Genomic DNA, 104734 nt, shown 5'->3' on the forward strand with positions numbered 1-104734 from the left:
GGAGAGAGAGGGGGGAGAGAGGGGGGAGAGAGGCGAGGGGGGAGAGAGGGAGGGGGAGAGAGAGAGAGACGGAGAGAGAGACAGGGAGAGAGGTGCATAGACAGAGGGAGAGAGAGGAGGGGAAGAGAGAGAAAGAGAGTGCCTTTTTTTCAACCCAAACCTAAAACAACCATACTGCAGGCAGTGCTTTTTTACTGTATACATTTGTCAAACAAATTAAGGGTCATTTAGAGCTCTGTATTGAGGCACACCACTTACAGAGACTAATTGAGGCATACCACTTGCAGAGACTGATTGAGGCACACCACTTCCTGGTTTTATAGTCCCTCCCGCTCCCTCCAGCAGGGGCAGCAGAGAGAATGGGGAATTTTGTAAAAACATTAATATCTCTGTCAATTTTCATCGACGGGAAAAATCCTTGGCACACATGGCGCGGAGGGGGGCTCTGAGCGAGGCAGCCAAAAATGACAAACGTAGGTGGCGTCGTTCTCTCGGAAATCGCAGCACAGATGGCCAAAACCGGTCAAGAACAGACTTTTAGTAATATAGATATAGTGTTTTTTTGTCACCTTAGCACATTCCACAAACATTAATCATGGCCAGAGGTACAGATAATAAAGGTTACTACAGGATGCGTCTGAGTCTGAGTTGTCTCGTCACATCAAAGGCATCTTGTCATATGGTACAAGGACTTTACATAAGGCATCTGACATTTGGTACAAGATACTTGCATATCAAAGTCATCATCACTGCATACCTCAAAGGCATCCAACATTTGGTACAAGGTATTTTACATATTAAAGGCATCGGACATTATCTCAATACACAGCAACATAAGGCAAACCTAGACTTGCCTTTCGGTATTAATCTACTGGAGAAAAGCCTGATTTGAGACTAAATATAAGTTGTAAGCTGGTCCAGGAATCCATTTAATATTTTCTTATATTTTTAACATATTTCAGCCTTATCACCAGATATATTAAACAAATGCATGAATAAATAGGCAGATACAAGTAAGTTAATATCCTACATTTACAATACTCTTTTAACTGCACATATCCCACCTTCTGAAATGATTAGGCGAGCATGAGAAGATGAATTGGGCTTATCAATCTCAAAAAATAGTTGGGAGGAAAGTCTTTTATACATACATTATTGCTCTCTTAATGTTAGGCACTCCCTGATACAATTTAAAATACTGCACAGACTTTATTACTCAAAGTCTAAATTGAATAAGATCTTCCCAAATGTCTCTCCTATTTGTGATAAATGTCTCCTCCAAGAAGCGACTACAACCCATTCTTTTGCTTCCTGCGCAAAGTTACAAAATTTCTGGAGGGGAATATTTGATACCTTTTCCAAAATACTTAAAACTAAATTGGACCCAGATATAAATCTGATCATATTAGGTATGTCAAAGGCCTGGTCTAAGCGAACGATATTTCAAAGATGTTTCCTCAATTACGGCCTAATAATATCGAAAAAATTAACACTTACATTTTGGAAACAGACAACAGTCCCCACAGTGAAGATGTGGATTACTGATATGTCCGAGATACTACACTTGGAAATCATTAGGCTTGTCTTGGCGCGAAAAACCTGATCATTTCTTACGACATGGACACCCTTTACTGAATTTTTACAACAATAGTATGGCGAAACACATATTTAAATTTAAATCCGATGCTACATTGGGTGAAGGGGGGGCGGGGAGAGGCAAGGTATATCTCCATCTTTTCTTATTCTTCTTTCTCTCTGCTGCACTGCTTTGGTAGCTTAGGGGTCTTTTTTCTCGTTCTTTTCTATTTTATCCCTTCATTTTTTCATCTCATCTTTTCTTGCTAGAACATGCTACTGGGGGTTGTGATGGAGGCATTTAAGATTATGGCATTTAATAGGCCTTTAAACGAGTACATCAATGTGCAAGGAATGGAGGGTTGTGGATCATATGCAGGAAGATGAAATTAGTTTAATTTGGCATCATGTTGGGCACAGACATTGTGGGCCGAATGGCCTGTTCCTGGGCTGTATTTTTCCATGTTCTCTGATGCCAAATAGCCTATTTGCACATGCACTAACTATCGAAGGAAGCAGTTCCGGTCTCTGGGCTAGTCTCATCTAATCTCATTGTTCTGAATTTATTGTGCTTGAACAAGTTCAAGCCAAACCCTTTCCATCTGATTTGATTCAAGAGACTGTAGACCTTCAGACCTAAGTTATCTGATAACTCCATTATGCCATGAAGCTTGAAATATTATTTCCATTGTGCCGCCTTTGCCAGTGTAAACAAAACAGCAGCTGAATCTAAATTTGATTTGAACCATGCCTATTGTTAGGTGCTGTTGCTATATTAACTGCGACAGATTGAAAGGCAAGCATAACCTCGTTTGTACCAAAATTAGACACAAAGTTTAACACAGCAGATCTGGAGAAAAAGTATGCATGATGTTTCGGATTGGGACCCTTCTTCAGACCCTTTTTTCTCCAAAGATGCTGCCTGATCAGTTGAGTTACTCCAGCACTTTGTGTCTATCTTAGGCATAAACCAGCATCTGCAGTTCTTTGTTTCCACATAACCTGGTTTAGATGTATTTCAGTTTCACCTTCACAGCTATTATATTAGCCTTTTAATAGTTAAACCTCACCATCCCTGGGGTAGGATTATGTTATTGATAAATACTCAAATGCAATTGTTTCAGGTGACTGCTGGGTGGTACCACTCACACTACCAAGTGAGACAATCATAGACACAACTTCTACTACAGAGACTTGTGTGCAAATTCCAAGCAGGTTCTTTACTGTTGCACTAAGGCAATGTTGGTTGTCTAGGATATCTTCATTCTGGTGAGATGTTAAACTGTAGTTCCTTGTTAGAAATATAGAATTATACAACACAGAATGATTAACCATTCAACCTATCTTGTCCATTCCAATTGAGAATTAAGCTTTAGACATTTAGTGATACACCGCAGAAATAGATCTTTGGCCCATCAGGTCCATGCCAAAAAGTGGTCACGTCATACACTAGCAATATCTTAACCCACTAGAAATAATTTACAACTTTTACCAAAGCCAATTAACCTTCAAACCTGAGGTACACAAAAAAGCTGGAGAAGCTCAGCGGGTGCAGCAGCATCTATGGAGCGAAGGAAATAGGCAACGTTTCGTGCCGAAACGTTGCCTATTTCCTTCGCTCCATAGATGCTGCTGCACCCGCTGAGTTTCTCCAGCTTTTTTGTGTACCTTCGATTTTCCAGCATCTGCAGTTCCTTCTTAAACCTTCAAACCTGTGTGTCTTTGGAGTGTGGGAGGAAACCGGAGCACCCGGAGAAAACCCACACAGTCAAAGAATGTACAAGGTAGACACAAAATGCTGCAGTAACTCCGCGGGACAGGCAGCATCTCTGGAGAGAAGGAATGGGTGACGTTTCAGGTCGAGTCCCTCCTCTCCTACACAGACTGTACAAACTCCATATAAACAGCATCCAATTACTTGGGCATTTTAATTCTGTAACCTGTTGCACTACATAAGTCTATAGGTTCTAGAAGCAGAATTAGGCTATTCGGCCCATCAAGTCTATTCCATCATTCAATCATGGATGATATATCTTTCCCTCTCAACATCATTCCCCTGCCTTCTCCCCATAACCTCTGACACCCATCCTAATCAAGAATTTATCTATCTCTGCCTTAAAAATATCCATTGACTTGACCTCCACAGCTCTCTGTGGAAAAGAATTCCACAAATTCACCACCTTCTGACAAAAGAAATACCATCTAATTTCCTTTCTAAAACAACATCCTTTTATTCTGAGGTTGTGCCCTATAGTCCTAAACTGTCCCAATAGTGGAAACATCCTCTCCACATCCACTCTTTCCAGGCCTTTCACCTTTCGGTAAGTTTCAATGAGGTGCCCCTTCATCCTTCTAAACTCCAGCAAACACTCATCATGTGTTAATCCAACCATTCCTGAGATCTTTCTCGTAAACCTCCTCTCACTCTCCCCAATGCCAGCACATCCTTCCTCAGATATGGGGCTCAAAACTGCTCACGATATTCTAAAAGCGGTCTGACCAGCGCCTTATAAAGCCTCAGTATTGCATCCTTGTTTTATATATCCTGTCATCATTTATGCATCATTCCTCTGTGTCCAGATGTTGATGTGTCTGTGCAAATGCAATAGAAACACTGGGCTTGTACCGTATGGTATCTTGTTCATAATATTTTGTCACTTTGCAGGCTTAATATTCTCAATGTAGTTCAGTGTGGTTTAATTTAGTATATTGGAGAGCTTTATTGTTGTGTGCTATCCTGTCAACGGAAAGACTATACATGTTTACAATCAATTGTCCCAATGTGGAGGGCAGACACTAAAATAGGTATTCAAATATATTCTATCATGTTAAACATGGGTATTTCAAAAACTCCAAGAATGCTATCAAATGATAAGAATGTATCTCAGAAATTCCAGCATTATGTCCAGCTGGAGAATTGAACAGTGTGTACAGGACACCATGCTTGAATTGCTGATGCATAATCCTGTTGCATGAAGTTCTGCATAGAATTACTAATTCATAAAATTTCACTTCTGAACAATTGCATACACAATTTTCTGTCCTGGACCTCTCCTCCACTGTCAGAGTGAGGCCACATTCAAATTGAAAGAACAGCACCTCATATTTCACTTTGGTATCTTACAAACCAGCGTTATGAATATTGGTGTCACCAATCTCAAGTAACCCTTGTATTCCCTCACGCTCCATCCCTCCCCCACCCCAGGCATCCTGCTAGTTTCACTGTTGGAATCCCTTCATTATCACCTCTTCCACAGCCAACAACGGACCATTGGGGGCTCCAACTTTCTTGAGTAATCGAGGGTGGGTCTAATTTGTTCTGTACCTTTTTATGCCTCTAGTTTCTCTCTCCCCTGACTCTCAGCCTGAAGGAGGGTATCAACCTGAATTGTCATCTCTTCCTTTTCTCCAGGGATGTTACCTGATCCACTGAGTTACTCCAGCATTTTGTGTCTATCTTCAATTATATACCATCTGTAAAGTGGTAAAATACTTCAATGTTCTTTACAGATAAATAATTAGATAATCATTGAAAATTGACGCCTTGAACAAAGCGTCAGGTTTTAAGAGGGAAAGGTAAAGGGTGGAAAAAATTACTGCAATGATACTACACAACTTATCTGAGCTGTAGGAAGGAACTGCAGATGGTTTATACTGGAGGAAGGCACAAAATGCTGGAGTAACTCAGCTGATCAGGCTGTATCTCTGGAGAAAAGGAATAGGTGATGTTTCGGGTCGGAACCCTTCTTGAGACTGAAGTATCTCTGAGCTATAGTTGGGTCTGATCCTCACTCCACTTACTGAAGAACAACCTTCACTGTGTACAGAACTTGCCCATCAACCATTTTCAATATTAAGACAGTAAAGAGGTAGCACCTAGACTTTAATTTATTCTCTCTCGTTTTTTTATATGACATATAATGAAAGAATGAGGAATTTAGAAGGATGAGAGGATATCTTGTAGAAACATATACAATTCTTAAAGGATTCGACAGGCTAGATGCAGGAAAATGTTCCCGATGTTGAGGGAGTCCAGAACCAGGGATCACAGTTTAAAAATAAGGAGTAGGCCATTTAGGACTGAGATGAGGATATTTTTTTCTTCACCCAGAGAGTTGTGAATCTGTGAAATTCTCTGCCACAGAAGGCAGTGGAGGCTAATTCACTGGATGTTTTCAAGAGAGAGTTAGATTTAGCTCTTAAGGGCCTGTCCCACGAGCATGCGACTCCATGCGGCAAGCGCGACCTAAAGGGCCGGTCCCACCAGCATGAGCCTGCATGCGGCAAATGCGACCAAACCAGAAGCGGGGGCCGCACGGAGGTCGAGTGAGTGACATGAAGTTCGAGTGAAGTCCGCGGGAAGTTCGCGTGTGACATACGGCGACGAGGCGGCTGCGGGCCGGCAGGCCGTTGCCGCGTGGAATTTTTGGACAGTGTTCAGTTTTTCGGAGCCCCACGCGACGTCAGGACCAGCTCCGCACAACTCCATACGGCTCCGGCGATCGAAGTGGGACCGGCCCTGCGAGGCCATACGACTCAAGTGGCCACGTTACGTCGCGCTTACCGCATGCAGACGCATGCTGGCGGGACCGGCCCTTTAGGTTGTGCTTGCTGCATGGAGGCGCATGCTCGTGGGACAGGCCCTTTAGGGCTAAAGGAATCAAGGGATATGAGGAATCAAGCAGGAACGATGTTCTGATTTTAGATGATCAGCCATGATTACATTGAATGGAGGTGCTGGCTCAATGGGCCGAATAGCCTCCTGCACCTATTTATCTATGTTTCTATATTGTTTACAGTGTACTATGCTTACATATTCTGTTGTGTTGCTGCAAGTTAAGAATTTCAGTGTTCTCACTGGGACAGATGACAATTAAACACTTGACTTTCTTGCCTCTCTTGACTTGAATTAACCAACCAAGTGTCAGATTTGATGCGTTAAAAGAAACACTTCATAAACTTGACTTCAGTTTGTACTTGGCTAACCAACATTGTGAAGTCTAAATGGCTTTTTTTTTGCTTTTAGTAAAACTAAAAAAGAAGATGTACTTCACAGAGTACATTTTCTCTGAAGGATTTTGATGTTGATCAGTTGAAGTTTTTAAGAGCAAGTGGAATTGATTTTTGCGACATAAGGCAGACAGAAAAAAATGCAACAATAACTGGTGCATGGAATTAACTTACAGATCATACATAGTTTTAACAAAGTGCCAGAATAGACTTGCTGGGCTGAGGAAACTATTTTTTTTATTTAAAAAAAATTCTTGTATAGATTTCAAAATAGACTTTATTCGAGAAATAAATAAATACAATGCATGATCCTTACAAAACTCCATTTGAGATTCTTGGAGGCTATACATACATTCAATACTGTTTACACAAATTACACCAATTTCCCCACCACACTTGCCATTCATGTGCACCATTGGCGTGGAATCCCTTCCCTTATTTTGAATGGTGTCTCTGTGGTCCTCCCCCACAGAGCCTTGGCGTTGGCTGCACCGAGCTTCAGTGTGTCCCTCAGCACGTACTCCTGCAGTCTGCAGCGGGCCAGTCGGCAACATTCCTCGACGGACATCTCGCTCCGCTGGGTGGTCATCAAAGCTCGGGCAGACCAAAGAGCATCTTTCACTGAGTTGAGAACCAGAGAAGGTGCAGCAATGTCCAGCTGACTGGCATCTGCACCAGGCCCATCCTTCGCAACAACGGGGACAGGTAGAACCTCAGCAACTGACCTAGCCTAGTCACCAACCTGGGTCCCTGGCACTGCAAGCGCCGTAAGGCAGCAACTATCGCTGCACCACCATTCGAAGCTATACAATACTGTGACAAGCCATGCCATGCCTATATTATTTAACATTTCAGCAGATTTTACATACACATGATCCCTGGCTATTTATAGATGTAATTAATGAGAAACCAGGGATGTTATGCCCGTGATTTATAAAACTGCTTATGCTGGAGTCTAGCATCTATATCTGATCGCCGTCATTCAGCAAAGGCCACATAGAACTTGCAAGCAATTAGCAAGAATGACATCAAGGAAAAAAAACACATTAGATACATGGATAAGCCAGGGTAACTTGACTGATTCTCCTTCGAGCCAAGGAGCTGAATAAGAGATTCAGAGCGGCACGGTGGCGCAGCGGTAGAGTTGCTGCCTTACAGTGATAGAAACCTGAGATTGAAGCTGAATGGGAGATTCAGGGCGTCATGATGACGTAACAGTAGAGCTACTGCCTTTCAATGCCAGAGACCCAGGTTCGATAATGGCTATGGGTGCTTGAATGTACGAAGTGTGTACATTCTCCCCAAGGTCTTTGGTTTTGTCTCACACTCCAAAGACGTACCGGTTTGTAGGTTAATTGACTTGTTTATAAATGTAAAGAATTGCCCCCAGTGTGTGTAGGGTAGTGTTAATGTGCAGGGATCGCTGGTCGGTGCAGACTTGGTGGGCCGAAGGGCTTGATTCCACGCTGTATCTCTAAACAAAACTAAATATACAAAATGAGTAACAATCAAAGGTGACAGTTTTCTTTTTAGAGATACAGCGTGGAAACAGGTCCTTCGACCCACCGAGTCAGTGCCGATCAGCGATCACCTATCGACACACTCGGGACATTTTATAAAAGCCAAGCAAACTAGAAAACTGCATGTCTTAGAAATGTGAGAGGAAACCAGAGCCCCGAGAAAAAAACATACGGTCACAGGGGGAATGTACAAACTCTGTACAGGCTGCTCCTGTGGTCAGGACGGAACCGGGTTCTCTGGCTCTGTAAGGCAGCAACTCTACCGCTGCTAAGATAGTTGACAAAAGGAACCTGTGCTGAAAAGATGAAAAATGTTGTGAAGAGTTATAATAATCTGGATCGTACTTACAGAAAGAGAGACCATACAAATTTGTTAATGACTTACAAAAAGGACTTTCAAATTACAATAAAAATCCAATGATGCATAGCACAATTAGAACTTGGAAACAAATAAAACAGAATCTAAAATTAAGAAATCTATCTCTTTTAATGCCAATAGTCAATAATCCGTCGTTTAAACCTTCAATTATAGATAAATCATTTACACAATGGGAAAGAATGGGAATCAAAACACTCGGAGACATATGAATTAGGAAAATTATTATCATTTCAACAATTACAACTGAAATATAATTTGAAAAATAATCAATATTTTAAATATCTTCAAATCTGTGACTATCTGAAAAAAAGACTATCATAACATGCCCCCAGACTTATTGGATGAAGCCATGAAGACAAAGGCTGAATCAGCAAATCTAATATCATACTTATACAACATTATTTTAAATATAGAAATACCTACAACCGATGGTATTAGAAGAGACTGGGAACAAGAACTAGCTATAAAAATTTCAAAAGAGAGCTGGGATAAACACTTACTTTATATGCGTAAATGCTCGATCAACGTACAACATACTCTAATTCAATTCAAAACATTACATAGACTATATTATTCAAAAACAAAAATAAATAAACTTTTCCCCAATGTCTCACCCACTTGTGATAAATGTCAGTCACAAGAAGCTTTTGTTTTTTGTATAAAAATCCAAAAATTCTGGAACAAAATATTTGAAATCTTCACAAAATTAATTAAAATAAAACTTGCACCAAAAGCAGAATGGATCATTTTTGGAATATCGGAAGGTAACCCCGAACTAAACGTGTTTCAAAAGAACTTACTTAATTACGGGCTAATAATGGGAAAAAAGCTTATACTCAAATTCTGGAAACACGCTCCAATACCAACAATAAAAATGTGGATTTCAAACATGTTCGAAACATTACACCTGAAAGAGATGAGGCTCCTCCTAGCAGGCAAAGCAGACCACTTCCAAAAGACGTGGTCTGCATTTATGGAACTATTACAGGCATAAGGTGCAATAGTAATTTAAAATATAAATGGTACCAGGTAAAGGGGGGTAAAAAAAAAAAAACACAGTTGGTATATCCTTTTTTGCGGAGTTTTGTGTTATAATAGAGCGATTGTTTCTCCTTTTTTTCTTTTCTTTCTAGGGTCTATTTCCTTTCTTTACTTCCTTTTCTAACTTCTTCCCTAAGGGGCGTTCTTTTCCCAACACTTTCCTGCACCTTCACGACTCTTGCTCACTTTCCTTACTTCTTTTATTTCTACCTTTTTTAAAGCTCGAAAAACGAAGTGGTACAACAAATGTTATAAGATATATGTGATGTGTATTACTGTAATTTACTGTACTTCTAATAAAAATAAATAAAAAAAAATAAAAAAATGAGATTCATGGAGTGGAAAAATTTGTCATGCCATGGCAAAGAGGAATTGACCTAATTCGAAAGGATTGTACCAGCATACTGTTCTCCATTTATGCTGCATGATTCAATAATGAAACTGTCTACAAGACTGTTCGTATTGATATAAGATAAATGATACATTCTCTCCAATGCTGATGTTTTGAATGAAAAATAATCGTATCATAGCTAGATTCAGTGTGGACATTTTAGCTGTGTGTTAACAAGGAATGGGCCCACTTTAAAACAAATGTAGAGTAAATGTAGATTAAAACCCCCATTATAATGGACCATGGTGTCCATTATTGCCAATTGTCCACTATAACCAAATAAGGGATAGCTCATTGTTGACCCTCGGACTATCCTTGATCAGACTTTGCTGACTTAAATTTGCACTAAACGATATTCCCTTATCATGTATCTGTACACTGTATGGCATGATTGGAATCATGTATTGTCTTTCTGCTGACTGGATAGCAGGCAACAAAAGCTTTCCACGTGACAATAAACTAAACGAAACTGAACTGGGATTATAATTATATAAGCAGTTGAAACAAAGAACTGCAGATGCTAGTTAATACACAGGAGGACACAGAGCACTGGAGTAATTCTGCTGGTCAGGCACCATCTCTGGAGAACATGGATCGTTGACGTTTCGGGTCGAGACCCTTCTTCAGACTCTGGTTCTGGAACTGGACCTGGAATTCAGGTGAGTTGAGACGTGGATTGGCGGAGTTATTGGTCGTGGTCTGTGGGTGGCTGGAGTGTAGGTAAGGGTCGGTTGCGGGGGCGGTGACAGGTGCGGCCTGAAAGCGGCCGAGGAAGCAGTGTGGGCCGGCGGTGGCCACAGCAGACCGGCCTGAACGCATAAGGACGCTATATCTTTGTATCTTCATTTCGGGTCATATGTGTTTCATAGAATCAATAGTGGGCTTCAGCGTGGAGCCAGTGCCACCAGCTTGACTCATCCATGCACCTACCTGAGCTAATCCCATTTGCTGATTTTAGCTGAAACCCCTCTAAGTCTTCAAATGTTGTTTTAAATAGGATAATTAACCTGCCTCTACCATCTCTTCTGACAGCTTGTTCCACATCCTCACCGCATTCTGTGTGAAAATCTTGTCCTACACATCTCCTTTAAATGTTTCCCTTCTCACCTTACACCGTTGTCCTCTAGTTTTAGACTCTACTATCCTTGGAAAAAGACTGTGACTGTCCACCCTATCTCTGCCTCTCATAATTGTCTGAACCAAAAGTCACCCCTCACCAACTTGAAACCTATACAATTTCTCTTTGTAACTAATGCCCTCTGTTCAAAGTAACATCCCAGCATATTTCTTGTGCATTCTTTCCAGCATTAAGCCAAGTCAAGTCAAGTTTTATTCGTCACTTGCACATAAAGTGCAGTGAAATGAATTTGCGAGCAGCGGTACAATAAAAAAAGAACACACAATACACAATAAAAATTTAACACAAACATCCACCACAGCATTCATCACTGTGGTGGAAGGCACAAAGTTTGGTCAGTCCTCCTCCATTTTCCTGTGTTTGGGACCCACAATCCTCCACAGTCGCCGCATTACTACAGCCTTTCTATAGTGAGGTGATCAGATCTGCACACAATATATCCATGGATGGTTTAACCAATGTCTTCAACTGCAGCATGATGTCCCCACACTTAGGTTTAATAACGGTGGCACAGTGTCACAGCAGTAGAGATGCTGCCTTACAGCACCAGATCCAGGGTTCAATCCTGACTACGGGTGCTGTCTGTACGGAGTTTGTATGTTCTCCCCATGACTGCGTGGGGTTTCCCTGGGTGCTCTGGTTTCCTTCCACACTCCAAAGACGTACAGGTTTATAGATTAATTGGCTTTGGTAAAGATTGTAAATTGTCCCTAATGTGTAGGATAATGGTAGTGTGCGAGAATCGCTGGTTGGCACGGACTTGGTGGGTCGAAGGGTCTGTTTCCACGATGTATCTGTAAATTAAGCTATACTAAACTAAGCATACTTTTCCCCTCACATTCATTATTAGATGCAAGTGGATGAAGATGTACTGCAAAAGGATTAGTGTAAATATTCTGCCTTCTCTAGCTGTGCTTTTATTATTAAAGATTAGAAGATTTCACACTTATTATACACAGTGTTAATACTTGCTGAAACCTTACTACACATATACATGTGCTACATATGTAGTAAACACTCAGTCTGCCGAGGCCAACTAGAGCTTCTGGTTGCTAACCATTCTTTAACTCTTTCCATTCCCATACTGACCTTTCTGTCCTGATCCTCCTCCAATGCGAGAGTGAGGGCATACTCAAACTGGAGGAACAACACTTTATATTCAGCATGGGTTATGATATTGAAAAAGCTACTTATCTTAACTACTAAACCAGGTTCACTTCTTAATAAACAGACACCACACAAACTGTTTGGTAGACCAGTTCAAAACTTTACTTAACATCGGCCGATGGAAGGGAGGGAGAACTCCAGTCAAGTGACCAACACAGACACTTGACTGTCCTCAGCCACCTTCTCTTAACAACAGAATTACATTGCCTTAAATAGGGTTTTTTTTTCCCCTTATCACATTCCACAGACATTAGTCATGGTCAGAAGTACTGGAGAAGGTTTCCACAGAATGCATCACATCAAACCTTTTTTTTTACATGATACAAGATATACTAAAAACATTGGCCATTTGCCTTATCTCCAAATAGACCCCCTAGCCTGCTCGCTGCTTCCCATTTGGTCCCTCATAAACATAGGTCATTTGTTTACAAAGATGTGACTGTCTATTTCTCTCTTCCTTTATTGCCTCCTCCCCCATAAACATTGGTCATTTGGTTTATGGCATCTTACTTTCAAAGATATCTCTCTAGCTCCTTCACTTGGGAGACAATGTTATCTCACACACCCCGCAACCTGAGCCCACTAAATATAAGCTGTAAGGGCTCAGAAGCACCTTAATATCTTCTTATATTTTTAACTAAAACTTTCATCAATATGAAGAACAATGGCCAATTTTTCCAACCCCCCCCCCCCCCCCCCCCCCCCCCCAACCTCTCCGCCACTTCCCCTTTCCCTTTTCTTCTTCCCCTCTCTCTCCCCAGTGCCCCACCAGGGCTCACACCTTTTGTCCTTTTATCTCTGGCCTTTTTCCAACCATCTGCCTACCAAATGTGCCACCTCCTCACCTGTATCCACCTGTCACTTGCAAGGCTTTGTCCTGGCTCTCCTCTCTTCCAGCTTGCTCCCTCCATCTCTCCCTCTCCATGATCACTGCAGAAGGGCCCACACCCAAAACGTTACCTATCCATGCCTTCCAGGGATGCTGCCTGACCCCTTTGGGTTACTCCAGCACTTTGTGTCTTTTTGTTGTAACCCAGCACCTGCAGATCTTTATTTCAACACCACCAGTACTGGGTGAGGTGAAGGTTCAAACCATCATGGATACTGACCTTCTCACCATCAAAGGGATATAAGCAGGTCACTGCCTAAAGAAGGCAGCCAGCCTGGTCAGAGACCCACGTCACCCTGGCCACACACCCATTTCACTCCTGCCATCTGGAGGAAGGTATAGGGTGATTTCACGAAAGGTCACTGGTGGGGCACTGGGGAGAGAGAGGGGAAGAAGAAAAGGGAAAGGGGAAGTGGCGAAGAGGTTGGGGGGGGGGGGGGGGGGGGGTTGGTAGTTCCCTAAAATTGGCGATTTCATTGTTCTTCATATCATAAAGGTTACTTTTGATGAAATTCAGCGAGCAAACGCGATAATTCCCGATATTTTGGACCTTTAAATCTCCACGGCAAATGTCCGCTGTTCACTTCCGCTGGATTGGCACCTTCAGCTCCCTCTTTAATTTACCTTAGTTTCTATCTTTTTTTTAAACTGTAAATCTAGGTAGCTGTGCCTCACGGTCACCCCGACTGGCACAATAAATTGCAGATCAAAACCTGGCCGTTTTCTATGTTTTTAACGGGTGGGAAAGTGCGTGTTTTCCCATCCACTAACATGTACCGGATGTCTAGCATGTCCTCCACTTGAGATTTTCGGTCACGTGGGTGCGGATCTACGCTCCAGTGACCTTTCATGAAATCACCCTATAGGCGCCTGTAAACTGCAACGCCCAGGTTCAGGAGCAGTTTCTTCCCAACAACCATTAGGCTATTAAACGCTCCAACCTCCAAATAAGCTCCAAACCCCATAGACCTGGGGACATGGTTTTGTGAATGCACTTATTGTTTATTTTTTTATATATATACTGAACTTTTGTGTTGTTTATTATAGTGTTTACTGATTACGATGTTTACATATCCGCTGCTCTGCTGCAAGTAAGAATGTCATCGTTCCCTTTCGGGATATGTGACCATAAAACACTTTTGACTCTCTTGAAGGTTATCCATCCTCTATGCTCACTGCAGAAAAGCTCCCTCTACTGCAGCAACGCGCGAAACTCCTCTCTGCCCAGTCATTCATTGAGCGTAAGATGACGTTCTGGCACTAGCGAGTAGTTTTTGTGTGTGTGTGTGGGCGTCCCATCCTGCTCATTAACATCTGATCCAGATCCAGGTTGCAATGAGCACTACAGCGAATCCCACCGCATCGGCTGCTCCGATATCTAGCTCTTCAAGATAGCAACAAAATGCTGGAGTAACTCAGCGGGTCAGACAGCACCTCTTGAGAAAAGGAATAGGTGACGTTTTGTTTAGTTTAGTTTAGAGATATAGCGCGGAAACAGGCCCTTCGGCCCACCGAGTCCGCGCCGACCAGCGAACCCCGCACACCAACATTGTCCTACACACACTAGGGACAACTTTACACATACGCCAAGCCAATTAACCTACAAACCTGTACGTCTTTGGAGTGTGGGAGAAAGCCGAAGATCCCAGAGAAAACCCACGCAGGATCACGGGGAGAACACACAAAATCCGTACAGACAGCACCCGTAGTCGGGATCGAACCCAGGTCCCCGGCGCTGCAAGGCAACAACTCTGCTGCTGCGCCACTGTAAAGAAGGGTCTCGACCTGAAATATCACCTATTCATTTTCTCCAGAGATACGGTCTGACCCGCTGTAATACTCCAGCATTTTGTGTCTTTCTTCGGTCTAAACCAACATCTGCTGTTCCTTCCTACAGATCGAGCTTTGCAATTTCCTTTTAAACTGGGTCTAACTTTAACGGGCTGATTGTTGAGACAATAAACGTTGTCATGATAAATGTATTAAACTCCCCACGCTGACAAGCGAAAATAATGAATCCGTCGTTGGATTCCGTAGGATGGTGTTCGAATGTAGATTTATTCAGAATTGCTCACTTTTCAAAGAGTGCCGCGCTATAAAACGAGTTTTAACTTCAAATATAGAATAAAATCTGTGGACAAATATAATCTCTCTCGCACGCTCACTTATGAAATATGTGTTAAAACACCCAGCCCCCCCCCCCCCCCCCCCCCCAGTGCTCCAGAACAGGGTGTGTGTTTTTCTTCTGATTTAGGAAAATCAATTCTTGCGGCAGTAACAGCCTTGTTCTGGGTTTTAGATTATTCTGTCCGAGTAACGAACAAATGAATTACCCGGGGATTCAGTAAAGGAATGGGTCAATTTCTGACGGGAGAGTGCTTATTCTTGGCCGGGTGGCGAGGAACTGCCTCTTTAAAAGTGACCTCGCAAACCAAAGGCTTGTATGTACGGTACTTGCAAACCTGAAACTGGCGAACGCACTTCCAGTAAACTCTAATGAGGAACACGAGCAGGGAGCACAAGCGGCAGCGTACACACACATTCACACATTCACACACGCACACACACATTCACACACGCTCACATTCGCACGCACACATTCACACACACACACACCTCAACGCCGCTGAACAGACTGATAAGGTGCAAGCTACTATATATTTAAAACCTGCTGTTACGCTTTACAGACGATATTTATGTATGGGAGGGGGGAGGGTGGTAGAAATACGTCGGCCAAAATAAATATACTTTGCTGAGAGGTTTTAAAGGGGGCTGCTTAAGGGATGAGTGATCTTGTCAGTGTTAGCTGGGAGCTGGGCAGTGAAGAGACCGTGTGTGAGGTGTCAGTTTCAATGTCCCAGTCCCACTCGGTGTCAGGAGGGCGGGAGAGTCGTGCAGCCTCGTTGACCGCAGGCAGCAGCGGCGCTGACTCGTAAACCCGGCTTCCCTGAGGCGAAACTGTGCCTGGGGAGAGGAGAGGGGAGGGGAGCGAAGCGGAGAGACGACAAAGTGAGAATCACCGCCCCCTCCCAGCACTGACACTTAGCTAAAGATAATTCCCGTGCTCGGCGCGTCTTCAACCCAACGCCGGGAGCGGGGCGGATGCAAGGATGACGGTGGCTGTGGAAGGTGAGGCCGGGGCGATCTCCCCCTCGCTGGCGATCTACATCGGGATAGAGGTGCTGATCGCGGTCACCGCCGTGCTGGGCAACGTGCTGGTGTGTTGGGCCGTCAAGATCAACCGGGCTCTCAGGGAGACCACCTTCTGCTTCATCGTGTCGCTGGCGCTGGCTGACATCGCCGTGGGCACGTTGGTCATCCCTCTGGCCATCACCATCAGCATCGGCCTCAAGACCCACTTCTACAGCTGCCTCCTCTTCTCCTGCACCGTCCTGGTCCTGACCCAAAGCTCCATCCTTGCGCTGCTGGCTATCGCTATCGATCGCTACCTTCGAGTCAAGGTCCCCACCAGGTGAGGCGCCGCTTCCTGAGATATAGACATCACTTTTCTTAGACAAGCGAGGGGAATAAGCCGGAGTAGCCACTCGCCCCGTTCACCGTCCCGGGTTGACATATCAAGGGCATTCTCACCCGAGAGGCAGCGAACGGCGGCGTTGTCCTGTAGCGTTGACACTCACGGTCGGTTCCTCTCAAGGGAAACTCTCAAAGTCTCAGTGCGCCTGATATATTTGCTCACTCACAGTAAAGAGTACAATTTTAAATTGTGACCTCGCTCTATACCTGCGCCGTCTGCAGTTTCCGCACCCCCTCCCATCCACATGTATCATATTGTATTATATAGTATTATTATAAAATATTATATTGTATTATGATAGTATTATTATAATGATTATATTGTGTTATTATAGTGTAATTATAAAATATGATATAGTTTTACTATAGTACTATTATAAAAAATATTATATTATATTCTAATAGCATTATCATAACATATTATATTGTATTCTAATAGTATTATTATAAAACATTATATTGTAATATTATAACATTTTAATTAAAATATATACTATAATGTTATTAATAATACGCTATAATATGCCATAATTTACTATCATATGCTAATAATAATAATAATAATAGTGCACTTTAATATATATGGCCAATTTGTGCTTTAATTAAAAATCCTTCAAAACCACCTCTGAGCCGTGGAGATGGTGTTTAAGTGTTGGAAGGTCACTGATAAGCAAGGAATGTCTATGGATCGTTGGGATCCACATGTCCCCGCGGCAGGGAATCAGCGCTGCCCGATGCGGGTTAGCGAAGCTATTCACTTCCATCCGGTTACCTTTCAAACTGCTAACGTGGTGGCGAAGCGGTGGCGGTGGGGGTTTGTTTTGTGGTGTTGTCTCTGTGGGCAATCAGCTGTGCATGGGTATTATAGTATAATCCCCACGTTGTCTGTGTCTTTCAACGCTATCTTTGTTGAGATATTTTATGAGCTGGTTGGTGTGATGAGACGGGATGACCGAGTGTGTTCGTGGACAATATTCAGAGTATATTTGCGATGTCTCTCCGAACAGCTCGTCGGAATCGCTAACAGTTCCGTGGGATATCCGGGCTTTGTCAGAGTCGTCTCTTCCCTCCCTTTAGCGACACCACACTTCGCACCGTTTGCAAGAGATTGGCGAGTTTAATGCGAGGCAGCGGTAGCGCGAAGCAGGTAGAATTATAGGTAGACAAAATTGCTGGAGAAACTCAGCGGGTGCGGCAGCATCTATGGAGCGAAGGAAATGTTCTTTAAAGGTGCAAATCACGTATCTTTTGAAAGACATAAAGTGCTGGAGTAACTCAGCGGTTCAGGCAGCACCTCTGGAGAGTGGATAGGTGACGTTTCGGGTCGGGACTATCTTCAGATTGATCAGGGAAGAAGGTGTAAAAGGAGCAAGCCAAAAGGATTGAAGAGTTGCAAATTGTGAAGCTGGAAGATGAAATACAGTTGGAAGGGAGGGGGTGAGAGAGGAAAATGGATGCGAGTCCAGGTGAGGCACGGCAGGGGAGGGGGGAGAATGGAGAGGGGAGGGTTATGTAATTACCTAAAATGTAAGAATTCAATGTTCACTCCTTTGCTGTTGTTCCTCCAGTTTGTGTGTGGCCTCACTCTGGCAATGGAGGAGACCCACAACAGAAAGGTCAGTGTGCGAATGGGAAGAGGAGTTAAAATGCTTAACTACCAACAGGCCTTGGCAGACTGAGCACAAGTATTTGTTGAAACGGTTGCCGAGTCTACGCTTGGTCTTGCCGATGTACAGAAGGCCACATCGGGAACATGTTGTTGGATGAGGTTGGAGGATGTGCACATAAATCTCTGTCTCACCTGGAAAGACCACTGGGGTCCCTGGAAGGAGGCGAGGATGGATAGGGACAAGTGTTACAGCTCTTGCAGTTATGGGGAAATACCTGGGGAGGGGCTAGTTTGGGTGAGAAGAGATGAGTGAACCAAGAAGATGTGGAGAGAGCAGTCTCTGCGGAAGGCAGAATCGGTTGGAGACGGGAAAATGTGAGCGGTGGTGGGATCACGTTAGTGGTGATGGAAATGTCAGCGGATGATGTGTTAGATGCGGAGGCTGGTGGGGTGAACGGTGAGGACCAGGGTTACTCTATCCTGGCTCCTACTGGGGGGAACCAGAGCAGAAGCATGTATCCATATGCATCTTTTAGAGAGACACCTGGATATGCAGGGAGTGGAGGGTGTGGATCACGCACAAACAGATGAGATTAGTTTATCTTGGCATCAAATTTGGAATAGATATTAGAGGCCATAACTTATAGGCTATACTGTTTGATAGTCTATGCAATATCTCGGCACAGCATTATTTTGTTGGCCTGAGTTTTGGTTTACTTCACTAAGTGTCACGCAGCGGGAACAATTGAACCAGACTCTATGACATTCTGGAAACAGAAACTGCAGATGCTGGTTTACAAAACAGAAAACATTGGAGGGGAGACTTGATAGAAATATATAAAATTATGAGAGGCATAGATGCAGCTCTCTAGGACATTGATCAGGCTGGAGTAACTCAATGGATTATGCAGCATTTTCGAAGGACATGGACAGGCGATGTTTTGGGACAGGACCTTTCTTCAAACTGGGAAACTGCTAACAAAGTAATTGAACAATTCTTCGAAAGTGGATAACTGCCAATGTATTAAGATGTATTTGGAAGGCTTTAGATTATTGGTTGAGAATCAAAGTTTAGAAATTTATTTCCTTTCATCAAATTCTTGGAAATATCAATTCCAGTAACATTTGCATATATACGTATCTTTCCAAACAAAAAGCGGATGTCCCTATCAAAACGTTTTGGTTTGTCATCACTTTAGGTACAACCAATGAAAGATTTGGTTCTCTCAAACCTGGGGGAGCATTTAATTCCTCAATCAAAACCAGACTTTCACTGATCACATTGTTCCTGTATTATTATAGAGTATAGGCAATAATATAATATGTCAGGAATCTAGTGGTTAGGGTTCATGGTTTATCCCCAGGCTGCCCGGATTCTACTCCCAGAATGGGAATTTAAACTGAGCGGACAGTGACGCATAAGGTAGAATCGTTGCCTCAGAGCGCTAGACACCCAGGTTTGATCCCGACCTCGGGTGCTGTTTCCATGGAGTCTGCACATCCTCCCTGGGTTTGGCTTTACTCTGGGTGCTTCGGTTTCCTCCAATATCCCAAAGACATGTGCGCCTGTAGACTAATTGGCCTCTGTAAAACTGCCCCTAGTGTGTAAGGTGATAGATGCTCAGTCTGGAAGAAGAACTTCTTGGACATTCTGATCATCAGTTAATAAAGGTAATAGACAGCCTTCCATTGGCCACCCAAGTTGTGTAAATATTAATTTTCATTCAGAACACATCACCAACATTGAAGATGGACAGAAAATGCTGGGGTAACTCAGCGGGTCAGGCTGGATGGAAGGAATGGGTGCCGTTTTGGGTCGAAACCCTCCAACTATCCAGAGATGCTGTCTGTCCCACTGAGTTACTCCAGCATTTTCTGTCTATCTTTGGTGTAAAACAGCTTCTGCAGTTCCTTCCTACACGTCACCTACATCTCTCTGTGTAAGAAAAAATTGCTGATTATTTTCCAATGTGGGCTCCAATGAAATATTAATAGATTATTGTAGCTAATTATATTTCTTAAATGCATCAGATATTACGATCTTTTGTAAGAACATAGAACTCAGAACTGTACAGTACAGCAATTGGCCCTGTGATATGCTAAACATGATGTAATCTGCCTGTACATTCCCGCTATATTGTGCACTTCCATGTCTCTATCTAAAAGCCTCTGAAAGATCATTATCGGCTCTGTCACCATCACCACCTCTGGAAATGTGTTCCAAGCCCCCAAACTGTGTAAAACCCGTACATCTCCGTTAAACCTTCCCTCTCTCACCTTACAGCTATGCCCTCTAGTGTTGGACATTTCCACCTGGGAATAAGGTTCTAAATGTCTAGCCTATCTATGCCTCTTATAATTTTATATTTTTCTATCGTCTCCCCTCCAATGTGCCAGAGAAGACAAAACAAGTCTGTCCAATCTCTCCCTGTAGCTGAAACCCTTTCATCCAGGCACCATTCTAGTTAATCTCCTCTGCACCCTTTCCAAAGCCCCTAAGTCTTTCCTGTGATGTGGTGACCAGAACTGCACACAATACTCCAAATATGGCCTGAGTCCTACAGAGCTGCATCATGACTTCCTGATTCTTATACGGAATCCCCTAGCAATGAAGGCAAGCACACCATATGCCTTCTATACCACTCCATCTACTTGTGTGTCACCTTTGGTGAGCTATGAACTTGGACTCCAAGATCTCTCTGCACATCAATGTTGTTGAGGGTCTTGTCATTATGTGTATACTCTCCCCTTACATTCAACCTCCCAAAGTGCATACTTTCTCGGGTTTAACTCATATGTTATTTCCCCATCCATTTCTGCAGCTGAACAATATCATAGAAACATAGAAACATAGAAATTAGGTGCAGGAGTGGGCCATTCGGCCCTTCGAGCCTGCACCGCCATTCAATATGATCATGGTGATCATCCAACTCAGTTCTGTACCTGCCTTCTCTCCATACCCCCTGATCCCCTTAGCACAAGGGCCACATCTAACTCCTTCTTAAATATAGCCAATGAACTGGCCTCAACTACCCTCTGTGGCAGAGAGTTCCAGAGATTCACCACTCTCTGTGTGAAAAAAAGTTCTTCTCATCTCAGTTTTAAAGGATTTCCCCCTTATCCTTAAGCTGTGACCCCTTGTCCTGGACTTCCCTAACATCGGGAACAATCTTCCTGCATCTAGCCTGTCCAACCCCTTAAGAATTTTGTAAGTTTCTATAAGATCCCCTCTCAATCTTCTAAATTCTAGAGAGTATAAACCAAGTCTATCCAGTCTTTCTTCATAAGACAGTCCTGACATCCCAGGAATCAGTTCCTCATATCCCATTGTATCTTCTGACAGCTGCCTCACTGTCTGCAACTTCTCCCATGTTGGGTTTGTCAGCAAACCTACTTGCCAACCCATCTACATTTGCGTCAAAGTCATTTATACATGTCATAAACAGCTGAGGTCCTAGCACAGATTCCTGTGGAACTCAACTGGTCACAGACCTCCAGCCAGAATCCTACCATTACAACCCTCTGTCTTCTATGAATGTCAGTTCTGAATCCATACAACCAAGTCATCATGAATCCCATACATTACAATCTTATAGATCAACCTACCATGAGGAACTTTATCTAACGGCTTACTAAAACCCATGTATACAACATCCACTGTCCTACCTTCATCAATCTCCTTCGTCACCTCCTCAAAAAGCTCAGTCGTTAGTTTTGTTCGCCTGCTGTGTACAATTCAATGCTGACCATCCCTTAAACTAGCCCATTCTGTTCCAAATAGGAGTAAATCATATCTCAAACAATTTTCTCCAGTACTTTCCCTACCACTGCTGTGAGGCTCACTGGTTGATAGTTCTCTGGATTCTCTCTATTTCCCTTCTTAAACAAAGGAACAACATTAGCTACTCTTTAGTCCTCCAAGACCTTGCCAGTGGTGAGAGAAGAAATAAAGATCCTTGCCAAGGTCCCTGCAATCTCATCTCTTGCCTCTCTGGGATAGATCACATCAGAACCTGGGGACTTATCCATCTTAATGGTCTTCAAGAGCCAAAGCTCTTCTTCCACTTCTTCCTCAATTCTCATGCCCTGGCATGTTAGTATTCACCACAGTGATCTCGCTGTCCTTTAAGTCCTTCGCCTCAATGAATGCAGATAAGGGAAAATCTGCTCTAAATTTTAAGCATCACACATATTTTGCAAACCCAAACCTAACCATGAATACATAATATTTTTGTCGGTGTTGCAGGGCGAACGTGCACACACAAAATGTTGCCAATCGTATAATATATAATCAGATACAGCCAGTTGTGGACTGAAATAAAGAGATGAGTAAAACAACATTAAGCTACTGTAATTAATACTAGTGGTGGATTAAATGGCATGCATGTATTTCGAGTTGCGAAAACTAAATATAGATGATGCCTAAGCACTTTGCAATCCAGAATTCATAATATATACGTAATTTCCTACACATTTTGCAGGAAGCCAAATCGAAGTGATGTCTTCAGGGTGTAGTGTTGTAAAAGGTCATGGCATAATTAGATGAGGCTATCATTTACAGTTAAATAGCAATGTATATTGAAACCTGCAAAGCTATGATAGGAGTATCATTGAAATATTTCTGCAGTGCATGTTGAGGAGCTAGAACACATCTACGCTGCTATATGGCGATCCATTTGTAAATTATAATGCCCATATAATGTCCATTGAACGTATGAAAATTGAAAGTAAAATGGTTGACAAGAAAATGAATGGTTAATGAAGCAACTACTTGTCCCATGTGGTATTGGATCTATACCATGTGGTTTACAGGCAAAGTATGAGTTGGTGCTATTGAATTAATTGGCAGGGTATATGATCCAAATTCCAAACCTATTATTTATAATTATATATATTCTGAAGTTAGATACAAAAAGCTGGAGTAACTCAGTGGGACAGACAGCATCTCTGGAGAGAAGGAATGGGTGACGTTTCGAGTCAAGATCCTTCTCCATGTCTGCAGAAGGGTCTATTTGTGTCTATTTTCGGTTTAAACCAGCATCTGCAGTTCCTTCTTACACATTATATATATTCTCTTTATTTCAAATTCCATGTTCCCCTTTTAGAGTGGAAACTAATTGGATAAACGTTCTGCTTTATATATGTTCCTTAGACTATTGTAATCTCCAGTGAGAGGGACTGGGACGCAGGTACATGTGAGTTTGTAGTGGAGGCAATTAAATGGTCCAATCAGCGCTTCAAAGTTATGTCGACAGCCCTGTCTCGAAATGAAAACATTGAAATTGAAAATAAAAAATAACTGACTGCAAGTGCATCTAGATTTAAGATTTGTTTTCAATATGTCATGCGTCATTGGATAAATAACTTCAAGAAGTAGTGGAGACCAAAAGGTAATAGGAAAAGGATTTTATGGTCCTGATCTTGCCGAGAGAATGTCAGTAATTCAATTTGAATTACCAGAGCGTACCTATTTGAATGGAAGGACATTTGGGACTTAATGCTTGCATCAAACACAGAAGACCTATAATGTATGGATTATTATGGTTCCGAGTTCACCCCTCCACCTTTGAACTACATTTTGCTAAAATTCTAGTATTTATTCTGAGGTGTCACCAGATCAGGTCCATCACAAGGATCCAAGATCCCATTGATTTCCACGGGGATTGTAGGTCTGCGTGTGTCAAGGAAAAAGGAAAACACATTCCAATCGTTTACTTACTTAAATTCCAGCATGCCTACATTGTTCAATAGAGGAGCAAAATAATTGGAATGTGACAAAGGACCAGTTAACTCAACACCCACAATAAGGAAAGTGCTAAGTGCTAATTATCGATGTTCAAGAAAGCATAATAGAATTCGGCATTCAACATGATTTAATAATTTATAGTGTGGACATTTTTTTTTAAGTGTGGTATATTTGGATGTTAAAATACCATTCAGTTATGATGCCAACTGTAATCATAGATTCACAGAGTTACACAGCTTGGAAACAAGCCTAACGGCCCAACCAAGATGTCCACCTGTTTGGCCCATATCCCTAAAAACCTTTTCTATCCATCTACCTGTCTAAACATCTGTAAACACTGTAATTTTATCTACCATAGACCAGGTCTCCCATTTACCCACCATTTTCTGTGTGAAAAGTTGCTCCACAAGCAAATCTTTCTCCTCTCACCTTAAATCTATGCCCGCTAGTTTTAAAACCCCTACCCTGGGCAAACGACTGTGACTACCCATCTTATTTATGCCCATCAGAATTTTATATCGCTCAACAAGGTCACCCCTCTGCCTTCCATGTGCCAGTGCAAAAATTCCCAGCTTATCCATTCTCTCCTTACAGCTCAAGTCTCCAGTCCCGGTAAGAATCCTTCCTGTATCCTTTCCAGGTTGATTCCATTCTCTCTATGGCTTGGTGGCCAGAACTGTGCACAATATCATAAGGGAGGTTTCACTTGCCCCTCTTCTGGGCTGTGTCCATGCCCGAGTTCCTAGGAGAAGGAGCAAGTGATGTCCAAGGGCACCTTGGCCATGTTCCAGGACTGCTGGCCTCAAAGAGGCTTGGCTGCATGTGATAAGGGTTATAACGTTTTTCTTTGATACTTGCTTGCATCTATATTCTTTTCCTTGGAATAGTGTATTAGTTGTCTTTTGAACTTGTAATAACTTACCTTTGAGGAAATATGTGAGGTCTCACCAATGACTTGTACAGTTGCAATAAGATGGCCCAACTCCTGTACTCAATCCCCTGACTGATGAAGTCAAGAATAATAATGCCTTCTTCACCACACTGTCCACCCATGTCACCACTCTCATGGAACTATACACTTGTAGCTCCAAGTCTCTCTGGTCTACTTCATTCTTCTGGGCACTACCATTTATTCTGTACATTCTGCCTTGGTTTAACTTACCAAATGGCAAAGCTTTCCCTTGTCCAAGTTAAATTCTATCTGCCATTCCTTGCCCACTTCCTCAGTTGAATTAGATCCCACAATTTGTTTAGAAAACCAGCTAAGCTGCCTTTTACACTTCCAGGTTTGATGTCAATCATGATTTTATCAACCATGTTAACAACATTGTCATCCAGATTAATAATATAATAGATAATCAGCAGGGGACTTGGAATCGAAGCTTGTGGCACAGAGCCGACACAATAATAACAACCTTCAACCCTCCACTTCCACTAAGTGACTCTTTCCATCAAGCCAATTTTATGTGATGCTTGTCTCAACCTTGATCCCATGTGATTTAACCTTCCAGACCAGCCTAGCATCCCTGGCCTCATCCTTATCAATAATATTCATCACCTCTTTAAAAAAAACAAGAAGTTTTCACTTCAAACAAAGTACATTGAATTTGAGACATAGAATGGCTTGAGGATTATTATCTGGAAAAGAAACAGAGACTGGGAGAAAACTGCAATTTTCCCTTGTAGATCGCAACTGAGTAGGTATATAAAGCAAGGATCAACACTTGATTTGAGAACATACATGGCAAGATTACCAAGTTTTCAGATGACACAACAGTGGGTGGTTTTGCAGATAATGAAGATGGTTGTGTAAAATTGCAGCAGGATCTTGATCGATTGGCCAGGTGGGCTGAGGAATGGTTGGTGGAATTTAATACAGAGAAATGTGAGGTGTTGCATTTTGGGAAGTCTAACATGGGCAGGACCTACACAGTGAATGGTAGGGCTCTGGGGCGTGTTGTAGAGCAGAGAGATCTAGGAGTGCAGGTGCAGTTCCTTGAAGGTGGAATCGCAGGTAGGTAAGGTGGTTAAAAAGGCTTTTGGCACATTGGCCTTCATCAGTATTGAGTATATAAGTTGGGAGGTCAGGTTGCAGTTATATAAGACGTCGGTGAGGCCACACTTAGAGTATTGTGTTTAATTCGGGGCACCATATTATAGGAAATATATTGTCAAGCTGGAAAGGGTATAGAGAGGATTTACGAGGATATTGCCAGGACTAGAGGGTCTGAGTTATAAGGAGAGGTTGAGCAGGCTGGGAATCTATTCTTGGGAACGTAGGAGGATCAGGGGTGATCATATAGAGATGTATAAAATCATGAGAGGTATAGAGCGGGTGGATGCACAGAGTCTCTTGGCCAGAGTACCAGGACCAGAAGACATAGGTTTAAGGTGAAGGGGAAAATATTTAATAGCAAGCTAAGGGATAATTTTTCACACAAAGGGCGGTGGTTGTATGGAACGAGCGAGCTGCCAGAGGAATTGGTTGAGACAGGGACTACCCCTACATTTAAGAAACAGTTAGACAGGTACATGGAGTGGACGGGTTTGGAGGGATATGGGGCAAGCGTGAGCAGGTGGGACTGGTGTAGCTGGGACATCTTGGTCGGTGTGGGCAAGTTGGGCTGAAGGGCCTGTTTCCACGCTGTATGACTCAATGATTTGAGCTTCAGCTATTTACAATTCACATCGATAACTCGAATGAGAGATTTCAGTGAACATATCCAAGTCTGTTAGAAATATTGAGTGCAAGGGCAAGAATGTGCAGGTGAAAGATCAGAGAAATGTGAAAATTATTCCTTTCAGATCAAATGTGAAAAATCAGAATGTTTTTAAAACCAGTGGACTGGGGAATCTTTATAATTTTACACCTCCAGGTGTCTGTCTTATTTATATGTCCTCACATACTATTCCCAACAATTAACAAAATAACTAGAATGCTTATCTTCATGTCAAGGGCATTGAGGTTTTGTTAGTAAAGAAGCTGTACTGTAATTGTGGGGTAATACTGAATTCATATTGGAATTGCCTCATCCAGAGAGATTGAATAGATGTAACTACTATTGTCTAGGGTTTAGAATAATGAGAGATGATATAGTTGAAAGGTATAACAATTTACAGGGTAAATGCAGGGAGTGGTGCTTAGGCCATAATCTTAGAATAAAGGATTGTACAAATGCACCTGTGGGAAACCATTTAGTTTAGTTTAGAGATACTGTGCCCTTCAGCAATCCCTGTACACAACTAGCACTATCCTACACACTAGGGACAATTTTACAGAAGCCAATTAACCTACAAACATGTACATCTTTGGAGTGTGGGAGGAAACGCCACTCAGCCCGGCACGGTGGCGCAGTGGCAGAGATCCGGGTTCGATCCCGTAGAGATCCGGGTTCGATCTGCTGTCTGTACGGAGTTTGTATGTTCTCCCCGTGACCTGTGTGGGATTTCTCCAAGATCCTCGGTTTCCTCTCACACTCCAAAGACATACAGGCTTGTAGGTTACTTGGCTCGGTATAAATGTACATTGTCCCTAGTGTGTATAGGATAGTGTTAGTGTGCAGGGATCGCTGGTCGGTGCGGACTCGGTGGGCCGAAGGGCCTGTTTCCGTGCTGTATCTTAAAAAAACTTAAAACATAGTCACAGGGAGAATGTACAAACTCCATAGAGACAGCAGACACAGTCAAGATCAATCCTGGGTCTCTGGTACTGCTGTGCCACTGTGCCACATTTCTACACGCTGAACTCAGTGTATTCTCAATGAAGGGCCAAATGATCTACACAAAAAAAGATGCTGGAAGAACTCAGCAGGGCAAGAAACATCTGTGGAAATAAAATGTGCTATTTGACATTTTGGGTCGAAACCATGCATGAATAAGAAAGTCTTACGCAGAGCAGGAGAATCAAGAAATAGAGGATAGACACAAAATGCTGGAGAAATTCAGTGGGACAGGCAGCATCTCTGGAGAGAAGAAATGGGTGACGTTTCGGGTCGAGACCCTTCTTCAGACTCAAGAAATAGAGGACGTAGGTTTAAGGTGAGAGGGGAAATAGGAGCCTGACAGGCAATTTTTTCACACGGACGGTGATCGGTATATGGAACGAGCTGTCAGAGAAGGTAGCTGAGGCAGGTTCCATAACAACATTTAATAGATATTCGGACAGGTACATGGTAAGGAAAGATTTAGAGGGATGTGGGGCAAACACAGGCAGGAAGCACGAGCGTGGATGGGGCATCTTGGTCAGCATGGACAGGTTGAGCCGAAGGCCATGTTTCCATGCTGTATGATAGTGTGACTTTATGACTCTAATGAGATATTTGTGTTCCTATTCATTATACTTCACTTTTTGTTATTTCTATTGCATTCAAGTGGACTAAACTGTGTTGTACACAAGCTATGCTTTTTCCATTCGTTAGTTTGACCTTGAATTTAACTGACAATGAGTTATTATGCTTTTTAAAAGATATGAGAACAATTTTACCATTAGGGCAGAAAATAATTGTTTTAATATCTGGTTATTATCCAAGAATGGTGTATTGAATGTTTTGTTTTTCTTGCCAGGTGATGAAGTCATAATTGAAATGAGTTCTGACAGTTCTGATTTAGCTTACAGTGGCTGTGTGTTTACAAAAGATGTCCTTGTTGTACTAATTTGCACTAAATTATTTGTGCTCAGAGAGGCCACACAAATAGACTGGATTCAAGGTAGAATTGCACCACTGTGCAGTTATGAATGGTCACTCGGGGTTAGAAATGTGGAACATCAATTAGGTATTTACTGTATTAACATCTTTAGTCAAAGTTTAATCCAAATTACCCCTGATTATGATAATAAATTAATGCTGTAAAAACCCATATGCTAAAGAAGAAAGGGAAAAATGATTTGTTCATCAGCTTGTTTTTTGCATGCTGTCAGTCATGGCCCTGTTGAATTTCAGCGGGAGGTGATTGCTGGTTGGCACGGACTCAGTGGGCCGAAGGGCCTGTTTCCACACTGTATCCTGAAAGTCTTAAAGTCTAAAGTCTAAAATCAATTATGATTAATCTCATCATTTAAAAAAAAAGAAAGCTAATCGTGGTTGCCTTGCACAAGGAAGCAATTGTTGCACCTACTTTTTAAAATATTGATTTAAGATCAGATATCAACAAAATGTACAGTAGTCATTGTATTACTTTACGATTTGCCTCAAGAAATTTTCTTTGAATCATTTCAAGTCTTGTCTGCATTGCGATCTCTTTATTTGTAAATTGCACTTTCATAAAACGCTTTTTTAAATAAGCAACTTTTAACCTTGTAAAACTTTAAAGTCTACAAGTGCACTATGCCCTACTTGTTTACCGTCATGGGGAAAACCCTGCCCATTTTTTTATTTACAATGTCACATGAAAGTGAGAACAAGCATTCACATTGGAGATTGTAGTCAGTTTTACACATTATTTAAGTGTCAGATGTGCCGTGCTTGTGAATACCTGCATCATGCTTCCAGAGGGCATGTTCCACCTTGGTAACAGGCATTGCTCAGCCCAAAGTAGTTCAAATGGATGCATTTTCATGACATGAACCAAATGCCTCAAAAAGTAGGTTCTTTTTTGACCCATAGTCTTCTGCACTGTTTCTCTCTGTAATTCTGATCCACACCATGCATACAAATTAGCCAGAAAAAGCAGCCTACCAGAGGACTGGGAGAAATTCAGAGTCCAGCAGAGGAGGACAAAGGGCTTAATTAGGATAGGGAAAATAGATTATGAAAGAAAACTGGCAGGGAACATAAAAACTGACTGCAAAAGTTTTTATAGATATGTGAAGAGAAAAAGATTAGTTAAAACAAATGTAGGTCCTTTGCAGTCAGAAACAGGTGAATTGATCATGGGGAACAAGGACATGGCAGACCAATTGAATAACTACTTTGGTTCTGTCTTCACTAAGGAAGACATAAATAATCTGCCGGAAATAGCAGGGGACCGTGGGTCAAATGAGAAGGAGGAACTCAGTGAAATCCAGGTTAGCCGGGAAGTGGTGTTAGGTAAATTGAATGGATTAAAGGTCGATAAATCCCCAGGGCCAGTAGGCTGCACCCCAGAGTACTTAAGGAAGTAGCCCCAGAAATAGTGGATGTATTAGTGATAATTTTTCAAAACTCTTTAGATTCTGGAGTCGTTCCTGAGGATTGGAGGGTAGCTAATGTAACCCCACTTTTTAAAAAGGGAGGGAGAGAGAAAACGGGGAATTACAGACCAGTTAGTCTAACATCGATAGTGGGGAAACTGCAAGAGTCAGTTATTAAAGATGGGATAGCAGCACATTTGGAAAGTGGAAAAATCATTGGACAAAGTCAGCATGGATTTATGAAAGGTAAATCATGTCTGACGAATCTTATAGAATTTTTCGAGGATGTAACTAGTAGAGTGGATAAGGGAGAACCAGTGGATGTGTTATATCTGGACTTTCAGAAGGCTTTCGACAAGGTCCCACATAAGAGATTAGTATACAAACTTAAAGCACACGGTATTGGGGGTTCAGTATTGATGTGGATAGAGAACTGGCTGGCAGACAGGAAGCAAAGAGTTGGAGTAAACGGGTCCTTTTCAGAATGGCAGGCAGTGACTAATGGGGTACAGCAAGGCTCAGTGCTGGGACCCCAGCTATTTACAATATATATTAATGATTTGGACAAGGGAATTGAATGCAACATCTCCAAATTTGCGGATGACACGGAGCTGGGGGGCAGTGTTAGCTGTGAGGAGGATGCTAGGAGGCTGCAAGGTGACTTGGATAGGCTGGGTGAGTGGGCAAATGCATGGCAGATGCAGTATAATGTGGATAAATGTGAGGTGATCCACTTTGGTGGCAAAAACAGGAAAGTAGACTATTATCTGAATGGTGGCCGATTAGGAAAAGGGGAGATGCAACAAGACCTGGGTGTCATGGTACACCAGTCATTGAAGGTAGGCATGCAGGTGCAGCAGGCAGTGAAGAAAGCGAATGGTATGTTAGCATTCATAGAAAAAGGTTTTGAGTATAGGAGCAGGGAGGTTCTACTGCAGTTGTACAGGGTCTTGGTGCAACCACACCTGGAGTATTGCATACAGTTTTGGTCTCCTAATCTGAGGAAAGACATTCTTGCCATAGAGGGAGTACGGAGAAGGTTCACCAGACTGATTCCTGGGATGTCAGGACTTTCATATGAAGAAAGACTGGATAGACTCGGCTTGTACTCGCTAGAATTTAGAAGATTGAGGGGGGATTTTATAGAAATTTACAAAATTCTTAAGGGGTTGGACAGGCAAGATGCAGGAAGATTGTTCCCGATGTTGGGGAAGTCCAGAACAAGGAGTCACAGTTTAAGGATAAGGGGGAAATCCTTTGGGACCGAGATGAGAAAAACATTTTTCACACAGAGAGTGATGAATCTCTGGAATTCTCTGCCACAGAAGGTAGTTGAGGCCAGTTCATTGGCTATATTTAAGACAGAGTTAGATGTGGCCCTTGGGGCCAAAGGGATCAGGGGTATGGAGAAAAGGCAGATGCAGGATACTGAGTTGGATGATCAGCCATGATCATGTTGTATGGCGGTTCAGGCTCGAAGGGCCGAATGGCCTATTCCTGCACCTATTTTCTATGTTTCTATGTACCTCTCTAGAAACATAGAAACATAGAAATAGGAGCAGGAGTAGGCCATTTGGCCCTTTGAACCAGCACCACCATTCAATATGATCATGGTTGATCAACCAAAATCAGCACCCCGTACCTGCTTTCTCCCCATATCCCTTAATTCCATTAGTCCTAAGAGCTATCTCTCACCCTCTCTTGAATACATCCAGTGAATTGGCTTCCACTGTCTTCTGCGGCAGATCCCAGATTCACAACTCTCCACGTGAAAAAGTTTTTCCTCATCTCAGTCCTAAATGGCCGACTCCTTTATCTTAGACTGCTGTGATCACTGGTTCTGGACTCCCCTAACATCGGGAACATTTTTCCAGCATCTAGCCTGTCCAATCCCTTTAGAATTTTATATGTTTCTGTAAGATTCCCTTTCATCCTTCTAAATTCCAGGGAATATGCCCAGTCGATCCATTCTTTCATTATATGTCAGTCTTGCCATCCCGGAATATCAGGTATTACTTGAAGGTGTGAGTATAGGCAATGGTAGAGAAACTGCACAGTGGCCAGTCAATAAAAATCAAGCCTCATGTTAGCAAATTCATCGAAAAATCAAAACCAGCTCTAAGGTTTATTTCTAGAGTGATAGAGGGGTGGGGAACTTATGTTAAATCTGTTTGGACCTTAGTTAGACCATACTTGTGAAAACAGTTCAAGTTGCCACATTATAAAAATGATACCGGCAGAAAAGAGGATGCAGAAAAGACAGAAAAGTTATACCAGAAATCTGACGGGGGTACATACCAGGAACAGAATGGGTTGTTATTATTTCGTGAATTGCAAGTGGGGGAAGAGGGGAAGTGGAGGATTGGGAGAGGGAACTTAAATGAGATCTTTGAATTAAAAAAGGATTTTATTTTTTTATTTTTTTTTAAATATTTTATTTTATTAGAAGTACAGTCATATGGCACCAAAGTGCCTAATATATATTTTCATAATACATTTTATGTACAACTTCTTTTTTTTTGTTACATTGCAAAAAAGATGAGAATAAGAAAAAGAAGTTAGATAGTAAAGGATAGAAAGATGTGAAATATATAGTGTGTGAAGAAAGAAAACGAGTAAATGAAGAAAGTTGAGAGAGAAAATAGAGAAAAGAAAATAAAATAAAAAAGAAAAGGAGATCATTATTTTTAATCTTGACCAACCCTCGTCCAGTCCTGAAACAGTTATTTTTTTACAATTGTGTTGAAAAAAGGATTTTCATAGAGCTCAAGTCAGGATCAATATTTCCATTTGTGGGGAGCAGCCATCATTTGGGGTGTCAAGGTCACTCATTGGTAGAGCTGCTGCCTTACAGCACCATAGACCCAGGTTCGACCCTGACTATGGGTGCTGTCTGTATGGAGTTTGCACATTCTCCCCGTGACTGTGTGGGTTTTCACTGAGTGCTCCGGTTTCCTCCTGTATGCCAAAGACGTGCAGGTTTGTAGATTAGTTGGCTTGGGTAAAAATTGTAAATTGTTCCTGGTGTGTAGGATAGTGTTAGTGTATGGGGTGATCACTGGTCAGCACGAACTCGGTGGGCCGAAGGGCCTGTTCCCATGCTGTACTCTGTATCTGAATTTGTAATACAAGATAGTCATCAATTAGTCCAATTGGTAATTGAGAAGACATTTCTTAATATACCAATGGTGAGAAAATGGTACTCATTACCACGGAGATGGATGAATGAAAATGCTATGGGGAGACATTTAAAGGGGACTCGAGCATCCATATGCTAAAGAAAGAAGATGAAAATTATTTGTTTGTCAGCTTGTGTTTGGGATGTCCATCTGCCAAGGCCATCTGGTGATCCAGGTTGCAAGCCATTTTAACTCCCCCCCCCATTCCCACTCCAAACTATCTATTCACAGCCTCCTCCACTCCCAGGCTGAGGTCAAACTTAAAATGGAGCAACAACATTTCACATTCTGCCATTGGTAGTCTACAACTCAATGGCATGGCCATTGAATGATCCAATATCATGTAACGTATCTGATAGTGGCTCATCAGCCAGTTCTGATTTGTTCCCTACCCTTTCATACCTCTAGTTTCCCTCCCCCCTGACTCACAATCTGAAGAGGGATCTTGACCTGAAACGTCACCTATTCCTTTTCTCCAGTGATGCTGCCTGACCCACTAAGTTACCAGTCAGCAGCACTTCGTGTCTTTCAACCTGTACCTCTCTGTTTCTTGCAGAAGATAGACACAAAAAGCTGTAGTAACTCAGCGGGACATGCAACATCTCTGGAGAAAAGGAGTGGGTGACGTTTTGGATCAAGGTCCTTCTGCAGACTGGTTTGGGCTTAGGGAAACAAGAGATATAGATGATGACCTAGAGAGGTAAAGAACAATGAATGGAAGATATGCAAAAAACTGACAATGATAAAGGAAACAGGCCATAGTTGGCTGTTTGTTGGGTGAAAACGAGAAGCTAGTGTGACTTGGGTGGGGGAGGGATAGAGAGAGAGGGAATGCCAGGGAATACCTGGTGAGAGAAATCAATATTCATACCACTACCCAAGCGAAATATGAGATGCTGTTCCTCCAATTTGCTTTTAGCCTCACTCTGACAATGGAGGAGATCTAGGACCAAGGACTCACCGTTTCTTTGTCTCTTCTTTCAATTACATCCAACTTCTTTCCAACATCTCCCCTTCCTTCCTGCTCCCAGCTCCCCCGTACTAATTGTATCTCCTGCGCCATATATCCCCCAGCCATTCAACCTACTTGGTCCCCTATTCCATCCCCTAAATTGTTCCCTTCTGCCCACCATCCCTCCCTTACATGGTTCCACTCATCACATTCCTTTCCTCTCAGAGTCCATAGTCTGCAACCCTTAGTTGTATCCACTTATCACCTCCAGCCTCTGTCCCAATCTACACCCTCCCTCCAGAACATGACTCCATCTGCCCATTAATTCCACCTGTATCCACCCATCACTTGCCAGCTTCTCCCACTCACCCCTTTTACGCTGTTTCTCTCCACTTTTGCTCTCAGTCCTGACACAGGGTCTTGACCCAAAATATTGACTGTCTCTTTGCCTCCACAGATGCTGCCAGACCACTGACATCCTTCAGCAGTTTGGGTTTTTTTTTACTCCAAATCCCAGTAATTGTTTGCAGTCTCCCATAAACAATTTATACTGATCTGTGTAGACGAGAAAATAAGAGTAAAGGTTCAACTGCAGCATAAAGAAAAATATAGCATTGGATGGGCTGAATGGCCTGTTTCTATGTTGTATGTAATTCCATGCACTTCATACTCTTAGACTTTGCATTGAGTTATGTAGCTATCTTTAGAAATCTCATGCTGGTACCTTCTTCACAATTTGTTGAATTGGCAGAGAAAATATTATTGAGCCATCCAGCATATGTTGTGTCATCATAACACAAGGAATATGGCAGAATGCAGGCATAACCACTGAGTCAAAGACATAAATGCAACACCCAAAAGTCCAGTCACAAAACTGCAGGGCTTAAATATTTCTCAGCTTTCATTATTTTTCAAAATCACTATCCGTCAACAGTAAAATATTGCGTTTTTAGCCTTTAGCTTTTCCTTCAGCCCACTGAGTCTGCACCGACCAGCGATCCCCATACACTAGCACTATCCTATACACTTGGGGCATTTTACAATTTTACCAAAGCCAATTAACCTGGAAATCTGATTGACTTTGTGGAAGGAAGCTGGAGTACCCAGAGAAAACCCATACGGTCACAGGGAGAATGTGCAAACTCCGTACAGACAGCACCCGTAGTCAGGATCGAACCCTGGTCTCTGGTTCTGTAAGGTGGCAACTCTGAGCCAGTGTGCCCCACCACTTTGATGGACAAGTATGAGCAGGATAGTGATCTTATTTTGAAGCAGGCTTTGAACCATACCCAATGTGCAATGTCAGCTGTTTGAAATAACTGGTATTTGAGGTTATTAGTTCTATCCACGCACTGGTTGTGTTTAAGTGTGTACTGTTAGCTCTGCTGTATTGAAGCGATTCACAAATCTTCCATATCTTTCCAAATTGTTTCAAAACAACAATTGCAGAGAATTGCCGTATCGATCACTGCACACTGTGAGCAATGCATGTAATCTGCATAAAATTCATACTAGCGGCTCTTGTGATCATTGTGTTTGTTCTGTTGGCTCAAGTCTTCTAACATTCCATTCTTTCGTAAATCAAAGAAATGATCTGCCAGTTTCAGTTTAATCCTTCTCTTCTGCACGTGTTACTGTTAATGTCATGACTGCAGTTTTTGTGCAGTTTTCATCTTTTGGATGAGTAGTGACTCCAGGGGCTGTGAAACCTCAAGGATGTTCAGTAATCACCTGTCAAAGCAGTAGCTGGTGTATTGCAGAACGTTCAAGCCTGGTGTCTTCATCTTTTACTATAGAACTAAAGTTGTACAAAAATAAAATCTTTACTCATGATCCAATCATTTCTTGGGAGCACAGACTTTGTAAGGGTTTCAAAGTTGAAAAGTAAGCAATTTCTTAAGGCCTTCTGCCTCTTACGGCTTTTGATTGGTCTGTGGTTCACTGCAATTGAATCAATTAAAATATTCAGGACACAAAGTGTAGAGTAACTCAGTAGGTCAGGCAGCATCTCTGGAGAACGTGGATACAGTACATGAGACCCTTCTTCAGACCGCTACATAAAGTTACAGTGGTGTTTAATTCAGGGGTCCTGAAATTCTTTCATAGATTCAATGTGGCCAGGATTCATTAGATGTTGCTTGTGCAGGACTAGTGCATGAGTGGTAATTGTGCCTGCCAACTCTCTCCTGTGTTGTACAGGATTTTATGTAAATGAACATCAGGTTCACAAAAGCTGGAGTAATTCAGCAGGACAGGCAGCATCTCTGGAGAGAAGGAATGGGTGCAATTTCCGGTCAATAAATGTTGAACATCATCTACCTGTGGTGTCCAAAAATGGAAATTGTGTTAACACAGCAAAACTGAACTGGTCAACCATCACAACGGTAGACATCTTAGCCTATTATGCTCATACAGATACATCCTTAAGCACTATTCATCTACCTAAAGATACAATTATGTTTAGTACTTGACCTGATGGTATACCTGGTCGTGTTCTAAAAACCTGTGCGGAGTTTGGCTGGATGGAGTTTTTACGGACATTTTCAACCTCTCCCTTCTGAGGTCTGAGGTCCCCACCTGCTTTAAAAGGGCATCAATTATACCAGTGCCCAAGAAGAATAAGGTGACGTGCCTCAATGACTATCGACCAGTGGCACTAACGCCGGTGGTGATGAAGTGCTTTGAGAGGTTGATCATTTGAGCAAATCAACTCCTACCCCGACAAAAACCTGGACCCACTGCAGTTCGCTTACCGTCACAACAGATCAACGGTGGATGCGATCTCGCAGGCCCTCCACTCCGCACTGGACCACTTGGACAGCAAAAACTCATATGTCAGGTTGTTATTCATCTATTACAGCTCGGCATTTAACACAATCATCCCCTCCAAGCTGGTTACCAAACTTGCAGAACTGGGTATCTGCGCATCCCTCTGCAACTGGATCCTCGACTTCCTCATCCACAGACAACAGTCTGTTTGTATTGGTGGAAATGTGTCAGCCTCGATAACAATCTGCACGGGAGCACCTCAAGGCTGCGTGCTCAGCCCCATGCTGTACTCACTCTATAGTCATGACTGCGTAGCCGGTCACAGTGCGAACTCCATCATCAAGTTCGCTAACGACACCACTGTTGTGGGACGTATCACTGATGGGGATGAGTACGAGTATAGAAGAGAGATTGAGCAACTGTCCATATGGTGCCAGCACAATAACCTGGCCCTCAACACCAGCAAAACCAAGAAACTGATTGTGGACTTTGGAAGGAGTAGGATGGAGGCCCACAGCCCCGTTTATATCAACGGGTCAATGGTTGAACGGGTCAAGAGCTTCAAATTCCTGGGCGTGCATATCTCTGAAGATCTTTTCTGATCCGATAACACTAATGCAATTATCAAGAAAGCTCATCAGCGCCTCTACTTCCTGAGAAGATTACGGAGAGTCGGTTTGTCAAGGAGGATTCTCTCTAACTTCTACAGGTGCACAGTAGAGAGCCTGCTGACCGGTTGCATCATTGCTTAGTTCAGCAACTTGAGTGCCCTGGAGAGGAAAAGACTACAAAAAGTAGTAAACACTGCCCAGTCCATCATCGGCTCTGACCTTCCTTCCATCGAGGGGATTTATCGCAGTCACTGCCTCAAAAAGGCTGGCAGTATCATCATAGACCCACACCATCCTGGCCACACACTCATCTCCCTGCTACCTTCAGGTAGAATGTACAGGAGCCTGAGGACTGCAACAACCAGGTTCAGGAATAGCTACTTCCCCACAGCCATCAGACTATTAAACCTGGCTTGGACAAAACTCTGATTATCAATAACCCATTATCTGTTATTTGCACTTCATCAGTTTATTTACTCATGTGTGTACATATTTATATTATGGTATATGGACACACTGATCTGTTTTGTAGTAAATGCCTACTATGTTCTGTGTGCTGAAGCAAAGCAAGAATTTCATTGTCCTATCAGGGACACATGACAATAAACTCACTTGACTTGACTTGACTAATGTTAATTGTAAGGATGTGAAGCATAGGAGAGCTATTTACTCCATGTATAATGATATAGTAAGTGCTTTATATATAGGCAGTAAGCCCTACCGCAAGCATATAAATAAAACACATAACATCAGGCCTGGCTGGAATCAGTATGTAGCTGAGTAGCATGCTGAAGCCTGTGAAGCCACTAAATCATGGGACATGGCAGATCGACCCAGACAAGGGCCTGTGCTTGAGTACAAGAAGCTCACTAATGCATGATATAAGCAAGCCATGAGGACTGATTCCATGGCTAAGAAGCTGCTAAGTAACAATGCTACTGATTTTTGGAAAAAAGTAAGAGTTCTTAACGAGTGTAAAACATCTCTACCATACATTGTAGATGGAATCTCTGGAACAGCTAATATCGCGGAGTTATGGCGACAGCATTATAGTACTCTATTCAACTGTGTCCAAAGTGATTTGTATAGGGTGGACAATATTGAGAGTAATGATTCAATGGTGATTATGTCACATGAGGTGTATCAAGCTATGAACAAGCTGTCCGGCATCAAAGCAAGTGGCTTAGTTCATATTTCTGCTGAACATCTTAGTATGCCATTATGAGGATGGCTCCTCTTCTTGCTAATTATTTTACTGGCTTTATGCTTCCCGGCTTGTTACCTGACTCACTGTTGTCTGTTCTGTTAGTGCCAGTCATTAATGACAAAGCTGGTAAAGTAGGCAGCTTAAATAATTACAGGCCCATAGCTTTAGCCAGCATACTGTCAAAAGTCCAAGAAGGAATTCTGCTGGATAGAGTAAATGAGTTTATTAACTCCACAGATAACCAGTTTGGTTTTAAAGCTAAACAAGGCACTGACTTGTGTATATATGTCTTAACGGAAATTGCAAACAAATATAGAGGTAAAAACTCATCAATTCTTATGTGCTTTATTGATGCTTCCAAAGCCTTTGATCGTGTTAATCATTGAAAGTTGTTTGTTAGATTGAGTCAGAGGGGTGCCTAAGTACATTGTGAGAATTCTGGCTTACCAGACTATGCAAGTAAAATGGGGCAATAGGGTCTCAGCCCCATTTGGGGTTAGCAATGGTGTTAGACAAGGGGGCATTTTGTCCCTTGTTCTTTTTAATTTCTATATTGATGATCTGTCCAAGCAATTGAAAGCCTGTAATACTGGGTGCATGCTTGGTAATACTTTAGTGAACCATATTATGTATGCAGGTGATCTTGTGGTCTTTAGTCCATCTAGCGCTGGTCTCCAGCAGCTCCTTACTATATGTTCTGTGTATGGTGTGAGACATGATATCAAATATAATGCTGGTAAGAGTGCTGTCATACACATACAAGATGTGCAGTGAAATGAAAGTGGCAATGCCTGCAGAGTGTGCAAAAAACTACAGAACAGAATAGAACAGAATCAGTATTTACATTATGAGAAAAAACCCCAGCAATTTTTAAGAAGACACAACATAACAGTAAATTGGTACAGTAAATTAGTCCCGGGTGCGATAAGAGTTTACAGTCCTAATGGCCTGTGGGAAGAAACTCAGTCTCATCCTCTCTGTTTTCCCAGCATGATAGCGGAGGTGTTTGCCTGACTGTAGCAGCTGGAACAATCCGTTGCTGGGGTGGTAGGGGTCTCCCATAATGTTGCTGGCTCTGGGTCTGCACCTTCTGATGTATAGGTCCTGCAGGGGGGCGGGTGTAGTTCCCATAGTACGTTCTGCTGAACGCACTACTCGCAAAGCCTTCTTGGCCTGGCAGAGCAGTTCCCAAACCAAATTGTGATGTTGCCGGACAAGATGCTATCTACAGCCGCTGAGTAGAAGTACTGAAGGATCCACAGAGAGACTCTGAATTTCCTCAGCTGCCGGAGGTGGTAAAGGCGCTGCCTTGCCTTACTCACCAGTGCAACAGCGTGGGATGTCCATGTCAGATCCTCTGTGATGAGCACACACAGTTATTTAAAGCAGCTCACCCTGTCAACAGTAGCCGCATTTATCTTCAGTAGCGTATACGCCCTCGGATGTTATGCCTTCCTAAAGTCCATGACCAGCTCCTTAGTTTTTTGACATTCAAGAGGAGGCTGTTGTCCTGACACCAGAGTGTTATGTTCTGTAGAACCAAAGAGGATAAATGTCTAAAGTTTCCTGATTTTAAATTGTCGGATAACAATCTTAGTGTCTGTACTAAGGTTAAATATCTTGGATATTTTATTACAGAACAAATGACAGGTTTTGAGGATATTTATAGGCAAAGTCATATGATGTATGCACAAGCAAACATTCTCTTATGCATTTAATGCATGTACAGATGGAGTGAAGTTTTCTCTGTTCAGAGCATATTGTACACCACTCTATACTGCACAGCTGTGGCCAAACTAGAGAAAAACAAGCTTACAGAGACTTTAAGTAGCTTATAATGATGCCATGAGAATATTATTTAAGAGACCAAGATGGTGTAGAGCAAGTGAAATGTTTGTGGCTGCAGGAGTCAATACTTTACAAATTGTCTTAAGAAATCTTATGTATAAATTTATTTGTCGGATTAATGACTCTGAAAATGAAATCATCTTGGCTTTATCAAACATAAGGTTTAGCACTGCACACTACCAATCCCAGCTGTGGAGACATTGGTATAGTTGTCTCATTGTAGGACACTGATTTTTTTTTTTTAGTTCTTGATCTTAATGCATGTATTGTGCTTTTGTATGTAACTTATTGTGCTGTTGTAAGTAATTTATTGTGCTTTTGCATGCAGTTTATCCTATGTAATGTCTTGTCTTTTATCTGGACCTTGAGTCTGTAATAAAAATTAAGTAAGTAAGTAAGTAAGTAAGTAAGTAAATAGTTGGCATGGTGAGCCGACGGGCCTGTTACCACACTGTATCTCCAAAACTAAAACTAATCCAATGCTGGCGTATCTGTATGCAGCAATTCTAAATGGGAAACACTGGTTCAAGTAATATGGACTGTTTGCGACTGAATTGCCTTGAGGCGGTGAGTTAGTGATTGGAACATGCACCGAGTGTCTTTAACAGCTCATTGTGCCATTGAACTTTAGACTTTAGAGATACAGCATGGAAGCAGGCCCTTTGGCCCACTGAGTCAGTGCCAACCAACGAATACCCCGTACACGAGCATCATCCTACACCCTAGGGACAATTTGCTATTTACAGAAACCAATTAACCTGCAATCCTGTACATCATTGGAGTGTGGGAGGAAACTAGAGCACCCAAAGAAAACCCACGCTGTCACAGGGAGAACGTACAAACTCCATACCAACAGCACCCGTAATCAGGATTGAACAAACAGGTCTTTGGCGCTGTAAAGGCAGCAATTCTTCCGCTGCACCACTGTGCCGCCAGCGCTCGGGACAAGGACCATGGTAGTGATACGGATCAATTATTAGTGGTATCTGTCACTGAAGAACTAAGGACTTGTTTTTATGGAAGCACAATCTTTTACTCCATCCTTTCAGCATTGGAGAAGTTGAAGAGCCTTGCCTTGTGTTCATAGCTTTAGTCAACAAGATGCATGCAGTCATCCCTTAAGGTCACAAAGAGAATGTCAATTGCCATCTCTCACTGATTGAACCCACTTCTGAGTGTTCTGTTTAAGTGTACATTCTGCAAAGAAGGTCACAATGAACCTTCCTGAAATGACCTTGTGCACACAGAGTTTCTGATTGCTGTTAGCAACTGGTTTTCATGTGAAATGTATCAGCTAGCCCATAAAAATAACTGTTGCTGTGCAGTAGAATGTACAGCCCAGCATATTCAAAATACTATCAGACAATATTAAATAATATTGCTTGCAACTGCTTAATCCAACTGCTTAATCTGATCTATAATGAATGGAGTTTGTATGTAAATCAATTGGATGATCAGCCATGATCATATTAAATGGCGGTGCAGGCTCGAAGGGCCGAATGGCCTACTCCTGCACCTAATTTCTATGTTTCTATGTTTCTATCACGTTGAATGGAGTTTAGTCCAGGCATGCAGTTAATTCCAAGCAAATATGAGATGTTACACTTTGGGAGGTCAGGTGTAAGGGGAAAGAATATAGATAATGGCAGAACACTCAATAAAGCATGAATGTCCAGAGGGATCTTGGGGTCAGGTCCAAAGCACCTTCAAAGTAGCTGCACAAGTAATCTTCTTCTTGCATATGGCGTGCACAGCCTAAAGTTGTAGGGCAACTTGTTCTATTTGATCTTATTTGATTGTGCACACCAGGTTGATTGCATTCGTTGAAACAGGGCGGGCCACGTGAAGGTTGCAATCACCCACCCCCGCACAAGTAATAAAGTGGCAAGGAAGGCATGTGATATACTTTCCTTCAGCAGTAGGGGCATTTAGGACAAGGTCAGAGCAGGAAAGGTTAAAGGAGATGTGCACGGCAAGTTTTTTATACAGAGAGTGGCAGGTGCCTGGAACTAACTGACTGTCGTGATGGTAAATATGACAATGGTGATTCATGGGCTTAAGGGCCTGTTCCTGTGCTGTACCATTCTATGCCCCATGTAAACATTTTAAGAACAGACCAGGGATATATTACGATATAGGATATAGATTGACTGAGACAGTGGGCAAGGGAATATCTGGTGGAATGTAACTCAGTCAAGCGCGAGGTGATGCGTTTTGGTAAGTTAACTCAAGTTAGGATATTCCAGGGAATGGCAGGGCCTTAGAGAATATTATTAAACAGAGAGTCTTTGGGGTCCAAGTACATAGTGCCCTGAACATGGCAACAACGTGCAGTAAAAAAAGCTAATGAAATGCCTGCTTTCAACGGACAACATATTGAGGGCAAGAGTTGGGAGGTCATGTCACAGTTGAACATAACCTTTAGTAAGGTTGCATGAGTGTGCATTTCTCACAGCCACATACAGGAAGGATGTCAGTAAACCACAGAGATTGCAGAAAACACGAGGTTACGAGGATATTGGTCATGAGGAGATCCACGAGGATATTGCCTGAATTGGACACATCATGTCCCTATGAGACTTTGGAAAGAGAGCGTCTGTCTTCCCTGGAACGAAGGTGGCTGAGAGGTGACATGATAGAAGTATATAAGATTTTGAAGGGCATTGATAGGATAGATTTTGAAGGCCATAGACATCATGGTGTGCATTCCATGGCAGGGATGTCTAAAATTAGAGGGCATTGGGTGAAGGATGACATTTAAAGGGGATCTAAGGAGTAAACCTTTTATACAAATAATAGTTGGTGTCTGGAATGAGCTGCCAGAAACAATGGTAGAGGCAGTAGTAGAAATATTACTTAAAAGATACCTGGAAGGTACTTGGATATGCAAGGCCTAGAGGGATATAGGATTAATGAAAGTAACTGGGCTTAGTATAGATTTGGCACAGACACGGTGGACTATAAAGTAATGGAGTTATGGAAACAGGCCCATTGGCCCAACTCATCTATGCTTTCCTGAGTTGGTTCCATTTTCTTGTATTTGGCTCATATCTCTCTAAACCTTTCCTCTCCATGTTCCTGTCCAAATGTCTTTTAAAAGTTGTAGTTATACTTGCCTCAGTTACTTTCTCTGGCACCTAGTTCCACATACCCAGTGTGAAATGATTGCCCCTTCAGCCTGCTTTAAATCTTTCCCTTCTCACCCTGAACCAATGCTCCCTAGTTTTAGATTTCCAACCCAAGGAAAAGACTGTGACCATCGAGCTTAGCTCTTAATCTTATCAATTTATGGAGGGTCACCTTTTCAATCCCTTTTACTCTAAGGAAAACAGTTATAGCCTATCCATTCTCTCCTTATAACTCAAGCCCTCTGCCCAGGGCAACATCCTTGTGAATCCTTGTGCACCCTCTCCATTCATAATCACATCCTTCTTATAACATGGTGACCAGACCCACACACAATATTCCAACGTCCTATACATTAACTTATTTGGAAATCTTAACAAACTTCTTTCAAAAGGTTTGTTCATAAGAATAACAGTGTGAAAAATATAAAATTATTAACCATCCTGAAGAAATGTACCCAATGCTAATATGAGACAATAATTGTCTTTGCAAAATGACTTAGATTTAAAGCATTATCAATTTTTTCTCAGTAATCGATTGATCGCTGGAGTAACTCAGTGGGTCAGGCAACATCTCTGGAGAAAAAGGAATAGGTGACCCTGGTCAGGACCCTTCTTCAGACTGAAAGTAAAGGGTTGGTTGGGTGGTGAGAAGAGCTGGGGGTGAGAAGCGACCAGGACAAATCAGGGTTGGTAGCAGATGACCTCAGGCAGGGTGGTGCCCTGGTTGGCCAACTGTTGGCTGGGGAAGGTGTGATCTCAAGAGGGATATATTGTGGCGAACTGCGCAACTGGTTAAATGACAAGGGTGTAGGAAGTTTGGAATATGGAAGTAGGGTGACGGAAGGTGGGTGAACGACCCAACCTAGTCACAACTCGCCACAATGTATCCCTTTTGAGCACACCTTCCCTGAATATTTATTAATATTATATTGATTAACCAGTGCAAAAGCATATTATATCAGCCTGGCTTTTGAGCATAGCTGAAGATTGAAGAGCTACCACGGTCATCCTTTTTTGGGAAATAGCATTAATAGTTTATTCAAAAATGTATTATTAGTTCAGTGTGAAGCAGGAATCCGACCTGAAATGTCAACTTCCTCCATAGAGGCCTGCCTGACTCATTAAGTTCCTCCAGGAAATGTGTTTTGCACAAGATTGTAGCATCTTCAGTTCCCTATGCCTCCATCAATAGTTTACTGATTGATCACATCTAGTCATTCCCCACAATTGTTAGTTCCAAATGCCGAATAAGACGATGTTTCAAAATGCTAGGACATTTTTTAAAAAGTGTAAAAAATCAAAAATCTCCTCCTGATACCATGAAATGAATTCCATCTCATCTTTCATACTTCCTTTTCTGAAATTTCAAAATCTATTTTTTTATATTTTGGTTTTGTGCACATATTATTTATTATCCAGTAAAAAAAAACTGATGGAATAATGGCATGGCTTCAGTATAACTCATGGTAAGCTTACATCCCACAAGTTGTTACAAGGTCTTTAAGAGGTTATTGTTTTTTTTAATGTTACAGAAAAATGAAACTGGGGAATATTATCTACTCATACTAAAGGGCCTGTCCCACTTTCACAACCTAATTCACGACCTCTGCCGAGTTTGCCTTTGACTCATACTCTCAGCATGGTCGTCACGAGGTCGTAGGTAGGTCGTAGCAGGCCATGATGCTAGTCGTAGGTACTCGTGGCTTCAAGTAGGTCAAGGCGTTTTTTTCTAGCATGATGAAAAATGTCCACGAGTAAAAAAGGTTGTGAATTTGGCCGTGAAAGTGGAATAGGCCCTTAGCAAGAACCCATTTGCTAAAGTGGAATGCAGATTTGAACAACTGCTTAATAGTTATGGGGGTTTTTTCAGTTTATTTCTTTTTTTTTTGGTTTGTTGTTTTTTTTATTTGAAGTATTGGTCAGGTTTCCTGAATGTTATAGCTGCGTAGATGGAAACATTTTACAATGCAAAATATTGCATTGCAAATTTGTGTCAATCTTTTGGCATGCACTTCAAATTTCTGTGCTGGTTCATTTCCAGATGAGAAGGTCAGCCGAATTAAAAAACATTTAGGTCCTTTCATAGAATCCAGGATAGAGTGAATGTGGAAAGGATGTTTCCACGAATGGAAGATTCTAGGAACAGAGGCATAGCCTCAGAATAAATGGACATTAATTTAGAAAGGATATGGCGAGGAATTTCTTTAGTCAGAAGGTGGTGAATCTGTGGAATTCATTGCCACATATGGCTGTGGAAGCCAGGTCAATGGATATTTTTAGGGCAGAGATTGATGGATTCTAGATTCGTATGGGTGATAGGTAGGGTTGCCAACTATCTCACTCCCAAATAAGGGCCAAAAGGTCAAAATAAGGGACAAATTCCCGACGACAATTCGTTGACCGACTCGGCCGTGGCTAGGTGAATGATGAGTTGGCCCAGGGCGACATCGCGTGCAATGTCCGGCATGACATCCAACTCATGAACCGATGGTCAGCCATGAGAAGGAGGGATGCTGGTGTCGGCGGTATGCGAAGGTCCAAAGGTCGGACAGCTGGCTGGGCTGCCGAACTACGTGGCCACGGGCAAGGAGCTGCTGCTGCACTCCATGGGCTGCACTACGTCGGGACAGGTGAGGCTAGGCCGGTCGCGGCGCTCTGACCCAGCAGTCCCCTCGACCCGAGGAGTAGCAGTCAAATGCGGGACAAGGGCGGTCCCACATGGGACAAACCAATTTAGCTCAATATACGGGATGTCCCGGCTAATACGGAACAGATGGCAACCCTAGTGACAGGGGTTTTGGGGAGAAGGCAGGAGAATGGGGTTGAGAGGAGAACCATGAGATAATGGTGGAGTAAACTTGATGGGCTGAATGGCCTAATGCTACTCCTATAACCTATGAACTTATGAACTGATACATAGGTCCCAATCACCCAGACTAGCCACTAACCAATGCCTTCATCTCCCTTCACCTTCCAGAAGGATCTCATTGAAGGGCATCTGCATTTTCAGTTGAGGTCCCTGACCTGCAGTCATATCTCACACAGTTTGTTAATTGTTAACCAGAGCAGAAACGGAAACTCCCATGGATTGTCAAATGTGTTCAGAAAGCCTTGATTCCCATTAACAGCCATTAAAGATTAACTTGTTGTTTGTCACTTGCTCTCAAGTCTATACCTGTTCAATCAGTACCGTGTTGGCTGAAATGATCAATGAAAATGAACTAGAAGTGTAGAGAAGGTATCCCCGTTTGTGATAGTGTGTCACCGACTAAAATAAATTAGCACAAAATGTGATTTTTTTAAAGGCTTCAGTTGCATCAGAGGTCATTTTAAAGTCAGTCGCTCACAAATCTACTAATTGTACCTGTTGGCCAGACAGATTGACCACTGCAAATTGCCACTGATGTGTGTAGAAGGTGGATGTTAATGTGAGATAACATGGAACCAGTACATACAGGTGGAGTCAGTGAGTTGAAAGATAATTTCCACGTTGTATCATTATGGGGTGTCACAGTGGCTCAGCGGAAGAGCTGCTGCCTTACAGCACCAGAGACTTGGGTTTGATCCTGACTACAGATGCTGTCTGTACAGAGTTTGTACATTCACTCTGTGACAGCGTGAGCTTTCTCTGTGTGCTTCGGTTTCCTCCCCCATTCAAAAGATGTGTAGGAGGGAACTGCAGATGCTGGTTTAAACCGAAGATGGACACAAAATGCTGCAGTAGCTCAATGGGACATGCAGCATCTCTGGAGAGAAGGAATGGGTGATATTTTGGCTCACGTCTGAAGAAGGGTCTCGACCCGAAACATAGAAACATTGAAACATAGAAACATAGAAATTAGGTGCAGGAGTAGGCCATTCGGCCCTTCGAGCCTGCACCGCCATTTAATATGATCATGGCTGATCATCCAACTCAGTATCCCGTACCTGCCTTCTCTCCATACCCTCTGATCCCCTTGGCCACAAGGGCCACATCTAACTCCCTCTTAAATATAGCCAATGAACTGGCCTCAACTACCCTCTGTGGCAGAGAGTTCCAGAGATTGACCACTCTCTGTGTGAAAAAAGTTCTCCTCATCTCGGTTTTAAAGGATTTCCCCCTTATCCTTAAGCTGTGACCCCTTGTCCTGGACTTCCCCAACATCGGGAACAATCTTCCTGCATCTAGCCTGTCCAACCCCTTAAGAATTTTGTAAGTTTCTATAAGATCCCCTCTCAATCTCCTAAATTCTAGAGAGTATAAACCAAGTCTATCCAGTCTTTCTTCATAAGACAGTCCTGACATCCCAGGAATCAGTCTGGTGAACCGTCACCCATTACTTCTCTCCAGAGATGCTCTCTGTCCTGCTGAGTTACTCCAGCATGTTGTGTCTATCTCAGGTTTGTAGGTTAATTGTCTTCTGTAAATTGTCCCCAGTGTGCAGGATAGAATTAGTGTACAGGTGATTTTGGTCGGCGCAGACTCGGTGGGCCAAAGGGCCTTTTTCCACGCTGTACAGGTGCACAACCTTTTATCCGACAGCCTTGGGACCAGACACTTTTCGTAATTCAGAATTTGTCGGTCTTCGGAATGGAATTTTTTTAGCGTAGATTTTAATGGCTGGCTCAGTGGTAGAGTGCTCGGCTCATATCCGCAAGGTCGCGAGTTTGCGCCTTGATCCCGGCAGTTACTCGGTCGCGAGTTTGAGTCTTCAATGTCGTTGTTTCATGCAGAATAAATGTTTGTATGAAATGCAGTGTAGGAGAGGTGTACTGACTGTGTCGGCAGAACTTTGGAAGTGATTGCCCACCAGTCTAAAAAGCCGCTGTGTCTCCCTGTCCCTGGGATAGCCGGGGGCGATCAAACAGCACAATACCCCCCTCCCCCTCCAACTCCAGAGGAATCCGCTCCCCGATGGGCCGCTACGGCGACAAGTGGCAGTTTGCCCACAGCCCGAGCTGCGCCACCCCAAGAACGAGATGCACCTTGCACACCATCAGCTTCTGCCCCTACGTGTTCCTCTGGAGTTGGAGCGGGGCTGGGCTGGAGTTGCTGCTGGCTGTGGGTCTCTGGGATCTCCGCGCTTGCAGTGGGCATGGGGGTCGCTGTCCCGTTGGTCCTGACGTCACCGGCCACCCCCCTGGACTGGAGCTGAGACTGGGAACTGTACCGCCCTTGCCCCCTCCGTCTGCAACTGCAAACAACCCCACTCTCCTGCAAGGGCGGTACAGTTCCCGGAGGATAGCAGGTGGCTGGAGACGTCAGGACCAACAGGAACCCGCTCCCCGATGGGCCCCTACGACGCCCCGAGCTGCGCCCCGTCATCCGCAACCCAGGTTCCCCTGTAGTTGGAGCGGGGCTGGGCTGGGCTGCTGCAGGCTGTGGGTCTCTGGGATCTCCGTGCTTGCGGTGGGCCTGGTGGTCGACGTCCAATTGGTCCTGACGTCTCCGGTGACTGCACTTGCCTGCTGGCTGCCATCGCCGACGTGAAGACAGTTCAAAGCCCCCGCGCCGGTGCGATGAACGGGGAGCTGGAGAGGGGAGGGAAGGGGGTCACACACATGGCCGGGAAGCAGAGGGGTGTAGGTGGGGTGAAACTGAAGGGAGCGACAATCTGCTGCTGCCTGCACGCTGAGTTAGAAAGTTCCCACGTAAGACTCACGATACACTGTGTATCGTGTCTACCGTGGGAACCTTTTAACAGCGGGCAGGTAGCAGCATATTGTCAATTATTAACCATCCCGCGCAATATACCCTCACCTTCTCTTTTATGAATGGGGATTTAGTTCCCCTTTCTTCGAGGACCGACCGGAGGTTCCGCTGTCACCTCTGCGGGCCGCCCTCGGTGAACGTCCTGTCTCCCTGTCCCTGGAATAGTAGGGGGCGATCAAACGGCACAATAGCCCCCTCCCCCTCCAACTCCAGAGGAATCCGCTCCGCGATGGGCCGCTACGGCGACGTGGCAGTTCGCCCACAGCCCGAGCTGCACCACCCCAAGAACAAGACGTACCCCTTGCACACCATCAGCTTCTGCCCATACGGGGAGCGTGTTCCTCTGGAGTTGGAACGGGGCTGGGCTGGAGTTGCTGATCTGGATCTCCGTGCTTGCAGTGGGCCTGGGGGTCGGTGTTCCGTTGGTCCTGACGTCTCCGGTGACTGGCACTGTGCTGCTAGCATCGCGACGTGAAGACAGTGCAAAGCCCCCGCGCCGGTGCAATGAGCGGGGAGCTGGAGAGGGGAGGGAAGGGGTCACACACATGGCCGGGAAGCAGAGGGGTGTAGGTGGGGTGAAACTGAAGGGAGCGGCAATCTACTGCTGCCTGCACCCTGATTTAAAAGGTTCCCACGCAAGACTCACGATACACTGTGTATCGTATCTACCGTAGGAACTTTTTAACGCAGCGGGCAGGTAGCAGCATATTGTCAATTATTAACCCTCCCGCGCAATATACCCTCACCTTCTCTTTTATGAATGGGGATTTAGTTCCCCTTGCTTCGAGGACCGACCGGAGGTTCCGCTGTCACCTCTGCGGGCCGCCCTCGGTGAACGTTTTCAAGGACCTTTCTTCAAGGACCGAAAAAATGTCGGTATTCGGAGGTTTTCGTTATTGGGATCTTCGGATAAAAGGTTGTGCACCTGTATCTCTAAACTAAATGAAATGAGTTTGAATCCCATTAAAACAGTTGGGGAATTTAAATTCAAGTAATTCAACAAAAAACCTGACATGAAGAACAAATTATTGGATTGTCGTGAACCTCTCCAATTCATTAATATCAAACAGGGAAGAAAACCAGCTGGGTTTATGCCTTCTAGTCCAAATGTGGTTTCACGCTCATTATTTCCGGGACCATTAGCATCGACAATAAACACAGGTTATCTTGCACCATCTACATTCTAGGAATGAATTAACTGATTAAAATATCATAAACCTGTTTGTACAGTCTTATGTGCAAGAAGGAACTGTAGATGCTGGTTTTAACTGAAAATGGACACAAAAAGCTGGAGTAATGCAAAAGTAGCAGAGTGGTGCAGTTGTAGAGCTGCTGCCTTACAGCACAGAGACTCGGGTTCAAGACTGGTGTTGTCTGTACAGAGTTTGTACATACTCTCTGTGACATTCTCTTGTGTGGGTTTTCCCCAGGTGCTCTAGTTTCCACCCACACTCCAAAGACGTACAGGTTTGAAGGTTAATAGGCTTTGGTTAAAAACTGCAAATTGTCCCTAGTGTGTAAGATTGTGCACGTGTACGGGGATTGCTGGTTGGAGCGGACTCAGTGGGCCGAAGGGCCTGTTTCTACATGGTATCTCTAAACTAAACTGAACTGATTTTCAGGATAGAGCAAATGTGACAGAAATTCTCCCAGGAATTTGCTTGAAAATTAGGCCGACATTCCTCATTAGTAGCTTTATCCTGCAATGATCAATCAATAACTGACCCAATTATATGAAGCTGCTACAAAGAGCATACATCAGGAGAGCAAATTCCTACTTAGTTTTACAACTTTTAACAAAAAGGCAAGTAATAGAAGAAGAGGAGAATGTCTAACGAGTTTGACAAAAATGTAGACAAAATCTCTAAAGGTTTTAGGTTGCAAGATTATAGCAAAGTTATAGCAAGTTCATAGCAAAAGGATTTGAGTAGAGGAGTAGTGAGGTTCTACTGCTGTTGTACAGGGCCTTGGTGAGACCACACCTGGAGTATTGCGTACAGTTTTGGTCTCCTAATCTGAGGAAAGACATTCTTGCCATAGAGGGAGTACAGACAAGGTTCACCAGACTGATTCCTGGGATGTCAGGACTTTCATATGAATATCTCTAGATTCCCTCTCCGCTGACTCTCAGTCTGAAGAAAAGTCTTGGATTAGCCTTTCATATCCTCTGATTAATTGGTTAATTCCAACTTGATGTGGAAGGATTATAGAGCTCTGATCGGTTTTGTTGTTTGGGGCAGCACAGTGGTGCCGGGTGGAGTTGCTGCCTTACAGGGCCAGAGACCCAGGTTTGATCCAGACTATGGATGCTGTTTGTATGAAGTTTGTACGTTCTCCCTATGACCGCATGAATTTTCTCCAGGTTCTCCAGTTTTCTCTCACACTCCGGTTTGTAGGTTAATTTGCTTCGGTAAAATTGTAAATTATCCCTAGTGTGTAGGATAGTGTTAGTGTACGGGATAATCGCTGGTCGGTGTGGACCAATGAGCCTGTTTCCACACTGTATCTCTGAAGTAAAGTAAAGTAAAGTAAAGGAATTACTTAGGTCTGTTTGCAATTAACTCTTCACTGTTTCAGACACATAATCCTGTGTCGTAGCTTTATCAGTTTGACTTCTCATTTATGGTGCAGTGCACATGCTCTCCTCCTACAGTAGCTGTTAAATAGGTGTAGTGTATTGACTTGCTGGTACCATTATAGATGATATATGTCACAGGTAATTTGGTCCACCTGTCTTCAATGCCCTGGCATGGTACTTGGTCGTATACAGAACTGTCTGTTTGGAGATCAAATGCTCAAGATGTTTTCAAGAGACAGTTAGATTTAGCTCTTAGGGCTAAAGGAATTAAGGGATATGGGGAAAAAGCAGGAGAGGGGTACAGATTTAGTATGATCAGCCATGATCATATTGAATGGGGGTGCTTGCTCGAATGGTCGAATGGCCTACTCCTGCACCCATTTTTCGATGTTTCTATGTTTTATGTTTCATGTTCTACTGGGCAGCAATGAACGCTGCATGGCCATATGGTTCTGAACAATGGATTTCTTACAGTAGATACATCAGAGCATGTTGGAGGGGAACCACCATTGCAACAATTTGTAATCCACCAGCACAAGAAATCTTCCAACTTCAGGATCCTCTCCCAGTCTAACCTTCCCAGCATTATGGCCAAATCTACACTCAGCTGGGTCCAATGGGCAGGCCATGTCATGTGTATGCCTACTTCACTCCTGAAACAGACAAAAAATGAAGTACTGGAGGAACAGCAGGTGAGAGTGTCTGTGAAAGGAATGGACAGAAGTCATTTTGGGTCAGGGTCCTTTTTCAGTTCCATAGTCTGCCACGGCAGGAAATTAATAGTTGAATAGAGGAGATGATTTAAGAATATTCTCTCAGTCTTTTTGTAAAGTGTAGCCTTTCCTTTGAATCATCTGAATACCTAGCTCACGACCGCTGGAAGTAGAGAAGGAATTTCAGAATAGCATTGAACACCTTGTCCATTTGTCGGATGTGCACAGATACCCAGTGAAACATAGAAAATAGGTGCAGCCTGCACCGCCATTCAATATGATCATGGCTGATCATCCAACTCAGTATCCTGTACCTGCCTTCTCTCCATACCCCCTGATCCCTTTAGCCACAAGGGCCACATCTAACTCCCTCTTAAATATAGCCAATGAACTGGCCTCAACTACCTTCTGTGGCAGAGAATTCCAGAGATTCAGCACTCTCTGTGTGAAAAATGTTTTTCTCATCTCGGTCCTAAAGGATTTCCCCTTTATTCTTAAACTGTGACCCCTTGTCCTGGACTTCCCCAACATCGGGAACAATCTTCCTGCATCTAACCTGTCCAACCCCTTATGAATTTTGTAAGTTTCTATAAGATCCCCCCTCAATCTTCTAAATTCTAGCGAGTACAAGCCGAGTCTATCCAGTCTTTCTTCATATCAAAGTCCTGGCATCCCAGGAATCAGTCTGGTGAACCTTCTCTGTACTCTATGGCAAGAATGCCTTTCCTCAGATTTGGAGACCAAACCTGTACGCAATACTCCAGAATCTCTCAAATGATCCAATCACCCACCTGTGACACAGTTTGCGGGTCCCACGTTAGCCTCAGAAGATGCTTCAGAACCCACAGAACTACAATAGAAGAAAATCAACCTGCAGTTTAAGAAGTGGGGATACAAATGAAGAATTTTCTGGGCTACTTGTGAAGGAGGTTAGGGTAAAACCAACCTGCTGTGAGTTTTTAAAATCATCTGCAGACCAAATCAAAGAAGGATTGGGATTTTTCCTCCTTAAAATATGTCAGTGATAAATGGTGTTTCATCTGATGGGTTGGGTTAATAACAATCTGAAAGCAATAATTTCCACAAAGTACAACCACTGTACAATCACCAGATGACTGCATGTTTACTTTTGTTTATTTTTGGAATAACAGAGACAACTGTAATTACAGGGAGACAGTGTTGATTTTCTTTTAATTTTACCTCTGAGGAAAACACCATTTACGTCAGGCACCATTTATCCTGCCCTCTGAGAGAGGATTCACTGCCCTGTGTATTCATGCGAGTTGCACCAACTTCTAAAATCAATGTGGAAACGGGTTCTCAAACGCATTTACTTTTATCCTTCAACAAGTCATTGCCAGAAACCGTTACAATTAGGATGGTGAATTCTATCCTCATTATTTAGTTAAGTGGTTGTCATTTTGCTAGTACAGTTACAGTGAATTTATTTGGGGAGGTTTGCTGGTGAGTTTAGGTTAATCTGTAAGTTTCAGTTTCAGTTTTAGTTCACCGAGGTACAGTGAAAAGCTTTTGATGCGTATTAACCAGTCACCATACATGATTACAGTCGGGCCATTTACAGTGTACGGATACATGATAAGGGAATAGCGTTTAGTGCAAGGTAAAGCCAGTAGAGTCCGGTCAAATGTAGTCCAAGAGTCTCCAATGAGGTACACAGTAGCTCAGCACTGCTCTCTAGTTGTGGTAGGATGGGTCAGTTGCCAGATAACAGCTGGGAAGAAACTGGCCCTGAATCTGGAGGTGTGTGGACCCAAAGCTGGCGGGTAGGAGATGGGAACATTGAGACAAATATAAATGTTAAAGTGTGCAAGTTCAGTAGATAGGCTAGACAGGGAATGAGCAAGGTCTGATGGACTAAACTGCAATTATTTTAATGCCAGACGCCTGGTCAATAAGGCAGAGGAACTCAGAACATGGATTGTGCAGAGAAACATAGTGGAGGGTGGGGCAGCACGAGCTGCTCAATGTTCCAGAGTACATATGCTACAGGTGAAGGTATAAGAGGAGGGGGAGTTGTGTTTATGATTAGGGCAACATCACTGCAGTTCTTGGAGAGAATCCGGTGTGTGGAACTTAAAAATAAGAAGGGGATGAACACTCTGATGGAATTGCATTATATTCCCCCCCCCCCCCCCCCCCCCCCCCCCCCCCCCCCCCCCCCTCTCTAATAATCCACGGAAATTAGAGGAGCAAATATGTAGGGAGATCGCAAATAGCTGTAAGAATAATAAGGTTTTAATCATCGGTGGTTGCAGCTTTCCTCTCATTGACAGGGGCTGCCATGTGTTAAGGGTTTGGATGAAATTGAATTTATTAAATGTGCCCACGGAAGTATTCTCAAACAATACTGTATTTACATGTCCCCAGCAGAGAAGGTGCAACACTGGGCCTTCCATTAAGAAATGAGGCAGGACAAGTGACTGAACAGTTACGGGAGGGAACACATAACTGTTATGGGGTGAGAAGTTGTCGAGGCTTTAGCATGAGTAAATGCACCTTTATTAGACTTGCGTGAGGTATTTGAAGACTGGAGTGTGGCTAATGCTGTTCCTTTATTTTAAAAATGTGCAAGGGACCTGATGGGTTTCCTTTTCCCACAAATGGTGATGGGTATAGACAATAAGCTACCAGAGGAGGGTTTGGAGGCAAGTGCATCTACACGTTTAAAAGGCACTTTGATTTAGAGGGCACGCAGGCATATGGAATTAGCCCATGTGGACAAAATGTTTCGGAAGGAACTGCAGATACAGATTTACACAGAAGATAGCATTACAATGCTGGAGTAACTCAGTGGGTCAGAGAGCATCTCTGGAGAAAAGAAATAGGTGATATTTTGGGTTGAGACCCTTCTTCAGACTGAGAGTCAAGGGAGAGGGAAACTAGAGATATTAAAAGGTACAAAGAACAAAAGAAGGAAAGGCATGCAAAGAACAAATCAAAGCCATCATGATGATCAAAGAGAGGTGGAGCCCACAATGGTGCATTGTTTGGCTGTGGAGAAGGTGATAACGAGGAGTGGATACAGACAGTGAAACTAAGCAGGACGACAATGAAACTAGTAGGATGACTAGGGTGGGGGAGGGAGGGAGTGAGAGGGAATGCAAGGGTTATTTGAAGTTAGAGAAATCAATATACATACTGCTGGGTTGTAAGCTGCCAAAGCAAAATATGAGGTGCTGTCACAGTCTGCCCTCTCCTCATTCTCATCCACTTCACCTCCCAGTACTTTTCCACCGGTCCCTCCTTCTCCTCACTTGCCTGCCTGCCACTCCCCTCTCATCAGCCTAACTCTCCTCACCTGTTGCACTCAGTTGCCTCTGATCACCTGTTAACCCGGTATATAGACTGTCCTCACTGTTCACACAGTGCCAGATTGTTCTCAGCATTCATGCAAGACTCTCCAGCGATTTCCCGGCTGCCTACACGGATTTGAACCTGCCTGCCCCTGACCATTCCGTCCTGCCTCTCTGCTGGGCTGTTTGGTGTATCCCTGCAACGGCTCCTCGACTTCCTGCCTGGCTTCGACTCTCCTTCGTCTGTCCCTCGCTGGTTTGTTTGCATCGTGTGTTGGATCTCCTGGTTACCGGACCTTCTGCTACCCCGACTACGTCTCCTGCCTGCCCCTCTTCGGAACACTCGCTTAATCCTGAGCCTCTGTGTGAGTACGGTGTACCCATCCCTGTGTTACTACTCTGTGTTACAGTATCGTAATAAGGTTCATTACCACCTGTGCTGCTATTGGGTCCAAGCTATACCCATTACAGGTGCGGTTCCCCCAATTTGCGTTTAGCTTCACTTTGACAGTGGCAGAGGCTCAGGACAGAAAGGTCAGTGTGGGAAGGGGAGGGGGAGTTAAATTGTTTGACAACCGGGAGACCACGTAAGCTAAGGTGGACTGAGCGAAGGTGTTCAACGATACAATCGCCCAGTCTGTGCTTGGCCTCGCCAATATATAGGATTCTACACCTGGAACAGCACATACAGTGGGTGAGGATGGAGGAGGTGCAAGTGAACCTCTGCCTCACCTGAAAGGATTGTCAGGGTCCCTGGACAGAGTCGAGAGTCAAGGGAGGAGGAATAGAGACAGGCGTTGCATCTCTGTGGTTGCAGGGAAACATACCTGGGGAGGGGGTGGTTTGGGTGGGAAGGAATGAGTTAACCAGGGAGTTGCAGAGGGACATTCTCTGCGAAATGTGGAAAAGGGTGGAGATGGGAAGATGTGACTACTGGTGGGATCCCGTTGTAGGTGGTGAAAATATTGTTTGAATACTTGGTTAGCATGAAAGAAGGGGGGTCGGCCAAGGGGATTGTTTGTGAGCTGTATGAATCCATGACACGGGCCTCATTTGATGAAACACATCATCAATCTCTATGGGCTAACTCAGTCACAATTATTTGCTGAATTTTGCTTGTGCAGTTCAGACAGATTTTAGTTCCAGTTTGAAGGTTCTGTTCATATTTCTTTGTACCACAGAGACAGTGTAACAAACGGGAGATACTGAAAACATTGGAATTAAATCACCTTAATCAGTGTCCATGAAAAGGCCAATTGTTTTACTTCAGGAACATGCCCTTCATCAGCAGGGGATGAGGGAATGGTAAGCCAGCATTATAATAAGACTGAAGATAATAGAGTGAAAAGTAGTGTGAGGAGATTTAAACAATTAATTTAATCCTACAGATATTAATGAGCTTAATGGTTTGCACATTTTTGATACATTTTGCAAAATTAATTTAAAAATCTCGTTGGATGATGTGTAGACAAATGATGACAGAATGCACAGATAGTAATGGGTGTATCTAATAACAGGCCCTTGGTACCTTAGATGGGTGGAGATAGGAACAAATACCAGAAGTGCAATAAGGTCCCCCATAGGAGATTAGTGGGCAAAATTAGGGCACATGGTATTAGGGATAGAGTGCTGACGTGGATAGAAAATTGGTTGGCAGACAGGAAGCAAAGAGTACGGATTAACGGGTTCCTTTCAGAATGGCAGGCAGTGACTAGTGGGGTACCGCAAGGCTTGGTGCTGGGACCGCAGCTATTTACAATATATATTAATGATTTAGATGAAGGGATTACAAGTAACATTAGCATATTTGCAGATGACACAAAGGTGGGTGGCAGTGTGAACTGTGAGGAGGATGTTATGAGAATGCAGGGTGACTTGGACAGGTTGGGTGAGTGGGCAGATGCATGGCAGATGCAGTTTAAAACCCCTGTGTCACGGTGGGAGCCCACCCATGAGTGAGCCCGAGTTAAAAATAAATCAAACTCGTGGTAATCACGTAGAATTAATGTAGCGGGAACGTCGGAACTCGTGGAAGTAACTTAACGACTCGTAACGCTACCGGCAGGTACTTGGAAAACTTGTTAACTCGTGAAAATTTTTCATCATGTTGAAAGATTTCCACGAGTCAGATTTACTCTTGAAGGAAAAATTTGAATATTTTAAACTCGTTGTAATACGGTAGTAGCCCGTGAGTTTACCGTAGTGACTCGTGAGTAACACGTGGGTTTGGCCTGAGAGCCAGAAATGAAATGTTGAAGATTAGTCAGATCTTAATGGAAACATTTCAGTGAAGGAGCAAAAAGCACTCACTGGGGATCTGAGAAACAGTGGCAAAATGAATGAACCATGCAGTGTGGGGAAAGCCGCATTGCGAGAGTTTAGTTCCCTTCAAAACTTTAACTTTTCACATTGAAACGGTGCCATGAATCCTTGTTAGATTAATGCACTTTTTATGGAGAAGAAGATATATGGGACTGGTGTCCCATCTCAGGATTTATATGCGACAAATTTTATGCGTTTGTACAGGGGATTTTCTCAGGCATCACTTTCCACCCAGTCGGGCCGCGTTAAGGAGGCTTTCAGTTGTAAGCCCAGACTGCAGTCACTTGTGAAATACACTTGATGCCCTGATGGTGAATCATTTTCTTTCAAGCGACAAGGAGCCTCCTAGCTATTCAAGGTGTGTAGGATATCCATTGGTGCTAACCCTTATGTTTGACAAGGCCACAATAATTACATTTTTAGAGTCATTTATCCTGCAAATGAATTTATACATGTGATTTCTTAGGATAGCTTCTAAAGTACTGCAGCCACAAACATATTACTGGCACTACACCATCTAGGTTTCCTTAGCAGTGTTCTCATGGCATCGTTATATGCCACCTTTAGTCTCTGCAAACTTGTCTTTCCATAGTTCGACCACAGGTGCGCAGTGTAGAGTGGTGTGCAGTATGCTCTAAATAGCGACATCTTCACCACATCTGCACACACACCAAATTTACGCAAGAGAATATTCGCCTGTACATACAGCATGCGTCGTAGCCTATAAATATCCTCATCATCTGTCATATTCTAACATCCAGGCAAATTGTGAAGATTGCGTAATGAAACAAATAATTGAACTACCACTGGTACAAGACCCATTGATCAAACAGTGCTTCGGCAGTGAAATACAAGAAGGGTTGGAAAACAATAATTTTCAAAGTGATTTCTTCCAAAATAAGCCATCAAGTAATAATGCGAGGGAAAGAAGGGGTGGGAGGATGGGGTGGGGAGAAGGGGAAGGGTACATGGTTGAGCTGCACACTTTCCCCTCTGTGGCTGATAGCAGCTTCAGTGCCTTACTGAAGGTGGCTGGATCTGGTGGCACCAGTAACCATGTGGAAAATTGCCTCATTGTTTTTCTGGCTTCAGCAGTGTGGATGTGGTATGGATCCTGCAGTTGATTTGCCTGGGAACGGTGGCGCATGGTTCTCTCACAGCTCCAGTGATCAAAAGGTTTGATCCTGAGCTCCGGTGATGTCCGTGTCAGGGTTACCCCTTTTCCCTGTGACCAAGCGGGATTCCCCCGGCCGCTCTGGTTTCCTCCCACATCCCCAAAGAACGTAGGTTAATCTGCCGCTGTAAATTAACCCGAGTGCGTCGGTGAGTAATGGAATCTGGGACAGTTGACGAGCATGTGAGTGAGAATAAATTACAGCAAAATGAATGGGGAATGTGATTGATGGGATTGCTGTCAGAGGTGGCATCGCCTTGATGGGCCAAATGGCCTCCTTCAATGTTGAAAGAATGAAAAGCCAGAAAGTCTGCTCTCTGCCATTGATTTACGGGATATTCATGAAATATCATGCGCCGGCCGATAGTTTTTGGAGAGTTCAGGATGTAATGCAATGATGTAACCAGTTGTAATGATGGTACCAATTATGGTATCTACACTGAATGATAGTCGACCATACAATATAGGAAAACATCCTCATATTTACAATTAAGGGCCAATTGTATTCAGGTTTTTAATAAAAACTCAGTTTACCCAAGTTTAAATTAAAACTTGGGCCAGGCGCTGGGAAGCTCTGGGACACCACTGCTGAATAGAACATCTGAGCTTTGTCTTTCATTCCGAGGTTCGCGGGCGGGCTGGGGTGACTGTAGGGCTCTGAAAACTTTGTTTCCCAGGGATGGGGTGAGTGTGAAAGGGGTGGTTTCTGGGCAGATCTGCCCAATCAGCAATGTTTTGAGCCGCTGCTTTTAATACAGTTTAAGTCACGACGGTGGGATGGCTGCACTGATGGACATACTGGGTGAGTAGAGAGACTCACACTGCTATCCCTCTGGTCTATGGACCTTGCTGTCGGTGTAAAAAATAACGTTAATGTACAATTTACCTAATATTTTTGTTAGAAGTTTACCAACGTTTTGATGAGAGATAAATTAAGGTGAATAAAACAATCTTACTAGACACAAAAAGCTGGAGTAACTCAGCCAAGCCGGCAGCATCTCTGGAGAGAAGGGTCGAAACGTTTTTTCAGTCTGAAGAAGGGACTTGACCAAATACATCACGCATTCCTTCTCTCCAGAAATGCTGCATGTCCCGCTGAATTACTCCAGCATTTTGTGTCTATCTTCGGTGTAAACCAGCATCTGCAGTTCCTCCCGACACAAAACAGCCTATGATTGATGCCAGACCTTGAACAAATGCAGTTCAAATGGACTTTTGAATGCAATTTTGGAAGGATTATTTCTTGAAACAAACTGTGAAGGAAGGAATTGCAGATACTAGTTTAAACCAAAGATAGACACAAAATGATGGACTAACTCAGCTGGTCAGGCAGCATCTCTGGAGAAAAGAAATAGAAGTTGAGATCATTCTTCAGGCTGGGTCTTTTTATAGTGAAAAAAAAACTGCATGACATAATTTTTACCATGTGATGATTTTTCCACAAGTCGGCAGTCGTTGTTGGCTCAAGAGTAACTCGGGAAAGGAACTTGGTAACTCGGGAGAGGAAGTTGGTACATCGCAGAAATGAGAAGTAAACGGCAAACTTAGACATACACGTGGGAACTTGTTTAAACTCGTCAACATAAACTTGGAATCTCGTAGACAACCACGAGTGTGATTTTTTTTTTTTTCACTCGGGATCACTCGTGGGTGGACTCGCATAAGACGGTGAGACAGGGCCATAATGTGGATAAATGTGAGGCTATCCACTTTGGTAGCAAAAACAGGAAGGAAGATTATTATCTAAATGGTGTCAGATTAGGAAAAGGGGAGGTGCAACGAGACCTGGGGGTCCTTGTTCATCAGTCAATGAAAGTAAGCATGCAAGTACAGCTGGCAATGTAGAAAGCGAATGGCATGTTGGCCTTCATAACAAGAGGAATTGCGTATAGGAGCAAATAGGTCCTTCTGCAGTTGTACAGGGCCCCAGTGAGACCACACCTGGAGTATTGTGTGCAGTCTTGGTCTCCAAGTTCAAGATTTCAAGAGAGTTTTATTGTCATGTGTCCCTGATAGGACAATTAAATTCTTGCTCACCAGAACATAGTAGGCACGAATACAGAACAGATCAGTGTGTCCATATACCATTGTATAAATATATACACACATGAATAAATAAAATGGTAACGTGCAAATAAACAGATTATTGGTTATTAATGTTCAGAGTTTTGTCCGAGCCGAGTTTAATAGCCTGATGGCTGTGGGGAAACAGCTGTTCCTGAACCTGGTCATTGCAGTCTTCAGGCTCCTGTACCTTCTACCTGAAAGTAGTGGGGAGATGAGTGTATGGCCTGGATGGTGTGGGTCCTTGATGATGCTTCCAGCCTTTTTGAGGCAATGACTGATATATCCCCTCGATGGAAGGGAGGTCAGAGCCAATGATGGACTGGGCAGTGTTTACTACTTTTTGTAGTCTTTTCCGCTCCAGGGCGCTTAAGTTGCCAAATCAAGCCATGAAGCAACCGGTCAGCATGCTCTCTACTGTGCATCTGTAGAAGTTGGGGAGAGTCCTCCTTGACATACCGACTCTCCGTAACCTTCTCAGGAAGTAGAGGCGCTGAGTTTGTGGAAGAACATTCTTGCTATTGAGGGAGTGCAGCGTAGGTTCATAAGGTTAATTCCCGGGATGGCAGGACTATCATATGCTGAGAGAATAGAGCGGCTGGGCTTGTATACTCTGGAATTTAGAATGTGAGGGGATCTTATTGAAACATATAAGATTATTAAGGGTTTAGACACTAGAGGCAGGAACATGTTCCCGATGTTGGGGGAGTCCTGAACCAGGGGCCACAGTTTAAGAATAAGGGGTAAACCATTTAGAATGGAGATGAGTAAACACTTTTTCACACAGAAAGTTGTGAATCTGTGGAATTCTCGGCCTCAGAGGGCAGTGGAGGTCGGTTCTCCGGATACTAGAGAGAGCTAGATAGGGCTCTTGAAGACTTTAATGTCTATCCTGTTAGTATGGAGGATATCTTGTGCCACAAAAGGTGTCATAAGATCAAATCAATATTCAAAGCGTTCAAATGACAGGTGCCTGCACATAATATTGCATGTGAACAGTCTTTGATTTGTGAGGCAGAATGCAATCTTGGGCATTAACTCCATCACCCTCCCTGGTTACTGTCAATCCATGTCAGCCTGCTCAGCATTTAATCCCAAGATAAGTTTCTGACCACATATTTCAGCCATCATCACTCTGGCTCAACTCATCCACGATAATGAACATGCTAGATTTAGTTTTCACTTATCTTTAGTGCAACACTAAATGTTGGTCATAGACAGAACACTCAGGCAGAAATGGACAAAACTCCATAGAAATGACAGGTAACTGAAAGGTCACTTTTGAAGATTATCTTAAATAAAGAAATGATGAGAAAGTCATTGAAAGACATTCTGTGGGAATTCCAGCATTTAGGATGTCCGCCGGTGAAGTTGGAGCAGTTAAAATCAGCAATGGCCAAGTCTACGACTAGATAGGATGCAAATGCTAGATATCTGTGGTGCTGAAGGCGCCTGCAGTGGTAGAGTGAGGGGAAACTCCAGAGAGGTTTTAATGAATGGTTGAGAATTATAATACTGAGTTGTTGCTCAGTTGGAAACTGGTTTAGAAACAAAGAACTGCAGATGCTGGTTAATACACAAAAGGACACAAACTGCTGGACTAACTCAGCTGGTCAGGCAGCATCTCTGGAAACTAAGGATATGCGATGTTCTCGGTCGAGACCCGTCTTCAGACTGGAACCCAGTCTGAAGAAGGGTCTCGATCCAAGACATGACCTATCCATATTCTCCAAGGAAGCTGCCTGACCAGCTGAGTTACTCCAGCACCTTGTGCCCTTTGTGTGTTAACCAGCATTGGCAGTTCTTGGTGTCCTTTTGTGGGTACTAGTTTAGGTTAACACACATGGCACGATGGTAAAGCAGGCTCAGTGGCATATTTTGAGAAGCACAAAAGTTCCTTTGTTCAACAGAAGCCGAGAGAATCCATGGAATTAGTGGACCTCACGTCAGTGGGAGGGGAGATATTGGGGAGGATTCCTTAGAATAAGATTTAGTCCCATTTGGAAGGGAAAAGGCAAATGAAGGACTGAGAGCATGGCTTTGTACATGGCATGTCATCCTAACAATCAAGATTGATGATGGTAGGGCATGGATGTTTTTTGCATGGATTTTAGTAAAGTCTTTGGTGAAGTCCCCCATGATAGGCTGGTCAAGAAAAATAAGATGCATGGATTCATAATCATTTGCTTGTATAGCTTCAGAAATGGTATATTAATAGAAGACAGAGGGTTGTGGTTGAAGGGCATTATTCATTCTAAATGTCTGTGACCAGTGGAGTTCTGTAAGGATCTGTGCTGGGACCTCTGCTCTTTGAAATATATATAGATATATATATGACTTGGATATAATTGTAGAAGGGTTGGTTAGTAAGTTTGCAGATGACACCAAGATTTCTGGGCTCTGAATTGTGAAGAAAGCTGACAAATTATACATGGGATATAGATCAGCTGCAAAAAAAGGAAAATGGGAGATGGAGTTTAATCAAGTGTGAGCTGCTTTGACCCACTGAATCCTTGCCGACCAGCAATCACCCTGTACTCTACACACTAGGGACAGGTTACAATTTACAGAAACCAATTAATCTACAATCATTATATTGATGGGAGTGTGGGAGGAAATCGGAGCACTCGGAGAGAACCCGCACGCTCACAGGGTGAATCTACAAACTCCATCAGGATCGAACCCGGGTCTCTGGCACTGTAAAGCAGCAACTCTACCACTGCGCCACTGTGTCACCTCTTGCGTAGGGAGGTCAAATGTAAGGGGAGAGCATACAGTTAATGGAAAGACCCTTAACAGCATTAATGTACAGAGGGGTCGTTGGTCTAAGTCCATTGCTCCACAAAAGTGGCAGCACAAGTAGTTAGAGTGGTAAAGAAGGTGCACTTGCCTGCACTGATCAGAGCATCAGAGTCAGGAAGTCATGGTGCAGCAGAACTATGGTTAGGCTGCATTTGGAGTATTGCATGCAGTTCTGGATGCCCCTATTACAGGAAGGATGTGGAAGCATTGGAGTGGGTGCAGAAGAGGTTTGCCAGAATACTGCCTGGATTAGTTGGATGAACTTGGGTTGTTTTCCATGGAGCATGGAGGGTAAGGGGAGACCTGATAGAAGTATACAACATTATAAAAGGCATAGATAAGATAGATAGGCAGAACCTTTATCCTTTCATAGGCTTGAGAGCACAATTTTTGATGTGAAAGGGGCAAAGTCTAAAAGAACAGGTTTTTTACACAGATGGCGATGGGTGCATGGAACACGCTACTGAGAGTGGTGGTGGAGACAGATACAATGCTGGTGTTTCTGGATGGACTCATGTATGTGCAGGAAATGGAAGGGTTTGGATCGTGTGTAGGTAGCTGAGATTAATTTACTTGTCATTATGTTTGGCACAGACATAGAAACATAGACAATAGGTGCAGGAGTAGGCCATTCGGCCCTTCGAGCCAGCACTGCCATTCAATATGATCATGGTTGATCATCCAAAATAAGTACCTCGTTCTGGCTTTTTCCCTAAATCCCTTGATTTCCTTAGCCCTAAGAGATGTTGTGGGCCGAAGGGCCTGTCTTGTGCTGTAAATTTCTATGTTCTGTTAAAGTATAAATGACCTAATGTTTGCAAATGATAGAATAAGGAAGGTTAGTCAAGAGTGCATTAGAATAGTCTTGCATATGGAAAGGACTTCCGAAGTGGGTAACTAAGGGCAGGGCAGAATCTGATTGTTACAGAGGTGGGAGGGTCAGGGGGTGGGAGCGAACAGGGAAGGGGAGGAGTGAGGGGATAGGTGCCAACATTACAAACTATCTAGTACAGTTTATTTATTTTGTGAGAGAGATGGAGAGATTCATGGAGGAAACTCCAGAACACAGATTTGAGATAGGAGAGGTCACAAAAACATAAAAAGTAATTCATATTGTTCTGAACAATATATGATTTGAAGTTTTGTACTTTTGTCAAAAAATGCATGTATACTATACCTGCAGTATTGGGATATTTGGTGTTCCCCCAAATCATGACATAAGAGCTACATTAGCTCTTTTCAAGTATAGATTCTGCACATTTATAGTTAAAGATTAATAGTATAAAATTGCTGTTGGAAAGAACACATAACAATGTTGCAGCAAGTATAAATATTTCAGTTTGGAAAGTAGTATAAACATTACATTTGAATGTAATTATGTTAAATGGAGAGATTGTCCAGATTTTTAACTAGCAACTAGACTAAGTGGGACCCGTTCTGTCGCAGCTCAACACAGGAGGGATGGTCCCCCAATGCAATATTCCACCTCTCCACCAATTTCAATATTGCTGGCCAGTGAGGTGGGTGGGTGGGGGGGCTTTCTGGAGCACTGGAATGGTATTGTGGGCCGAAGGGACTGATTTCTAGAGGGCTAGTATGGACATTGTGGGCCGAATTCTTGGGCTGGCGGCTCAGTCACTGAGACCACTCACACACTCACACACTCACACGTACTCACACACACACTCACATACACTCACATGCATACACACACGCACGCGCACACACACATCCACAGACACTCACACACACACACACACACACACACACACACACACACACACACACACACACACTGACTCACACACCATATATATGGCAGTAAACATTCTTGAATACTCACATGGCTGAGCGCGGCCTCTCCACTTTGGGGCTTCCGCAGTCAGCAGCACTTCCCCAATCAGCGTGACCTCTGCACTTAAGGAAATTACGCAATCAGCGTGACCTCTGCACTCACCGGACATTACGCAATCAACGGGACCAGTCCACTAAGCGGAAGTCACGAAATGAGCGGGACTTTGGAACCAAACACAGTCGGACCTAATAAAGCATTTATTCCTTACAAACACAGTCAGACCTAATAAAGCACTGCAGTTTCAAGCACAGGCTGGGCAGCAGGCCAAACAACTCATGGCATTGTCATTAAGGGCTAACAAATCATTTATTGCAAGTACTTTGCAGACTCACAGATCAGTTGATTCACAGCTTAGATGAGAGTCGTGGCCTCTCCTTCGCGATCTTGCAGAGTGACAGAGTCACTTCCAGGCATCCGGGGTTTTATAGTCCTGCCCCTCACCCCCCCTCCCGGAAGGGGCATTACCATCATTGCGGTGATTGACAGGCAAGTGGATCTCAAGGTTTTTTACACACTCATAACTTTTTTTTTTCATCGATGGGAAAAATCCTCGGGTCCTGCTCAGTGGAGGAGGACTGTGAGTAAGATGGCCAAAAATCATAGCGATATATGGTAGCTTTTTTTCTAAATTCAATATACGGCGCAGACAGGAAGTGGTCAAGATGAGACTTTTAATTATATAGATGATGATGCATGAAAGAGATTGGTATCTATTATTTATATTCTGCAAAGTAATAGTCATCTGGTGGAAAGATCATGGATTTTTAAAATTAATTGAGTTTTTAATACTGATCTACTAATGCCAGAGAACTACTTCACTGCCAATATGCTGCAAAACCTGGAGTAACTCAGCGGGACAGGCAGCATCTCTGGAGAGAAACAATGGGTGATGTTTCGGGTCGAGACCCTTCTTAGGTGAAGTTATCTAAAGAAGGGTCTCGACCCGAAACGTCACCCATTCCTTCTCTCCAGAGTGTTGCCTGTCCCGCTGAGTTACTCCAGTTTTTCTGTCTATCTTCGGTTTAAACCAGCATCTGCAGTTCTTTCCCTACACGCATTGCAAAACCTGTCGTTCTGTCGGAACATATTTAGAGTCATGGCCATAGTCATATTACATGGAAACAGGCCCTTCAGTCCGACTTGTCCATGCTGACTGAGATGCACTTGTCCATGTTTAACCCATATCTTACCAAACATTCCCTGTCCAAATATCTGTCTAAATGTCTTTTAAATGTTGCTATTGAACCCGCCTCAGCCACTTCCTCCTGCAGCACGTTCGATGCATGTGCATCCTTCTGTCTCTCGTGATTTAATGAACCTCGAGATGATCACCCCTCAGTTGCCTACGTTCCAAAGAATAGTCTTAGTCTGCCCAATCCCTCCCTCTAACTTAGTCCCCTAAATCGTGCCTTCATCTTCATAAATCTTTCTTGCACTCTTTCAAGCTTAATAACATTTTTTCTGAAGATGGGTGATCAAAACTGAATGTAATATTCCAAGTGTGGCTTTGCCAACACCTTGAACAACAGTAACATAATGTTCTATCTGCTATACCCACTGCTCTTACTGATAGCATGCTAAATGCATTTTTCACCACCCTGTCCATAGACTCCACTTTCGGGGAATTATATACTTGCACTCCGAGTTCTCTGTGTTCTGCAACTTTCACCAGGGCCTTATTATTCACTGTGAAATCCGGCTTTTACTTCCCAAAATGCAACACGTTGCACTTATCTGATTTAAACTCCATTTGCCATTCCTTAGCCTAGTTACCCAACTAATCAAGATCCATCTGCAATTCCTGTTAACCACTGTTTATGATACACCTATTTCAGTGTATCTGCAAAGTTACTAATCATGCCTTGTACACTCTTATCCAAATTGTTAATATGGATGAAAAATACAATGGGCCCAGCACCAACTGAAGGCACATTACTAGTCGCAGGCCACCAGTCAGAAAAAAACATTCCACCATCACCTTCTGCTTCCATCTATCAAGACAATCACTTAGTTCACTCTCCCTGGAACCCATGCAGTCTAACTTTCCTGAGTAATCTACCTTGTGGAACCTTATCATAGGCCTTGCTGAAGTCTGTATAGACTACGTCTACCGCCTTGCCCTTATCAACCTTCTTGGTCTCCCATGTACAAAGCCTATCCCTAATCAACGCCTGTCTTTTCAAATGCATGGATATCTTATCCCTCAGGATCCCCTCCAGTAATTTACCTATTGCAGATGTTAAATATACTGTTCTATAGTTCCCAGTCTTTTCTTTGCAGCCTTTCTTAAATAAAGGCACAACATAAGCCATCCTCCAGTCTTCCAGGAACTTACCCATGTCTAGTGATGATATCCATAGTGATGATATCAGTCTGGTGGTGATACCCATGTCTCAGTGAGGGCTCCCATCTTTTCTTCTCTAGTTTCCCACAGTGTTCTTGAATATACCCAATTAGGCCTGGGAGATTTATCTGCTTTAATATGCTTTAAGATGTTCAGCACCTCCTCTGCTGTAACGTTGATAAACCCAAAACATCCCCATTAACCTTCCCAAGTTCCCTAGTCTTCATGTCTTTCCCCATGGTGAAAACAGAGAAAAAATATTTATTGAGGACCTTGCCTATCTCCTGTGATTCTGCACATAATGTCCACTTTGGTCTTCAGTATCCTTGTAAAGTCGCTTTGGATTTTTCGTAATCTTCTCTGACAAAGTTATCTCATGCTCCCTATTTGCTGCACCGCCTAAACGTCTCCAAGGATGTACCAGATCCCGGCTTCGTTCTTGTCTCTGACAACAGCCACAATACCTTTTGCAATTCAAGGTGAAATTCTAAAATGGAATAATCACCTAAATGGAATAAAGGTTATGTAGGAAGATATTCATAATTGATTGCTACATGAAACCTATCTATGAATATCACATCACATCAGTCTGAAGAAGGGTCTCGACCCGAAACGTTGTCTATTTCCTTCGCTCCATAGATGATGCATCACCCGGTGAGTTTCTCCAGCATTTTTGTCCACCAATGAATATCAGTCAGTATATTTTCCTCTCACCAATTGAACATTGTATATGATACAGCTAGTTCAGGTTGGATTTCAGTGGTGGTATTATTAGGCAAACGTATTTGTGCAATTTGTTTTATGCCAGAGGGTAGAATGTACTAATTCAGGTAAATTGTTGAAATGAACAGATTATTTTGTGAGTCTGAGCGCTTTAAAGCTGGGAGGATGCAAGAGTCATGATATTATTTGTATACCAGAAAACACATTTTCTATAGATAGTTAAAATTGTAGTTAAGGTTGAAGTAACTGATTGTGTAGAAAGGAACTGCAGATGCTGGTTTACACCGAAGATAGACACACAATGCTGGAGTAACTCAGCGGGTAAGGCAATATCTCTGGAGAAAAGGATAGGTGACGTTTTGACCCAAAATGACACCTACTCCTTTTCTCCAGGGATGCTGTGTGAACTGCTGTGTTACTCCAGCATTTTGTGTCTATCTTTTGAAATAACTCATTGTTGGGTTTGATATCTTTCTAACATCTTTCTTTTTACCTCATGCTTTTTTTGTTTTTTGGTCTCATCCCTCCATATCAATCAATGTGACTTACAGGTTTGTATTCCTACAACTCCAGTTGTTAGTGCACCCACTATCCTTCTTCAATACCAATTGAGGACTTGCCTTCTGTCTTCAGGGAACTGACTCCTTTAACCTCCCTCCATCTCGCCCTGTCAAGAGTTTGATACTGTTCCTGTCTCCAAATTGCCCTCACCCTTGTTTGGCTTGGTTTCAATTTATGTCTGTCTGCGTCTCTCTGAAACTCCTTGTGACATTTCCCTATACAAATGCTTCCCGATTTACGATGCTTCAACTTACGATATTCCGACTTTACGATGGTGCAAACGCGGGACAACAGCAGCGAGCCACAGCTCACGTGATCACATTGTATTAATTGTGTTTTTCACTTATGATATTTTCGATTTACGATGGGTTTATGAACGTAACCCCATTGTTGGTCGAGGTGCAGCTGTATTAAAGGTGTGAGGTTGATGCTGCTGAAAGACGGTGGTTACTTACTTCCTCAGTCAGGCTCCCTCTAGTAGAGGCAGCGACAATGTTTGAGAAATAAACTCAGGCAAAACACTGCTGCACAGTAATATGCTCAATCTGCTATGAACCAGAAGGCAGTAAATTAATATCTGACAATAATGCTCAGCCCATTAACTGTACAGAATATTTAAGCCTCCCAAACACCAATAAGTCTGTTTCACTGTGGCATTTATGCCTTAAATCATTTACTGTTACATGATGATGATGATGTGTGTGTGTGTGTGTGTGCTTTTCAAATTGCAAGCAACCATAGTTTTTCAGTCTGTTCATACAGATACTGAAAAGATGAACTGATAGATGTTTATCCTGATAGAGACGGCAATGTAGAATCTGCACTGTGCTGCAGTACTGGGACCAACAGTTCATTGGTGTGACCATCTGAATTATTTATTAACTCAGATTCAGAAATCTTTTGTAATAAAATGTTTTTTAATTGCTCTGGTAGTCCCAGTTTGGTGCATTTCAAACCAGAAACCTCTACACAACATTGCAGCTGATAGAACTGCTACCTCCCAACACCAGAGACCCATGTTTGATCCTGACCTCGGGTGCTGTCATTGCAGAGTTTGTATGTTCTCCCTGTGACCGTGTGAGTATCTTCTGGTTGCTCCGGTTTCCTTCCACATCCCAAAGACATGCGAGTTTGCAGGAAAATTGACCTCTGTAAATGAGTGTAGGGAGTTGATGAGAAAGTGGGATAACATAGAACTAGTGTAAACCGATGATCAGCGTAGACTCAATGGGCCGATGGGCCTGTTTTCTTGCTGGATCTCCAAACAAAACTACTGGAAATAAAGACTGAAGGAAAGAACTGTAGATGCTGGCTTAAATCGAAGGTAGACACAAAATGCTGGAGTAACTCAGCGGGACAGGTAGCATCTCTGGAGAGAAGGATCGGTGATGTTTGGGGTTGAGACCCTTCTTCAGTCTGAAGAGAAGGTATTGGTGACATTTGGGGTCGAGACCTTTCTTCCGACAGAAGAATGGTCTGGAGCCGAAACCTCACACATCCCGCTGAATTACTCCAGCATATTGTGTCTAACTTGGAAATAAAGAATCACGTATATAGCTGATCTCCAATGCAGTGGAAAACAGGCTGATTCTTCAATGCATACAATTTGCATGTTTCAAGTTGTATTCATTCACAAATGAAAATGATATTTATTTTCAGAAACTAGTATTTTTGGTTACAGAATAACAGCAATTTCAGACCCAATACAATATAACTGAAGTATGTTTGGTTGAAGTAGATGGCTGGTCATATTAGCATGGAAAATATGAAAGCACACCCTATTTTTCCAATACTATGTCTCAAGCGGAAATTAAATTCACCCATTCGTGGGTTAACTACTTTGGAAATCAGCAGGACAGTTCTGGTTGAAGAAGACACAAGCTGTTTGTGTGATTTATATGTCAGTTATACATGAGATGACGTAATTCCTCATCCACTGGTCCTCAAAACCATTGTCCAAGAAAGTAGGTCACCATGTTTTCACTGCACTGCTACTCATGTGGACCTTGATTGCTCCCAACTTTAATTGCTGTTGGTCCAAGACTAACTCGGTCATTGGCACTACTTGCAATTAACTTTACTGTGCTGCTAAAAGAACAAATGAATTTGCAAATGGCTACGACTCGACAGTCACCAGCAGTCGCCTGAAAAATTGCCGAAGTGGGACAGGCCCATTAGACTGTGTTCCTTCATCCAGCTGGGAGGAGATGTTGTATCATAAGCAAGCAATCTATGGTCAAAGCTAGAGTAGTTGCCCTCAAATGGGAATGGCCTGTGGATCACCAATAAAATTCAATGAGTCTTTATCAGTGGGGCAGGTTGCACAAGTCTTTTAGGTTTCCAATATATAACAGGGGAGGATAATACTGTGCTGAATTCAGATAAAGAAATACTGGAGCTGAGGCAAAGGTTCAAATGGGTTCTGAATTAAAAGAAAGTTATCCTTAGATAGCTGTTAACAAGGTAAAATTCAGAATATTTGACAATAGTAGAGAAATTCACTTGCATTAATTGTAAATACAGCAAAAGAGGCCATTTCACTCATCAAAGGTCATTTCACCCATCATAGACATTTTATTTTCTAATTGTTCTGCACCAATATCCTGTTTTGTTGCATTCGTTATTTTATGCTGTCCTGCACAATTCTCAACGTAATTTATGTTTAATTTATGTTTTGTATTTTTGTACGAGTCTATGCTTTTGTTCTGCTGCTGCAAGTAAGATTTTCATTATACTTATATAGTAGGTCACTGTACTTATGCATATGGCAATAAAAACAAGTGATGACTTGACTCATAACAAAGCTGTTCAGTATCTGAATTGTTTGGCCCACACTATAACTGTCAGGCTATATTTTAGTGGATAAATATAGCACAACACACTTATTAGCAAAAAAGCTTTATCGAAGCATCACAGAGAGGAGAGAATCTTATAAAATGGTTAATCAGCTGATTGAGTTGGGGAATAGGATGAGGTTGAAAGTGACCATTGTCTAACAGTAGAGTTGCTGCCTTACAGTGCCAGCGATCTGGATTTGATCCTCATTATGAATGCTGTCTTTAAGAAGTTTATATGATCTACCTGGGACTGTGTGGGTTTTATCCGGGTGCTTGGGTTTCCTCCCAAATTCCAAAGACATACGATACAATACGAAGGCACTTTATTGTCAGACCGAGGTCTGAAATTTGTTTTTGCATATAGCAAAATAAAGAACACAACACACAATAGAGTCCAACATAAAACATCCCCACACAGCAGTCGAAAGGTTTCCCACTGCGAGAGGGCACCAAAGTCAGTCATCTTCCACTGATGTTCACCCATGGTCAGGGCCTCCGGAGCCCTCCACAGTCGCCGCTACTGGTGGCCTGCCGCTCAGGCCTGCTCGCCGGGATGTTGGAACCTCCAAATTGGCCGCTTCCTACCGGAGTCCACGGCTCCCGACGTTCCCAGGCTGCGCTCGGCAGAGATTCACGTTGGCGGCCCTTGGCAAAGGACCCCAGGGACTCTGCGATGTTGGAGTCAGCACCGCCCGTGTTGTGAGCTCCGCTAACCAGAGCTCCGCGATGTTGGAGCAGCGGGCCCAACACTCCAGAGCTCCAAACGGCGATCCAGGTAGGCGAATCCAGTGCCGCGCCGCTGCTGAAGCTCTGGTCCGGTCCCCAGACTCCGGTAGGAAAGGCCGCTCCGATCCAGTGGTAGGCCGCGAGGAGGGGGGGCGAGGACGTGACTCGGAGAAATAGTCACATCCGCACCAGGAAGCGACTGGGAAACGGTTCCCTCCTTATCCTACCCCCCTCCCCCACATAGAAAAACTAAAGAATCCCCAAAACAAACTGTTTAGACAAACTAAAAGTTTAAAAAAGATAGGAAAAAACAGACAGGCTGCTGGCAGAGGATGCTAGCAGTGCAGCGCCCCCTTCTGCTGTGGGTTTGCAGGTTAATTGGCTTCAGTAAATTGTCCCTAGTGTGTAGGATAGAACTCGTATATCGGTGATGGACTTGGTGGGCCAAATGGCCTCTTTCCGTGCTATATCTCTAAATTAAACTAATATTGTATATCACAGTGGATCAGGCTTATATCGTCTAATTGAGTTTTCAAGGCATGTCCCTGATATAGAGAGAAAGTATCAAAATCTGCTGATAATACCAAATATGAATTGCCTATAAACAGAACAATTATATCCAGATAAATTAGGTCATTAGATGAAATACTGAGATTATTCAACGAAGGCAAGTGAGAAATTATGAATCTAGAGAAGGGAAGTGGCAAGATAATTAAAAACAAATCAATAGAAGAGATTGCAACAAATCCTGCTAATTATCTTGATTTAATTGACCTTGTGCACTAATCACACTGGTGATTGCCTGAGAACATGGGCAGTGGCCCATTTGAGTGGTTGTCATCAGTTCAGGCCAGCCTGCAATGTGCAAAGCTAGCCTGCAATGATTAACAATAAGGTGCATAGTGGCTGTAGTAGACAATGGGAGCGATTTGGGACAAGACTGCAATTCTATAGAAGACCTGGCACAAAATAAGTGAAAGCAGAAGGTATAATTTTAAGAAACTACATGAGAGGCTACATACAACAAAACACAAGGAAAACTCCCAGGCATATAATGATAGGCAGTGGAAGGCAACAATTTGGATGTGAAAACCAGAAGTCTGGGCCTAAGGATTCAATAATAAAACAACAACCTTACATGGAAGATTACCAATAGTGGATGACTCTTCAATGACTATATTACCCAAACAATACGTGACAAGCTGACACATGGGGAATTTTTACCAACGTATGATACAACTGCCTGGTAAACAATGACTACCAATATATTAAAATCATAATATTAGTGCAGCATTTGAGTATTGGAATCTGGTCTCCAAAGATGTTTAGTTTAGTTTAGAGATACAGCGTGGAAAGAGACCCTTCTGCCCATCGAGTCTGCACTGACCAGTGATCCCCTGCACATTAACACTACCCTACACACACTAGGGACAATGTTACATTTATACCAAGCCAATTAACCAGCAAATCTGTATGTCTTTGGGGTGTGGGACGATACCAAAGATCTTGGCGAAAACCCACGTAGGTCACGGAGAGAACAAATTCCATACAGACAGCACCCGTAGTCAGGATCGAACCCAGGTCTCTGGCGCTGTAAGGTGTAAATTGCTCGATCTAAGCTTCCCCCAGTCTAGTTTCAGTCAAAAACCACTGAATCAAGCACTTGATGAACTAATCTTTATTTTGACAAAACACAATTACGGTTCCCACTACTGTACCTAACCACCGCGGGTTTGATCCTCGTATCTGCCTGTTCAAGCCCTCTAGGCCTCGCTCAAACAGAGACACTCCAGAAGGTCACGCAGTCCTAAGTGCTCTCCCACGCGGGACCTCGTGGCAGTGGACTTTTATAGGTCCCCGGACCTTGAGGGGCCGAACCACATGGTGGTGGTCTCTTTACAATCCAATTACAGATACCGACTAACCCCATACTAACAGACATTCCCCTAACCCAATAATACAGCAGCTTCATTGTATTCAAACAGGGCTTCGCAGGGAAGCAAACATAGCAACATTTACCCTGATCTGCAAAAAAACCAGACAAGGCTCAATACCTCATCCAATCAACATTCGGCAAAGTGAAACTCTGCAACATTATTTACAAGGTGTATATCTGGTTTGCAGTCATCCAGTCCATTCTCTGCATTTTGCACCTAATTGACAGTGTCTGCAGAAGTTCCCATTCCCTTCCTGCATCTTGGATCTAAGCTCTGGACAAACTGGCACGACTCGGCAGCTTGTCCCAATTCCATAGAGAGCACTTTCAAATTGACCAAATCTCCCAGCAACCAAATTTTAGTCCTAGCCCCTCCAATCTGGCCAGGGTAACAGAGGTAGATCTACTGCCACACCACTGTGATTGGGATCTATCTCAGGCTGGTAGACTAAATCTGCCTCTATTGTGCAGTAGGAAGGGTTACATAGTGAAATAAGTTTGGATGGTTTCCAAAATGTAGTGAGATAAATAGGTCAAAAGAACACAACTGATTTTAGCTTGGCAGTAATGAATGGTATATTGGTACTTTGCTCAGGTAAGCTATAGGGTGGGTCGTGATCAAAATGGATTCTTAGTTCTCGGGCAATAAGCAATGCTTTGTACACCTGACAGAGTGACTCAGGGTGAGTCTAAAGAAGGGTCTCGACCCGAAATGGCACCCATTCTTTCTATCCGGAGATGCTGCCTGGCCCGCTGAGTTACTCCAGCATTTTGTGCTACCTTTGACAGGGTGACTAATGAGTACCAAAAAAAAAAATTCATTGCTGTATTAACATATATCAGCTTTATGAATGTGAAGTTTAAAAGATGCTGCAAATGCATATTTTTAATTGAATGAGAACAACCTTATCACATTAACTGTTACAACTCAATTATTCACTGCCTGAGTTGCTTTCCTCTCAAGTGAAAATTTTATAGTTTAATTTACAGTATCGGAATCTCATCTTTATATGGGTTCCTTGTGCTTTAGTTTAATTTCGAGATACAGCAAGGGAACAGGCTCTTTGGTTCACCAAGTCCACGCAGGCAATCGATCATCTGTTCACACACGTTCAACGTCATCCCACACATCTTCCACTGCTTCTGATGGGATTCAGCTCAAAAGTGAGAAGACCACGAAGGAAATATGAAACATGCTTTTTATTCCTTCACAGGATGTGGGCACATTGGTGGCTTTTATCACCTGCCTAATTGTCTTTGAACTGAATGGCTTTGGCAGAGGGCAGTTAAGTTTCAATCACATTACTGTGACTCTGGCATCACATAAAGGTCAGGTAATGCAAGGAGAACAACTTTCCTCCTCTAAACAATTTAAATGGCATCTTTTTAAAACTACATCTTTTTCCAGATTTATTGAGAGACATAGCGTGATACAGTGTAGAAACAAAAAAACATACACTGAAAACACCATTAGTCTACATACTCCTGATCCACTGTGATATACAATTTTAGTTTAATTTATAGATATAGCATGGAAGCAGGCCATTCAGACCACCAAGTCCACGATCACCCCTATACGAGCTCTAACCTACACACTAGGGGCAATTTACAGAAGCCAATTAACCTTCAAATCTGCACGTCTTTGGAATATGGGTGGAAACCCAAGCACCCGGAGAAAAAACACACAGTTCCAGGTAGACAGTATAAACTTCTGACATGTCCCAGTGACACTAGTCCCACCTATCCGCATTTGGTCTAGATCCCTGCAAACCTATCTGTGTACCCGTCTATCTGTTTCTTAAATGTTGGGATAGTCCCTGCCTCCACTACCTCATCTGGCAGCTTGTTCCATACACCTACCACCCTTTGTGTGGAAAAAGTTACCCCTCAGATTCCTATCAAATCTTTTCCCCTTCATCTTAAACCTATGCCCTCAATTCATCTACTCTGAGCAGGGTACTCCGTGCATCTACCTGATCTATTCCTTTCAAGATTTTATACACCTCTATAAGATCACCCCTCATCCTCCTGCACTCCCAGGATTAAAGTCCCAGCTTACTCAACCTCTCCCTATAGCTCAGACCCTCTAATCCTGGCAACATCCTCGTCATTTCAATTCCAGATTTATTTAAATTGTAGATTTTAACTTAAACGTCTAGATTATTTGTATTAGATTTCTGGATATCTAGTCTGGAAGTCAGCCTGGTATGCTAATTATCAATGTTTTTAGGAGAAAATGTAGGTCCAGGGTTAACTTATTTCCTTTCAATTACTTTTGGAAACCATTCAATCCTTTCATTTAATTCTTATCAGCAATGTATATTTAAAATGGTTTAAAAGATGAACTTTGAGCTCCAGCAGTAATAAATAAACTAGAAACTGCATTGATATATTCAGAGCATGATATTTTATTTCAGACAATCAAAAGACAGCAATTTCTGGTCCTTGGAATGATTTACAGAAGATTGGAGTACTTAAGGGGATTACATTAAAAGGAGTAAACGTAGAAAATTCCAGGATTTGTAATATTTTCGTGTTCTGACAAAACATTTGCACAAGATCGCTTCATCTTTATATTCACCACTTTCTTTTCTTCACTTCAAGATTCAAATTAATTTTTCTTTCTCATTCAAGTTGAACAGTTCAGCGTATGTGCACCATATTCCTTGACAGATCAAAAAGGCGTTCTCATAAATATTACATAGAACATTACAGCACAGGAACAGGCCATTCGGCCTACAATGTTTGTGCTGAACATGACGGATTTTTCCATCCTGGGAAAAAGACTCTGACTGCCCACCCTATCTTTGCCCCTCTTGATTTCATGTATTCTCCTCGCGATCTCCAGCACTCCAGAGAAGTTAATCCCTGTCTGTCGAACCCTGTAGCAAATTCCCTCCTAATCCAGGCATCATTCTCGTAAACCTCTGCACCCTTTCCAAAGCCTCCACATCATTCCTATAATAGGGCGACCAGAACTACTCCCAATAATCTGAATGTGACCTGTAGCATCGGTGATGATGTCAGGTTCGGCAGTGATCACACCGCCACTGGCAGTAGGGTGACCAGGGTGAATAGGCGGCCACGGTGGCACAGCGGTAGAGTTGCTGCCTTACGGTTCTGGAGACCCTGGTTTGATCACAACTGTGGGCGTTCTCTGTACAGAGTTTGTTCATTCTCCCTGTGACTGCGTGGATTTTCTCAGAGATCTTCGGTTTCCTCTCGCACTCCAAAGATGTGCAGGTTTGTAGGTTAATTGGCTTGGTATATGTGTACATTTTCCCAACTTTGTGTAGGGTAGCATTAGTGTGCAGGGATCGCTGGTCGGCACGGACTTGGTGTGCCAAAGGGCCTCTTTCCACCCTGTATCTCTAAACTAAACAAAACTCAAGTGATACATTTTATTTACAGAGGGAAAGAAGCCCAGGACCATATGGCGGCACCATACCTCGCCATCAGGATGCACGTGTGGTGACGCTAATCTGAGGCTTGTCTCGCAGCTCTGTCCTGGTCTTCAAAGGGGGAGGCCTGCCAATCTCAGGCTTCTCCTTGCAATTCATCCTTGACTTGAGATGCACTGGCAGTCTCAGGTCGATCCTGGAGGCTCAGCTTTGGGGGTTGAAGAGGCGATGCTGGTGGTCTCTGGATTATCCTGGCAGCTCAGTAGCCTCAGTGTGTGAATGTGGGCACAGTCCCTCATTGACTGTGGACCAAAAGAGGCACTGGTGTCTCAGGCTTGCCCCGGCCACTTAGTCGTAGCCTCAGTTTGGGCACTGTTGGTCTGCAGCTTCTTCCCATCTGCTCAATCTTTACCACACAGTGGCGCTGGTGGTCTCAGGCTTGGCCTAGACTTCCTTGAATCTGCAGGCAGAGAACACAGCTAGCTGAGTGGCTAGAATGTGTGGGTTATATGGGCAGAAGGCTGACAAGGTTCAAGTGGACAAACAAATATCAACTAATTGGACCTAGCTGTTACCAATGATGCTAGGGATTGGCACCTCCTAACAAATTCCTATAGAGCTGCATCATGACTTCCTGACTCCCATAAATGCCCCGACCTATGAAAGCAAACCATATGTGTCTTCTTTACCCCTCTATCTACCTGTGTTGCCACTTTCATGGAGTTATGGACTTGGACCCCAAGATCCCTGTGTACATTAATGCTGTTAAGGGTCATGCCATCAATTATCTATTTCCCCTTACATTTTGCAAAGTGCAAAACCTCACATTTGCTGGGATTCAACTGAATTTGCCATTTCACCGCCCATCTCTGTAGCTGATCCATATCCCTCCGTATATTTTGACGGCCTTCCTCACAGTTCGCGACCCCAGCAATCTTGGTGTCATCTGCAGACTTACTGACCAACTCGTGCATATTTCCATCCATTTCAACAGTCCCAGCACAGATTCATGCAGAACCTCTGGACACAGGCATCCAGCATCCATATTGTAGCAATGTTACAAAATTTTGAGATTTTAAAAATCAAGTCTGCAATTTATCCCAACGGATAAAGAATAAAAAGAAGTTTAATTTGACACCTAATTCACTTTCATATCTTCAGTATTTAAAAAGTTATGGCCATTGTCATACTCTGAAATTAGCATCTTGTTCCCTATTGCTTTTCCATTGACTTAACTCAAAAGCTGTGATCAAGGACAGTCAAAAGCCCATAACTTTCTTAAAAATTAAGAGAACTGAATGACATTTTCAGTTATTATAGATTGAAGCATTCTGAAACAAATATGAAACGATCTTACTTGGTTGACCTGAAATTAAAGAATATAATTAGTTACCTAATTGTAGCTAATTACAAAATTCAATTACTAGATCTAAACATCTATCCATTTCTTAAGAAAGAGTTAACATTTTTAAATAGCCTAAGTGTTCAAATAACATTCACACAATAATTCACAATATAACATGATTTTTAAATCTCATTGTCATTAATTTATAGGCCAAATGGAAGGAATTTTGTGTTTAATTCCCGTAAATTAACGGCCATTTAAATCATCTTGTGAGTTGGATTTTGTGGAACGCGCTGGTTTGGAACGTTGCATTTGTGGTGAATTTAAATCCCATATCGGCAGGAAAAATACTGCCGGTTCGTATATTTACATAATGACATTTTCGCAACATGAAATTTTGATTAAAGGCATCCTTAGAAGCAAGTTTATATATAAAATAAACGGCTTTCCTTTACCTGTCCTGTACATGAAATCCGTCCCCGTTGACGGCTTTAGAAGATTATTTTTAATTTACTCCTGTTCGTAAAATATCCAGTGTAGTTTAAAAGAAACATAATAAAATGGCAGTCGAAGCGATTTTTCTTTAGCAGCTAAACAGCCTGACAGACATCGATTTGAATAGGCTGGAGAAACAAGGCATTTTAAACCCGCCCCCCTCTCAAAGGCGCCAAAGTCACGCACACGGGCAGCGACAGATCTGCAGCGCCGCTGAAGGTAAGTTTTGTAACATACCTACATATTGTCCTTCTCTCATTCCCATTCCAAGAATTAATTGGTTACATCACTCCCTAGCATTATATACCTGCAACATGCTGGCAATGTTGCTTTAAGTAAGAAGACAAAAGAGACTGCAGATACTGTAATCCGTGAGAGAGCACAAGTGAACACTGTATATATTCACTGGGTCAGGCAGCATCTGGAGTCATCGTCAAATTATATTCCACACCATGAAACACTCATCCTTGGAATACTGAACAAAGAACAGTTAAAGTAAATATAATATTTATTTTATTTTAAATAAATATGATATTATAAAATAAATATAATATTAAATAAATATGATATTATAAAATAAATAGTTGCAAACAGGAATGAATAAATTATTAATATTCTAATGTTATAATAACAAAATATTTAAGGATTCGATCTTTAAAATTTCTGAAGCAAAAGTATGAGAATAAAAATATTCTTTTTACCCTTCAAAGTAATTTAAGATGAATTCTTCAGATATCATTAGCAGATGTCATAAACACACTGTGGGTTGACTGGAAATGTTCCTCTAGTACGGTCACATTCTGGAAGATGTCCAACTTTCTGATAGCAAAGTATCCATTTCACTTATTAATCAAATGCCCTGATTGCACATGCACCAGGATGTACCAGTGTCCTGGTTTTATTGTTGATTTATGTGCAGGCTATTACCAGGCTCGCTCAGAATCCCTCTCCTTCAGGTCACCGAGTAAACTGCTGAACTATGCAGGAGAACATTAATAACCTCTGCAGTATTATTATACATTTCTACAACCTAAATATGTTCATCATTTTCCCACTACTAACCCCACCCTCAACCTTCCTTTAAACATATACACACACACATACGCACATACACACTTCTCACGATATAAACTGCCCACATAAATATATATCTTGAGTGATGGGTGATACATATATATATAATATATATGTATATATACACACACACACACCACACAACACACACACATAAAGGTATGTATATACGTGTGTGTGTAAATCACCCATCATTTGTGGGATCAGTATATTAATTGTTAAAATTGTTACGCTGCCTGAAGAGATTTAGGAATACTAATTCCTAAACGGAGCTTACACTCAACTCTGTATTTTCTTCGAAGATTAGTCCTGCAAATGACACATTTATATATTACAAGCATTTTTCTTTTTAGCCCAAATTTAAGATGTTTCAATCGTACTCCTAACCTTCAGTACTTAATTATATGAATTATGAAATGATACATTGGTTCCAGGGGTCAGGGTTTAACTTGTTAATATGCCTAGCAACCAACAGCACCAACAAATATTTCCAGACCATACTAAGCACATTTGAAGCTAAGATAGTAGAAGTTGGTCATTCTGTCCTTTGACTCGACTATTCAATCTTTCCCAGCCGACAATACTGTTATGTTAAAGTGTGGAGCCAAAGAACTCCAGATGCTGGTTTATACCAAAGATAGACACAAAATGCTGGAGTAACTTAATGTGTCAGTCAGCATCTCCCAAGGAAAAGGATAGTTGCCATGTCAGGTCAAAACCCTTCTCAGGATGATGGAATTCATTAAATTCACCACTCACTTCCGCCCTGCCTTCAAATTCACCAAGATTGTTTCGAACACCTCTCTCCTCTTTCTCGATCTCTCTGACACCATCACAGGAGCAGATTATCGACAGCTGTCTATTGCAAACCAAGAGACTCCGACAGTTATCTGGCCAACACCTCTCCCATCTCTGCCTATTGCAAAGATGCTATTCCCTACTCTCAATACCTCCGTAGCATCTGCTCCTAAGATGAGGTGTTCCATGCTAGGACATCCGAAATATCCTCATTCTTATGGGAACGTGGGTTCTGTCATAGATTGGGCCCTCACTTGTGTGTCTAAAGAAGGGTCCTGACCCAAAACATCACCTATCCTTTTCCTACAGAGATACTGCTTGACCCGTTGAGTTACTCCAGCACTTTGTGTCCGAACTGCTATGTCACTTAATTACATTCCCTACAGATGCTATTTGATCAGAGGGCATTTCCAATGCTTTATTTTCCCCATCATTGCTTTCTAGGTTCAGCTTTGAACTTACATAGCATCCTTCGCAAGGAAAGTATTGAAAAGCATTGCTGGGGATGTTTGTTTTATAATCATTGAAAGGTTGCAAGTATTACAGAGTCTCATGTGGATTAATTGAGGTCCCATTCCAATAATTTAATTGAGACCATTGCAGAGTAATGTTGGCTTCTTAGCATAACTTTAATCTTGATGTTTGGGAAGCTGTTGATGAAATAATGCTTACTTAACTTTATCTGGTGGCTTTACAGGGGGAAAAAATTGCGATTTGATATGATTAAAGTTTTGGTTCAGAACTTAGAATTAGAAAAATACAGCTCAGGCTTAGACCCTTCGGCCCACAATGTCTGTGCTGAACATGTTGTCATGCTAAACCTTCTTCTTCTTGCGCATGGCGTGCACAGCCTAAAATTGTAAGACAACTTGTTCTATTTGATCTATGCTAAACTGATGTTCCATATCTCTCCATTCCCTACATATCCATGTACCTATTTAAAAGTTTCTTACACTTTGCATTTCTTTAATACCAGGGTTAAATGTGTTCACGCAGAATGCGTTTTGCCTGACATTTTGATAAAATGTTTCCAGAATCACGTGTATAGACTTGTGAATCCTCAGTTGTTTTCACAGTCACATTACAAAACAGTTAGCTAAGTGGCAGGACGCCAGAATACCATGGCTCCTGGCATCTGTTATTTTGAAGACAATACGTCTTTTCTCGGCAACAATAATAATTGTTACGCCCTAATTACTTGGCACTGACAGAGATGAGAATCTTAAGCTTTTATTAGACAAGTTATAGAGGAAGCCAAGGAACGAAGTTTGACTCTTTCATGGATCCCCTATTGATTACGATACATCCCTGAGATTACACGTGACAACTCTAAAGTGAATCATGGTACACTATAAATGTGAAAGTCCAGATCTTCAATTATGAAAGTCCACAACTTTATGAAAATGTGTGCTCACTCTGCAGGGAAATAAATGCAGTCACCTCTCTTTGATTGGAGAGCAACTCTGATCTTTCTGGGGCATTAGTTTCTATCACTCCACCACGCTTTATCATGGGTCAAGCACCATGTGTATACCTTGCATTTGCAGAGCAGATCCTAACCAACATTATGGTGGAGTTGGACCTGGGATCAATGAGAATGTACTTACTGATCACACATTCTATATGCTTTGTTCTTCAATGTTGTCATTCCCTATAAACTCCCTTAGTTCTTCAATTAGTTGTTATTCATTGTGGATACGGTTAGTGGATACGGTTTCTCGCAAGATACCATTCCGCCTCTCCTCCTCCCTCTTGAAGCAGACTGCTTTTCTCTGTACCTTGCACTCTTTTCCCTCATGCTGCTTTCTAAAGTAAGATGCAAGGAAGCAGATAATATCCTGTCCCACTATTAAAATAAGTGAATAGGTTACATCTATTCTGTCATCAATTAATATACAGTAAAATGCACTCACTTTAATTCAAAACCCCAAACCACTGTAGAAATCACAAATGCAGTTTGAATACTTTCTAAATTCATATAAGATATGAAAATGTGTGGGAAGGAAATGCAGTTGCTGGTTTATACCAAAGATAGACACAAATTGCGGACATAAGTCACCGGGTCAGGCAGCATCTCTGGGGAAAAGGAATAGATAATGATTTGGGTCGAGACCCTTCTTCAGATCATCAATATGATCTCAAATCTCTGAAAATGACGCACAATGCATTATGTCAATCAGGAGGCATGGAGCCAAATGAAAGAAACTATAAAAGCAATGAAATTCATTTGAAGAACAAACGATTATACCCAGCAATGTAAAAAACAATCCTTCAATTAAAAAAAATAGACAATATTCAGTAGAAAAGTATCAACTACTTTGGAACTGCATTGGTGCATTTGACGACACTGGAGACTGTACTCGCTGGTGTTTAGAAGGATGAGGGAGGATCTCATTGAAACTTATGGAATAGTGAAAAGTTTGGATAGAGTGGATGTGGAGAGGATGTTTGTGCTAGTAGGAGACTCCAAGACGAGAGGTGATAGCCTCAGAGTTAAGGGATGTTCCTTTAGGACAGAGATGAGGAGGGATTTCTTTAGTCAGAGGGTGGAGAATCTGTGGATTTCTTTGCCGCAGAAGGCTGTGGAGGCAAAGTCAATGGAGATTTTTAAGGCAGAGATAGAGAGATTCTTGATTTGTACACTTGTCAAGGGTTATGGGGAGAAGCCAGGAGAATGGGGTCAGGAGGGAGAGATAGATCAACCATGATTGAATGGCAGAGTAGACTTGATGGGCCAAATGGCCTAATTCTGTTCCTATCACTTATGACCTTATGACCTTATGACCTTATGACCTTATGAACCACAATTTGGGTTTTTATTGATACAACCCAAGAGATTTTTCTAATCAGGTTATAGAATACAATAACATTTACATTGGAGATGACCTCCTTGTATTTGTAGTGTACACAGACAACAATATTCAGAGTTTAAGATTAACTGGAGATTATGTTCTGAGTGCATCTGATCCCATGTGTTTCCTCTGCAGATTTCTGTGTTTATAATAATTTTGAATTGCTTCTGCAATTAGAAAGTAATTACAATGGAATTAACTGAACTGCAGGTCGCACAAATTGTTCTCTTGATAAGACATTTATTTTACATTTGAAACAATTAGAAGCAGTTGATATTCTTCATCAATATGCTTTTAGTCACTGGCTTCTCATATAATGTTAAATTAATAATGAACATAGCTGTTATGTTTGTAGGGCTCTGTTAGTAGAATTTTACATGAAAAGTATCGTTATTGTCATGCAGATGTGTAAGGGACTCAGAGAGTTGTACAGCGAAGATGAAATGGAAATCCAAGATGGCCCCCAAGTCGGGCGACTCTTTGTGTAAGTGAAATTTATTTTTTTCCAGATTTTTTTAAGTTCATGAAAGTAGGCCATTTATTCCATCAAGTCCATGGCAGCTTTTGGAGACATTCCTGTTTGCCACTAATTTCCCCGTGACATTATCTGTCACTTGTTCATCATCTCCGCACCGATTCCCCTACCACCCATCTGTAGTCATAATAAATTACAGTGACCCACCATTCAGCACATCTTCGGGATGTGGGTGGAAACTGGAGCACCCAAGGGAAAAGCCACATAATCTCAGCAAAAAGATGCAAACACGACGCAGATAGCGCTAGAGATGAACACAGTTATGCAATCTGTTAAGCAACCGATTACTAAGAACTAGAATCACTGCTCCACAAAAGTGGCAATGGAGCCACCAAGAATCATCGAATTTTGAAACAAAATTACAGCACAAAAGGAGGCCATTTGGTCCATCATATCTCTGTTAGCCCAAAATGTACTAGATTATTCCCACTTATTCCCGCCAGCAGCGGCCTCTGCAGCCTGTCCGCGTTTTTATTATTTTTGTCTGTGTTTTTATGTAGTGTTTGTTATTTTATGTTGGGGTGTGTGTGTGGGGGGGTGGGGGGCGGGGTGGGGAGGGGGGGGGGAAACTTTTTGAATCTCTCCCTGCACTGGAGACCCGACCTTTTCTCGTCGGGTCTCAGGCGTCGTTGAGCCCGCAACGAGGAGGGGCCTCCAACAGGAAGAGACCGGGGGACTCAGGTGTCGACTCACACGTTGCCGTCGCGGAGCTGGCCGAGTCCGGAGCGGTGGAGGAGCGCTGCTGCTGCTGATGCTGTTGCTGTTGCTGCTGCTGCTGCTGCTGCTGCTGCTGCGGAGAGTCGGAGGCTCTCTACAGGTCTGTGGACGACGGCGCCGGGAGCCCACGGCTCCCTGGAGGGAGACCGCTTTTCGGGGCTTCTGCGGCGGCGACTTCTCCCGCCCGAGTTGCGGGGTCGAAGAGCTCCTGGAGCGGGGCCTACATCACTGCCCCGCGCGGCTGGAATGGCCGCGGACTCTGCGAGCGCACACCGGGGGCTCCAACATCAAGACCCGGTGTGCGACCTCGCACCACCCGGCGTGGCTTTAATGGCCGCGGGACAATCGCCATCGCCAGCCGGGGGCTAGGACTTTGACTCTGACATCGGGGGGGGGGGGGGGAGAGTGCAGTGGAGAGAGAAGTTTATTTGGCCTTCCATCACAGCTATGTGATGGATGTTTATGTTAAATGTAATTATGTTGTGTCTGGGGTCTATTTGTGTGTAATGTATGGCTGCAGAAACGGCATTTCGTTTGGACCTCCAGGGGTCCAAATGACAATTAAATTGACTCTCTGACTCTTGACTTCCCAGCTCCTGGTTCATTGCTTTGTAAACTCAACAAATATCTGCGACTGGAGTAGGCATTAAGAAAATGAATCAAAAGTCTTCATGAAACATAGGAAAGAAAAATAAGTCATTATGATGTTTCAAGTCTTCATTCCTCTCCTCTCCATGAAAGAGATGTACTTTCTCAGGACAACATTCACGTTTTAATCTCTGACTGTGCCTGTCCGCAAGGCAGCTCAGATTGTCTGTGGTGAAGTGGCATCATACAGTGCTGATTATTTTTACTCCACATCTCTTTGAGGTCATCTCCTGGACTCTCCTCCATTGAAAGGCAGCAGCTCGCCATCAACCACTTGCACACACTGGCTGGGTTACAAGTACTGTCATTTTACCAGCTGATGAAAAATAATTTATCAACCTGCGCAAGAAGTGGCTTTAGAAGTTAAAAACAAACTGCTGGAGGAACTCAGCGGGTCAGGTAGCCTCTGTGGAAGGAATGGACAGACAATGCGGCAGGTTGAGAACCTTTTTCAGAGCTAAGTGGTTTAGAGGTTTTGACTCTGGACCTTAGAGGTTGCCTATTTCTTCATCTTCCTCCATTTATTCCTTCTTATCTTTCTCATAATGCTCCAGTATCAGCTTTTCATTTGGCCTTGAATTAGATGGTAAGCATTGAGTAGACTGTAAGCTGTGCCTTGTTAATGAGCAGAGGATGGTTGATAGAGTGCACACTGTCAATCAGCACTGAAATGTTTGCAATACTCCCTGAGTATCTCACAGTGGTGCAGCAGTCCAGTAGCTGCCTTACAGCACCAGAGACCCGGGTTCAATCCTGATTAAGGGTGCTGTCTGTACGAAGTTTGTACATTCTCCCTGTGACCGCGACTGTGAATGTGGATTTTCTCCAGGTGCCCCGGTTTCCTCCCACACTCCAAAGCTGTACAGGTTTGCAGGTTAATTGGCTTTGGTAATTTGTAATATTGTCCTTCAAATTGTGACCTAGCTGGTCGGCGCAGACTTGGTGGGCCGAATGGCCTACGCTCTCTAAAGTCTATAAACACAAAACTTTGACAATGAGGACTGAACAAACGAATTGCCATAAAAATATCCATATGCTCCATGTCTTAGAAGGCTTAATCTAGGCTTAATAATCAGGTAGAGAAACTCCTGAGGAAAGTGCACTGTGTTTTTAATTTGCCTTACCCTGCTGTGAGATTCTAACCAATTGTGGATGTTAATTCCCGGACGTCTGGTCTACAAGGTCTAGCTTTTTGCTTACTACTTGAGCTAATACTTTGGCAGTCAAAACCCTTTTCCCAGGGTGGAAATGGTCAACACTAGAGAAGGCATGGCTATATAGTGAGAGGGGGGAAAGTTTAATGAAGATGCGCAGGGCAAGATTTTACACAGAGTAGGGGCAAGGATCACATTACCAGGGGTGGTGGTGGAGGCAGATATACAAAAGTGGGGTTTGAGACTTCTAGATAGGCACATGGAAGTGGAGGGAATAGAGGGATATGGATCATGTACAGGCAGATGGGATCAGTTAAACTTGGCATTGAGTGTGGCATGTACATGGTGGGCTGATAGGCCTGTTCTACGTTCTATTTTCCATTGCTAATGATATTTTAACCAATTGGAAGGCAACTTGGGAACTGAGATGCCACTACAATTATTTTAACCTTGTGGCATGGAGAACATTGAACGTTTGAATGAAGCATCTGTGGTTACCTATAACTGTGAACCATGCACCTGGGAGAGTGTTTGTGTTTACAGTGGACATAGAGAGGGGAGAAAAATGTTTATTTAAAATTTAAAAAATCATGTTCCACTTCCACTAAGATTGAAATGTTAACTTTATTATCGCAAAGGTCACAACATCTCTAATAATGTACAGGTTCCAAGGATGTATAGGTTTGTAGGTTAATTGGTCTGGCATAAGTGTAAATTGTCCCTAGCGTGTGTTACGGTGCGGGGATCCCCGCTGATCAGTGAGGACTCAGTGGGCTGAAGGGACCATTTCCACGTTGTATCTCTAAACTAAACTAAAGGTCTCGGGTTTTTTTCAGGGATATGCTGAGCAATTCCACAAATAGCTGCTGGAATTTCACACATACATTCCAGCAAGTTCATGATTTCTGCTTAGGTGTCTGTTACTGCAAGAGTTCAGAGCTTGCTGATTAGTTTAGTTTAGAGATACAGTATGGAAATAGGTCCTTTGACCCACCGAGTCCACACCAACCATTCATCACCCCCTTTGTTATCTCAATATCGCATCCACTCCCGACACATTATGGGCAATTTACAGAGGCCAATTAGCCTCCAAACCCCCACCGTTTTGTGATGTGGGAGCAAACCAAAGCATCAGGAGAAAACACAGGTATACACAGGGAGAACATGCAGCACCCTAGGTCAGGATCTAATCCAGATCTCTGTGAAGTGGCAGCTCTACTAGCTGTGCCACTGTGCTGATGGACGTTTGCCGATGTTACTTGTGACGTTTAGCATGAATTGTGAATATTTTCCCACTACTTGAGTAACTTACGTGAGATTTAAACTGGCACAGATCATTCTTCTCCATTGGTATCATTAGGGCGGGGAAGAATGGAAGGGAAGAATTATATCTTTAGATAGACACAAGATGCTGGAGTAACTCAGTGGGTCGGGAAGCATCTTTGGAGTACAGCACCTGTGGTCAAGACCGAATCCAGGTCTCTAGAGTTGTGAGGCAACCAGTCTGAAGTCCCGACCCGAAATGTCACCTACTCAGTTTTTCCAGAGATGCTGCCTGACCCGCTGAGTTACCCCGGCATTTTGAGTCTATCCTTGGAGTAAATCAGAATCTGCAATTCCTTCCTACAATACGATCGCTTCAGATTTTGTTTGATTGTTTTAGTTTCTTTAAATGTTTTAAGTTATATTTATATTTTACCAACTTTGTTTTTTTGATAGCTTCATTAATTTTTAATAGTAATTATAATTTTCATGGTCTCACTTCCAGCATTTCCGTGTGTTAAATTTACACCTGGTGACATTAATCATTGTGCAGCATTTATCTAATGCCATCCCAATATCACTTGGAGCCCCCAAGTTCAGAAAATAAGTGTAATTTGCAGTTATAAATCAACGAGGATTGCAGGCTGTTGAGTTTTATGTTCACATGCCATTTAAATGGCCATCAAATGGCAGTTCCACACACATTAAAGACCACTCAAATTTCACACAAGATGCATAGAATGCATTCAAACTAGTAAAGAGTGCTTTTTGGAGAATATATCCATTGAATAAACCACTTAATGGGTGCTTCTGTGCTCTCTCTGTCTATGATGAGAAAGACCCTTACACAATATCCCATCAAGACTTGGTCTCCTTACCATTTTCTAGAGTTTCTGTCTCAAAGGAGGATATTAAGCAAACCATCATATGGAGCCCTGGAGTGATACAGTGTGGAAAAAGGCCGATTGTTCCATACACCCACCACCCTTTGTGTGAAAAAGTTATCCCTCAGATTCCTATAAATCTTTTCCCCTTCACCTTACAACTATGTCCTCTGGTCCTCCATTCACCTACTCTGGGCAGGAGACTGTGCATCTACCCAATATATTTCTCTCATGATTTTATGCACCGACATGTGAATTTATATTTTGCAACTTATTTTTACGTGAAATATTGGGGATAATGAGGGCACAGATGACGAATTTAGTAGTGGATAGAATGCAACAGCTTAGAATCTGGGTAATGTTACAAAGGTGGTAATAAATGGATTCAATAACTATGAACATGAGGTCAGAAGATCACCATTGCGTGAAAAAATGTCAGCATGGTTTTATTCCTAAGCATTTCCAGGAGACTATTAAAGTATGCAAGAAAGAACTGCAGATGCTGGTATAACTCGAGGGTAGACACAAAATGCTGGAGTTACAGCGGGTGAGGCAGCATCTCTGGAGAAAAGGAATAGGTGACGTTTCGGGGCGATATCCTTTTTCAGATTATTAAAGTAGGTGGTTTTTGAATTACGTTTTGCGACACTATTAAATTGTTTCTGATCAGAGATCCTTTTCCCGAAATGTTAGCTCTGTTTATCACTCCATCAGTGCTGCTTGTTCAGCTGAGCATTTCCAGCACATGACGTAGGAATGAGTAAAGTACACATTCTTTGAAGTCATTTGATCTGACCTTAAGATTGTAAAATAAAAAAACAACATGGTGATTATCTGGTCTTACTTCAAATAACATAATTGTAATATCTTTCCCATGAATAATGAATAAGGTACACTGCTCAGTTATTCCATGTCCAGGCCAATTTTTACCTTTTGTTTGACTTGAACAAACTGTGTACTTCAGACGTCAGCATCGTGGAAGATTCGAGACTGGTGAACTTCTGTTCAGACATGGATTAACTCCAAAGTACAGTGTGGAGTTGGGCGAATTTACACGGTGGCGCAGTGGGAGAGTCGGGAGAAGGCAGGCACGGGTTATTGATTGGGGACTATCAGCCATGATCACAATGAATGGCGGTGCTGGCTCGAAGGGCCGAATGGCCTCTTCCTGCACCTATGTTTCTATGTTTCTAAGTTGCTGCCTTATACAGCACCAGAGACCCGGGTTCGATTCTGACCACGGGTGCTGTCTGCGTGGAGTTTGCATGTTCTCACCGTGACCACATGCATTTTTTTTCGATATCTCTGCTTTCCTCCACCACACCAAAATCATACAGGTTTGTAAGTTAATTGGCTTGGTAAAATTGCAAATCAGCCCTAGTGTAGGATAATGTTAATGTGTGGGGATCGCTGGTCGGGGCGGACTGGGTTGGCCAAAGGGCCTGTTTCCGCGCTGTTTCTGAAAACTAAACTAAACTAAACTACACCAAGATTGTAAATTAAATAGAACAGCCGAAGTAAATAAATTGGATAGGGTGTGACAAGGATTTTGTACCCAACATAGTGTAAAACATCTTCAGAATTCAGCATTAACGTTGACTGACTAAGAGAGCAATGTTTGTTGGAAAGTGACTTACTGCAGATGAGCATTCAACTCCGGAGTTTCCTTTTACTAATCAAATTGATGTCATGGTGGGTTGGCAGTGCCTGAGCTATGCTCGCAATATGCTGTGAGGTTTTACACCACCATGCACTCCACTTCCAGGGGCCTGAAGCAAAGACGTTGGTCAATGTGTCACAGTCACAGTCATACAGCACTGAAACAGGCTCTACCCAGGCCAATCTGCCCACCTCGTCAATACCAACCAAAATGCCACATCTAAGCTAGACCCATGTGCTCGCACGATAATGCTGATTGTGCGATTTTAACCTTAATCAATTAACTAATTATAATTTAAATATTCATTCCCTGCTGAATTCAGAACAATTCTTTTTCCCTGCTAGGTAAATATTTAGCAATATTGGCAAGCTACTCTGAGTGACAAATCATTGTCTATAGAGCAGGCAAGTTTTTCATGTCATCTATTACTTGGACTTGGTTCTGTGCTTTGCCTTCTATTTAAAATGATTTGAATATCAATCAATGTATGCCAGTCACGTTTTGATTATATGTAACTCCAAATGAAGGTTTATGCTGTGAGTTACACCCTAGACACTATATTTCCATGTTCCTTTATCAGAGATTATCTTGGAGATACCTAACATATATGAGAAACTGCAGATGCTGCTTTCCAAAACTGCAGATGTTGGTTTCCAAAAAAACCCACACAAAGTGCTGGGATACATCAGTAGGTCAGGCTGCATCTCTGAGAATGTGGATAGGTGATGTTTTTAGTTGGGAACTTCTTCAGACTGATTTTTGAGTGGGGTGGGGGAAAGATAGCTAGAATAAAGGAGGAGTGGGACAGATTGTGGTAAGTAATAGGTGAACGTAAGCGAGGGGGGTTTGATAGCAACATGGTTGGACAAAGGACAGAAATGAAAAAAAAGTATGAAACAAAAGGAATGGCGAGTTGCGAATTATGAAGTTAGAGGAAGGAATGTAGGGGGGGGGGGGGGGGGGGGGGTGGGTGGGTGAGGGGGTAAATAGGTGTGAGTCCACGTGGGGCCCAGGGCAGGGAGACGTTAGCTTTCCTCCTTATATCGATGGAAAACTCAGGTTGGCATCTATTGTGATGGAGATATGGTGGGCCTGTCAGTCCATGGCCATTTATAACGCAACTCAAGCACTTTGAGCTAAATTAGATATCATACTTAAATCATTCAGAAAATAAATTGACAGAAAATAAAATAAAATAAATAAGCTTATGTGCATTGATGATTTCACTCGGTTCTCTTGTTCTTCCTCTACAGTTACAAGAGTATCGTGACACAGAGACGAGCTGGAACTGCTGTGTTTCTATGCTGGGCCATATCTATAATTGTTGGCATGATTCCCATGTTTGGATGGAACAAGTACACTGAAGTTACCCAAAGTGGAGAGAACTCCAGTCGCATGAACAATATCATTGTGTGCCAGTTTGAGACTGTAATCAGTATGGACTATATGGTCTACTTCAACTTCTTTGGTTGGGTGCTGCTACCTCTTGTACTGATCTTTGTGATCTATGTGGAGATATTTAATCTTATACGGAAACATCTGAACCAAAACATCTCAATCAACAATACTGACCCACGAAGGTACTTCGGGAAGGAGCTAAAACTCGCAAAGTCGTTGGCTCTAGTGTTGCTGTTATTTGCAATTTGTTGGCTTCCTCTACATATCATCAATTGCATTACACTATTTTGTCCTTCGTGCCACAAACCGAGTATAGTACTGTACATTGCCATCTTTCTAACACACGCAAACTCTGCTGTAAATCCCATTGTGTACGCTTTCAAGATCAACAAGTTTCGAGTGACCTTTCTCCAGATATGGAGCCATTACATTTGCTGTAACAAAGATCACAACTCAAATAACTTAAGCAGAGAACAGTTAAGAGGTAGAAGGGAACAGAGAAGTACTATGTAACTTATATACTGTACTTGAAGTAATTGCCCTGGATAATCAGATCATTATCGATGCTGAGTTCATTACATTACTATTGATTTAACTGAAAGAGCATCAGAATATTCTGACGCAAAAATAAACTTGCAAAATGACAACTGTCAAAGTCACCTGCTATCGAGCAAAGAATCTTTTTGAAACATTTAGAACATATCTGTTGAAGCTTTGACAACTCTTTGTTCCTCCTCTGTTTTTTCTTATAATTTGCTTCCTTGTCGAGCTCACAAGGTTCTCAGTTTTAGAGAAAGGCACTGAAGCACTAACATGATGATGGATTGCTGGACAACTGAGTGACGAGCAACTTTACAGAAGAAGGAGACTTTCAGCAACATGGAGCCAATTTAAATCGAAACACTGTGTAGGAAGGAACTGCAGATGCTGGTTTAAACCGAAGATAGACACAAAATGCTGGAGTAACTCAGCGGGCCAGGCAGCATCTTTGGAACCCATTCCTTCTCTCCAGAGACGCTGCCTGTCCTGCTGAGTTACTCCAGCATTTTGTCTGAATCGGAACATTGATGTATTTTAAAAGAAAGCAGAGCTTAAGGCCATAGCTGTGAATCATTTTAAAGAACATAATAGTCTGACAATATACTTTACCAGCAAATGGATTTTAATAAATTATGTACATTTTTGTGACAAAAGAATTCACTTTGCCATTCTACACAGTAAGATATAACCAGCAAGCCTTAATTTTAGTTGAAAATAAGCAAAACTATTAAGCTTGTATTTTAAATTGGCATCATAATCCTTATCAACATGCTAAAAGACAGAAAACAGTTTTTGACCTCAAATTTGCACTGGCATTGGTGAATATTAGCTGTGTTGATGTTACTGTACGTATGTATATATCTTGCTGCCGAAAACAGAGTTTGTAAAAAACAACATGTATATGATATTCTTCTATATTTAATTTGAGTTACTACATTCTGATGCAGGAGAGTAAAGGCAAACTTGAACTATTTCCATGTATATATTAAATGTTTAGCATTGTATCACTTCATACACATGCTCCCAATATGATCAACTGTTTATTTTCACTCCAAATTGCTTTTCATTTACTTAATTCATACATTATCTCTGGAAATGATAGCAAAAATAACATATTAAAAAATGTAATATGTTATTATAAATAATTTGATGCCCATCCTTAGTTACCCTTGAGAAGATCGATTTGATGTTTCCAGTGATGGGGGAGTTTAAACTCAAAGGGCGCAGTGTCAGAATAAAAGGACACATCTCCAAAATGAAGATGAGGAGGAACCTCTTTAGCCGGAGGGTGGTGAATCTGTGGAATTCAAGAAAACGGAATTACAGACCAGTTAGCCTGACTTCGGTGGTGGGAAAGATGCTGGGGTCAATTATTAAAGAGGTAATAATGGGGCATTTGGATAGCAGTAAAATGATTAGTCGAAGCCAACATGGATTTATGAAAGGGAATCTTCTGGAATTTTTTGAGGATGTGACAAGTAAAATGGATGAAGTGGATAAAGACTTTCAGAAAGCCTTTGAACTGGACAGAAAGCCCGCACTGGAGACTGGTGACTAAAATTAGAGCACATGGTATTGGGGGTAGGGTGTTGACAAGGATAGAAAATTGGTTGGCAGACAGGAAGCAAAGAGTAGGAGTGACGGGTCCTTTTCAGAATGGCAGGCAGTGGCGAGTGGAGTGCCGCAAGGCTCAGTACCATGCTGCATACCATATATATTACCATATATATTAATGATTTGGAAGAGGGAATTAGGAGCAACACTAGCAAGTTTGCAGATGACACAAAGCTGGGTGGCAGTGTGAACTGTGAAGAGGATGTTAAGAGGTTGTAGGGTGACCTGGACAGGTTGAGTGAGTGGGCAGATGTGTGGCAGATGCAGTATAATATAGATACATGTGAGGTTATCCACTTTGGTGGCAAAAACAAGGGGGCAGATTATTATCTCAATGGGGTTAGGTTAGGTAAGGGGAGGTGCAGCGAGACCTGGGTGTCCTTGTACACCGGTCACTGAAAGTTGGCGTGCAGGTACAGCAGGCAGTGAAGAAAGCTAATGGAATGTTGGCCTTCATAACAAGAAGATTTCAGTATAGGAGTAAAGAGGTTCTTCTGCAGTTGTATAGGGCTCTGGTAAGACCACACCTGGAGTATTGTGTACAGTTTTGGTCTCCTGATTTGAGGAAGGACATCCTTGTGATTGAGGCAGTGCAGCGTAGGTTCACGAGATTGATCCCTGGGATGACGGGACTGTCATATGAGGAAAGATTGAAAAGACTAGGCTTGTATTCACTGGAGTTTAGAAGGATATAGACAATAGGTGCAGGAGTAGGCCATTTGGCCCTTCGAGCCAGCACCGCCATTCAATGTGACCATGGCTGATCATCCCCAATCAGTACCCCGTTCCTGCCTTTTCCCCATATCCCCTGACTCCGCTATTTGTAAGAGCCCTATCTAGCCCTCTCTTGAAAGCGGGGGATCTTATAGAAACATATAAAATTATAAAAGGACTGGACAAGCGAGATGCAGGAAAAAATGTTCCCAATGTTGGGCATGTCCAGAACCAGGGGCCACGGTCTACGAATAAAGGGGAGGCCATTTAAGACTGAGGTGAGAAAAAACTTTTCACCCGGAGAGTTGTGAAATTCCCTGCCACAGAGGGCAGTGGAGGCCAAATCACTGGATGGATTTAAGAGAGAGTTAGATAGAGCTCTAGGGGCTAGTGGGATCAAGGGGTATGGGGAGATGGCATTGATTGGGTTGATCAACCATTTTGGTTGATCAACGAGTTATTGATTGGGGATGATCAACCATGATCACAATGAAAGGCGGTGCTAGCTTGAAGGGCCGAATGGCCTCCTCCTGCACCTATTTTCTATGTTTCTATATAACTCCGAAGTCTTTTGGTCGATGGTTTTATCTTTCAATTGTTGTGATGAAGGTACTTATTGCAATATTTTCTTTGGACACTGCTACAACACTTGGTATCGATTATTAATATTGTTCATTCTGATTGTACTACTGAAAATATTTTCATCTGCAATGCTTTTCCAAAAATCATTATCAGCAAATTCTTACCATCTCTCTTTGAAATCATTATTTCTCTTTGAGTTTCAGTTCCTCCATTGCTGGCATTGCAACTGGAGTGAACACAACAGGGTAAAACTGCCCAGTAGAAGCCTTGAATAGAAGCCACATAATCGGTCATATCAAGGTTGTTGGCATTTGGCGTTCCATGGATATTTAGAATATTCAGGATATTTAGGGACCCTAAAGAGTAAGTTAAATGAAGGAATGAAAGGAAAGTAAAGATGCTTGGAATCGGTAATATAAACAGAAAATTGCAAAGAAAGCAAATGAAACAGCATTGGACAACGTAGCATGGAGAGGGCCCTTCAGCCCACCATGATCATGCTGTCCATCGAATGCACGTCCATACCAGTTCCATGTTATCTCATTTTCGCATCGACTTCCTGCACACTAGGGGCAATTTACAATCTCCAATTAACATACAAACATGCTCATCTTCGGAATGTGGGAACTGGAACCCCCAGAGGAAACTCTTGCAGTCACAGGGAGAATTCACACAGACAGCACCTGAGGTGAGGATCGAACCCGGGTCCCTGGTGCTGTGAGGCAGCTGCTCTACCAGCCGCGCTACTTAGCAAAGCTGATCTAACGTAAGAAATATAGAAACATAGAAAATAGGTGCAGGAGTAGGCCATTCGGCTCTTTGAGTCAGCGCCACCATTCAATATGATCATGGCTGATCATCCAAAATCAGTACCCCGTTCCGGCTTTTTCCCCGTATCCCTTGATTCCCTTTAGCCCTAAGAGCTAAATCTAACTCTCTTGAAGAGACACAGTTAATGAATTATATTGCAAAAATTATAAGTGCCTTCCTCTTCACCAATGCCACCGGTTCAGGAAAGGCATATATTATCCGCAAAATGATTCAGTGGAATCTGTTGAATATTAGATATGGGAATGACTGACCTTAAGTTCTCTCCTACTCCTACACACTGGTTTATATAGAGATGTCAATAGCCACTGTCATAATAAGAATTACTTTCATCCCTCATTACCTGCTGATAATTATATTTCATGTAATATTTTCTCCACCTTTATATATTTGGGTTTGAGCCTCACTTTGTTACAGATCAAACTAAAAAATGTCTGACATCAATTCATTGACAGTCAAATGCATCTCTTTAAAAATTCAAACGTAAAGTATCCTATGCAGAAGGTTTTAGTTTAGATTCAGAACTTGTGTTATGTTGGCTGATTTCAATCTGAGCAGCATAAAGGTGTTCCAATTAACTTTGGCATCCGTCCGTAAAAGAGGTTGAAAAATCAGACACGTTTCAGTTTAGTTGAGTTTAGCTTATTGTCACCTGTACCAAGGTACAATGAAAAGCTTCTTGTTGTGTGCTATCCAGTCAGTGGAAAGACTATACACGGTTACAATCAAGCCGTTCACAGTGTACAGATGCAGAATAAAGGGAGTAACATTTAGTGCAAGATAGCCTGAGGGTCTCCAATGAGGCAGATGGTAGCTCTGGTCCACTGTCTAGTTGGTGATAGGATGGTTCAGTTGCCTGAGAACAGCTGGGAAAAAACTGTCCCTGTATCTGGAGGTGTACGTTTTCATACTTCTGTACCTCTTGCCTGATGGGAGAGGGGAGAAGAGGGAGTGACCAGGGTGAGACTCATCCTTGATTATGCTGGTAGCCTTAACGAGGCAGCACGGTGTAGATGGAATCAATGGAAGGGAGGTTGGTTTGCGCGATGGTCCGGGCTGCGACCAAAATTCATTGGAATTTCTTGTGGACTTGAATGGAGCTGTTCCCAAACCATGCAGTGATGCATCCCGATAAAATGCTAGTCTCTATTTTTGCTTATTAACCAATGACTCATGTTGAACCACCGTCATGTGGTTAATGGTGCGAGAAACACTGGGGTGCTTGCCTAGTGAGATAATGCCCACTTATTTGCAGTCTAGTCTGCAATTGTGAAATATTTATGTGAAATACCAGATCATTGTTGGTTCCTGCAGAATAATATGTCAAGAATCAGTTCCAGGAATGAAACCTAGCTTTCTGCAATCTAGCACTATGCCTCCATCCTTAATAGGATAATGGATTTCCTTTAAAAATAAATTCTTCTTTTAGAGAGAAATCAAGTGATCTGCAAATGTAGAGGTTAGGCTTCATGAGAGAATGTTCTAAAGAACTACACATTCTAACGCACGGTCATTAACAATTCAATTTAAAAAAATCCGGTTATTTAAAGATTTTTGAAATCAATAATTTGTTGGTCTCTGCAATTTTGAAATAAAATCTGCGCACAATATATATTCTAGGGAAGATGGCAAATCTATTTTATGTGTCAGTAACCTCACAAAAATACTTTATTGACTTCAGAGGAATCTCTTTTATCTTTCTATTGTTGCAGTTGCAGCTTTACGAGGAAGAAAGTCAGAGTGAGAAGCAAAGTGATGGTTTGACATTCCTCAATGTTCCCCATAAATCTAGATGTGAATTCAGGGTATCCCTTTTGTGATATAGACAACTGTGAATAAGTTCCACTGCATTAAATTAATTTTAACGATGGCAACTTGAGAAATGAATGAATATGCTTGAATTTTGCAATTTAGCAGATGTCAATGCCATGATTTCAAAACCGGGCATTCATAGGCTTTATAGCATCTGAAACACTTGTGAATATTAAGGGTTCGTATTAACCTGTTTTCCTTTTCAATCATTTTCTAAAATTAAATGGATGTGATACTGGCTGTAGTGTTTCATACTATTTCATCTCCATAAAATTGACAGTTTTTATTGGGGCAATGTAAAGTAGAACTGACCTTGTTGAAAGATTATCACTAGATAGTGGCTGTTTAACAGTGAAATTCCTGCAAAGCAGGAAATACAGGAAACATTTATACAATAGTGCAGTCATTTTGCTGGGAAATCGAGTCATTTTTTGGGAGGAACATGCATTCTTATTGTTAATGTTGTTGTTGATCAATACCAAATAAAATGCATTATTGGCTATTCTTGGATCAAGAGTCAAGAGAGAGTCAAGAGTGGATACAAGCAGCTGAAGGTTTACTAAATCAACACAAAGTGCTGCAGTAACTCCGCAGGTCAAGCATCATCTCCTAAGCACATGGATGGGTGACATATCGAGTTAGGACCCTTCTTTATAAGGGTCAGGACCCTTCCTCAGATTGGCACGTCTGATAAAGGCTGGTCTGAAGAAAGGTCCCGATCAGAAACGTCATCTATCCACATGTTCTCCAGCCGATTATGCCGCACCCACTGAGTTACTCCAGCACTATGTGTCTTTTTTTGAGTCATGAGTGTTTAATTGTCATATGTACCAATAATGGAACAATAAAATTCATACTTGCAGCAGCATAGAAGGCCTGTAAAACACAATATACAAAGGTAATATGTAATAAAAGAAAAATTCAATAAATTAATACCTCTAATAATTGTGCAAAAATAAATGCCCCATCTTTAGTGCAACCAGAGATAGTCTATAGTTCATAGTTGAGGTTAGTGTTGTGTAATGTTCAAGAGCCTGATGTTCAAGAAGCTATTCTTGAATATGGCGTTCACATTTTCATACAGTGCATTCAGAATATTCAGACCCCTTCACTTTTTCCACATTTTGTTATGTTACAGCCTTATTTTAAAATGGATTAAATCCATTTTTTTTATCATCAATCTACACACAATAATTTTGCAATAATTAAAAAGAAATAACTGATATATCACATTTACATAAGTATTCAGACCTTTTGCTATGATACTCAAAATTAAGCTTGGGTTCATCCTGTTTCCAGTGATTATCCTTGAGATGTTTCTACCACTTGATTGGAGTCCACCAGTGGTAAATTAAATTGATTGGACATGATTTGGAAAGACACACATCTGGCTGTATAAGGTCCCACGGTTGACAGTGCATGTCAGAGCAAAAACCAAGCCATGAAGACAAAGAAATTGTCTGTAGATCTCCGAGACAGGATTGTGTCGAGACACAGATCTGGGGAACGGTATAAAACAATTTTGCCAGCATTGTTGGTCCCGAAGAGCACAGTGGCTTCCATCATTCTTAAATAGAAGAACTTTGGAACCACCAGGACTCCTCATAGAGCTGGCCGCCTGACCAAACCGAGCAATCGGGGGAGAAGGGCCTTGGTCAGGGAGGTGACCAAAAACCCAATGGTCACTCTGAGAGAGCTCCAGAAGCCAACTATATCTGCAGCACTTCACCAATCAGGCCTTTATGGTAGAGTGGCCAGACGGAAGCCACTCCTCAGTAAAAGGCACATGACAGCCTGCTTGGAGTTTGCCAAAAGATACAAGATACAAGATACAAGATACATTTAATTGTCATTTGGACCCCTGCCAAACGAAATGCCGTTTCTGCATGAGATAATTTACATAAACATCCATCACATAGCTGTGATGGATGGCCAAATAAACTTATCTCCACTGCACTCTACCCCATCCCCCCCCCCCCCCCCCCTTTCAGAGTCAAAGTCAAAGCCCCCCGGCTGGCGATGGCCAATTGTCATCAGCCACGTCTGGTGCGAGGTCGCACACCGGGTCTTGGTGTTAGAGCCCCCGGCGTGCGCTCGCAGAGTCCCGTGGCCAATACCAACCCGCGCAGTGAAGTGATGTTGGCCCGCTCCAGGAGCTCTTCAACCCCGCATCATGCGGGAGAAGTCGCCGTTGCGAGAGCCCTGAAAAGCGGTCTCCCTCCAGGAACCCGCGGGCTGGGCCGACGTCCACAGTTGATGGTCGAGGGAAAGCAGCAGCAGCAGCAGCGCTCCTCCACCGCAACCCGCTCCGGACTACAGAGAGATCCGGTTGATGTCGACCAGAGTCCCCGCTCCAGTTGGAGGCGTTCCTCGTTGCACCCCAACGATCAAACCCGACGAGAAAAGGTGGGGTGGGGAGAGATTTTAAAAGTTCCCCTCCCTCCAACACCCCCCCCACACACACACCCCAACAAAAAATAACAAAAACTACATAAAAAAACATAGACAGAAAAAAATAAACGCGGACAGACTGCAGCTTCGCATGAGAAACAAGTTCTCTGGTCTGATCCCAAGATTGAGTTTGGCCTAAATGCCAAGCATCAGGTCTGGAGGAAACCAGATCTGAACATCTCCTGGCCAGGAAGCATGGTGGCAAATCATGCTGTGGGGATGTTTTTCAGCGGCAGGAACTGGGAGACGCTCCCCATCCAAAATGACAGAGCTTGTGAGAATCTGCAGAGAGTTCTGGACCTCAGACTGGGCGGAGGTTCACCTTCCAACAGGACAACGAAATTACCAGCCAAGACAATACAGGAGTGGCCAAGCTTCGAACAGGTATCTGAAAATAGCTGTGCATTGACGCTCCCCATCCAACCTGACAGAACTTGAGAGGATCTGCAGAGAAGAATGGAAGAAATTACCCAAATACAGGTGTGCCAAGCTTGCAGCACCATACCCAAGAAGACTTGAGGCTGCAATCGTTGCCAAAGGTGCCTCAGCAAAGTACTGAGTAAAGGGTCTGAATACTTATGTAAATGCGATATTTCAGTTATTTATTTTTATTTACATTGCAAAAATTTCTAAACACCTGTTTTTGCTTTATGGGGTATTGTGCGTAGATTGATGATACCAACAATGAATTGAATCCATTTTAGATTAAGGCTGTAACGTAACAAAATGTCGAAAAGGTGAAGGGGGCTGAATACTTTCTGAATGCACTGTATACCTATTCCTGGTGGTAGGAGTGAAATGAATGTGTGGCAGGTAGTGTGGGTCTTTGATGAAGCTGGCCGTCGTTTTGAGGCAGCATCTCCTATACATCCCTTTATTGGTGGCGGTCAGTACCAGTGATGGACCGAGCTGTCCACCATTCTTTGTGATTTCCTTTATCAATCACAATCACAATCACAATCACAATCAGTTTTACTCGTCACATTGCACATAAAGTGCAAGTGAAATGAATTTGCCAGCAGCGGTACAATGATAAAGAAACACACAAAAACACACTAAAAATTTAACACAAACATTCCTAGGCCTTTGAGTTGCATTACTATAGTAAAGGACTTATAGCCAGTCCAGCTTTGGAACCCGACCAAATATGGCGCCTATGTTTTTTTCTAACTTACCTGTCATCCTCAGGGTTCCAACTCATACCATTCTACCAAGATGCCGCTGCCAAGCATTGTACTCATCCATCCTCCTTTCTCTCATCTCCAGCCACTCCACAATCCAAAATATGGCCCTGACATCCATTCCCACACTAATCCCCTTCTCCCCTCTCCGCCTCTCCCCCATGGACCAGAATCACTCTGCCCTCACCCCACCTTCACCACTACCAATACCAGGAGGAATCCATGACCTGCACAGCAAAATACTGTGGCGAACACAAATTGCTGGAATAACTCAGTCGACCAGGCGGCCTCTGTGGAGAGAATGAAGGGACAATATATTGGCTCAAGCCTCTTCAAGTTGGACACATGCTGACTGATCTGCTGAGTTCCTCCAGCACTTTGTGTTTTGCTCAAGATTCCAGCATCTGCAGTTTCTTGTGCGGCGGAGAGATGGCAATTATTAATGGTCAGGCTCTGACGTGAAACACAGTGAATCTTTAGCACACTTTTGATTGCCTAGACCAATTTCTAAACCTCTAGGTTTTCTATTGATTGTTAAGAATGTAGTTGGTGAATTTGTTAAAAATATTCCTTAATCCGTCATACACAAGCCAGCTAAAAACTAACATGTGATGACAAGTTTCCTTTCATCGTGCCTATGAATATCTGAAATAGTCTGAGGTATTTGTGCACGCTGTGTTAACAGTATCACAGTGGGCTCGCTCCATTATCAGGGCTTTATAACACAATGTGTCCTTGCCTTTGTGCGAGCTACTTGAATGACATCTCAACAAATGCACTTCAAAGCTTTTTTTAATTTTCTTCTGTTACATTATAAGAATAAAGTTTTAATCAAAATTAGAAAAATAATTTACGATCGAGATAAAATGAATGCTGCTGCTTAGTTGATTCTTTGAAGTAGTAATTCTTCAAGCGATAAATGTCTGTTTGTTTTATGACCAGCGACACTATACCTCATTCAAAGAGAGGAATGAAAAATTCATACGACTATGATGACCATTAATTACAATAAGAGATAAGATTTAAGAGTGATCCCACACAATGATAGTTTTGAAGAACGAACAAGAAGCAATTACAACCATTATTGTCAAAAATACACTTGGCCCTTCAGCTAGATCATAACACTAATGGCCCTGTCCCACTTAGGAAACCTGAAAGGAAACCTCTGGAGACTTTGCGCCCCACCCAAGGTTTCCGTGCAGTTCCCGGAGGTTGCAGGTGGTTGCCGGAGGTTGCAGGTAGTGGAAGCAGGTAGGGAGACTAACAAAATCCTCCGGGAACCGCACGGAAACCTTGGGTGGGGCGCAAAGTCTCCAGAGGTTTCCTAAGTGGGACAGGGGCATAA

At 42.7% G+C, this 104734-nt stretch overlaps 1 protein-coding gene across 1 annotated transcript; it reads left to right on the forward strand.

Annotated features, from left to right (window-relative positions):
- The first annotated feature begins 15731 nt into the window (after positions 1–15731).
- LOC129708642 (adenosine receptor A1-like) lies at positions 15732–100707 on the forward strand. Its single transcript, XM_055654528.1, has 2 exons — positions 15732–16582; positions 93523–100707. Exons 1-2 carry the CDS (start codon positions 16221–16223, stop codon positions 94178–94180), a joined length of 1020 nt encoding a protein of 339 aa, XP_055510503.1. The 5' UTR covers positions 15732–16220; the 3' UTR covers positions 94181–100707.
- Positions 100708–104734: the final 4027 nt, after the last annotated feature.

Source organism: Leucoraja erinacea, chromosome 24 (assembly GCF_028641065.1).
Source record: "Leucoraja erinacea ecotype New England chromosome 24, Leri_hhj_1, whole genome shotgun sequence".
In the NCBI taxonomy this organism is placed as follows: domain Eukaryota; kingdom Metazoa; phylum Chordata; class Chondrichthyes; order Rajiformes; family Rajidae; genus Leucoraja; species Leucoraja erinaceus.

Bases quoted from the DNA above. Each gene is read 5' to 3' on its own strand.
- LOC129708642 (XM_055654528.1), top strand. From the start codon at position 16,221: ATGACGGTGGCTGTGGAAGGTGAGGCCGGGGCGATCTCCCCCTCGCTG. The intron at 16,583-93,522 runs GTGAGGCGCCGC...CTTCCTCTACAG, and splicing joins CGAGTCAAGGTCCCCACCAG to TTACAAGAGTATCGTGACAC.